The 124,723-nt window shown below is 44.6% G+C and overlaps 1 protein-coding gene across 1 annotated transcript; it reads right to left on the reverse strand.

Annotated features, from left to right (window-relative positions):
• Positions 1-5,177: 5,177 nt before the first annotated feature.
• LOC142492649 (nuclear RNA export factor 1-like) lies at positions 5,178-108,524 on the reverse strand. Its single transcript, XM_075595489.1, has 22 exons — positions 108,470-108,524; positions 104,553-104,628; positions 101,254-101,310; positions 100,290-100,434; positions 94,448-94,531; positions 89,945-90,049; positions 88,218-88,298; positions 80,880-80,949; positions 71,432-71,520; positions 68,258-68,365; positions 65,478-65,587; positions 62,776-62,812; positions 60,040-60,108; positions 40,688-40,743; positions 26,577-26,684; positions 20,166-20,227; positions 16,536-16,651; positions 13,068-13,110; positions 12,431-12,503; positions 10,054-10,239; positions 8,512-8,572; positions 5,178-6,257 (listed from the first exon to the last, which is right to left on the reverse strand). The coding sequence occupies exons 2-22, from the start codon at positions 104,597-104,599 to the stop codon at positions 6,207-6,209; spliced, it is 1,758 nt and encodes a 585-aa protein (XP_075451604.1). The 5' UTR covers positions 104,600-104,628; positions 108,470-108,524; the 3' UTR covers positions 5,178-6,206.
• Positions 108,525-124,723: the final 16,199 nt, after the last annotated feature.

A 124,723-nucleotide genomic window follows, 5' to 3' on the forward strand; every position in this document is an offset into this window, starting at 1 on the left:
GGGATTGAAAGTCTTATCACTACAGATGTGTGCCTGGTTTCAAGGGGTTCGGTCAAAAAAGCCAGTCAGACATCATTTATTTACAACGTGCTAACATGTCGTAGTGCAGTACAATAGGGCTGGAGGATAATAAAATAGGAAACATCTGATAAAGTGGAGGTAGCGGCACACCAAACCAGTTATAATATATTTAAAAAAACTGCCATACAAGAAGTGTGGCACAGAAAGCGTTCTGAAACAATGATGCACAACATATGCAAATAAATAAACACGCTAAACAAATGTGCCAGTTGTGAATAAGAACTAGATTGCTAGTGCAAAACTGATATACAATTGTGACTAAACAAATATCTAAACATCAGGTGGTAATTTGACCACATACAAGAAGTTCAAAATCAAACCAGTCTCAGGTGAAGTGGGGAGATTGCAAAAAAAAAAAAAAAAAGGTCCAGACAGATTGATGATCCGTATGGAGCCAATTGCTGCCGCTAGAATGTTTGCCAAAAATTATAAGAACATCTGAAAAAAAGAAAGAGAAGTGCATGCTCCATTACATAATATAGTTAAAACCGGTTAATATACATACAAAGAAAGTCTCCAAGACTTGCACTCACAAGGAGAGATGGGTCACTCGCATTTGTGAGAATATACTCTGTGTAGCATCACAATCTGAACGGAGAGTCCCACATCAGCGCAAAGGAGATTTCCCACTGGCAACCGGCACCGTGTTTTGTCACGTGAGCGACTTCATCAGGGTTGATTGGATGGCCGAGAGTCCTGTTTTAATCAGCCCCTGATGAAGTCGCTCACGTGACGAAACGTGTTGGGACGATCTGATACTTCACCAAACCCAGGCGGAGGCTGATATGAGAGGCAATTACTAGCACTGCTCTGGAGACACCCCAGCTGCTGGCTATACCGGACCGCGGTGTCCTGTCTGATTAGCGTGGACTCTGGTTCACTCACTGCCTGGGACTATTGAGATGGTTGCCAGCGGGAAATCTCCTTTGCGCTGATGTGGGACTCTCTCCATTCGGATTGTGATGCTACACAGAGTATATTCTCTCAAATGCGAGTGACCTCTCCTGAGCACAAGCCTTGGAGACTTCCTTTTTATGTATATTAAACGGTTAAAACTATATTACGCAATGGAGCATGCGCTTCTCTTTCTTTTTTTTCTAATACACAAAAGTGTGGGAGAAACAACATCATTATAGACAATCTAACACAGTAAATACTTTATATATAGAAAAAAGAAAGCGCATGCTCTAACAAATATTAACTGCACCCTTTATATACATTTTTGGTATAACAGATAGGTATACTCAAATAGTTTCTTTATATAAAAAACGTGATAATGTTTACAAAAACACTTGAACCCACTGCATGAAATAAAGTGCTGACATTGTGCGTCCAAGCCCTGCCAATGCTTGCCACAATTAATATGAAAGTTGCGGTTGGAAGATGCAAGAGTGCGATAGCCACTATTAACCCGTTGAGGACAGGGACCAACCTCAATGCTTGTGGGTCTTAACGGTGCTGTTGCAATTTCTGCACAGTAGACACTAATCAATTGATAGTGCCTCGCATCCAGTGTTTGTCCAGTAAGGATTGGCAATATTCTTTCAATCCTGTGAATAAACTCCAGGTGTACCGTCATGCACAAGGGACAGTGTAAAACTGGCAGGAGCAGAGGTTGTGAGCCCAAGAGACGGCCGTGCTCTCACTCACAGGTATTCGTCCAGTCTCTCTGCGCAGCTAATAGAGATTGATCCAAAAGATATCTCAAAAAACACCGGGTCCAAAAAACAGCCAACGCGTTTCGCCACGTCTCTGCGACTTCCTCACGGGTATAAACAGGAGTGAATGATGGGCGTATTTAAACCCCAGCAGTTGCCAGGGTAACCATTGATCAAACTGCTTGCTTAAAGTTACAGTATCCCAAGATTAACAAGTAGGGGAAAAAAAAAAAGAGTATCTACATCCTATGCAATATACAATTATTTAAAAACAATTATGCTGATACATAATATGTTCTGACTTCTCTGCTCCTCTTTCTCCTGAAAGGGATAAATACAATATGGATATATATCTATGATACAAAGAAATAAACTTATCCAATTGATATCAAATGTAAAAATCCGTGCAAATATAGCACATAATACAATAACTGAAACAAGTGTTTACCAAATATATGAACACCATAAAAAATAAATTGACAACATAACAAATAATGGGCCAAGGACGAGCATGGTGGGGAGTGGGAAAGTGAGATAATATAAAAGTCCAATAGTCCCAAAAATAAAAATGTTATCCAAATGGATGGATAATGGAGTCTTCTGGCAGCTTTCCTATGGATGCACCACATCTAGGGAACAAATCTATGGGAGAAAGATAGAAAGAGACTATACTAATACACTCCATGGTGTATTAACGTAATAAAAAATGGTTTCATCAAGTTAAAAGGTTATTAAAAAAAAATATAGATGACATTGGAGAGGTCAATATTCACCACCCTGGAGTCAGGATCACAAAGTCTGGAAAAGAAGTCCCAGATAGATGATGTCTTTTGTGATGGTAGTGGTAGCCAGTCTTCATAATAAAGTTGAAGCCCGACTGGTTACCCCTGAAAACCATGGGTCCCTAGTAGCTTAGAAGCACCATAAGCCAGGGACACTGTCTAGGTGGTGTTATAAACTTTTCGGTTGTGCTGGGATTTCGGGAGTGGGAGTTTCAAGGGGGATATTTGGATGAACGTGTGATTAAAAGCTCTGTAGGATGTCGGGGAGTGTAGATACCGGTAGTCCTGTACTCGTATCTGACGAGCAGACAGGCTCTGTGGGTAGGCAAGTGAGTTACTGTACATCGTGGCTACACAGTTTCCCTCAGAATCCTGGTTTTCAGTCCCAAGTATTCCAGTCCCATCTCCCCCACATGTAGTATGTTCCCATATGTTTAATATACTTTGTAAATTGTATATTCCTCTCTATATAGACAGTCCTGGTAATCGTGAGGTAGACAGGATGTCTGCATAGAGATCGTGGATCAAAGAGGAGAAGGGGAGTCAAGAGGTGTCAATGTTTGGTGAGCGGGGAAGGGCAGAGTACCGGGTCTTGGAATTAGGACTCCCTGCGGGGGAGACACTTTGTTCTCCCAGGCTCAGTGGAGCCTACCCAGCGGGTGGTATGGGGCTGGCAATGGTAATCCGTTGCTGGTAGGCATGATTCCTAATGGCCAGTTCGAATTTCCTGCTTATCGTGAACTGACACCTCCTCCTCCAACACATACAGCCAGACGAACCCCCAGCTTTGATTGGCTGATACAGCTACGAGCCATTCTCTGATTGGTCTCCAGCCCAATCTCCATGTTGAACATAGAAGAGCGAGGTCTATGTAAGGGGACTGCCCGATCAGAGAACCAGACTTTTGCTCCGAATAGCAAAGTACTTGGCCCGGAGATGCCTGCCTAGCTGAGACCAAGTTCTAAGTTAGCGGCCAAGTCCCAGCATTTGCCTTGTTCACGGTTAGCGGGTATAGCCAGGTATCTTCCCGGAGGAAGGTACCGTTAAGTTTACAGACCAGGAGGAGACAGGGTAAGACTTCTGAAGCAGGCGCCCTGCACCTAGTAAATTGTGTATTCTTCTGTATATTATTGTGTGTCTGCTGGTCTCACCAGAATAAACCTCATTTTATTCCACTACATTGTTCTGCCTGGTGAATTGATCCCTGAAGATAAAGGTATTAAAAGCACTGGTCTCCCATGACATCTGTATATAGCGTATTGACTGGGTCTGTGAGAGCTGGACAACGGGCTGGCAAGCAACTTCATCAGGATCATACCCGACACTGGTGGTAATGGCCGGCTGTGCACATTCACTGGCAGTCGTCGCTTCTACACCTGCACAGGCGGCTGCTTCTGCGCATGCCTGCTCATTGGAGTGTGTCGGCCGCGCATCGCTGCATCTGCGCAGCCAACACAATCCAATGACGTCACGTCCGTTACACACTTTAGTCTTCACGAAGGAAATTTGTGCCATGAAATTTTACTAGGTGCCAGCAAAGAAGTTTCACTTCAAAAAGTGAGGGCACATACAATATACATATTTTAAAATAAACACACAGACTTCACTATAATTATGTTTTACTAATAAACTTTAATAAAACAAAACTCACTCAAAACTCACTGTGAAACAGGACTTGTCTGAATGTCTACACTTATGCACACCCCTGATGAATAGGGCTAGAGTTGGGCTCCGAAACGTTGAATCGTTTCTTGACTATTAAATACATTTTTCCACACTTGCTTCCAGTGCTTCTCTCCCTCCCTGATCCTTGGATTTCAGTGAAGTATATTTTTTGTACATTACCTATGACACGTGCACTTGCCAATCTGTGAGCTAGTTAGTTTGCTTATTGTGTGCTTTCGCCCCCCTTTTTTTGACACACACAAACTTGAGGTAAGGGGGGGTGGCGTGACACAGGGAGAGAGCAGGCGGGGGAGCACAGCGCAGGAAGTTTGCGCACCCATGCATAATGTTATATATATAGATATAGATATATACACACACACACACACACACACACACAATGAAAAGGGAATTGGGCACTCCTTAGCAAAAATACATAAAGATATATAGTGTGTGCACCCATCATAAAGAACAACCATCACATAGGCAGGAAAGTTGGATAAAGGACATAGCACACAGTATCTTGCATAAAGTGACTTGTATTGTGGTCCACAAACGTTATGAATTTTTCTGTCCGCTACCACAAGCCTGATGAAGGTCTCACAGCAGACCGAAACATTGGTATGATTCCTGGACCACAATACTGATCATTTTATTCAAGATACTCAGTGTGCTGTGTCCTTTATCCAAGGTGTGTGTGTGTCAATCAGAGAGACAGAGATTCCAAACATGAATAAAGTCAATAAATGGCCTGTGCACGCATCATAGTAGAATACAAAGAAGATAAATACTTCACCGAAACATCATCTGATGAATTGGACACAGCACTGCAAATTGATGTTTAAAATAGAATACTCTATAGTACAATAACAAAAAAAGTTTTGTTCCTCTCTGGGACCTCCCTGATAAACCCCGAGGAAGGTCCCAGAGAGGAGCAAACGTTTTTTTTTGTTTGTTTGTTCTTGAACTATAAAGTATTCAATTTGGAACATTAATTTGCAGTGTTGTGTCTGAATGGTCGGATCTTGTTCAGGTGAAGTATTTATCATATACATACATATACACCCACATCAATATTGGATCACATTATAGAAGCAGTGATTAAGGAAGGTAATACATTCTATGAATACAAAACATTCAGAAACAGTAGAACCAAATGCACGAAAATGGAGAACATTGCATCCAGCATTGCCATTTTTAAGGATTTATTAACCCTTTTTATAGTCTCTTAAATAGAAAAGAACATATTTACAAAGCAGTTTTCTGCTATACGACCCGTGATAACCCATGCAAGATGCCATGAAACATTCAGTCTTCCAGCACCAGGTGTCATGGCAGAAAACTGCTCCGTAAAAACAGGCCCAAGTCTTACACACGTTAGATTTGCAAATAAACGGAAAACAGTAACACACTGAGCACAATTCTCACAATTCTGTAATGGTTGTTTTATATTAAAATAAACTTCAAGTAGATTTTCAAATGTAAGCTTACACCACAATACTTAACATTTATCTAGTACAGCTTTCATTTGGGGCTCGGAAAGTCACGGCCATTATTTCTCCAAAATAGGTAACTTGTTCAGAATTTCACTTTTAAATTATTTTTTTTTAATGGCGGCCTTCGAAAAGAAAACAGCATTTTCGGTCTGTGTAAATTTGGATTAGTTTTTTCAATTACTTGAACCCTATTTAATAAAATGATGTTTTAAGCAGAACTATTACAACAGAGTTTCAGTAGTAGTTCAGTTTCAGTAGTAGTTAAAACTACAGAACATGAATTTCATGCAGTGATTATTTTTTTAAAAGAAAGGAGGAACATGCTTGTGCAGTTTTCCCCCACTTTATTGGAGTACTTCAATAAGTGAAACTATTGAACCCCATTAACTGCTAACCATCTGTACCATAATAAAGCTAGGAGGTGAAAGTAAATCAGGAATTTCACCACCACCGAAAGAAAAATAACCTCTTTTGAAATATAGTTTTATATGTATTCAAAGCTCCTTCTAGTCTTTCCTGGCACGCTAAACTTTGTCTTGTCCTGTGAAGGCTTCCTCAGGAATGGCTCCCCTTTCCTTTGAAAAACAAAACAAAACATGGTTTTGAGTACTTGGGAACGCCTGTGTGGCTTTGGCTCTCACTTGTGCAGTGTAGCAGAGGTAGGAAAATCAAGTGTATCAATACATATACAAAATTACCCAATATTTTCATGTCTCGAAATTATACAGTGGCACCTTGCTGAGCTACATTTGAATTCAAAAAGTGCAAAGGCAGCTGTAGCCTGTCTCACATCACATAGTGATGGGAGTGTTTTGGCAGAATGATGGGAGTGTCTTGGCAGAAAAGAAGACACGGCCATGTTATGTCTGGCGATCAGTAATGTGACCATCAGGGTATAGGAGACTGCCCCGAAGGGTCTAGAACTCAGGTTCCTGGGAGTGACCATTGGAGGGGCCTCGTTGTTGGTAATGTCAATATGTTTAAGTGTATAGATAATGTATAGTGATACTGCCTTGTCCCCGTTTATTATTTTATTGTTACGCAGAAGATGGCCACTTTGGCACCAAGCTTAAACACCTAACTAGAGCATTAAGAGTGGGTGCTAACTAGGGAAGATATAAATAGTACACACTGAGAAGATACCAGATGTATGTTTAATATAGATAACTAGCTGATATACCCGGCGTTGCCCGGGCGTGGAAGGGCAGGGAGCATGGAGTGGAAGGGCGGGGGGGGGGGGAGTGGAAGGGCGGGGGAGGGGGGAGAGGGGCGTCGAAGGGCGGGGGGGAGGGGCGTCGAAGGTCGGGGGAAGGGGCGTCGAAGGGCAGGGGGGGGCAAGGGGCGTAGAAGGGTGGGGAGGGCAAAGGGCAGGGGGGCAAACGGCAGGGAGGGGCGGGGGGGCAAACGGCAGGGAGGGGCGGGGGGGCAAACGGCAGGGAGGGGCGGGGGGGCAAACGGCAGGGAGGGGCAGGGGGGGCAAAGCGCAGGGAGGGGCGGGGGGGCAAAGGGCAGGGAGGGGCGGGGGAAGCAAAGGGCAGGGAGGGGCGGGGGGAGCAAAGGGCAGGGAGGGGCGGGGGGCAAAGGGCAGGGGGAGGGAGGGCAAAGGGCATGTGGGTAGGGGGGGCAGGTGGCAAAGGGCTGGGGGGGCAGGGCGGGGGGGGCAAAGGGCAGGGGAGGGGGGGCAAAGGGCAGGGGGCATGTGGGTAGGGGGGGCAGGGGGCAAAGGACAGGGGGCAAAGGGCTGGGGGGGCAGAGGGCAAAGGGCTGGGGGAGCGAGGGCAGGGGGCAAAGGCCAGGGGGAGGGAGGGCAGGGGGCAAAGGGCAGGGGGCAAAGGTCAGGGGGAGGGAGGGCAGGGGGCAAAGGGCAGGTGGATATGGGGCAGGGGGCAAAGGGCAGGGGGAGGGAGAGCAGGGGGCAAAGGGCAGGGCAGTGGGCAGGGAGGGGGCAAGGGGCAGGGGGGTAGCGAGGGTAGGGGGGGGTAGGGAGGGGGCAAAGGGCAGGGGGAGTCAGGGACGTGGTAAATAACCCATTCCCCTGCGTGTACTCACCTTGTACACGGCTGCGCTCCTCTTCCTCCGGGTCACGGCCGCCCTCCTCCACCTCGGGCTCCTCCGCGGCGAGGCTGACACGCTCCGGTGAGGAGGTGCTGTGCCTCTCGCGGAGGAGCGCCCTCGGGGACGGGGAGCGGCCTGTGTGAGGGGAGAGCCGCAGAGAGCGTGCTGAGTGTGTGTGGGGGGGGCAGGAGGGGGGGGTTGAGCGGGTGAGGGAGAGCGCCGGGTGAGGGAGTGGCCTATGGGTGGTGAGAACCGTGGGGAGCGCTCTCGGGGATGGTCAGTTGGGGGAGCGGTCTATGTGAGGGGAGAGCCGCAGAGAGCGAGGGGGGGTGGTGTGTGTGTGTGTGTTTTGGGCCGTCACTCCGCCTCAGGCCAATGAGAGGTGTGCGGGGGCGGGCGGCCCAAGGGACCAATGAGATTTCCCCTAGGGACACAGGCCATGCAGACAAACATACAGTGCTTTCACAAATATATAGTAGATGTCAATGTGTGAGAAGCATTTTGGCCGGTTGTCAATAAAGCTCTTGTTCGTACTATAAAACTTCCTGCCGCCCTTCATTGTTCCATCAACATATAAACACCCAGCCTGCACGGACCCGGCACCCTGACAAGGTATGAGAGATTGAGCAAAGCCATATACATAGTCGTCTGATGTAAACTCCTTAAGAGCAGGGCAGGGAGGGTTACACAGCCATAAACCAGAAGCAACGAGCTGCTTTTCTGGATAAATAGCATCTCAATACATATTAAAATGATGATGTCATATCAAAGTACCTTTAAGAGTGCAAATATTTCTCCAGCCTGTTTTACATTCCAATTATTATCTTCAAGACATCTGATGAAAGAAAAATAAATACTAAAAGGATCTTACATAAATGTAACAGATCTTGAAACTGTACAGCTAAATATTAGGCCTCGTTCAGGGTGCCAGAGGCAGGAGTTGGAGGGAGGGCGGCAGTCTGCTGGGCGATGTGTGTTCATCCTCCCAGCAGACTTTTTCAGGAGTTGAGGAGGCGGGGAGGGGGCGGGGCTACAGACGGCAGGTTAGGGATCCAAGTTGCAGTCTTGAAATCATTCTCAAGAATGATTTCATTGGCTGCCGAGGTCCCAGTGACGCTGCTGCAGCTTCAAAAAACGATTTTTTTGTTTATTGAAACTGTAGCCAGCGTCAACTCCCTACTTCGGAGACAGGGCAGCTGCTACCCCGACAACCAGTTCACTTTAAATACATTGTATCCCACGGCCGCACGCACGTCAGCACGCCCTCCCTCCGAAGCCTGCACCCTGAACGAGGCCTTACAAGCGACCACAACACAAATGCCAAAAACTTTATTGTGGGCATTTCAGTTGGATCACCTGATCAAAGGTCAAGTGCTGTTATGTCTCATAATTATTAGGCATTTGGAATTTTTAAGACCCCATTTTCTATTTATATGCACGTTTAGTTAGGAAACCTCATTACAAGCTAAAATTAAAATGCATGCAGAGATATTGATAGTACCCCTCCTTTATGCTGTATTGTAATGTACATAGTACGACTCCTCCACTCCACTGTATCACACACGGGAGAGAGCGACAGAAGGAAGGAAAGGGGGTTACGCTGTTCTCTGTACTATTAACTCTGCACAGTATGAAGAGCTACATTTGAAGGAAAAATATGCCTTTCCCTCATCTTGTACCATGCAGTAAAACAGAAATACAATTGAATAAAAGGAGATGGCTATGGTTGTGCTTGGGTCAGAATGACATGAAATGCCCAGTTGTAAGCTCACTTAAGGTTTCTCACTACTATTATCAATCCTAGTAAATTAGGGCAATAAGATATAACTTCTCCTTTTATCTCATCAATTGCCTGTTCAAATCACTAGAACCAGACATTATGTTTGCTATGGAATAATACAAATGCACCATCAGTGATCATAGCAAAAAGATGAACAGGCCAGTGGCAACTTCAATGGGAATATCTGTGAGATAGCATCCCGATCGGCACTATCACAGTTTAATGAATAACCCCTCCCCCCTACCCATGTAACATAATGGCAGAGTAAATAAAAATCTGGTGCGGCTAGGACAGGGACGGGCAACTCAGTCCTCAAGGACCACCAGCAGGTCGGGTTTTCAGGCTATCCCAGCTTCAGCACAGGTGGCCCAATTGAGATACCTGTGCTGAAGCAGTGATAGCCCGAAAACCTGACCTGTTGGTGGCCCTTGAAGACTGGAGTTGCCCGCCCCTGGGCTGGGACGATCTGCATAAGGTTAAAACAAAACGGTTAATAGAGATCATATACTAGGTTTGCATTTTACAAATAGACTCACTTCATGGCCCAGTCGAGTTTCATTGCAGTACGTGCGGAGAAAGCGTGGATAACTTCCAGTTTAGAAGGATTAGGCGTTAAACCTGTGCTTGCCGTGTTAGTGAGCGAGGAGGTAAACAGCCCAGAGGCTTCTTGGGGACCGGCACATGAATTCTTAAGCACCAGCTGATCATTCAAAATTTGGGCACTAAAAACAAAAGTGAAATATTTATAAATAATGATATTTCGAATCAAGTTAAAGGTTAAAAGGGAAAACTTCTCTTATAAGAACTAGAATAAATAAAAGCAGAGAAATAAGAGAGGGGAATAAGAGGCAAAAATAGAAGGGTAAGGATGGGCTGACATTGACCATGGTATAACTTTGCAGTGTTAGAGTAAACCCGTAGCAAAAACACAACAAACGTAGAACTATTTCAGTCTTTATGAAAATTGCCTGTTAAGAAGCTGCCATGTCGTCTCTAGAAAGTTAATGACACCAGATGTGCAAGCTACTAGGAGCTTACGGCTTGCTGGACGGGGTAGGACGTTTAGCCGCAGGGCACCTCTCTGCTTCACATTTTGCTGCACATGCTCCAAAGCTATATATAAATGGCAATGTCTGGCCGGGCGCGCTCCAACGCCACTTGCTCAGACAAGCCGGCTCCGAAAAAGCCATCTTTAAATGTCCCGTGAGGGACCACTACACGTCCTGGACTGCCCGCTCTGATGCACCATATTTAAACGTCCGGCGCGGGTGGTCGAGGACGTGGTGCGGTCCAGTGTGGAACATTAAAAGGTGGCTTGTCGGAGCAAGCGGCGTGGGGGTACATTGCCATTTAAAGATGGTGTTGGAGCGCGCACGGCAAAATGTGAAGTGGCAAGGTGCCATGTGGCCAGGTGCCGATATATGTGGCGGCGAGCACCGGCCGCGGTTTGGCTGCGGCCAAATGTCCCATTCTGTTGCTGGAAGGGCCTCTTATTAACAGCTTGATGACCGTTCTTGTTCATCTTCCAACAAAGGATTGTGTGCTTTCTCTTGACCTCTATAAAAGATACAATCACCACTTACTGCAACTTATTTTTACATATTGGCATTATTTTTTTCATTCTGATGACATTTCTTTGTCAAATTACTGTTCCATGAGAGGTTAAATATTTTTGTGGGTTTCAAAAAATGGCAGATCTGTCATTCATACACAGGGCCGCAGACAGATTTCCCAGGGCCCAGGACTAGAGTTACATCCACCCCGCCCCCCCTGTGTCGGCGGTATTGCGAGCCCCCCATTTCACATCTCACGAGCCCCTTCTATTTATTTCCCCCCTCTTCCCATGTATTTCTCTCCCCTGTCTCACTGCCTCTCCCCCCGCCTCGCATGTATTTTTCTCCCCTGCATCTCACTCTTACTCCCTCTTTAACACTCACTCCCTCCCTCAGCCCCCCATCTTCCGTAAATTACCCAACACTCACTCAACCCCCCAACAAAATGCATACATAAAAACCCCACCCCCTAAATACATAAACCTCCACACACAATACACACAAAAAAAACCAACAAATACATATACCCCCCAATACATATTAAAAATGCACCCCCCAAATACATATTAAAAATTCACCACCCCTGAATACATATAACAAAATACCACTATATATATATATTTCTGGCGCGCGCCGACGTCATAGAGGTCCGTCACGCACCAGCGTTGGAAGTTCGCCGTGGAACAGAGTGAGGGAGGCCTGCAGCAGGGGAGAGCCGGGGTCCAGCCGGGGCAAGAGGACTGGCAGCCGGGCCCAACCAGAGGTCGGCCCAACTTGCAGCACCGGCCGGGCCCGTAGGCACCGGGCCACCTGTCCTGGCTCTCCCCCCATGTTGGCGGCCCTGTTCATACGATTTGGCCTCAGCAGGAAGGACATGATTTACTAGGCAGAGTCAAAAGGAGCACAGAAAAGAAGAGCAGGAGAATGGTGTAAGACCAGGACAGGGACTCACAAGAGAAGGAGAGGGCATCCAAGAAAAAAAAAAATGGAGGACCCAAAAGAGGAAAAGGTGACAAAAACTAAATGACAGAACATGAGCACAGGGGCAGTGAAGTACATATGAGAAGTATACAACAAAATAAAGAGATAGACAGCACTCAGAAAATGCACGCTAATGAAAATAGCCGCAGGGGGCTCAAGGGAACAGGAATGACCCTAATTCCTCCAGAAAATATCAAAGAACAAGGGTGTCCCCTTGCATGCATCAGTGAGTGCTGGGAACCCCCTTGTTCTACATATGAGAAGTAAATGGGAGCAAATAGAAATGGATAAGGGAGTTAAGGAATGAGAAGGGAAGGGAAACATTTTCTATTTCTCTTTACCTACTTCCCTGCATATTTTCTAATCTTGTATTTCTTACCAGGCATCTGGAGACGGGACAACAATGAAGGTCCTTCTGTAGTGTCTGAAAATGTTTCCACATTTCTCACTCACTGAAGATGAGAACAAACAATTGTTATGATTTCTCCTGGACTGGAAGCCGTTTTGATATACAGAAACCTCTCTTTTATGATTCTGCTACTGGCGAACCTCAAAACTGTGACACTAATTCAAAAGTGTAGCTGTTAGTGCTTAGATTCTGCTTTACCATGACTTTTACATGTACCTAGCAATGTGCTCAGCTCCAGTCCTCAAGACCCTCCAACAGGTCAGTTGTGACTGCTTTTAATAAAGGTAAAGCCTGCCATTACCCCTACCTGTCAATAATACATTTTTAATATATATACAGCTCAACCCCGTGATAGCGCGAGCTGCTACGATGTGGATCCGCTTATAACGTGGTCTGAGCGTGGCTCCCAATTTAAAAACATCTCCATTTTTTATTGCTAATGGAGGGCTGTCATCCTGAAGAAACCAAAATGTTGATTTGTTTGTAAACCATGAAAATGAAAAGCACAGTTTCTCTTGTACATTTCAATAATGTTACTGTTCCATACACATGGCTTGCATGGGTAAGGAATTAATTCTAAAAACATTTATGCTTGTCTTGAACTTGCCTTCTTTAAATATTCCTTCCACAGTGAAACACATCAGGGATGTCTACAGACAAAAAAAGATATGAAAACTATTATTGTCTGCAAATTTTCATAATCCAACACTTTGATGATATTATCCCATGCAGTCATAACTATTGTAACCAACTTTAATCACTGTGATTTTGTGCTTGAAGGATTTTGCAGGGAAGGTGAATGTAGCGGTGAGAGCCATGGATTAGGGACTAAATACACTGACAGTGCACCTTTAAAAAAAACAGGAAAGGAAAAAGCTGTAAAGACTGAACTATTTCTAATTTGAAGATCAATAATCCCACATCATTTTTAACCATGTAAAATAAAACTATGTGATATATATTGAGAGTTGATGATTATATTCCAAACTTTACTTCATGGAGGTTAATCAATATCATGACACACACACACACACACACACACACACACACACACACACACACACACACACACACACACACACACACACACACACACACACACACACACACACACCTGAAGAAGGTCCCTGTGGGGACCAAAATGTCGGGCATATGTGGACCCAATAAACCACTTTTATGTGATTATCTCTTGTGCTGTGCCGGTATATTGGATCTCTAGGGATCCTTACAGACTAACTATTTACCCTTCACTGTGCACCACATCTGCGAGGCTTTTTTTTTTGTGCTGCCATACTTACTCTCTCTCCCTCTCGAATTCAATTCCTCTATTCTGAAATCATTAATTTTCCGTTTGTGTACAAAATGTTCTTTTGATAGGATTATTTCAACTTCACAGCTGCTGCTCTCCACACAGCCTCCTCCTTCCAGGAAATTAATCTATACTGTGTTACGATATACAGGTTATTTAGCATTTAGATTTTCGAATGCGGCAGAATCACCAATGCAGAGTTGCAATATCTCCTGATGATACGGTGGCTCTCTATTGGCTGTAGGTGCGAGGCTGACCCATGCATCCATTTTGTGCCCACCGGACAAACATATAGGGGCATTAAGGCCAAATATCTAACCCCATTACAGCCACATATCATCATCTTCAGCCCTTGTCGATCCACTGCTGGATGAAGGCCTCCCCAATGATCTTCAGGTACTGCTGTTGCAAGTCTCTCTTCTTCACATTGAGCAAACAAATGTTCTGATTTCATCCTCCCATCTAACTTTAGGTCTTTTAATTTCTCTTGGAATCCAGTCGAGTACCATCTTTGTCCAACGATGGTAATTTCTTCTTACGATATGTCCGGCCCACTGCCATTTTGTATTTCTTCACACAAGTGATGATGCCACAAACTTGTTTGCCATCGAAACTCATTAATTATTTTTCCTGGCTCTTCGGGTAATATCCAGCAACCAACTCTTTTATCCAGCAATGGATCGACAAGGACAGATGAAGACTACGAAGATTATTCCTTCCTTGTCCTTATGGCATGCAATGAATGGGTAGATGTGATGAGTTGAGACATCAGGCTTATTAGCCCTTAGTTAACATCATTACCTTTAATTACTATGGTTACGGAGGGTTTATAATATTGTGATCTTATGGAAGGCATATATATTTTTTTATTTCAACTAGTCCAGGCCTTCTAATTAGTTTTTTTTTCTCTCCATATGAGAGCGACATACAGATTCCAAACTGTCCGGATCGGCACCCAGGACTAGCCAAAAATATATATTTTTAAATGCAATGTGCTGTCATTGCCGTATAGCAGCTCGTAATAAATAGATGATACCACGCTGCAGCTTAATAATATGTGGGTGATGCTATAGGGTAAGGTGCTCTGGGTGGTGAATAAGTAAGGAGAACAAGACCCAGTATTAGCACTCAGTGCCCAAATTGAATGTTTTGTGAATGAAATGAAAAATATCTTTTAGTAATCATCAATATAAAATAATGGGGTTTAAAAGAAATCCAAGATTGGGTACACATTTAATCCTATGTTGAGTGCTTGTGGCACTCGGGATTATATATGATGGGAACTATTGAGTGGAATTAAATCAATGTTCCCTAGGGGGCTGACATGCAGCTACCCTAATTAGGGTGTAACTTTAAACAGCAGGGATAGGGCGGATGAAAGGAGAAGGGCTATAGATGTACTTATGTGATCGTTGTAGTATTAGACCTCCTATAAGTAACAATCCTATTATATAGGTGCGCTGGTTGAGTGACAATGATGTCGATTGCAGAGACTGCCACTGCATGAGTAAGTCACATCAGTACTTACTGCAATCAGTAGTAACAGTGGATGAGTAGCGTAAAGTACCAATAACGTGGTATGGCTATTTGGGTATGCCTATGCCCATATTCATGAATGGGCTCAACCACCAGGTACTATACTTAAGCTACTTAGCAAGTCCCTATCAGTATGCAATATAAAAAATACCAGCAGTACACTGCTACGGTGTGGTCATGTGCTTGCCTATGTCCACATTAATGAATGGACTCAACCGTGCAGTGTACGAAGCCCAAACCTATGCTCACACTCCCTCATCTACGGTCTGTCAAGTAGAAACACCTTTGCTCCTATGCAAAGCTAACTGCACGAACGCTGGGTCTGGCTGCTGCTCGCTGTGCGAGACTCAAGGCTGCCACGTGAATACTGACCCTGCGCGTGCGCGTGTGTGGGGCCGACGCGCGCGTGTAGCAGCTCGTCAGGGTTTATTGAAAATGTAAAATGTACTATGTGCATGCCGATTTTCGCTTTATCCAATTTTTCCTGGTGCAACTTTGGCTGTCAATTCACCCTTTATTAAATAGGGTGAAGAGGGGTTCAGCTATTTGCCTTTTTGTTCTTGCAGAAAAAAAACAGTGCAACATTGTAACGTATATTGAGTAGGGCCCTGATGGAGATTTTTTTTATTTTCTTAAAAATAGTAAAAGGTGAAATGGAAAGTAACAAAATGTAACAAGTCCAGAGTACATATTATACTCCTGCTTTGAAATGGGCAGATTAATTATGCTGAATATTTGCTTATTTCTGGTTTGGGAAAAATAAATAAATGTTACAAGTCCAGTGTCACCCGACTCCCTTTTCTAGGACAATTTTTGTTCCTAGAAAGGGTAAAAACACAGGGGCCCATTTTTATTAAACGGTGCTACTATGCAGGACACTTTCCGACACCAAAACACCCCTTAAAGCCAAGTCAAGTGAATGTGGTACATGGTGTATACGGTGTGCTCTGGCTCTGAAAGGCGTTTCATGGAATCGAGAGATTTAAGTAGAAACTGGAGCACAGCCAGGATCCAGGATGAAAAAATAAATTTATTGAGTGTAGCTCACAATGAAGAGTGAAAAACGCACCTACGCGTTTCGTCCGTGAAGACTTTATCAAGTTGTGAGGTACAGATGAAAAACAGACATTTTTATCATTTACCTTTCGTGCTACTCATTGACAGTCTCACGGAATCGACCTGCATAGTAAATTTGGGCCATAATATTGTACACAAACAGAGATTACTTACTGTCTGCAAACTGACATCCAAAGTGAAGGACTTCAGGTCATGTTCAGTTTTCGGAAGATTGCAGAGAAATCCCACCACCTGTAGTCTGTTGTATCTGATCAGCCGCAGCCTTGCAGCTAAAAACCACACACAAATATTATGCAAATCTGTTACTTACATCAGTGAATGCTAATTATTATTTTTTATTTAAAAGTGAAGTAGTGTAGACTTCGCCAGTCACATTTTTGCTTTCTAGTTTCATAAGGAATTATGTAAAACATGTCCCTGCAGTGACTCTTACATAACATAGAATTGCAATGTGTATGTACCTCTGTGATATTCAATGCAACTTTAACATTCATACCATTTTCCAGATAGCCATGGTCCCTTTACAAGACCCAGTTGTATGTTGTCTCATAATTGTATTTGCAATGAAGTTTCCAGTGCTGTTTACCAAGTTACTTAACAAATCTTAAAACTGGGATGACAGATGTGGCATGGCTAAATGCATTGCACCCAATGGTAGACAAAATGTTTTTAATATGTAGATGTTACTATTATGCAGCTCCACGCATACCGTAGCAATGCTTGTAAGTCCCATGTGCAGCAACATGTGTTAATTCTAATGTTTCACATAACCAGTCATTAGCATACTCATAGTGAAAGCGAAAACGTTATTACCAATCGTTTTCTTTCCTTGATTCCCCTCGTTGGTAATAACATGAATTTCTCCCCTTTTGCGTAGAGGTACAGGAGAAAATGCTCCCTAATCTATCTATACATACCATCAAAGTTTGAACAATATACCTTGCTAAAGTATGAAAGGTACTTGCCAACATGGAAATGAGGCCAGTATAGCAAAAAAAGGCTTCAACCCCCAAATATGGAATTCACCGAAAAACAATGGCTCTCATTCTCGGAAGGCTGGTTTGTTCTTGGGTTTGACAGTGTTCAGGAAGTAGACATGAAGGCAGAGGGTGACAAGAATTCAAAGAGGTTAAACAAAAGCTGTCGTTCAAACCTCAATCCGGCTACCTACTACTGCCGGACTGTCTCCAGTGAAGCCGAACTTGAAAAGATTAAATAAGATATTGTTGACCTTAGTGAAAACACGAAAACATGAAGGATTCATTGAGCTCAAAAGCAAACACCTATTATATTACAGTAGGTGCAGAAAATGGAAGAATTATTGGAGTAGGCTTACCCATTAAAACGATATGGAAAAACTACATAGTGGAGTATGAAAGCTCATCGGAAACAGCAAGAATTGTCAAGCAGTTGACAAAGAGATACAAGCTTCAAATAATCTAAGTGTATGCCCCAACATCAAGTCACACAGACTGTGTGAAAGTGAAAGACTTCTAACATGGACTCAACCAACTTAAAGAAAATGGTCACCGCAAGATCATTATGGCAGAAAGACGAAGCATCAGTTGGAATGTATAATTACGGCAACTGAACGTGGAGACTGATAGGTGAAATTTGCAGAATGTGAAAACTTCTACTTCATGAATTCATTTTTCAGGAAGAAAACAAATAGAAAATGGACATGGAGTGGACACAACAAAGAAGACACTGCACGCACACTAGTAGAAGTAAAACACAATGAAATACTCGAATAGAGTGCAAAATGGTTCCATATAGAACAATATTAGAGCCAAAGGGTAAATATCATTACACAAATAGAACAACAGAGTCCAGAGTCAGTGCTGCAGAGCCCAGGTGGCAAATAAAACCACTCAAGGTAAGTATAAGGAAGACATGGCTATAAAAAGTCTTAAGGATAATAATATTATAATCACCGCCAATAGACGTAAAACACTGCAATAAATCAACAGGTACCTGCAATGCAGGGGCATGTAGTTCTAAGGGGTGTAAGGAGAACCAGCATCCAACCCAGCTGGTCAGGGTCGGTTGGAACGGATCCCCTCACCTCCAAGTGAACCATAAACCGTGCAGCAAATAAGTAGTGTATACAAACACTTCGTATTCAGTTCTGAACGTTCCGGTTATAGGCGTATAGCCACTGAGGTGTGTATTCACGGCTAGGTGGTGAAAGACTCAGAGCGTGCTTCCGGCTGGAATGGTCGTAGTAATCGTAGAAGAATCCACCGAAATGAAAAAAGCAGTGCACTCCAAAAACGGGCCAAGCACAAGGTATGATTAAAAAAAGTGGTTTACTGAACTCGTGGCACATGGAAAATAATACGGGGCAGGTGTGTTCTGACGCGTTTCGCGCTATGCAGCACTTTGTCAAATAAAGATCATTAGACAATTGAAAAAAATATTAGAATCGAAACAGATGTTTATTTTTCATTCTCGTTTTCTCTGGATACTGTAATAGCCAACAAGAAAACACGTGATAGAAGACTGCAAAGTCTTACCGCGCACTATACTGTAATTGTGAAGCGCTTTGCATCCCATTGGGAGAAAAGAGCTATATGAATTAAAATTCGTATTTTTATTATTAGTCTCAATGAGCCAAGTGATAATCCAAGTTCAAAGCTTCCCTACAGAAATTTCTGAATGTCTGCAATCGACACCATAACTGATTTTTTGTTTGGATTTATGCTAACAAAGAAACTTTGTCCAAATTCTGTAGTAGACTATAGAAGTGGAGGTCTTCCTTGCATGCAGAGCAACAGATCCACCACTTTACTATATTGGCCATTTCCTTGTAACATCTCCCTCTCAACTTCCAAGCCGTTAATACTAATCCCACCTGATCTGGATGTAACATTGGAACATGGAAGAGTGCATTTGGAATTGGACCAGGGATCGTCTATCACCAACCTTATCACATTTGGCAACCATACTCACCTAGGACTGTTGGGGAGGAACAACTGCTCTTGATTATTATCTTTGCAATCAGGGGTATTGTTTTCAAAAGTCAATTTGCCTTGCCTCTTTGTTATTGAATCTCTCAAAGGAACGAGATCTCCAGATCAACATGTTTCTGAACATTCTACGATGAACTTGCTTTGACAAGAATGTCATTCAAAGAGGAACACTTTATTTCTTAATTTTGCTACAAGCACGATCAGAATCTTTGTGAACGTTCCTGGCGCACACATCCTTGAGACAGAGAGAGAGCATGAATTCCCCTGCCTGAATAGCATTTAGAAAGGATTGAGGAGACTCCTGCTTCAATGATTTTAGTCTCAATAATTGATTTATCCTAGTCTGAGTCCAGAAAATGCAGAAAAAGGTCTTCTCCGTCTTCTATCCAGCAGAAGAAATTGTCTCTTTCCACTAGAAATGGTCAAAATGAATTTATCCAGACATTCCTCGAACAAATGTTCTCCTTTGAAGGGTACAGCACAAAGCTTATTCTTAGAATACAAATCCCCAATCCAAAAGTGCAGGAATAAAGCTCCTTGCAGCACCTGCTGATGTGATGGTTCTTGCCGGTAGGGACTTACCCATTCTCGTCTCATCCCAATTCATCCAAAGGTCAGTTTTAGAAATGTCTCACATTATCATCCCAATCTCTAATTGAAATTAACTTTTAAATGCTGGCCTGTAGGTTCCATACCAATGTAAACTATAAAACTACTAAAACCCCCAAGTCAAGTCAATAATGTTATGCATTTTAATATACTAGCAATGATAAAAAGATGGCACAATAGGAAGACGCTTAAATGAGCAAACCTGTTTTTTTAACCTTGAGGAGGTTTCTGCTTTCTTTCAAATATTCCTCATCCTGTTCAGAACTGAACACAGTAAACAATATTGTAATTAGAAAACAGTACATGTTTCATCTTCATACAAAAAGTCCATTACAGTATATGAAAATAACTGAAGGAAAGTATCTGCTTTCAGAATGGGGAAAAACAGATTAACAGCAAATAGTAACTCACCACCACATTTTCCTTATGAAATTTCCACACAAAGGAGGATAATGGAACGCTAGTTTGCCGTTTTCTTTATTAAAAGGTTTTATTAGTTTCCTATGAATTTGCTGTTCTCGTCTTGTTTCCCTGATTACGTGGATTTCTAGGTTACCTGCCTTACTGCTTCAACAACATCTGTTTAATCATTACTGTTTTGTATGTTGTGGTGTTCAGCTAATAGAAACATATAATTTGACGGCATACATGAAACTGGGAAGACTAGGTGGGCCAAGCGGTCCTTATATGCTGTAAAACATCAGCGCCTATTGGATCAATGGTTTTCTTTTATATTTAGGCTTTATTTCTGTCCCAAGCATTTTTTATTTCCCATACTGTATTCGCCCCTACCACATCAAATGGGAGTCTAGTCCATGAATTCACCACCCTTTCTGTGAAATACTTCAGAGAATGACTTCTTGTTCTAGCATTTCTCTTTCTATGAAATATGCGTCCCTCCCGTACTCAAGAAAAAATAAAGGGCATAAAGGATATGATCTAAAAACAAACACAAACTGGGTATTTGTGTGTTTGTTCGGATATGATCTAATAAAGAATTCACTTGTTGCACTTCACCCTATTAAAACACATTTAATAAAGCAAGATCCCTATTTATCTCAAGGGCAGTACACACAACATGGGGTCATACCTCAAGGTTGAAGGAAAGGAGATTTCAACGGCAACAAAGAGGTGCAAACGTAAATAGCACTAATATGCGCAAACAGGTGCAAACCCTCAGGAAGCTCATTCAGGAGTGAAACGTGTAGGGCGGAGTTGCGCTGTTAAGTTGCCCTTTGGGAAGGCGTCTGGTACTGAATTGCTGCAGCCGAGATTTGGTGCCTTAACCCCCGTTTGATTAAATCACCTGCTTAACGGCCGTATAGCCGGAGCAACGGAGGAAGGGTGCTGCTGTTGGTTCCCATGATAAAACCCAGGATGGTCTGAATGTCTGTTCCAAAACTGCTTATGTAAGTGCATTACTTTGTGATATTTCTATATAAAGCAGTCTTCACCATTATTGCTGTGTCTCTTTCTATGTGGGATTCCCCTCCCCTCCTTTCTCTGAGCCAATATTGGATCTGCCACACTGCGATGGGCATTTGAAGAGGGTTCTAGAATGTCCATAAGAGTTGGTTACTCTATATAACCCCAATGCCTGATTTTGATGCGGAGCATGTGAGTGTAATATCAACACGAAGCTCACTCTGATATCTGTACAGTGTTGCACTATACTGTATTTCTTTGTTTATTTTTCCATACATGTCCTGGAATTTATTTGCGCCCCAAATCCTGTTGCCACCAGCAACTAAGGAAAGGGTTCTTTACAGTAAGGGAAGTTAACATGTGGAATTCATTACCCATGGCGCCTGTGATGGCAGATACAATAGATATCTTAAAAAAAACAAAAACGTTGGACATGTTTTTAGAAAGAAAAGGTATACAGGGATATACCAAATTAGTAAACATGTGAAGGATGTTGATCCAGGAGTAATCTGATTACCAATATTTGGAGTCAGGAATAAATTTATTTTTCCCCTATGAGATATCATTAGATGATATTTTGCTTGGGTTATTGGTTTGCCTTCCTCTAGATCAATATACTGTAAATACAAATATCCGTCATCTAAATTTAGAATAGGTTGAACTTGATGGACGTGTGTCTTTTTTTCAACCTCATCTACAGTAACTATGCAGCTATGCAAGATAAAAGATGCATCACTGTTGTGGAGTATAACCAGTAATTAAAAAGTGTGGTAGTAGGGTATAGTGGCAATGGAATGAAACAAGAGTCAGTAATAATTAAGCACAGGATAATTAGTAAACAAAATTGTATTATTGGGTTTGAGAGTAATATTGTGATCCTGAGTAGTAGTGTTTCAACTCCATAGCTGTGAGCTAATGAGCTGTAAATATGTCTATCAAGCAGGCAAAGTTGAAGCTAAGCATTAAAGTATAGTATAGACCTGTCAGTTTAACGAATATGTGGTCCATAAATTCTTCGAATAACACTTTCTAATTTATAATATAACTGATAAACAGTGTTAAAGCCTCCTGTACTCAGTTGATAAGATATACATACATAAAAGTTAATTTATATATCGCCATCTAGGTACATAGCGTGTTACAGCAGTAATACACTTTACATAATAGGAATAAGCACTTCACACATCAAAGTAGGCATTAGGAAGAAGAGCCCCTACCCCGAAGAGTTGACAATCGAAGTGGTAAGAAGAACATACAGAGACAGTACGGTATTATGGTAAGTGAGTCTGCAAGGAGTCATAGCAAATGCACGAGATGTGTAGTATCAGGAAAAATGTTTCGCATGTGTGGAAAAACCAGCAAGAAGGGCTTCCGGTGCTGTACCTATTAAAATAAGCAGTACCTGTAGTACCTACTGAATTCCTGCCTGTGTGTGTGTGAGGCGAGGAGCACTCCACTACCCGTCTCCTGTTGGTTGAAGCTCGGAAGCTTCAGCTAATTACGACAGTTTGAAGATCAATGACGGATTTGAGAAATGATCAGCAGATTATAGCTTCTTCAGCACGTCGCCTTCCCAGAAGAAGCCGAGACTTAACAAATTTCTGGATTGAAGAAAGAGGTGGCCGACCAAGTTCATCAAAAAACTTTGCGTACAGATATAACTGTTGCATGCTTGAAGGAGGTGGGAATGGGACCAGAGCTGATGGAGGAGCTCAAAATGTGTGTGAGTGTAGGGATTAGAGTAGGGGCAAGAGGTTTGAGAAGATGGGAGAGAATGAAATCAAGAGGACTAGTGGAAGTGGAGATCAGCAGCGACACATCCTCCTCTGACAGAGGAAATAAGGTTAAAGAGAGGCAGGAGGAGAGTTAGGAAGAGGAGGTGTAGAATGTCAGGAAGATACAGAGGGGATGCCTTGACAAATTAAATATACCTTTCTCTTGAAATAGTCAGCAAAGTACTGAGGTGAAATGAAGGAAGAAAAACAGGTAACAGACGGTGGTCCGAGTAGAGTGAAAGAGAGAGAAGAGGCGGTGCGGGTTAGACTTGTGGGTGTTGGAACCCTTTATGTATTTGAAAGCTTCTAACATACCCCACTCTCCCTTCTCTATTCCAAGATGCTCATTTCAAGGCCTTTGAGTCTTTCACTAGTAGTTTTATGATGTAGAACACACTACGCAAACTGGGGGGCACAAGATTTTCTGGGAGGAGCGCAGCGCTTACAGAGGCCATGCGCTCTTCCCCAAAGTATTTAAATGAAATGCCAGGGGACCGCACGAGGCCTCGAAGTTCACTTACCTTATCTCCGACGGCTTTGGGTGACGTGACACCATGGCAACGTGGGTCACAAGATGTTGACGTTACATGATCCTGTGGTGTCATTTGATGCCGGAGACAAAGTAAGGGGGGGAGGGGCGAGCAGGGGGGGAGAGCAGGCAGGAGGGCGCAGCGGAAAGTTTTGCGCACCCCTTATGTAGAACAACAATTTAGTAGCCTTTCGATGCACAATCTAATTAATTTACAGTATGTCCTTCTGAAGAAATTATCTCCAGAACGGAACCTAGTATGATATATAAAGTGACATCACTACCACTCTCTTTCCGCTGCCAATAACCTCCCTGCACTACCTGGCTTCCCAATGATTTCCCTTCTTGCTTTGTTAGTTTGTAATATGGTAATAAAGGGAAACGGTGACCCAACACCCGTATAGGGCACAAATTGAAAGAAATGGTACAATGACAATAAGAACTGGGGCATAGCGATACCAGGTTACACTATATTGAAAGGACAAGGTAGGAGGAGTTGGCCTTTATGTCCCCAATAACATAAACGCAACCTCAGTAAAAGGTACTGGAGAAAACATTCATACTAGGGTGGTGTACAGACCTCCACAACAAGAGGAGGAATTGGATAGGGTATTAGCAGAGGACAGCACCAAGCTGGCAATTAAAGGAGAGGTACTAATAAGGTATAGCAAGCCACATAAATAAAAATAAATACTTTTTGCTCACTCTTTACAAGGAGAAGGACCACAGTTGGGTAACAGAAATATAAATGGAAAGGAGTTGGACACGTCTATTTACAGAGGAGAAAGCAATAATTGAATTTTCAAAAATAAAAGTAGACAAGTCAATGGGGCCAGATGTTATATATCCAAAGATTTTAAAAGAGCTTAGGGTTGTTCTGGCACCATCATTAACACAGCTACAGTAGTTAACCAGTGATTATTAACAGGTATAGTTCCAGATAACTGGAGAAGAGTAAGCGTAGTCCCACTTCACAAAAATGGAAGTAGGGAAGAGGCAGATAAATACAGGCCAGTGAGCCTTGCATAAGAATTGGGGAAATTAATGGAAACATTGCTGAAAGATAGAATTCTAATGTCCAACAACCTACAAGATCTACGGCTGCATGGATTTAATGGAGGGAAATCATGTTAAACAAATCAAATTTATGTTATGTTTTTGACAGGGTGACTACGGTAATAGATAGAACAGGGTGGAGCAGTAGATGTAGCTTACCTAGATTTTAATAAGGCCTTTGCACTGTCCCACAAAGACGACTGATAAACAAGTTGCAATGCTTGAGATAGGACTCTAAGATGGTAGAATGGATAAGCCATTGGTTACAGGATAGACGACAGAGAGTTGTGAAAAAGGGAGTGCATTCAGAAGAGGGGAAGGTAACCAGTGGAGTCTTTCAAGGATCTGTACTAGGACTAGTGCCCTTTAAAATCTGTATTACAAGCATTACAAATGGCTTGGAAGGGGAAGTACAGTATGTACTTTTGTAGCTGACACAAAGATCTGAAACAGAGTTGACAACCCAGGGGGTGCTTAATGATTTAGGAAGATTGGAGGAATGGTCAATAGTGTGGCAACTACAATTTTATGCCAAAAAGGGCAAAATAATGCATTTGGGTCACACAAATACAAAGGCAGAATACAGGAATAATGGTACTATAATGTCAAATATTATAGAGGAAAGGGACATAGGAGTAATATTAGCAGACTTAAAAGTAGGCCAGCAATATCATAACGCAATGAGGAAAGCCAGCAGGAGGTTGGGTTTTATAGGGTTAGCAACAGAGAGGATTGGTGATGCCACTTTATCGATCATTGGCGAGACCTTACCTAGAGTACTGTGTTCAATTCTGGAGACCATATCTCGAAGGACATAAATACATTGGAGTTTCTGTAAAAAAGGACTACTAATATGGTGCATAATCTACAGCAGTGGTGCGGAATTTTCTTCCCCTGCTGGCTCTCCCCCTCCCCACCTTGGCCCCCGGCAGTCTGACGTCCCATTTCCATGGCAACGAAACATTACGTGACCCCGCATTGCCATGGCGACGCGTCACCCGAAGTGGTCTGAGCCAAGGTAAGAGAGTGTTACAGAGGCCTTTGCACGGTTCCCCGGGATTTAATTTAAATGCCTTCAGGAAGAGCACGGGGCCTCTGTGTACACTGTGCCCCCCACAGTGAATCTTGTGCCCCCCCAGTTTGCGCACCCCTGATCTACAGCATGAGACTGATCACCAAAGTCTACACAACCTTAAAATCAACAACTTAAAAAGGATAGAAGGGAGGGAGGGTGGATGATAGAAACTTCCAAATATATAAAAGGTATTCAGCAAAGTACAGGAGGGAAGCATATTCCAAAGAAAGACCAAGTGCTAGACCAAGAGGCCGTTCTCCGAAGCTGGAGGGGGACAGGCTAAGGGGACATGTGAAGAAGTACTTCTCCCCGGAAAGGGTGGTAGATTTGTGGAATAGCCACCCAGCAGACGTGGTAGGGACTAATATAGTAAGGGAATTCTAACATGCCTGGGTTAGACATAAGGCTTTCAAGGAGACGAAAGAAAGCCAATTATCAAATAGGGTCTGAGGTTTTGCAGCAGATGGGAAAATGGGAAGACAAGGTGGTTCTTATCTGCCATCAAATTCACATGATTGATTACATGTAACCACTGTCTTGTTCCACTGCCCGTTGCAATAGCAGTATCATTTTACCCAGCTCTTATGAAAATAACCACTTCCTAGCACAGGAGTATCATGTACTTGAGAGAAAATAGGACCACATAATTTTTTCCTTACAATAACACAAGTATAATATTATAGCAATGCATCTGAGCAGGCTCATTTTAAAACGACATCACTTGCTTAAACTAAACCCTACTGGAATACATACCTGGTTTCTGAAAGTGGAACACTGGGAAGACTAAAAGAGCAACAAGCGTCTTCGTGATATAGTGGCAGAAGGCCCAGGCGTCTATCAGAATCATACAAATAATAATACCTAAAATGTAAGGCAATACATTAGATTTCATTAAAAAAAAAATATATATATATACTGTATATATCATCTAAAATAGAATTCACCAGTATGCAGTCTTTTATTGGTTCATTAAACATGGTCTTTGCTCAATAATTAATCTATGTCCTAAAACCAAACAAGCCTACTTCAATATCTACAAAACAATTACTGCCTTAATTCTTAATTCTGATTTTGTAAGTAGACTGTCATTTTTACCAGCACGTAAGAAAATACCACCTGAAAATGAAGATCTGTGACAAACATGCAAAACAGTGCAGCTTTTATGGATATTCATGTTATTGCAAGCATTTCTCTTGGTTCTGCACTAAAGTAAAATAGCATTCTTGTGGTGATGTTAAAGAAGAAATGGTTGCTACCCTGTAGTCCCAAGAGAAAAAGGCTTTGTGCGTCAGGCTTTAAAGTCGTTTCCAACATGCTGGCAACTATACTATTCAGAGGGCAATCACCCCAAAGAACTGCCCCAGTCAACTCCAAGCTACTGAACCAATTTAACACGGTGGCCTAGGTATGCATCTGTTATTTTGTGCAACTGTAAATGTAACAGTACTCAGGGGTACTCAGAAAAAGAATCCCCTTTGAGGTGCACAGCAAGACAAAGTTGGGAAGTGGAATAAATTAAAATAAACTTTATTTAATATAATTTAATTTATATTAAATAAAGTTATTTAAATATATTCCACTTACCAACTTTTTCTTGCTGTGCACCACAAATGGGATTCTTTACATGAGTACTCCTAAGTATTGTTACATTTACAATTCCTCTTACCTGGTAGCACGCATTACCTTTTGTCCACTGTAATTAAGAATCATATTTTTTGTTTTGAGCGAGGTGTCTTTCCATAAAATATTTTGTGAAATTGGTTAGGTTTTTGACATTTCTGACGTAGTAATACTTTCACGGTCAAAATTTCCCACTAACTAAGAAAAGATCTTATAGCGCCTGACTAAAGTGTTGATATCTGACCTGCAGATTTCAGCCACAAAATCTTCTGCTCTCTCTCCCCAATATGCAGCAAAAAAAAAAAAAAAAAATCTTGTTGAATAAACTTTAAAATCGAAAGAAGAGATTGAATTCTTGCTTGATAATTGGCTTTGACAGCTGGTGGCAAATCAAATCTTTTGATTTTGTCCTGGGTCCTGAAAATAGAACAATCTTTCTGATTTCCTCCAGGCTGCCGATTTCTCTAAATACATTATTAGGCACCTTACTAAACCCAGGGATTGAAATGCTTTCTCTTTTTGGTCTGAGGGTTTGGGCCGAAAGCATGCCAGGTCTGATTGTGCGTCATGGGGTCTGGCGCACCAGGGGCCGCCCCATGGCGTAATAGCTACGTCAAAATAAGCCCTCTTGATTTTTTTAGGGCAGATCGTGTCTGATGCGATGTAAAGTGCAGTGGAACAGGATGGGGATTCCTCCCGTTCCATTCCGTCATCCGTGATGGAGTGATCATGTGACTGCTTCTCCACGAGTCCCATTCAGTATTGAAAGGGTTCATTTTAGATTTTTCGACCAGACAATAGATAATTGTTGTTATGGAGAGAGGGATTTATACCTCCAGAGAATCGATCTGCTTGTCCCAGGTTGACAACATTTTGTTCTGTAGTGGTCTTATGTCTTCTTGCCCAGGGTACTGCCTCTATTGATCCAGATAAGAGAACTAGAAATTTCAAACATCGTCTGATCAAACGATGGAATGCGGATCCTATTCTCCTGCATTCCTTTACTAGGGAAAAATATCTTCCTGGAGGAAGAAAGATTCTCTCTTGTACCATATTGAACATCAGACCCAGGAATGGGAAGGTTTTAAGATGGAGAGAGCTTGTTTTTCTCCCAATTGATCAACCATCCGAAATTGGGTTAAGATCAGGACTACTGTTTTGATACATTGTCAGTTTTTGCTGTCAGGTTTTAACCTGCAGTATCCATGAAAATCCACCTGGATGCTGCCGCTCTTGCTTCCACTCTGAAACTTGATGAAGCTTTACTAGCTAAACGCGTAGTCGTTTGCTGCGTTGTATCCAGAGGACTCCGATCCGCCCCCATCAGAGCATAGCCGGCCGCCAAGACCCTCCTCCATCCGGGAGCCGTGCCACAGACCGGAAGTGACGCACTGCAACTGAGAGGTCTGAGACGGAGGCAATGGAGGTAGTGGATAATATTGGAGATGGATGCACACTAACCTTTATGTGCCCGTTATTATATGACACTGTACGGCATTAGAACTGAACTACATTCAAGTGGAGAATCTTCACCCATTCACACAGAGTCCAACATCTACTACATTTGTAGAGATGCCACTTTATTTTTAACATGACGTGAGTCTCCATTCGTGAGAAACTTCTTAAAACATCTGGCTTTTACATTTTTGAAAAACTTTATTTGCACTATGTTGTTTTTTTATCATTATTTTTCATGTGCACCATTGATATCTGCACTCCCCTATCTTCAAGAACGACCATTGCACCTGTCCCATGCCTCCAGCAAGACCTATATAAATCTCCCTTTCCTGATCCTCCTGGTTCCTCCAGCACCTGCTAGGTTCCTGTATTTGCTGCTGCTGCCTTTGCTGCTATTGCCCTGTTACTCAGTCCCAATCCTGTTCCCGAGTCCTGTTCCTGTCTCCTCGTTGCCGACCTGTACTTGTGACCCCGACCACGCTATCTGCTTCGGACTTCTGCTTGTGACTCGACCACACTATATGCCTCCGACCTCTGCTTGTGACCTCGACCACGCTATCTGCCGCCTGCCTCCGACCTCTCCTTGTGATTCGACCACACTATATGCCGCCCGCCTCCGACCTCTGCTTGTGACCTCGACCACGCTATCTGCCGCCTGCCTCCGACCTCTCCTTGTGATTCGACCACACTATATGCCGCCCGCCTTCGGCCTCTGCTTGTGACCCCGACCATGCTCCCTGCTGTTCTTACCACTGGAATCCACACCAGCCGTAGATCAACCCTTGACAGAATAAACAGGCCCTACCATGGATTCCGCCGGAAAAGACCTGACCGAGGATCAGCTGATTATTGACTTGCAACGTGCCATGATTGGCTTCCAACAACAAAAACATGTTTTCAACTGCCTTGGTTGTGTGGAAGAACATGCTGTATCCGCAGAAGCTAAAGTACGTGGACTGCGTACAGCTATAATCGCTGCGCCTGTTCAAAACACTGTGCCTGTGCAAACCGCACCCCGTGTACCCCTTCTGGAAAGATTCGGGGGGAAAAGACAATCATTCCGGGATTTTCACAATCAATGCCAACTTCTGTTTAAGCTACAGCCCACCAGCTATAATACCGACGTAGTCAAGGTTGGACTTATCACCTTGCTCAAAGATGAGGCTCTTGCTTGGGTCTCCCCTATGTTAGAACAAGATAGCCCACCACTTAGGGATCTGAAATCCATGGCTCGTGATCCACAATCCACTAATTGACTGGAAGACCAAGATACTCACGTTTCCCTCAGAACACTAGCATCTAGCCTGCCTATCTAAAATTAATTCACCAGAGTGTGTGGGAATACCTAAGATTTCTTCTTCTCAAAAAAGTCTGCTGCCAACTCCATACTCTTGAGTTTTTGCATGTGTGTGACAAAAAGGAACACGGATACGCTTCCCCCACATCGTTCTTACGACTGCCCCATTGAACTATTACCGGGTGCTGCCATTCCTTTCGGAAGAATCTATTCCCTTAGAACAAGAATTGAAGGTTCTCAATGACTACCTGCAGGAGAACCTGTCAAAGGGTTTCATCCGACCCTCTAATTCCCCGCCAGGTGTTGCTCTCTTCTCCGTAGTAAAGAAAGACGGTTCTCTACGTCCCTACATTGACAATGGGGGACTAAATAAAATCACAGTAAAGAGCAGGTATTTGTTATCTCTGATTCCCGAATTATTGGAAAGAATTCGGATAGCCAATATCTTTACCAAATTAGATCTGAGGGGCATATAATTTGGTCCGCATCCAACCCGGTGACGAGTGGAGAATAGCCTTACAAAACCGTTATGGGCACTATGAATACCTGGCGATACCTTTAGGACTCTAATGCTCCTCCTACCTTTCAGCATTTAATTAATGATGTTCTCCGAGAGTTACTGGACCAATTCGTAGTAGCATACCTGGATGATATCCTAATCTTCTCAGATAACATCATGGATCATCAGAAACATGTCCAGATTGTCCTAGAGTGTCTTCGAAAGCACAAATAGTACATTAAATTAGAAAAATTTGATTTTGAAAACACCAGCATGCAATTTCTCGGTTATGTCATCTCCCCTGAGGGTTTGAGAATGGACCCAGACAAGATTCAAGCCGTGGTGGAATGGCCAATTTCTCCTGACCATGTCCTGGTGGATAACGAAGAGGAATTTATTGTGGAAAGAATTTTGGACTCCAGGTTACATCGAGGGACACTCCAGTACCTGGTCCACCTGGCCCAGAGGAGAGGTCCTGGGAACCAAAAAGTTTCGTACATGCTTCACGACTGGTCAGGGCTTTCCACCAGAGATATCCGGACAAGCCTAGGAAAGATCATCCGGAGAACGCTCATTGGAGAGGGGAGTAATGTCAGGTTTTAGCCTGCTGTACCCATGAACATCCACAGGGACTGCTGCTGCTCTTGCTTCCAGACTGAAACCGGACACCTTTGCACCTTTCCCATGCTTCCAGCCAGACCTATATAAACCTCCCTTTCCTGTTCCTCCCTTGCCTGTTTATACTAGTTCCTCCAGCACCTGCTATGTTCCTGTATTTGCTGCTGCCTTTGCTGCTGCTGCCCTGTTCCTCAGTCCCAGTCCTGTTCACGAGTGCCAATCCTGTCTCCTCGTTGCTGACCATGCTATCTGCTGTCTGCCTCAGACCTCTGCTTGTGACCCCGACCACGCTCCCTGCCACAGGGATCCACTCCAGCCATAGATCAACCCTTGACACTTGCCTTTATCATGCAGTCGTCTAGATGGGGGACAAATGAAATACTAGCATTAGCACAGCTGCCATGACCACCATCATTTTCATGAAGACCCTCAGGGTGAACAGAGGCCACAGAGCAATGTAGTAAACTGGAAGTTCCGGATTTCTCATTTTGCATCTTGTAGAGAATCTCAGAAACCTTTGGCGAGTTAAGCATATGGGTACTTACAAACATGCGTCTTGTAGATCTGGTGAAGCCATGACAGTTTATCACAGATCTTAGAGTCTCCATTTTGAATCATTTGCACTTGACAAATTTGTTGACTTCCTTCACATCCAAAAATGATGGAGATTTGCCTAATGTTTTTAGAACAAGAAAGGGAATAGGTTTCTGTAAATCTTTCTTGTAGAGGTACTTCGGGAATGACTTCTGATGCTAGAAAGTGGTCCACTGTTTCCAAAATAGCTGGTCTTTTTAGGGAACAGGTGATTTTCAATAACACAAAATGTTCTGGTGGATACGCAAGAAATTCAATTGAGTATCCTCTTGACAGTGTCTGGAGAACCCCCAGGTCTGAAGTCGGCAGTCTCCATATTTGAGTGAAATGCGTCAGCCTTCCTCCCACCGGTAAATGCTTGCTGTTAACTTTTGTTTTTGGATAAGAATGGTGTCATCACTCATGTCTTTATTCTGTCTGCCTAGCAGCCTCAAATGGAAATATCCATCCTGGGAAATTTAACTGGTCTCGATTCCATTGGTACATTTTTTGAGAATCTTAAAAATTATCTAATCCTGTGGGCCAATCTTCAATATTGAGAAATAAACTCTCTGTTCTATAGTTATCTCTATAATGTGTTCCAACTCTGGACCAAACAACAAGGAAACATCAAAAGGAATAATGCATAGCTTGGTTTTAGAAGCACCAGCCAGTTATGATTTTAACCATAGAGCAGGGGGGCGCAAACTTTTTTCCCTGCGCCCCCCTGACGGCTGTCCCCTCACTCCCGCGCCCCCCCCCAACCCCAACTTACCCGCGCTCAGGCGTAATGACGTCACGTTGCCATAGCAACGTGACGTCACATGACCTCGCAGCGTCATTTTGACGCCGCGTTGCCATGGTGACGCAGGAGGAAGCCGCCGTAGCCACGGTAAGTTAGCTTTGCAGAGGCCCTGCAGCTCCCCCGGCACTTAATTTAGGTGCCTTCGGGAAGCGCGCGGGGCCTCTGTAAACCCCGCGCCCCCCGTCGGTAGTCTTGCGCCCCCCCTGGGGGTCGCGCCCCACAGTTTGCGCACCGCTGCCATAGAGCATGTCTTGCTCTATACTAACAGTCCTATGGGCTTTTGATGACTGTAGAGATGTATAGAACGCCAGTGCATCAGAAGAACAAGTCCTTGGAGTAATAATAACTGCAGTTGAAAGAACTCCCAATGTACTGTGTGTACAATAAAGTTGCCCTAATAGGGTTAGGGGACTAGTACTTAATGCCATTGGCACCACTTATAATTAGTACAGACAGAGTCCCATATGGTGAGAATAACAGGGTATAGCAACCCATAAAGCAGACTCACTTTTTTCCAGGAGTATCCAACAGCAGATGATTGATTGGCGTGCGATCTACCAGATAAGCAGCAGGAACAGGTAGAAAAACAGCAGTGCACTGCCAAGAAGACCAGGAGGAGGCTCACGGTTGCAGCAGCAAAAATGTATTGCATAAAAAAGATTGGACTAAATGTCCCCCCTAGCCACAGCAATAGTCCACCAACGCGTTTCGGGCTCTATGCCCTTTCTCAAGATGTACCTTACTCTATAGGGAGCCGATATTTATACCCTGGCGCCGAACGCGCCATTGAGTGACGTCACAGACAGACTAACCAATCGGCTGGCATCTCCTATTAGACAGATCCCTATTGGATGAATGGATCGCGTCATATCAAATAACTTTATTAAAAGCAAACAAACCCCTCCATTCAATGCAAGGGATATAGGATACAAGGTGAAGCCCTCCGATTGGCTTACTGAACACATAAACAAGTATAACTTTATTAAGGCTAACATTAACATCTTATTTACTAAAAACGTCTGTGACGTCAGTAATACGGCTTCCTCCCCCAGTGCAAACAGAACATAAACAAAAAGGCTATCAAAAAAAGAACAATAATGAATTTTGTACAGAAAAAGAATTAAAAAGTGCCATTAGTCTAATGTTTTAAAGAAAATAACTCCCAAAAAGAAACATTAACGATAAAGAAACAAATCATTAAAAAATAGCACATTTGCACAATAATAACACACACATAACAAAAAAAGGAATATGTATCAAAGAAAATGTAAAGTTTTCTCCTTCATATCCCCTGAGCTCAATAGAGCACAACGACAACTTGATAACCATGAGCAAAATTCTTTGTAATATTACTACTTGTCTTTGTAATTCAAACCAACTGGAAGTATACGTAGATGTTATAGGAAGGGAAAATATAATGATACAGATGGAAAAAGTTAATTTATCTTAGGAACCAAAGAGAAATGAACAAATTCCCTGGAGGGGAGACCAATGTCTTATGGATCTTTGGGAGATGGTGGAACACGGCCGTGGTTGGAAATGGATTATATAGGAACTCAGTCTCGTTGGCATCCAACACCCCCAAAATTTTCCCTTTTTCAAGGAGCTTCCTCAAGTCTGACATGAATGAACAGGTGGGGTACTTCCCTCTTTGTTCCACCATCTCTCAAAGATCTATAAGACGTTGGTCACCCCTCCAGGGAGGCCTATTGTCTCTAGTATTGGATCTTTGGGAGATGGTCTGTCACGGAACGTGGACCACTATCTCCAACCCCTGGCGTTAGCTTTGCCGTCTAACATTCTAGACAGTGCCGATTTAATTAATCAACTAGAAAGTGTGTCTTGGAGACCAAACTTTGTATGGTTGTCTATGGATGTCACATCATTATATACAATCATCAGGCATGACCTGGGGATGGCAGCTTCGAGCTACTTTTTGGATTCTTCTGATTTATCACCAGCACAGGGGAGTTTCATTCTGGACTCCATTCACTTTTTATTAACCCCCAATTATTTTTGTTTGATGGTGTTTACTATCTCCAAACACGTGGAACTGCCATGGGAACCAGCTTTGCCCCATCCTATGCAAATTTATTCATGGGATGGTGGGAGTCGTTCCACATGTTTGGAGATAGGAACCCATTTAGGGATCACATTGTTTTTTATCATCGTTTCATCGACGACTTGATTTTCATTTGGGAGGGTGACACTAACACTATGTTATTATTTATAGATTTACTTCACAATAATCATGGTTTCAAATTCACATTTTCCTTTGATTACCTTAAATATTTGGATTATTTTATGTCGATCACTCCTTAAATATTCACACAGACATTTTTCGAAAAGAAAATTCACAAAATACTTATTTGAGAGCCGATCGCTGCCACCCCAGAGCACTTGTAAAAGGAATACCAAAGGGGCAGTTCATGAGGATAAAAAGAAACTGCTCCAAAGATGTTGACGTCCATAGACAATCAGATGACTTGTATAATAGATTTCTAGCCAGGGGCTATGATCCCCTTGACCTAAATAAAGCACTGGGAGAAGCTGAGGTTATGGAAAGGAGCCAATTGTTAAAAAGGAAACTAAAAAAGGCATCCTAACAAGATAACCCATTGTTTATTACTCGGTTTAGCCGATAGGCACAAGAAGTGAGACTAATCTTGGAGAAACATTGGAGCATCTTACGCCTTGACCCAATTTTGGGACAAGATCTACCCCAAAAACCAAAACTGGTCTTTAGAAAGGCTAAAACCATATCCAATTCTCTTTCCCCTAGCTTGTTCTCACATGACTCAGACAAAGTTCCTTCACTAAAGGCTCATATAGATGCGGTTCTTGCAAGATTTGTGCTCTTTTATCTCTAACCAAAACTTTTGAGAGCACATATACTAAGGCTGTATTTAATATACGTAGCTTTATCAAATGTAAAACCACGTTCGTGATCTACCTTCTCACCTGTGGGAGTGGGAAACAGTATGTGGGCCGGACCACGAGGAATCTTAAGACACGCATTATGGAGCATGTCAGGCTCATCAAGAAAAGAGACCTCAATCATCCGGTGCCACTACACTGTACCCATTGCCCTAAGGGGGATGGTAGATTACTTAAAGTATGTGGGATTGAGTCTGTTTCTTGTCATGAAAGAGTTGGGAATCGTATCAAAAAGGTTAGACCAAAGGGAGGCCTTTTGGATATTTACGTTAAAAACCCAGGTCCTGTTTGGACTTAAAACAGACTGGGACCTTGGCCATTTTCTCTAACTTCATTATTACTTTTATTTCTGTTTTATTTATTTTAACCATTACCAATATCCCTCTAATTAAATATAATACTCTGATTGAGAATTTTTTAGGGTACAATCAATTTCAAATTGAAATTCCATTTTCACTACAAATTTGCTTATTATTGTATGAATTTGTTCGTTTCTCTTTGGTTCCTAAGATAAATTAACTTTTTCCATCTGTATCATTATATTTCCCCTTCCAATAACATCTACGTATACTTTCAGTTGGTTTGAATTACAAAGACAAGTAGTAATATATCAAAGAAATGTCTTAAATTCAAATTACATCTAAGCAACAATAAGTTGTGTCTTATTTGCCTTATGCATATCCTTGATCAATATATAGTTGCCTTTTCCCCTTTAAATACCCTGGGTCTCTGGTTTGCACATCGGTATACTTTGGGCCATCTGTACTTTATTTAATGAATTAAGGTTCTTTATTTTATTTTGCTCATGGTTATCAAGTTGTCGTCGTGCTCTATTGAGCTCAGGGGATATGAAGGAGAAAACTTTACATTTTCTTTGATACATATTCCTTTTTTTGTTATGTGTGTGTTATTATTGTGCAAATGTGCTATTTTTTAATGATTTGTTTCTTTATCGTTAATGTTTCTTTTTGGGAGTTATTTTCTTTAAAACATTAGACTAATGGCACTTTTTAATTCTTTTTCTGTACAAAATTCATTATTGTTCTTTTTTTGATAAAGTCTTTTTGTTTATGTTCTGTTTGCACTGGGGGAGGAAGCCGTATTACTGACGTCACAGACGTTTTTAGTAAATAAGATGTTAATGTTAGCCTTAATAAAGTTATACTTGTTTATGTGTTCAGTAAGCCAATCGGAGGGCTTCACCTTGTATCCTATATCCCTTGCATTGAATGGAGGGGTTTGTTTGCTTTTAATAAAGTTATTTGATATGACGCGATCCATTCATCCAATAGGGATCCGTCTAATAGGAGATGCCAGCCGATTGGTTAGTCTGTCTGTGACGTCACTCAATGGCGCGTTCGGCGCCAGGGTATAAATATCGGCTCCCTATAGAGTAAGGTACACCTTGAGAAAGGGCATAGAGCCCGAAACGCGTTGGTGGACTATTGCTGTGTCTAGGGGGGACATTTAGTCCAATCTTTTTTATGCAATACATTTTTGCTGCTGCAACCGTGAGCCTCCTCCTGGTCTTCTTGGCAGTGCACTGCCGTTTTTCTACCTGTTGTTTATTTATGTAGATCTTTATTTATATAGTGCTCACAGTGTACTCAGTACTTTACAAAAAGAGAGAAAAAAACCAGCACAGGGAATTACAATACAATAAATGCAACAAAGTAAGACAAAAGGAAAGGAAATTCCTATCCCAGGGGCGTTTACAATCTAAGTGGTATGTTTGGAGATTTACAGAGACAGCAAGTGAGGGAATAAGTGGTGTTAATCTGATGAAATCAAATTACATGTCAAACACAAACAAATTGCCTTCACTAGAATAACTTCTGTGTATCTTTTATCTACAGTAACTGTGCCTTCTAGATCTTTTTCTATCTGAGCCAACCAAGCACAGAGTACTAGATATACAGGCCAAAGCCACTGCTGATATACATGCAGCTCTAGAAATAATAAACTCCTTTGTTGAACTTGTTTCAATTTCCTTATCCATTGGATGTTGAAATGGATAAGCATCTTCTAGCACAGCGGTGCGCAAACTCCACACGCCTGTGCCCCCCCCCCCCCGACCTGCTCCCTTCTCGCATCTAATGATGCGTTAAATGACGCAGGGTCATGTGACGCCACATGACCCGCGGCGTCATTTGACTTCACATCTCCATAGCAACATGCGTCATTTGACGCCGTGTTGTCAGAGACACGTGACCAGAGCCTGGTAATTAAATTTACAGAGGCTTGGCGTTCTCAGCGTGGCGCCTCTGTAAACGCCGTGCCCCCCAGAAAAGTCTCAGGCCCCACAGTTTGCACACCGCTGTTCTAGCACAGAGGTGGGCAACCTATTTTTCAACGTAGCCACAGGTGTGGCGAATGAGAAGTGAAAATCGCCCACCATGTAAAAATTAAGAAATTGGGTTGCTCAATCGAACATTTACAACAAAACACACTGTCTGCTTCACTCACTTCATCACCTGCTGCTGGTTCACTTTGTTGACTGATTCAGAAAGCGGAAACCAGCACACACCGTCAGTAAAAAGTTTATTTTACTGTGGGAGCTGGCAAACTCAAATTTGTCACACTTTCATGGCCAATTCGCCACTTGTGGCAATTGGTGATATGGCTGCGCCCACCTCGGTTCTAACGGAATTGTAGTTTCTCACCAATCTGGAAACTGGAGAATCTACTTTGAGAAGCTGATCCAAAGCCTTGGTATCTTCTGATTGAAAGGGATACATCTGCTTGAATGTTTTCGTAAATGTATGTGCAGAGAATGTTCAGTGATGCAAGCGCTCTAGTGACGGATCTAGAATATAAGTATCTTCTATATAAGTCCACAGCGGGGGTACGGGGGCTTAAGGATAGACTAGACAGTTCTTCAGTGGTCTGCCATCTTCATAGGGACCAATAATCCCTGAAGGGGCAAGGTAACGGGAATTAACCCACCACAAAGCCCCTCATTAGGATGATCCCTGGATCTGCATGAACCCCATATATAATAATATATAAACTAACACATATCAGAAGTGCCCCCGTCCTCTATCCGTGCTCAGGCGTGCTGTCACTGTTGAGACGTCCACAAGCAAATCCAGAGAGAATGTGACGCACAGCCAGAGAGAATGGGTCCACAATGTCATAAAAAATAAGTCTTTTATTCGTCCATATGCAGAAACAGAAGTGAAAACCTCCTACATGTTTCGTGCCCCAGCACTTTTTCAAGGAGTAACATGCCCACGAACATTCCATCTTCCCTGCTCAGTGGTGTTTTAGAGGCCTCAATTTCCAAATTCTCTGTCATTGCTTTAATCATTTTGATGATCTCTGAAGGGTTAAAAGAGAAATAACCCTCAATTTCTCCCTCGTCTTCTGAGGAAATATCTTCAAAATCGTTCTCATAATCTGGCACTGCTGATGAAATTGCTCAGGCCTCAGTTTGGTGTACCCTTGAACCTGAAGCTCCAGCTTCCATTACCAGCTGAAAGCCTTGCATGAAGGAATCAAAGGTTTCCTGCATCACTGATTTAAACCAGACCAGGACATCCTGGGCTTGAGGCAGCAAATCCTTAGCCGCTACTTCTTAAGAACAATCATGCCTTTTTATTTATCAGGAAGAGGAGTAGAACAGGAGAGAAAGGCAATGTATACAGCCCTTTTCAGGGCTCAAGGGCCACAAACACAGCTTTTTTAGTATATCATTTTGCCCACTGCTGATTGACACTGTACAGCTCTAAATGCAGAGAAACGTGTTTAAATTTGTAAAATGCACTTGAACATGAAGATGTTTCATGTTTATGGTCCTCTAGAGAACAGTACAGGATCCAGCAGAAGCACTGTCATTTATGCCCATTTGTTCCTCAAAATCAAATGTTATAAGCAGGTCCGCCAACAGCGGGGGAGAAAGGGTACTGGCGTCCCGGGCCCCGCATGTGCAGGGCCCGCTCCCCCCCCCCCCAACGTGGGACGGAGGGGGAAGTAGCAACGCCTCCTGCGGCGGCCCCTATTCCCCCCCCCCCCCCGCTCCCAACGTGGGACGGAGGGGAAAGTACCAGCGCCTCCTGCGGCGGCCCCTATTCCTCCCCCCCCCCCCGCTTCCAACGTGGGACGGAGGGGAAAGTACCAGCTCTTCCTGCGGCCTGCTTTCCCCCGCGGCCAGTTTCCAGTGCTCCCCCCCATGCTAGATTCCCGCGCTCCCCCCCGAGCCCCGAGCCCACCTCTCGTGTCTTCCCCCCGTGCCCCTCCCCCGAGCCCACCTCCCGCGCCCACCTGCACTCACCTCCCGGGCAGCTGCCGCGGGGATATCGGGGGCAGGAGGGCAAAGAGTCCGGCGGCAAGCTTCACCCACCCCGTCAAGGTAAGTCACTGTCACCCAGTCACTGTCACCCATCCAGTCACCCATCCAGTCACCGTCTCCCATTCAAACCGTCATTCACCCACAATGTTCACCCACCGTCATTCACCCAAAACCGTCATTCACCCATCATTCATCCACCCACCGTCATTCAACCGTCATTCACCCAGCCACCCACCAACCCACCGCCATTCACCCAACTGTCATTCTACTGTCATTCATCCACCCGCCCACTCAGCCACCCAGGCAGGCAGTCACATGTCTTGTTGAAAATATAAAAATAAATAGGTTGCATTGTAATGGTTTTTTCTGTATCACAATAAGAAAACAGTTAAGTAAAAGTTGCGCGCTAAAAGATATTTTTTCGTGGTAGGTGCGCTATGGGTTGGGGGGGGGGGGGGGAGGGACCTGCTCCTTTCATTTGTCCCGGGCCCCATGATTTCTGTTGGCGGGCCTGGTTATAAGAAAGCATTACCATCAATGTTTATCTCCATATCGTATATGGCACTTTGAACTAAAACAAACCGTACACATTACATTTTTTTTATTTTTATTATTATGCTGTAAATATTATATAAGATGGATCATATGCAGAAACCTATCAATATTCAAGACTTAATGGCATTTTTAAATCACCCCATGCAACATAAAGCAGTCTAATCAATAATTTTACAACAAATTCAAATTAGCATATCAATATATGACTTACTTGTGCAGAAATGACATCAAAAATGTTTTTATATCTTCATTTACAAAAAAGCTGCCCTAAAACAAAGACATTTATTTGATTAATGTAATTCATACAAGCTCCATTTTACCCAAGGTATCTTATGTAGCCTTTTGAGAGTCCATTCTTAACCCTCCAAAAATATGACTATTGCATATTAGGTTATTGTTTTATGATTTCCAAAACATACTGGACACCTAACAAGCTCCTATTGAACCCCCAAAATGACCACAACATATATATAAGCATATGAGTGTCACAGAGGAGTGCTACTGAGCATGGCAATATATATTTTAAAACCAGAGACAGAACATAAAACAGAGACAAAGCTCAGTTTTTAGCACATCCAGTGAGACTCATACACGGTACAGTGCCTAAATATATATGTATAAATATCTAATAAGTAAAATGGTCTTTTAGTTTGACATTTTTGGCCAAAATTGTTGTAAGCCCCTGAGCCTACGCCAAGGCAGACCACATATCAGGGGTCCCTAACGCTAATATAAATTCTTAATAACCTGTGTAATAACAGGAAGAATGATTTATAGTAAATTGTCAATATTAGTTGCAAAGTTCTGAGTCTGACTGAAGCTTTTATTAACCTGTACATTACCAGGAAAAGCACTCTGTATTAGAGATGTCACAGCCAAACTGCAAGCAGGCAAGTTCCCCTGAGTGGAAGATGCTATGGAGTGAGCCCATAACCATTTAAATGTGGGAGGGGGTGAGCTTAAATTAGGAAGGAGGTTGCCACCCTCCAATCAGCCATGACTAGCTGGACAAGAATTGTAAAACATACTGGACACCTAACAAGCTCCTATTGAACCCCCAAAATGACCACAACATATATATAAGCATATGAGTGTCACAGAGGAGTGCTACTGAGCATGGCAATATATATATTTTAAAACCAGAGACAGAACATAAAACACAGACAAAGCTCAGTTTTTAGCACATCCAGTGAGACTCATACACGGTACAGTGCCTAAATATATATGTATAAATATCTAATAAGTAAAATGGTCTTTTAGTTTGACATTTTTGGCCAAAATTGTTGTAAGCCCCTGAGCCAACGCCAAGGCAGACCACATATCAGGGGTCCCTAACGCTAATATAAATTCTTAATAACCTGTGTAATAACAGGAAGAATGATTTATAGTAAATTGTCAATATTAGTTGCAAAGTTCTGAGTCTGACTGAAGCTTTTATTAACCTGTACATTACCAGGAAAAGCACTCTGTATTAGAGATGTCACAGCCAAACTGCAAGCAGGCAAGTTCCCCTGAGTGGACCTATTTTGATCTGGTTTGAAACTGATTGGCCGGCGAAGCCGGCCAATTCAGTTAAACAACAATTCTACTTGTTACCAAGTAGAACAAAGAAAAAACCAGTCAAACAAAAAAGTAAATGAATCCAACAAGTACACTGCTAAAGTGCACTTAAAACAGAAGGGTTAATTCTGAAGAACCCTTGATGGGGGGTACCGAGCAAAGCACCCCGCCTAACGCCCACTGGGAGGCAAACTCTGAAACCGTCCCAGTGGACTCGGCGTACGAGTACTCTGCCCGAATACGGGAGTGCACCAGCGCCCGGAACATGGCCACGATGTTTGTTGGGACCCTCCCCTCCAAACACTGCTTCCTGGTTTTACAAATGGCTACCTTAGCCAATGCCAGGAGCAGGTTGACCAGGAGATCCCTAGGCTTATCGTTCCGGGACACTGGGCACCCAAAAATAAAAAGTTGAGGGGAAAAACCCAGCCAGAACTGCAGGAGAAGGCTCCTCAAGAAGGACATGAGGGGCTGCAGTCTAGCGCAACTCGAATAAATGTGATATACGGACTCCCGCTCGCCACAGAAGGGACAGGCGGCGGGGGAGTCCGTGAAGTGTGCCAAATACTCTCCTGTGCTCAGTGCACCGTGGAGGACCCTCCAACCCAAATCCCCGGCGGGACCGGGAACCAAAGATGAATAGAGTTCCCTCCACCGGGGTCTCTCGCCCTCGTTCGCAGGGAATACCCGCCTCCAGATGGTGTCTGGGCGGGTGACAAGGGCGAGGTAATGCACTATATGGAGCACAAGAGAATACAGGACTTTCCTCGGCATGCCGCGGAAACACGCCGGGGACATATCCCCCAACTTGCTGAGGTTGGGGGAAAGAAGAGCCAGAGGGGGTTGCCGTGGCTTCGGTTCCACGCAAAAATCCGGAGAGCTGAAGTTGATAGGCTGACAAGGCTCTCCGGTCTGCAATAACCCCTCAATGAAGGTGCGTGAGTCGGGGTGGATGGCATCCGTAATCTCCTGGATCAAGCGACGAGGGACGCGGGCAGTACGCAGACCCATACGGGGCGCGAGCACCTCTGCTCTTACCCAGTATCGCCGCCCAAAGTCCAGGAGATCCCCGACTCTGGTCACCTGCGCCAGGATTAGCCGGCGGCAAATAGAGGGTGAATCCAACATCCGAGCCCCCACTGCCGGATTATACAGCAGGGGCTCGGCGAGGAAATCAACCCCCACCGCCTGTTCCTTCCTGGTCGCGGAGACCAGTTTCCAGGCCTTAAGTAAGTCCCGATAGTATGCCGGCAGCACCGAGAGGTCTCTACCTAAACCCTCGGGCCTGATGATAAACAGTTGCCGATCATACCTCATATTGCGCAGCTGGCGAAAGAAACTGGTTGCCAGCTGGCACCACTGCGGAGACGGATCTGCGAATAGGTATCTCTGCAGGTATTGGAGGCGGAAAGTGTGTAACTGGGAGCGAACACACACCACTCCCTGTCCACCCTCCTCCAAAGGGAGACACGCAACTCCCGCAGAGACCCAATGCTTCCCTATCCAAAGAAAATCCATCAACTTCCTCTGGATCTTGTTGATAAATTCGGGGGTCGGACCCATGGCTATCAGCCGGTGCCAAAGCTGACTGGCCACCAGCTGATTAATCACCAGGGTTCTTCCCCTGAGGGAAAGCATTCTCGACAGATACACCCATGACCCCAGACGAGCAACGACCCGTTCTTCAAGATCACTGAAGTTTTCCGGGGCCGGGACCTCCGCAGCAGACAGGTAGACTCCCAGATACTTGAGAGTATCGCCCTCCCACGAGACATTCCGAAACGCGGGGGGCAAGGAGTCCACCTGTAAGGGACCCACCAGAATGCCAGAACACTTGGACCAGTTGATCCGAGCAGAAGAGGCCGCGGTATAGACCTCTTGGCACGCTTGTGCCCGCTCTAGATCATCTAGGTCCTGGGCCACGAGGAGCACGTCATCGGCATAAGCCGACAGGACTACCCGCATGTCAGGTTCCCGCAGCACCAGCCCGGTGAGCCTCCTCCTCAGTAGGCAGAGGAAGGGCTCAATGGCCAGCGCGTACAGTTGCCCAGACAGGGGGCACCCTTGACGTACTCCCCGACCAAACACAAAAGGTGCCGTCAGGGACCAGTTGATCTTCACCAGACACTCTGCAGAGGCGTACAGCATCTGGAGAAAGCCCACAAATTGTGGGCCGAAGCCAAACGCCTGCAGGGTCTGCATAAGGTAACGGTGATCCACTCTGTCAAACGCCTTCTCTTGATCTAGGGACAGGAAGGCGAGTGATAGACCAGTCCTTTGTGCGTAATGCATCAGGTCCCGGACCAGAAAGATGTTGTCATGAATACTCCGGCCCGGGACAGTATAGGACTGGTCGGGGTGAATCACCTCTGCCAGCACGGACTTGAGCCTCAGCGAAAGCGCTTTGGCTACGATCTTATAGTCCGTGCTGAGCAGTGATACCGGTCGCCAGTTGGAAATCTGGCGGAGATCCCCCTTCTTCGGCAGCAGAGACAGTATTGCCCGCCGACACGAAAGGGGCATCTCACCGGTCTCCAGGGCTTCGGCTAGGACCTCGGTGAAATCAGGTCCCAGCATCTCCCAGAAAAACCGGAAGAACTCCACAGTCAGCCCGTCTAGACCCGGCGTTTTTCCGCGGGACATGAGATTGAGGGCTTCAGAGAGCTCGGCCATGGTCAAAGGTAACTCAAGCAGCTCCCTTCCATCCTCACTGACCGTTGGAAGCCCCTCCCATAAGACCCTGCATTTATCTGGCTGGATTGACTCCGGAGAGAAAAGATCTACATAGAATCTCCGGGTTCTGTCCCGGATGCTCTCCGGGTCAGTCAAAGGAGTACCGTCCTCTGCCAACAAGCAGGTGATATGTCTACGGTTTCCCCTCTTTTTCTCCAGCGCGTAGAAGAGTCGCGACCCGCGATCCATCTCGCGAAGGAAGTGGATGCGGGATCGCACATACGCCCCCCGAGCTCTCCGATCTTCCAAGTCCCGGAGAGCGTACTTCCTCTCCACGTACATACTCTGCAGGTATTGGTCTCCTTCCACAGACAGCCTCTTCTCGAGATCGAGCACCTCCTCCCTGAGGGCCTCGATCTCAGCATCGCGCTGCCTGCTGGCACCTCTGGTATACTCCTGACACACGAGGCGCAGATGAACCTTGCCCACGTCCCACCACTGCTCTAACGTGGCAAAGTCTGACCTGCAACCTCTCCAGGCCATCCAAAAGTCTCGGACCGACGTCTCAAACCCCTTGTCCTCCAACAAAGTATTGTTGAAGTGCCAATATGCGGCTGAAGGTGCTGCAGGTAGCAGCGTCACCGTCACGGACGCACAATTGTGGTCCGAAAACGGCGCCAGCCTAATGGCACTGGACTGGGCTCGCGACAGGCTGTGGCTGGAAATATACAGCCTGTCTATCCGGGACCAGGACATCCGTTCGCCCCTAAACACCCTAACATGTGTGAACTCAGTGGATGCCTCAGGATGTTGTTCTCGCCAGACGTCTACCAAGGAGTAGCGGGTGATGACCTCCCGCAAGGCCGACGCAGAACACGGGTGTGGCTCCGGACCATTCCGGTCTTTCCGAGCCTCGAGGGTACAGTTAAAATCACCCCCGAGCACCACGTATTCGTTCGTGTCGACTGTCTCCAGGTATTCAGACATTCTGACGAAGAACTGCCTTCTCAGGGGTCCGGTGGCAGGAGCATACACGTTCAGGAAATTAAACGTGTAGTCCTCATGTCGGACCCTGATATGCAACAGGCGACCTGGAACAACCGTTTTGGCAAGCAGCAGCTCAGGTTGAAAGGATTCAGAGAACAGGGTCACCACCCCACAAGATGTCGAAGTGAGGTGGCTGAAAAAGACCTTGCCTCGCCACTCCAGATGCCAGCTGGCTTCAGCCTCTGGAGTGGTATGGGTTTCCTGCAGGAAACTCACAGAATACTTTCCCTTCTGTAAAAAGGAGAGTACCTGGAACCTGCGCAACCCGTCCTTACAGCTGTTTACGTTAAGCGTACCGATGCTCAAAGCCATTGGTAGTCAAAGAGTTTTTCCGTCCCACAGGCGCTCAGGGTGCTATACCCCGAGAAGCCTTTACGTGCTCTCGCATCAATTTGTAGAACTTCAGGGCACGAACATGTTCATTAGACCCTGAGATTCTGGCCTTGCGGTTGGCCCTGGTGTATACAAAAAGAGAGTGGAGAATGAACGAAGCATCCTTCCACTTCTTGAGGGCCAACTTCACCTTCTTTTTTCCTTGCTTGTGAAGGGTATCTCCTAGGAACTCATCTATCTCCTGGGCAGGGATAACGGGGCCCAAGGAGCCCACCGACTCTGCGGTGCCAGAGGATGCCTCACTGAGCCCCAACTCCCCAAGCTCCTCTTGGCTGAAAAACTCAAGACCCCCGCCCCTCTCTGTGGGAGCCTTTCTCAGCCCTAGAGTGGGTCCCCTCTTCGGTGTTTCCATGAGGGGGTCCACTATATCCTCCACATCCAACCCCTGGGTAGAATCTTCAGGGGTATCTGGAGGCGGTATGATGGAGGCAGCGGTCTCCCGAGTGTCCTCGGGGGCCACAGAGGCACCCAGTGCCCTCCTAATCTCCTCTATCGCCGTGTGGATAAATGGGATGCCACAGGTGTTCTCACCAACCGCGGGAGGGCACTCGCCAACCGCGGGAGGGCACTCGCCAACCGCGGGAGGGCACTCGCCAACCGTGGGAGGGCACTCGCCAACCGCTGGAGGGCACTCGCCAACCGCGGGAGGGCACTCGCCAACCGCGGGAGGGCACTCGCCAACCGCGGGAGGGCACTCCTCAGCATGCACCCCAAGGAGAGAGTCCAGCTTGGCAGTCATCTCTGACAAAGACCAAAACTCTCTGCGAAGAGGGCTCACGTCAGACACCCTCCAAGTGTATCCTGAATTGCTCGCTAAAGCCTCCTCTCCTACACCTGCCTTCCCCGCTCCATCCTCTAAATCCTCAACCATGGGGGTCAGCCCTAGCCAATCCCCTCCTTCCGGTGACATAAAACCTGACTCGGCCTCAGGCGCTTCACCCAAAGGTGGTACAGCCGGAGGGAGATTCTGGTCGACCCCCGAGTCTCCGAAGACAGCTACTTTCAGTGTGATAGGTTCACCGAAGCACAAGTCCCCGGGGGATGTTCTCCAACTGGGAGGAGTGTTGGAAGGCTTCCCAACGTCCATTTCTAGGGGCAAAGCCTCATGTTGTTGAGCACTTTGACCTTCCACCCCAGGGACGCCGGGTACCTCCTCTTCCCCTTGTATTCCCTCCAGATCTTCGAGGGGGGGGGGCTGCATATTTATGGATTCCGGCTCACACTGGCTAATCCTAACCAGTGGGCCGGACAGGGCCACCCTGTGCGGAATTGCTGTTACATTCCGCTTCGGAGACTTCTGAGGGTGAACGTAATACGGTTCACCCTCCTCGCCCTCCTCAATCACCCTCTTGTTTTTGTTTTTAAAAGGCTTCTTCCTGGGGGGTGCTTCCCCAGAAGAGGGTGCCACTGTCTCTCCAGCCGGAGCTTCCTCCTGCTCCCCCGCACCCTGTACGGTGCTTACATTGGGGGTAAGGTGTTCTTGGGGGGGGACAGTGACAACAGAGGGTGACTGTTCTGGGGTGACTCTTTTCTTCTCCCTCTTTTTTGGGGGGAGAGGTTCAGATGTCACTGTTTGAGATGGAGCAGTGACATCTTCTGTGGTCCCAGGGGGGACCTGGGCTCTCAAGGGCTTTTCCTTCTCCCTCTGTTCTTTGGGGAGAGGTACAGACGTCACTGTTCCAGATGGGACAGCGACATCTCTTGTGGTCCCAGGACGGACCTGGGCCCCTGAGGGCCCCGCTGTGGTGGGCACAGCGGTACGGGGTGTCTTGGCAGAGGGAGGGGTGGGTGTAGGAGTTGGGATAGGTACTCTGTTCCCTTTGAGGCAACTCCTACGAGTATGCCCCAGCTCCTTGCACAAATAGCACCTTACCCCCTCCGTGCCATAGTACACGGTGTATGTTATGCCCTCGTAGCGCACCCCAAAAGAACCCTCCACAGATTCAGTGCTCCCCGGCAGCAGCAGTTGTACCTGCCGCCTAAATGAGAGCACATGCCTCAGCGCCCTATCTCTACAGCCCAAAGATAATTTTATTATGGGGGACTTAATGTCTCCCAGGGCTTGCAGGTATGGCTTCATGAGGCTATCTGGGATGAAGGGGGGCACATTTGACAGAATGACCTTTGTGCCTAACCCCTCCATGGGCTCTATAGGGATGTATTTTCCCCCTACACTGATGCCTTTCTGCACCAGGGTGTGAGTGGCAGCCAGCGTACGGAGGAAGAAAATGCCCCTCCCATACATTTTGCTGGCCGCCACCACAGCAGAGGGACCCACCACATCAGCCACAGCCCTCACATATATCTCCATGTTTAGGCCAGGAGACATTGGGCACCTCACCCCAAGCTTCCTGCTCAGACAGGGCGTGGCCCCAGCATTGTTGTTGCTGGGGCCTTCGCCTGCAACTGCCACATGCGCCCATGTTGGAACTGGGACTGCAGGGGTTACGCTGCTAACAGGTGCTGGGGGAGGCGTGGCCAAGGCACTGGAAGGACCAGGCCTAGGGCTGTGACTAAGAGTGTTGCTCCTAGGGGCCACAGTTTTTGGTGTTTTATATCCGGGCATCGCCCCCGTTGCCGCACTTGTCCTATTCCCCTTTCCAGGCATGATAACAAATAAGCCTCTAAGTCAGGGGAGGGTATTGCTTAGGGAGAGAGGTACAGAGAGGAAACTGTCTCTTTAATAAGAGATCTCTCTGCAAGGGGAAAAAACAGCAGCTTTTAAAAACCTGCTGCAGTTTTAAATCTTTTTCCCCTTATTGGTTACTCTCTCTCTGTTGTAATAAGCAATCACCACAATTTTACAAGTCTTTATAGAAAAGACACAGTGCTCTCAATTGCAAGTGAGAAAGGAATCAGGCTTAAGAAAACAAAAGAGTGAAATTGGAAGTTTAAACAACCAGTAAAAACCTCCAGTAGTGAGGGAGGAGAGAGGGGGTAAGACTGCAGTTTTCCAGCCAGCTAAACTGCAGCTATGCTGGGTTAAAACACTGCAGCCCCTGGGTGAAAACCAAAAACGGGTTTTAATCCTGAAAAAGCACCCAAAACCCTCTATAAAACTCCCAGTATACTCACAGTATACTCCCCCACAGATCCACAACAAAATATAAACAAATAAAGAAAGAATAAAGCCGATTCCTTACCAAATGCCTGGGAGCTCTGCACATACGCTTCTGAATGGAAGGAGAAGCAGGATCCAGCCAGGAAAAAAAAAACACTCACAGCCAAACTGCAAGCAGGCAAGTTCCCCTGAGTGGACCTATTTTGATCTGGTTTGAAACTGATTGGCCGGCGAAGCCGGCCAATTCAGTTAAACAACAATTCTACTTGTTACCAAGTAGAACAAAGAAAAAACCAGTCAAACAAAAAAGTAAATGAATCCAACAAGTACACTGCTAAAGTGCACTTAAAACAGAAGGGTTAATTCTGAAGAACCCTTGATGGGGGGTACCGAGCAAAGCACCCCGCCTAACGCCCACTGGGAGGCAAACTCTGAAACCGTCCCAGTGGACTCGGCGTACGAGTACTCTGCCCGAATACGGGAGTGCACCAGCGCCCGGAACATGGCCACGATGTTTGTTGGGACCCTCCCCTCCAAACACTGCTTCCTGGTTTTACAAATGGCTACCTTAGCCAATGCCAGGAGCAGGTTGACCAGGAGATCCCTAGGCTTATCGTTCCGGGACACTGGGCACCCAAAAATAAAAAGTTGAGGGGAAAAACCCAGCCAGAACTGCAGGAGAAGGCTCCTCAAGAAGGACATGAGGGGCTGCAGTCTAGCGCAACTCGAATAAATGTGATATACGGACTCCCGCTCGCCACAGAAGGGACAGGCGGCGGGGGAGTCCGTGAAGTGTGCCAAATACTCTCCTGTGCTCAGTGCACCGTGGAGGACCCTCCAACCCAAATCCCCGGCGGGACCGGGAACCAAAGATGAATAGAGTTCCCTCCACCGGGGTCTCTCGCCCTCGTTCGCAGGGAATACCCGCCTCCAGATGGTGTCTGGGCGGGTGACAAGGGCGAGGTAATGCACTATATGGAGTACAAGAGAATACAGGACTTTCCTCGGCATGCCGCGGAAACACGCCGGGGACATATCCCCCAACTTGCTGAGGTTGGGGGAAAGAAGAGCCCGAGGGGGTTGCCGTGGCTTCGGTTCCACGCAAAAATCCGGAGAGCTGAAGTTGATAGGCTGACAAGGCTCTCCGGTCTGCAATAACCCCTCAATGAAGGTGCGTGAGTCGGGGTGGATGGCATCCGTAATCTCCTGGATCAAGCGACGAGGGACGCGGGCAGTACGCAGACCCATACGGGGCGCGAGCACCTCTGCTCTTACCCAGTATCGCCGCCCATAGTCCAGGAGATCCCCGACTCTGGTCACCTGCGCCAGGATTAGCCGGCGGCAAATAGAGGGTGAATCCAACATCCGAGCCCCCACTGCCGGATTATACAGCAGGGGCTCGGCGAGGAAATCAACCCCCACCGCCTGTTCCTTCCTGGTCGCGGAGACCAGTTTCCAGGCCTTAAGTAAGTCCCGATAGTATGCCGGCAGCACCGAGAGGTCTCTACCTAAACCCTCGGGCCTGATGATAAACAGTTGCCGATCATACCTCATATTGCGCAGCTGGCGAAAGAAACTGGTTGCCAGCTGGCACCACTGCGGAGACGGATCTGCGAATAGGTATCTCTGCAGGTATTGGAGGCGGAAAGTGTGTAACTGGGAGCGAACACACACCACTCCCTGTCCACCCTCCTCCAAAGGGAGACACGCAACTCCCGCAGAGACCCAATGCTTCCCTATCCAAAGAAAATCCATCAACTTCCTCTGGATCTTGTTGATAAATTCGGGGGTCGGACCCATGGCTATCAGCCGGTGCCAAAGCTGACTGGCCACCAGCTGATTAATCACCAGGGTTCTTCCCCTGAGGGAAAGCATTCTCGACAGATACACCCATGACCCCAGACGAGCAACGACCCGTTCTTCAAGATCACTGAAGTTTTCCGGGGCCGGGACCTCCGCAGCAGACAGGTAGACTCCCAGATACTTGAGAGTATCGCCCTCCCACGAGACATTCCGAAACGCGGGGGGCAAGGAGTCCACCTGTAAGGGACCCACCAGAATGCCAGAGCACTTGGACCAGTTGATCCGAGCAGAAGAGGCCGCGGTATAGACCTCTTGGCACGCTTGTGCCCGCTCTAGATCATCTAGGTCCTGGGCCACGAGGAGCACGTCATCGGCATAAGCCGACAGGACTACCCGCATGTCAGGTTCCCGCAGCACCAGCCCGGTGAGCCTCCTCCTCAGTAGGCAGAGGAAGGGCTCAATGGCCAGCGCGTACAGTTGCCCAGACAGGGGGCACCCTTGACGTACTCCCCGACCAAACACAAAAGGTGCCGTCAGGGACCAGTTGATCTTCACCAGACACTCTGCAGAGGCGTACAGCATCTGGAGAAAGCCCACAAATTGTGGGCCGAAGCCAAACGCCTGCAGGGTCTGCATAAGGTAACGGTGATCCACTCTGTCAAACGCCTTCTCTTGATCTAGGGACAGGAAGGCGAGTGATAGACCAGTCCTTTGTGCGTAATGCATCAGGTCCCGGACCAGAAAGATGTTGTCATGAATACTCCGGCCCGGGACAGTATAGGACTGGTCGGGGTGAATCACCTCTGCCAGCACGGACTTGAGCCTCAGCGAAAGCGCTTTGGCTACGATCTTATAGTCCGTGCTGAGCAGTGATACCGGTCGCCAGTTGGAAATCTGGCGGAGATCCCCCTTCTTCGGCAGCAGAGACAGTATTGCCCGCCGACACGAAAGGGGCATCTCACCGGTCTCCAGGGCTTCGGCTAGGACCTCGGTGAAATCAGGTCCCAGCATCTCCCAGAAAAACCGGAAGAACTCCACAGTCAGCCCGTCTAGACCCGGTGTTTTTCCGCGGGACATGAGATTGAGGGCTTCAGAGAGCTCGGCCATGGTCAAAGGTAACTCAAGCAGCTCCCTTCCATCCTCACTGACCGTGGGAAGCCCCTCCCATAAGACCCTGCATTTATCTGGCTGGATTGACTCCGGAGAGAAAAGATCTACATAGAATCTCCGGGTTCTGTCCCGGATGCTCTCCGGGTCAGTCAAAGGAGTACCGTCCTCTGCCAACAAGCAGGTGATATGTCTACGGTTTCCCTTCTTTTTCTCCAGCGCGTAGAAGAGTCGCGACCCGCGATCCATCTCGCGAAGGAAGTGGATGCGGGATCGCACATACGCCCCCCGAGCTCTCCGATCTTCCAAGTCCCGGAGAGCGTACTTCCTCTCCACGTACATACTCTGCAGGTATTGGTCTCCTTCCACAGACAGCCTCTTCTCGAGATCGAGCACCTCCTCCCTGAGGGCCTCGATCTCAGCATCGCGCTGCCTGCTGGCACCTCTGGTATACTCCTGACACACGAGGCGCAGATGAACCTTGCCCACGTCCCACCACTGCTCTAACGTGGCAAAGTCTGACCTGCAACCTCTCCAGGCCATCCAAAAGTCTCGGACCGACGTCTCAAACCCCTTGTCCTCCAACAAAGTATTGTTGAAGTGCCAATATGCGGCTGAAGGTGCTGCAGGTAGCAGCGTCACCGTCACGGACGCACAATTGTGGTCCGAAAACGGCGCCAGCCTAATGGCACTGGACTGGGCTCGCGACAGGCTGTGGCTGGAAATATACAGCCTGTCTATCCGGGACCAGGACATCCGTTCGCCCCTAAACACCCTAACATGTGTGAACTCAGTGGATGCCTCAGGATGTTGTTCTCGCCAGACGTCTACCAAGGAGTAGCGGGTGATGACCTCCCGCAAGGCCGACGCAGAACACGGGTGTGGCTCCGGACCATTCCGGTCTTTCCGAGCCTCGAGGGTACAGTTAAAATCACCCCCGAGCACCACGTATTCGTTCGTGTCGACTGTCTCCAGGTATTCAGACATTCTGACGAAGAACTGCCTTCTCAGGGGTCCGGTGGCAGGAGCATACACGTTCAGGAAATTAAACGTGTAGTCCTCATGTCGGACCCTGATATGCAACAGGCGACCTGGAACAACCGTTTTGGCAAGCAGCAGCTCAGGTTGAAAGGATTCAGAGAACAGGGTCACCACCCCACAAGATGTCGAAGTGAGGTGGCTGAAAAAGACCTTGCCTCGCCACTCTAGATGCCAGCTGGCTTCAGCCTCTGGAGTGGTATGGGTTTCCTGCAGGAAACTCACAGAATACTTTCCCTTCTGTAAAAAGGAGAGTACCTGGAACCTGCGCAACCCGTCCTTACAGCTGTTTACGTTAAGCGTACCGATGCTCAAAGCCATTGGTAGTCAAAGAGTTTTTCCGTCCCACAGGCGCTCAGGGTGCTATACCCCGAGAAGCCTTTACGTGCTCTCGCATCAATTTGTAGAACTTTAGGGCACGAACATGTTCATTAGACCCTGAGATTCTGGCCTTGCGGTTGGCCCTGGTGTATACAAAAAGAGAGTGGAGAATGAACGAAGCATCCTTCCACTTCTTGAGGGCCAACTTCACCTTCTTTTTTCCTTGCTTGTGAAGGGTATCTCCTAGGAACTCATCTATCTCCTGGGCAGGGATAACGGGGCTCAAGGAGCCCACCGACTCTGCGGTGCCAGAGGATGCCTCACTGAGCCCCAACTCCCCAAGCTCCTCTTGGCTGAAAAACTCAAGACCCCCGCCCCTCTCTGTGGGAGCCTTTCTCAGCCCTAGAGTGGGTCCCCTCTTCGGTGTTTCCACGAGGGGGTCCACTATATCCTCCACATCCAACCCCTGGGTAGAATCTTCAGGGGTATCTGGAGGCGGTATGATGGAGGCAGCGGTCTCCCGAGTGTCCTCGGGGGCCACAGAGGCACCCAGTGCCCTCCTAATCTCCTCTATCGCCGTGTGGATAAATGGGATGCCACAGGTGTTCTCACCAACTGCGGGAGGGCACTCGCCAACCGCGGGAGGGCACTCGCCAACCGCGGGAGGGCACTCGCCAACCGCGGGAGGGCACTCGCCAACCGCTGGAGGGCACTCGCCAACCGCTGGAGGGCACTCGCCAACCGCGGGAGGGCACTCGCCAACCGCGGGAGGGCACTTCTCAGCATGCACCCCAAGGAGAGAGTCCAGCTTGGCAGTCATCTCTGACAAAGACCAAAACTCTCTGCGAAGAGGGCTCACGTCAGACACCCTCCAAGTGTATCCTGAATTGCTCGCTAAAGCCTCCTCTCCTACACCTGCCTTCCCCGCTCCATCCTCTAAATCCTCAACCATGGGGGTCAGCCCTAGCCAATCCCCTCCTTCCGGTGACATAAAACCTGACTCGGCCTCAGGCGCTTCACCCAAAGGTGGTACAGCCGGAGGGAGATTCTGGTCGACCCCCGAGTCTCCGAAGACAGCTACTTTCAGTGTGATAGGTTCACCGAAGCACAAGTCCCCGGGGGATGTTCTCCAACTGGGAGGAGTGTTGGAAGGCTTCCCAACGTCCATTTCTAGGGGCAAAGCCTCATGTTGTTGAGCACTTTGACCTTCCACCCCAGGGACGCCGGGTACCTCCTCTTCCCCTTGTATTCCCTCCAGATCTTCGAGGGGGGGGGGCTGCATATTTATGGATTCCGGCTCACACTGGCTAATCCTAACCAGTGGGCCGGACAGGGCCACCCTGTGCGGAATTGCTGTTACATTCCGCTTCGGAGACTTCTGAGGGTGAACGTAATACGGTTCACCCTCCTCGCCCTCCTCAATCACCCTCTTGTTTTTGTTTTTAAAAGGCTTCTTCCTGGGGGGTGCTTCCCCAGAAGAGGGTGCCACTGTCTCTCCAGCCGGAGCTTCCTCCTGCTCCCCCGCACCCTGTACGGTGCTTACATTGGGGGTAAGGTGTTCTTGGGGGGGGACAGTGACAACAGAGGGTGACTGTTCTGGGGTGACTCTTTTCTTCTCCCTCTTTTTTGGGGGGAGAGGTTCAGATGTCACTGTTTGAGATGGAGCAGTGACATCTTCTGTGGTCCCAGGGGGGACCTGGGCTCTCAAGGGCTTTTCCTTCTCCCTCTGTTCTTTGGGGAGAGGTACAGACGTCACTGTTCCAGATGGGACAGCGACATCTCTTGTGGTCCCAGGACGGACCTGGGCCCCTGAGGGCCCCGCTGTGGTGGGCACAGCGGTACGGGGTGTCTTGGCAGAGGGAGGGGTGGGTGTAGGAGTTGGGATAGGTACTCTGTTCCCTTTGAGGCAACTCCTACGAGTATGCCCCAGCTCCTTGCACAAATAGCACCTTACCCCCTCCGTGCCATAGTACACGGTGTATGTTATGCCCTCGTAGCGCACCCCAAAAGAACCCTCCACAGATTCAGTGCTCCCCGGCAGCAGCAGTTGTACCTGCCGCCTAAATGAGAGCACATGCCTCAGCGCCCTATCTCTACAGCCCAAAGATAATTTTATTATGGGGGACTTAATGTCTCCCAGGGCTTGCAGGTATGGCTTCATGAGGCTATCTGGGATGAAGGGGGGCACATTTGACAGAATGACCTTTGTGCCTAACCCCTCCATGGGCTCTATAGGGATGTATTTTCCCCCTACACTGATGCCTTTCTGCACCAGGGTGTGAGTGGCAGCCAGCGTACGGAGGAAGAAAATGCCCCTCCCATACATTTTGCTGGCCGCCACCACAGCAGAGGGACCCACCACATCAGCCACAGCCCTCACATATATCTCCATGTTTAGGCCAGGAGACATTGGGCACCTCACCCCAAGCTTCCTGCTCAGACAGGGCGTGGCCCCAGCATTGTTGTTGCTGGGGCCTTCGCCTGCAACTGCCACATGCGCCCATGTTGGAACTGGGACTGCAGGGGTTACGCTGCTAACAGGTGCTGGGGGAGGCGTGGCCAAGGCACTGGAAGGACCAGGCCTAGGGCTGTGACTAAGAGTGTTGCTCCTAGGGGCCACAGTTTTTGGTGTTTTATATCCGGGCATCGCCCCCGTTGCCGCACTTGTCCTATTCCCCTTTCCAGGCATGATAACAAATAAGCCTCTAAGTCAGGGGAGGGTATTGCTTAGGGAGAGAGGTACAGAGAGGAAACTGTCTCTTTAATAAGAGATCTCTCTGCAAGGGGAAAAAACAGCAGCTTTTAAAAACCTGCTGCAGTTTTAAATCTTTTTCCCCTTATTGGTTACTCTCTCTCTGTTGTAATAAGCAATCACCACAATTTTACAAGTCTTTATAGAAAAGACACAGTGCTCTCAATTGCAAGTGAGAAAGGAATCAGGCTTAAGAAAACAAAAGAGTGAAATTGGAAGTTTAAACAACCAGTAAAAACCTCCAGTAGTGAGGGAGGAGAGAGGGGGTAAGACTGCAGTTTTCCAGCCAGCTAAACTGCAGCTATGCTGGGTTAAAACACTGCAGCCCCTGGGTGAAAACCAAAAACGGGTTTTAATCCTGAAAAAGCACCCAAAACCCTCTATAAAACTCCCAGTATACTCACAGTATACTCCCCCACAGATCCACAACAAAATATAAACAAATAAAGAAAGAATAAAGCCGATTCCTTACCAAATGCCTGGGAGCTCTGCACATACGCTTCTGAATGGAAGGAGAAGCAGGATCCAGCCAGGAAAAAAAAAACACTCACAGCCAAACTGCAAGCAGGCAAGTTCCCCTGAGTGGAAGATGCTATGGAGTGAGCCCATAACCATTTAAATGTGGGAGGGGGTGAGCTTAAATTAGGAAGGAGGTTGCCACCCTCCAATCAGCCATGACTAGCTGGACAAGAATTGTAAAACATACTGGACACCTAACAAGCTCCTATTGAACCCCCAAAATGACCACAACATATATATAAGCATATGAGTGTCACAGAGGAGTGCTACTGAGCATGGCAATATATACTTAAAACCAGAGACAGAACATAAAACACAGACAAAGCTCAGTTTTTAGCACATCCAGTGAGACTCATACAGGGTACAGTGCCTAAATATATATGCCTGCTTGCAGTTTGGCTGTGACATCTCTAATACAGAGTGCTTTTCCTGGTAATGTACAGGTTAATAAAAGCTTCATATGTTAAGGCAGGGAAGGGTTAAAAGGAAAAACCCAAAAGAAATCCTATTTGCACTCACCTATACTATTAAATGGTTGGGAAAGATTCAATCCCTGGGTAAAAAACCCATATACCATTTAGTGATACACAGTAAAAATAGTTTATTAAACAGTTATACAAAGACAAGTACAAATTGTTAAAAAGAACAGGGAATGGGTGCAGAGAGTGGAGTGCTCAATCTGACCTAGTATAGTCAGCACGCAGCTAACAGCAACAAATACCTATGGTATGTCCTCACAGACTAATGCATAACCCTCCTAATGTGCACACGTTCTTGTATGTTGCAGGTGGAGTTTGTGTACCATAGTCATAGAAAGGACCTCTAACACACCCAACCTGTATGTGGTAAGCGTTTGTGTCCTATCTAGAAGGAAATTGTGCTGTACTGCCCCAGTAGTTAAGAGCTGGATTCTGCCAGTGTCTCTAAACTATATATCAGCTGCCTCCTAAATCAGGGAATGTGTTGTGGGTCTCTCTTGGAAGTATTCCCTATATTATCTCAGATTCCCCTCATGTGGAGTCCTGACAAACAAGACTCCAGGCCGGAGACAAACCGTCAATCAATACGTTTACAGCGTTGTCAGCAAAGCAACAAAACAGATCTGCAGTACGGTGTAGAAATCTACAATCCCCCGCTGCAGTCTTAGCCCAGCCATATACAGCCTGGTATCTTGGGCAGAAGCAGCTCGCACCCTATGGTACACAAACTCCACCTGCAACATACAAGAACGTGTGCACATTAGGAGGGTTATGCATTAGTCTGTGAGGACATACCATAGGTATTTGTTGCTGTTAGCTGCGTGCTGACTATACTAGGTCAGATTGAGCACTCCACTCTCTGCACCCATTCCCTGTTCTTTTTAACAATTTGTACTTGTCTTTGTATAACTGTTTAATAAACTATTTTTACTGTGTATCACTAAATGGTATATGGGTTTTTTACCCAGGGATTGAATCTTTCCCAACCATTTAATAGTATAGGTGAGTGCAAATAGGATTTCTTTTGGGTTTTTCCTTTTAACCCTTCCCTGCCTTAACATATGTTGATAATTCCCGTATGCACCTCCTATCTATATGTATATATTTTGCGTACATTTGGTGAGCGGCAATATCCTCTGTTTCAGTAATAAAAGCTTCAGTCAGACTCAGAACTTTGCAACTAATATTGACAGATTTACTATAAATCATTCTTCCTGTTATTACACAGGTTATTAAGAATTTATATTAGCGTTAGGGACCCCTGATATGTGGTCTGCCTTGGCGTTGGCTCAGGGGCTTACAACAATTTTGGCCAAAAATGTCAAACTAAAAGACCATTTTACTTATTAGATATTTATACATATATATTTAGGCACTGTACCGTGTATGAGTCTCACTGGATGTGCTAAAAACTGAGCTTTGTCTGTGTTTTATGTTCTGTCTCTGGTTTTAAAATATATATTGTTTTATGATTTCCACTTGATCGCCGAGCAGAAATACGACAAAATCCACCACCCGAGGTCTCCGTCCAATAACAATTCTACAAAGTACTATGGCAGTAAATGGTGATGGGCAAACTTAGAATTGAGAACTTGCGGAAAATGAAGGGTTTACCCATCTTCAGGTTTGAGGACAAGTTAACCCCGTCAATGCTGGATGGTCCTGCCCTCTCCATGGCCACAGCCTCTCTGGCACTAGTGATCACGCGATTGCTCTCCTGAGCACTCTCACAGTCGCTTCCTGCTTCCATTGATGTAAATGGAAGCAGGAACGCCCTCTAAAAAATGAGTAAGCCGGATGATATGCAACATACGTCATAAAGGCTCCAGGGTGCCCTTCATGATGTACACTGTATGCTTATAGGGCACTGAAGGGGATAACGTTATCTTTTCCTCATATACATAAGGACAAAATAACCTTTCATTTTAGACAACTGTCTACATTTATTTCTGTTTGTTTTATTCAAGGGTTCGAGCCTTTTATTTGCATTATTTAACTTTTTCCGTTGATGTCCTTATTAGTACTGTTAAATGTTTTGAACACCTCCTTGGTATTTTTAGCCTAATCTATTAACCAATGGTTTCTATATGTTATCAAAAAGGGACAAAGGGCTGCATTTCAATATTCTGTCCCTTTGAAGCTTCCGTAGTCAAGCTGTCACTTTGGGAATTATCGGGTTGCTAAGTTGCTTTCTGACCCTCATGAGCTTCCACACTTTTGCCAAACACAAATGAACAATATCAGGTTGTGTGTTACTTTTTTGACTGTCTTCTATACTTGTTCCAAACTTTATTAACAGAACCAGCAATTGAAACTTTTAAAATGTTGATACTTTCACCAATATGCCGCTTTGTGTTCTTAATAGAGCTATACTGCTTTCCTGTCGTACTTTTGTTACGTAGTGTTTATTTTCGCCCTGTTTTTCATGAATAGTTCCTCTCGTTTACTTTTCAACAATATAGTTTCACGCCCAATTAGTGTACGATATCCGTTTTTGGGTGTACTTTATTTGGCGTGTGTTTATTTATTTTCTGCTACCCTGATGATGGACCCATTTGGGGGTCCCAAATGTCGGTCCAATCTATCCTTAATGAATCCGGTACTTTAAAAAAAAATAAAAAATTTATATGAGTAAAATCGATGGATCTTGCTTTATATTTATACTAGTGTGTAGTAGACTTCTGTTTTTATTGATACGTCTTGTCCAAAAGGGAGTGATCTCAACTAGCACCTACCCAGGTACCTGACATCACCAACCACTGGATAACTTGATTATATGAAGAAAATTAAGAAATGTATGGCACCAATACCTTAAGATGTGGAAGTGATTTGGGTTTCTCAGCATCAAAAAAACAAAAGGTTTGAAAAATACGCCCATTCTAAAATAAAGACAAAGCAAATTAACATGTTCTAAAATACAGTAGCTTAAATTGCTTTAAAGTACTTCCTGTCCCTAAAAAGAGTCCAGTCTTAAATAATCCTATTTTCTTTATATCTACATATAATTTAAAAAAAAGTGGGAGCTGTGTGTACATAAGAGACATAGTGGTACGCTGGCTTGAAAATAAAAAAAAAGCATAGGCACCCTTTACCCCTCAATACCATCACACTGTGACCACCACTTATCAGAACTTATACAGATGTAGATACACTTACTGTCCTCGGCACCGTGGGCAAACAAGCAAAAGTCCATGGCGTTGGGGACAGTGTCTGCCGCGGTGTAGCTGCGCGGGTTGGAGGGGGGGGGAATGTCGATGCTTCTGAATAGGAACCCCCTACAACCTTAATCTTTTGGTGCCACGCATGGCACCGAGAACACTAAGCTTTGCTATATCTGTACAATGGGCACTCACATCCAGATAATATGAAATAAAAGAAAGAAGACACAATAGTGTAATTCTGTGTGTGATCGGTATAGATAAAGGTGGTAATGCACTCACATTTAGTAGGGTAAAACAGGCATCTCGGTTAATCAGTATAACCAAACTGTTGTTGAAGAACATGTGTAAGGTGTGGGGAATGAACCCCGTATTGTCCGATGCTCCACAGAGTGCATGTGACTGATGGTGGAATTTAGCAAAGCAACCCTTATTAGGTATAGCTATGGGATGTAATGGCAATCCTGCTGCAGGTAATAGCATGAATCAATAAAAGTAATAAAGGAAAGAACATATAACAGACTTTGAACCAGGGTGGGGGGCCAATGCGCAGGAAATAGAGGCAGGACGAGAAGTACCCTAGGATACCGCTCTCCTGTACTCACGGAACCCCAGAGCCTGCTGCCCTGCCCGACCCGGTGTCTTCACTGTTCGTTCCCTTGGCTTGCCGGTCCCAGGTCTGCGACGCTGGCGCTCGTGCGCTGGTGCATGACGTCACAGCCGGAAACAAGTAGTTCCTTCCGGGACGGATCCAGACATGTCCTGCACTCCAACGTCCCCTTGCGGCTTCACAAGGCGGCCCCAAGCGGATAAACTGGGATGTGGTCACGATCTTCCAATGCAGAGGAGATTGCCTGCGTGCTCCAGCCGATATAGTGACGGGAATGTATCAAAAAAAAGGAAGGCGGTCACTGCATAATAGAACTCAGTCACGAAGTAAAATAAAATCAGCTTTAATAAAGAGTATTGCTGTACATCACAGAATAGACCTATGTTCAAAGGGTAGTATTAACAACTTCTCTTTTTCAGCCATTGAACATATTCCGTGCCACCCTAGAGGTGGCAACAGAGAGAACATCTTAAATAAAAAGGAGACGTATTGGATATACACTCTCAACACTCTCCATCCGCATGGCATCAACCTTGATTGGGAGCTTAAATGCTTCCTTCAGGGCTGAGTAGGTGCGGGAGTCTTGAGAGTGTATTCTGATCCATCATAACATTTAGAATTATCAAAGGCTAGATTTCTAGTGGTGGTTACATGCTCTGCTAGCCTTCTAACACACAATGGATCATTAATACAGTACATTGTTGTTTCCCTCCTTTAAATATAGATCAATATAAGGGTTAGGCTTTTTTGGTATCATAGTTTCAACTATGGTCATTAATATTGTTATACTTATACTTCCATCTATATCTTATGTATCACATTATACATTAAGTAATTATATTGACAACCTGACTACAGGTGTATATATATGCACTAGTATACGCTTTCCCTTATACAATTCATACTTACTTCCCCTATGGTTCTGAACAAGATATATATATTTATATATTTTCCTTCATTAATAGTTTTCAATTGAGTAATCAATTATGTATGCTATACATCACATGTTTTTGTTTTTAGTTGTATTTTATTCATTGTCTATGTTTTTATGTGTGTCAATATTTTAATAATTTTTCTCTATACAAAGGCGGTCTTACAGGCAAAGTCAGCCCCCTCCCCTTGGTTTTTTCTACGTGATTATATGATTTGTTACAACTGTGTTTGAACCAATGATTGTGAAGGGCTTGCCTATTTAAGATGCAAGTGTGTAGAGTTTTGTTACTCTTTGATAAAGTCCCAAGACGGGAAGATACGCATCAGAGGTCTATTCTGTGATGTACAGCAATACTCTTTATTAAAGCTGATTTTATTTTACTTCGTGGCTGAGTTCTATTATGCAGTGACCGCCTTCCTTCTTTTTGATACATTGTTGTTGAAGAACGTCTGATGTCAGGATTTACCCTACTAAATGTGAGTGCATTACCACCTTTATCTATACCGATCACACACAGAATTACACTATTGTGTCTTCTTTCTTTTATTTCATATTATCTGGATGTGAGTGCCCATTGGATCCTCCTACTCTACGCCATCCCCAGTGGTTGGATAACCCACTTATTACCCACTGCTGCACCCATCAACTTCTGCTACACACTATTCGGGACTATAAGTATCCTTCTTTATATTCACAGTATTTTTTGCGCTCGTTTTCCTTTTTACACAAATCTGTACAATATAGTCCCTCATCCAACATCTCTAATATAAATATATATCATATAGACAAATCTCATCTATATAAATATTATCATATTTAAGTCATAGTTTTGCACAGAACATACCAATTTTTTGAGGTTCGGGAAATTATGTGCTATCAACCTGCATAATTGTTGATAAAAAAAAAAAAGAAACAGGTCAATTATAAGCATGACAACTTTTGGGAAAATGACAAGAGAAATCCTAATGACTGGAATCAAGGGCGATCTCAATAAAACATGATAAATGGAACCGCGTTAAATACTTTATCCTATATTTGTACTTACAGTATTTTAATGCGGTAAAGTATCTGTCGTCTAACTTTAGCATAGGTTGAACTTGATGGATATACCGTATTTCCTCGATTCTAAGACGGCACCATTTATATTAATATCAATTTTCGGGACAAAAAGAAACTACATTGAATGTACAGAAAAATGTTTTTACTAAGTTTCAATGCTGCATCAGAGTGAAGTCTTTTTGATGACATTTTAAGTGACAATTAGGGATACCTTCTATGCACACGCGCAGGCAATGACAACTTAACTGAAGGCCTGTCGTAGGGCAACAGCAACCTCCTGCACAGCACTATGGGCGGTGCACTAGGGTTGGCAGCATCAAGTTCTGGGAACGTCATTCCGCAATGTAGGAGATCACGTGATCCTCAGCTGACTCACATTAGTGTCCATATTCGTACAGGATGATAGAAGGAACACAGGGCACAGCGGATTTAGAATATCCAAACTCATTTATTGAGCTAACACAACGTTTCGACCGTAATGGTCATTATCAAGTGACATAATGGCATAAACATAATCCCTTCAGACAACATTTAAATAGTGCCACTATGTCACTTGATAAAGACCATTACGGTCGAAACGTTGTGTTGGCTCAATAAATGAGTTTGGATATTCTAAATCCGTTGTGCCCTGTGTCCCTTCTATCATCTACCCAGGACTGATTACAGGCTTTCATACAAGCACTGGAGCACCGGTAACTGTATCAATTTTTGTTCATATTTTGAGGTGTGCAGCATTTCTCTTGTGTGTCTGGCATATTGGTACAGGAACCATACCCGGTTTTCAATGACATCGATTGTAAGACGCATCCCGATTTCAGAAATCGTAAAATGTGAAAAAAAAAAGTCATCTTAGAATCAAGGAAATACGGTATTTTTTTCAACCTCATCTACTATGTAACTGTCATGATAATATCATCAGACATTAGGTATTTTAGTCCCTCTGGTGCTTCAGGGGTTAAAAAGGTACAACTTGGGGTTAAAAAAATAAGATATATTGGGATATGACAAGTCCAGGCTTGTCATGGGTGGGTGCTGCGCGTCAAACATAACTTAATTGGGGGGCAGGAGGGGGGGCCTGTCATGGAGAAGCCCACTAAAAGTGACACGTGGGGTTTAGGGGGTCGTAAAATCTAATCAGATACTAGTCTGGCAGCATCAAAGTTTGTGAATAATCTCTGGTACATTCCAGAGAGAGGTGACCCACAAGGTAAGCTCCAGTGACGGCCTTTATTAAAAATGAGAATATCCTGTGATGCCATCTCCTTTGCATAATAAGAGTTACAAATCTGTAATCGTGAAAGGGACAGATATTTGTCGCTCAAATGTAGGATTAAAACGGTCATGTTTAGTCTTGTCGCATCCACCATGAGCGCGTGAATGTATTAATGTAGCTCACGTGCGTGCAAGTATTACAGAAGTGACATTATGAGCGTGTACTACTGAGGCAAAGTTTTAAAATGCCGGTTGGTAAAGATTTTTTTTTTTTTTACTCTGTCATAAAACTGTCAATCTCACAGACGATTTAACGATGGAGGTGGGTTTATACTGTTTCCATGAGGAAAGAATGTATTTAAGTCTGGGAAAAGATCACGAAAATTAGATTTCACCAGGAGTGTTTTGGACAAAACATGCGATATCTCATCCCCTACACCAGTGACCTCTCTGGGGAAAAACAAATAACATATGGTGATGTTTGGGTTTTCTTTTCTGTTATATCCTTTTTATTTTGAGAAACTGTTATGCATTTTATTGTAACTGTATTTTCTTGTAATACTTTTTTCTGTAACCTAAGCACTGATATTATATATATATATATATATATATATATATATATATATATATATATATATAAACATTTAATAAGTAATGCTTCGGGCTCTGAATGAACTGTTGCACGCTACGGAGAGGGTATTTACGTTTTTGGACACATTTTGCTACAACAGATTTTTTGTGTTAAAGTGCAAAGTTTTTTTCTTTAATAAACAGTGACCTGGGGCCCTGGTAAATATTAATTTTACATCTTATTTGCTTATCTTAGGTCGTGTATAATTATGATTGCAATTGAGTAAGAGGTTAATATGAACTCATTGGAGTTACCTTTGCGAAGGAGAAAGGCGAGTTAGCTAGAGTAGCCATGTGTATTAACCCTCATTGCATATCTAAGTCACATGCTCACTTGTGTGCTGTTCGTGACTGTGGTATATTGGGACTGATTTAGGGGAGATGTTATTTGAGAGACTTTTGCGAAGGTGAAGAGTGGTGCGGCTTGCAAGTTGTATATTAACCCTTGTCCTTTAGAGGAGATATTGTCAATTTGAGGGACCTCTGCGGAGGTGAAAAGTGGGGGGGCTTGCGAGCGTGAATATTAACCCTTGTCCCGTATGCAGGTCACATGCTTTCAGGGCCGTACGTGACAGTAACTATGTAACATAAGACAAAAATCTATGTTATCTAATGGTTAAGAAGTCAAGTTCCATGTCAACTAACCTGTGGTAAGTGGAGGTATTTTTCATAGAAGCATGTAGAGGATTTCCCTCAAGCCAAAGCTCTCTCAACTCTAAATTGTGGATGATATCTAGATCTTGTTCCTGGCAAAGCTATACAAATATTTGCTGATTACCAAACAAATTAAAAGGAGATCTTATGCATCTGTTTTGGTATTTATAAAGGAAAATAGATACATTTTATCCAACTTTATGCTCAACTAACCACATCATTAAACCTTACAAAGCAGGATAGTAGGTCAAAGAGATCCAGTGAAAACATTTAAAAGTTTGAGAAAGCTTGGCATTCTTCATGGCCGGAGAGAAAACTATAACCCATTGCAGCAATTCCGTTACTAATGAAAATAAACTGGGACCAAGTGGAAACTGGGGTTGTAGTTTAATTACTGGGAGATCTGGAGTGAAACAAGCACACAGACTTGCTATTCAGAAAAGATGTATTGTGCCAAAAGAAACCAACGTTTCTGCTGCATGTATCAGCCTTTATCAAGGTGAGGGCTTGATAAAGGCTGATATATATGCAGCTGAAACGTTGGTTTCTTTTGACACAATAAATCTTTTCTGAATAGCAAGTCTGTGTGCCTGTTTCACTCCAAATCTCTACTGCTGATTTTTCTGGGACCTTAAGACAGGGGGGCGCAAACTTTTTTCCCTGCGCCCCCCTGCCGGCTGTCCCCTCACTCCCGCGCCCCCCTCCCAACCCCAACTTACCCGCGCTCCGGCGTAATGACGTCACGTTGCCATAGCAACGTGACGTCACATGACCTCGCAGCGTCATTTTGCCGCCGCGTTGCCATGGCGACACAGGGAGGAAGCCGCCGGAGCCACGGTAAGTTAGGTTTACAGAGGCCCTGCAGCTCCCCCGGCACTTAATTTAAGTGCCTTCGGGAAGCGCGCGGGGCCTTTGTAAACCCCGCGCCCCCCGTCGGCTGTGTCGCGCCCCCCCTGGGGGTCGCGCCCCACAGTTTGCGCACCGCTGCCTTAAGATATCCTTTTGATATGGAGCATCAGCTAATAAGTACTCAATGGTTCTTTTTACAGTGTGCCTGCATTACCCTTCCAATGCGTCTACCTACTGGGACCCAGATTCAAGTAAAAATGGGTTATGTAAAAGCACAATTTCGAAAGCCTCTTTTCAAGTAAAAGACAGTTTGTGACATGTTATTCATAATTCTTTAAGTTCCATGCAGAGGATTAAAATAAGGTATACTGCAGCTGAAACCTCCATGTGCACGTTGTCTTTCTTTTTACGATGTAACGTCAACACAGATAAAGTACAAACATAAGATAATATTAAATGTTGTGGATATAGAGGGTTAGAAAAAAAAAGGGGGGGAGTGGAGGGTGTGCCCATCTCCAGATTGTATAACAAATCACTTATACAGTAGTTGTATCAGAATGATTAAAAGTGAAGTTGTTTAATAAAGGCATCCTTCTAGTTTTTAAGAAAAGGCCACAATATGATCAAGTTGTTTGTTTTCCATGTGTATATTCTCCAGCAGTTAAAGCTGCAGTTCAGTCAATATCCTGCATGTGTGTTTTTTAATAAATCAGTTCTGTAGTAAGAAAAAATACTTTTAGCATTTTCTGTTTTAAAAAAAACAACTTTGAAAGACCCATTTTCTTGTATTCTATTTTAACAGCCATTTGCTAAGGCACTGCCCCTTCATGTCCTGTCACAAGCTCTGGCACACCCCTTTGTCAGCACTGCCCTCCCTCTAGCACATGTCAGTGCAGGATTGCTCATGAATATTCATGAGCTTCCACTGACAGACAAGCAGAATATAAACAGATCCCTTCACTAATTATGTCACCAAATTTTGACCTACCAATACATGGAGAACGAATTGACCTGCAGCTATACAGCTCTTTAGGTAATTAGAGATTGCACACATAAAACTATTGAAGTAAAAAAATAAATTAAAAAAAAATAATAAAAAAAAAAATACTGAACTGCAGCTTTAACATGTTATAATCTTCCTCAAGTGGTTAAAAATACCCGAACCAGTAACCGATCACAATACGTAACTGTGCAGGCAGTCCTCGTTTTACAACGAATGGCTTATCCAACGCTATGCAATGCATACCTATGTTCATTTTTAAAACGCCAAAACGGCTTATCCAACGCTCTTACGAAGCTTTGCAACCATGTTTCGCTTTACAACGTTTCGCTATCCAACGCCATTTTGAGTAACGCATTGTGTCGGATAACCGAGGACTGCCTGTATTGTGCTTTCTTAGGCCGCGCTCATAGTGCTGGCGACGCGATCGATGACGTCGCCCATTAGCGAAAGTTATAATTTGATTTTTAGCGACGTCGTTGACGACAAGGCCAGTGACGTCACAAAGGGGGCGGGCAGCACAATCAGATTGGTTTAGAGACAGTCACATGTGGCGAATGTCTCTAAAAAAAAATCAAATTTACCCGGCTTCAAAATTTTTGGTCACGACGTCGCTCAATCGCTCAGTCACCGTTACTATAAGCGCTTTGGACGGAGTCAATGTATTTGTTTCGAAGCAACGTCGTATAAGGCACTATAAGCGCAGCCTTAGCCACCACATGTTCTTTCAGGAAACATATTGCCCAAGATATGTACGGTATGTGAAATGGCTACTATCAGTTACAGGAATAATTAACTGTCTGCCTTTTGGGATTTTATACATTTTTAGCATGTAACCAGAATCACTCAAGATCTCCTCCATAACAGCACAGCAATTTCCATCTTACAAAGGTAATTTAGGTTACACCTTCAATTCACTTACTTTATTATGGGAGAGATTCAGGCTTTGCAGTTGAAGAGTTGTGGAAACAAGTGAAGACACACTAATAAGGTTGCAGAGATTGTTGTGACTTAGGTCCAAAGACAAAACCTATTGAAAAGAAGAGGGAATTTGTTCTTAAAAATGATCTATTAGAAGGAGCTATGTTAAAAAAAAAAAATACACCTCTTCTGTTAGGTCTATCTGCACGATTTCCCCCATGTGACTGGGCCATATTTACTAAGCTATTGCTATTTCACTAAACACCCTCCAGTGCCAGAAGCTACCTTACAGCCCATTCACTTAAATGAGCTGTAGGGTGACTTCTAAAATAGCACTGCTTGGTAATTCGGGGCATATGGGGCACATTACTTAAAGGTTGATATACCTGGAGTCAAATTTGGTGGTATTCGGAAATTGGATTGCGATATATTTAGAATTACCGTCGCATTCACTAGTTATAATTGTATTCATAAACATACAACATAAAACACCCTACAAATAAAACACAAAAAAGCATAACATCCATATGATACATACAAGTACAAAGCTTGAGGTAGCTCAAGTGACCAGTTAGTCATGAGTTGACCATGACTAGCTAACCGGCCACCTGGGTTACTAATGATAAATATATTATATTCTACAATATTAATATTACATATTTGTATCCCCTATTTTAGGTTGGCCAGTTTAATCTCAAGTATGTATATAGTGACCATTACATGCATACGCGAGATATATCCAACGCCAGCCTGGAGTAGGTAATACAAAATCTGCAATGTTTTTGGGTGGTCATCCAATATGGTCAGGAATCGCAGTGCTTTTCTGTGCTTAAAAAAATATGGTATATTTTTTGTACAAAATGTTAAAGTATGGCAGTTAAGTCTTCTACTTCAACTACCAGCGCTTTGTCAAATGAAACAGCAATGACCTGTGTACTGACAACTCAGACCAGCCTAAATTCCAAGGTGAGCTCCTACATAACGTGCAAAGATGTATTTTCAAGTTTACTCTACAGAACCAATGTATCTTATAGATAAAGACTTCTGGTTCAAGCCAGCTTGAAATGCAAATTATCTAATTTTTTTAACCATTTTTCATGTGGGGGTTTCATCTCAGATACCTCATTATCCTTGGTTTCCAGTCTCCCAGTCGATCTGGATCCAGAATAATTATAATTCTTAATCTGTCCAAAATACCCATTTTACTTATAAATAATTCAATTGTTTATATATATATATATATATATATATATATATATATATATATATATATATATATATATATATAATTTCTTTTAAAATATTTATATTTTTTAAACTTTTTCTCTGATCATTTTAGGCAATTTAAGTTTTAAATATTTTTTTTTACTATTATTTTTTCCACTAATAAAGTTCCCCACCTTTCAATATGAATATATCATGGTTTTTTTGATATATCAAATAGAAAGATATATGGTATCACGTATTAATGTTCTTTAATTAAAAACTGATGCTAAAACAAAGTAACCAATAGGATCATAGTAGGAGCTATTTATAGAGGGATACTAGACGCAAAGAATATGACTCCTGATAAAGCCGACTATTGCTTGCTTTTTTTTAATGCATTTTTAACTGTATTTTTCAGCTTGGTGTGCAAATGTGTTTGCTATGGTTTATTTCAGGGGGGGGCATGCTTTTTAATAGTGGCTTATTGTTGGTTAGATTTAGTTGATTGATGGTAATTTATTTCTGATTTCTTGTTTTGTTTCTAGGATTTGAATAGTGAATTGTGTAATTGATTTGGATTATATTGTAATTGATTTGTGAATGGATTGATTGTTGGTAATTTATTTATTTTATTTAGAACATTGCTTGGCATACAGTACTGTAGTGTATGTGTCAGAATGTACTGTATTGCGGTGGTAGTAAGTACAGTAGAACTGTATTTATTTAATTATGCTACTGTAGTTGTGTTTAATAATGGGCCAAATAACTATTATCCGTATCTGGATAATAGTTATTTGGCCCATTAATGTAATGTATGTGTTTGGTGGTACGGGGGGGTGATTTATTTAAATGTACTGTACTGTGTAAGCCATGTTTTAGTTTTTTTACACACAGGGTTGGCACCTGTGCCTTAACCCCTTCATTGCCTTAGCGGGGATTACTAAGGTAATGAAGCTGCTTACATTTTTAATTTTTATTTATTGTGTGCGTGTTGATTTCAGGTCCGGAGACCCCCTACTTCCTGAGTTACAGGCCCAGTTATGGGGTGCCCGTATCCCTCTAGTCCCGCAGTCACGTGACCCACAATTTTAACATGGCGGGGATACCGGCACCCCATAACTGGGCCTGTAACTCGGGAAGTAGGGGGTCCCCGGACCTGAAATCAACTTTGTTCAGCTCAGGAGACCCCCTGCTCACGCACACTATGAATAAAAATCAAATGTAAGCAGCTTCATTACCTTAATAGCTACCCGCTAAGGTAATGATTTTTTCTTTGGAGGGGGGGGGGGGGGTTTGATACTAGTGTGGGGGAGCAGGGGGTCTTCCGAGCTAAACAAAGTTTATTTCAGCCTTGGAGACCCCCTACTTCTCGAGATACAGGCCCTGTTCCCTCTGCATTGTTTTGATTCGATCCCACAGGATTTTAACATGGCGGGTGTACCGGCACCCCATAATGGGACCTGTAACTCGGGACGTAGGGGGTCCCCGGACCAAAAATCAACTTTGTTCAGCTCAGGAGACCCCCTGCTACAAAACTGTAATTTTAGAATTTTAATAAAACCCTTGCGATCGCCTGTGAGAGGCGCGCAGTTAGAGGGACGGATTCAGACTCTCTTTCTGCGCGTCTATTACACAAAGGCAGATGCCAGTAGCATTAACACAGCAGGGGTCCCTGCTTTGGGAAGCTAATGCGTCTCGGTCATTTCATTAATCACAGCGAGCTTTGTCCCCGTTGTGATCACGGTTTCCCGCATTAATTGCCGCCTGAAGTGTTCGAATAACGGCCGCTGCATCAGTACATGTATATGTTTCTGTTAAAGGGCACCTACCTTTTATCAAAATGTAAATATGACAAATAACGCAATAAAGCATCCCTCTTTATGAAGTTAACAGGAGACAAAAAGGTTTCAGAAGCAGTTATGAACACATGACAATCTGCATCCAAAACAACCTAAACAAATGTACATACCTGTGGATAATTCTCCGAGATTATCTGCACAACACGTTCTGTATAAGAACTCTTGTTAAAAGAGAACAATATATTTGCAGATCGCAAACCTAAAAAGGACAAAATAGAATAGGTGACTGCGTAAGTTGATACAAATGTTTTCACATTTAATAGGCATGCAAGCATTTAAGAATGTACATAAAAGATACATACCCAACATTTAAAGCAAATTATCATTAGTGTCAAATACGGTCACATTCAGGTAATGAACTTGATAAACAAAATTCCAACATAAATACGTATGTGCATTCACACACAAAAAAATATTCATATATTTATAGTTATTTTTTTATTTATAAAACGTTTTACCAGGAAGTAATATATTGAGAGTTACCTCTCGTTTTCAAGTATGTCCTGGGCATAGAGTTAAAATGACAAATAATACATGGTTACAAATACAGTTGCATAAGTGAACAGGGTATACATTATATTCAAGAAATTGCATGCACAGTCAAAGATAATATATATTATGGACGTATGTAACAGTTACAGACCAGATTAAAATATGAGACAGTTTTGGTTGTGAAAGAACTTAAACTGGTGGTGGATGTGAGTCTCCGGTAGGTTGTTCCAGTTTTGGGGTGCACGATAAGAGAAGGAGGAGCGGCCGGATACTTTGTTGGGCCTTGAAACCATGAACAGTCTTTTGGAGTCTGATCTCAGATAGGTACTGCATGTGGTAGAGGTGAGGAGCTTGTTCAGATAGATGGGTAGTTTGCCCAGAAAGTATTTGAAAGCAAGACAGGAAAGGTGAACTTTGCGCCCAGACTCAAGTGATGACCAATCTAGTTCTTTGAGCATTTCGCAGTGAGGTGTGTTGTAGTTGCATTGGAGAACAAAACGGCATATTGAGTTGTAGCGGTTGTCCAGTTTGCTAAGGTGGGTTTGGAGTGCCGAGCCGTATACTATGTCTCCATAGTTGATAATTCCATTAGCATCTGATGCACAATACGCTATCTGACCAGCAGACTTAGGGAGGATTTGTTCCTGTAAAGTACCCCTAGTTTGGCATAGGTTTTGGACGTCAGGGTATCAATGTGCATCCCGAATGTTAAGTGGGAGTCAAACCATATGCCCAAGTATTTAAAACTAGTAACAGGAGTTAGGGTAGTACCAACGCTAGTTGGTTCTGAACAACCAATATGACAAAATATATGACAAAAAGGCCTAGAGCTACATCTAACTTGACGTATGATATAATTAAATACTTATCTGTACATGTTCTCATAAGCAAGGGTCATTTAGTTCAATTCTTTGGCCAAAGTATTTTAAGCCTGCAACCACGTCTAGGTACCAACACTGCTGCACCTGCAAAAAGCTTTCATAGCCTCTCTAATGGAGAGAGAGCGGTCTTTAATAGGCCTGTCACTGTGCTTGGCAAGACAGGGAGGAGGGGTCACCAACCTCCAAGTTGCTTTACCAACAGAAATTAACTTGGACGTTAGTGACCCTTCCACTGATTGTAATATCTCAAGTTGGATGTAGCACTAGGCCCTTTTGTTCTATACATGAGGTCACAATCCTAGTAGCACTCTTATTGTCACAATATTTATGATTTGGTGGATTTGGGTTGAGCTTACAAGGGGGGGTGGGGGGGGTGTGTGTGTGTGTGTGTGTGTGTGTGTGTGTGTGTGTGTGTGTGTGTGTGTGTGTGTGTGTGTGTGTGTGTGTCAAAATATGCCGTATATTGTCTGATGTTCTTTCTTCATTTGGTATATTGGGATATATTCAGTTACATTCTAGAGTTATGAGTGCAGCGGTTTCAACTCTGTGGAAAAGCCCTGTTTAGGTGACATTTGATTGACTGTGGGCAAATGTAGTTCTAGCTGATGCAATCGTAAGAGGCCATGACAGAAGCTCTGTGGTCTTTCTAGAATACATGCCATATTAGGTTGATCTATGTATTGAGGCGTGGACAGTTTCTTATCAGATGACATCAGTTTGAAGCTGTAGGACCTTTTCTGGTAATAAGAATGTGTTAGCAAGAGCTGACTAAGGGATATATCTTTATAAATATGTAGCAGGATAGCTGAAGAGAGGGAGAGGCACAGAAGGATTCCACCAAGATGTGAGGACAGGACGACAGAATGATTCCACCCATGAGCAGAGAGATGGTTTAACACCATGAGGAGAGAAGTTTTATCATGATACAGTATATACACCCACCCACACAATATATAAATATATATATATTATAAATATATAGTATTTAAGTGGTAATAACTATTGTGATGTATAAATGTAAAGTGGTGTGATTTTTATATATATATATATATATATATATATATATAAAAAAGAATGTACAGTATTAATATAATTTAAAAAAAACTCTGTGCTAGTAAATATAACTTGGTCCAGTTAAAATAAAGTAAATTGTAACAAACATATCACAGACATATCACATAACCTAATAAAGTCCACAAAAAAGTTCCAAATGAGTATTGAAAGACCTTCACGTAGGCTTTCAGATTCTTCTGGTTACAACCTCAAAGGAACGAAGAAAAGAGAAAAAGCGTATACCATGGTGAAGTTAGACTATATTAAGATGTCCCATGCAAGTCATGTATGGCTTATCCGTTGGAATAGTAGTGAAGGCATGCTAATGCTTAGCACTCTTGTGCATCTGGGCCCTTGTTTGCTTTGGTCTGACCAACTAGCTTGCTGTCTAGCATCTGTCTGCGCCCAATATGGATGTGTGCTTCAGCGTCTCCAGACTAGGACACTTTAAGGTTCGCTATGTCGCACGTAATCCTGGCATGATGACATCTACATGTCGTCATCAGGGTAACGGTTGGCCAATCAATGCTTTCTTTAACGTGTTTCGCAACTGCCTGGCCGCTTATTCAGGAAGAATCAAGTGTCTATCCTTACCAAGGGGAGGTGTGGGTGTGTATATATGTATGTTTATGTGTACACACACACACACACACAATATTTAAATCTGTTGACTAGAAAAAAAAACTATCACAGAAAGACAAGGAGAATCTCTAAAATATTAAAAATATAATATTATATACATGAACAATCTCACACTGCCAGCATTAACATACTGTACATCATTTTTGAAGGGTTTTTATTTTACTTCATGATGTATTTCTACTATATCATTATAGATTGTGATTACACATGATACATTGTGAATCACAAAGAGGTGGGGTATGTTTATGAACTGACATGTGCTAGATAGAGGGCAGGGCTGACAAAGGGGTGTGCCAGGGCTGGTGACAGGACATGAAGGGGCAGTGCCTTAGCAAATGCCTGTTAAAATAGAATACAAGAAAATTGATCTTTCAAAGTTGTTTTTTTTAACAGAAAATGCTAAAAGTATCTTTCTTACTACAAAACTAATTTATTAACAAAAAACACACATGCAGGATATTGACTGAACTGCAGCTTTAAGAAGGCACATAGAATTTACAACTGGACACAAAGTATGCTTAGTTGCTTAGTTGCTTGCTTGACCAAGTACATGAATATCCGATGCTTAAACATGTGGTATGTTCAAAACTGAAAAAAAGCTTGGGAAGACTGTCTGAGACAGCCAGATACATTTTCTATTTAGAAGCCTTAAAATATGAAATCTCTGGGACAGGTAACGATCAGAAAATTCTATAACATGCAGTGAGGACACCAATATGTATTGTACACCGTGTGAATTATAGAAGAATCGTGTCTTTAATAGTTTCACCTTTTTCACCACTAGATGGCAAACTGACAAAGATCTGCAATCAAATAATGTAAGAAAACGCACCGTTGATTTCAGGATTCATATTGAACAGAAAAATGTTTTTATCAAACGTTAAAAACAAACATCAAAGACATGCATGGTCTTATTTGCAAATATAAGATGCTTATTGTTATTTATGGTACAAAGCAGTGTGTAATGACTGTTTTATAATATGGTTTCAGATTAGTTCATTTGATGGTATAATTAATTTGAAATACAAAATGTAATCAATGATGGTGATATTGGCAGGAGTAGTGTAATTTCTTAAAGACACTTTCAGCATTAACTGGATATTGTAGACAGATCGCTCCAGTGTCAGCTTCTAGCAGTTATGGATTCCAACTACACAGAATACTCTCCCAAAGAACAGTTTCATCCCACAATTCCTAGCTAAGGATTATGCAACCTGTGGCATGGATTACAGGTACAGGGTTAGATACAGTACATAACAGAAGGCATCCTTGCTTTCAAAGCATGAATGCTGTCCCCTAGCACAGGGGAGCGCAAACTTTTGCTGCTGCGCCCCCCTGTCTTGTTTGCCCCGGTTCTCGCCCCCCCCTCCCCCCACCCACCTTGCATTCGCGTTAAATGACGCTGTGGGGTCATGTGACGTCACCTGCGGCGTCATTTGAAGTAGCGTTGCCATGGCGACACGTCACACAGTGGGCTGAATCAAGGTAAGTGGAGTATTGCAGGGGCCTCACGCGATCCCCTGGCATTTAATTTAAATGCCTTGGGGAAGAGCACGGGGTCTCTGCAACCACCAACGCCCCCCCCCCCCCACCCCCAGTTTGCGCACCGCTGCCCTAGCATTCTAATGATGTTAACATTTAATGATTGGCTTGCAAGTAAGGAAAATGGTGATGGTCATTTCTTCTTTCCAAAGGATGGCAAACACTTAAGAAATTACCACTCCTGAACCAAATTGTATTGTCAGTAATGACCATCAGACACAGAGCAGAAGGTTTCCTCATTCAGTTCTGTTCACAGAAAAAAATCAATTTTATCCTTTGAGTGCTAACCACCTGATTGCCCTTTGGCAATGTACATAGACCACATACATGTTACACTCCTGGAGCATATTCCCACTGCTGACAACTGGAACCCTTGTGCCAGGGTAGAAGAGGAAATCATATTCTTCCTTTACAAATGTCCCAGAACTCAGATTGTAGCATAGGGCTTAGCAGATGATCCAAAATTAAACATTAAGCGGATGTCAAAAGAATGCATGTTAGCCTACGTGACATTCACCGAATGTCACAAACCAATACACTAAACCAATGTTATTCAACCAGGGTTCCTAGGAACCTTCAGGTTCCCCGGGCATCCCTAAAAGGTTCCTCGCAATTTTCTGGTCATTTGAAAATTGTATCAAATACAGAAGAATTTACAATGCATCTGATCACAAAGTTGCTATTAGAGATTTTTGGGGTTTCTCAAAATTTCACTTGAGGTTCTTTAACCAAAAAAGGTTGGAAACTACTGCACTAAACTAACGTTTGTAATCCTACATGAGCTGTGTTAGAGTTCAGTATCACTAGGAAGGATTTCACCTAATTCAAGGCTGCGGTTTCCACAAAATGGAAATGGGCATGTAAATAATAATTGAAACCACAGCAAAGCTACCACAATTAAGGGAAATATCCCAAAGGCAATGGAGTACACGTCTGAATGAAGTTCTGTTGCTTTTTTTCTAGAAATTACTTTACAATGCAACTTAAGAGAGCAATAACGTCCAATATTGTTCATTAACGCATGTCAAATGGTTGGGTTTTGTTTTGTCTTGTTGCATATGGAAATCATTGTTTATGCTTTAGATCAGATTAAAACTGAAAACAAGAATGCTATACTGCTTCAAGACGAGTAAGATGCGAAAGGGTAGTATTGTATTGCAGTGTAATGTGTACCTGGCACTCCTCAACCCCTCAACACCCCCCTCCCCCCAAAAAAAATAAACAAACTATGGTAAGAAAATGCCAAAAAATAAAAAATGTTTAGAAAATGGAGCATTAACACTTTGAGTGCCCCATGGCATTGGAGAAATGTCATATTTACTGGCACTTTCACCAGCTAGAAACTAAATTACAATTTATTTGGTCAAAAGTGTTTAGAGCAGTGCATTTTAATTTCTAGGCAACATTGATTGCACCATTAGTAATGAAACACAATCTGCCGTAATTGTTTGCTGGCATTTTCATTATCATGATGAGGTGTTCAGAATCGTGTAGGACATTTTGCCGCGACCAAGTGACCGCCAGTGTTTAGCCGCAAGTCCCCTCGCCGCAGGCCGCCTTGCCACCAACCTTAGCCCTTACCCTAAAACCCCCTAATCTTAACCCCTTACCCTAAAAACCTTAACTTCTTACCCCAAAAAACTCTAACCCTAACCGTTAAAACCCCTACTGTTTACCCCTACCCTAAAAGTTCCCTTATTGTAGAAGCGGACAGCGGCGGAGGGTCCAGCGGCGACTTTGTCGCTGCCAAATGTCCCATTTTGTGTTCATAATGCCACTGATTATAACAGGCAAAGAGACCTTTCCAAGTTTGTTTTGCCAAAACACATAGAACAATATAGTGCTTCGGCACTATCAGGTCATACAGTTGCTTACTGAACTTGTTTTCTGACTTAGTTCACCACTGTAGCTCATACCTGCGAATGTCAATGCTCCTCAAATTAGATGAACCACAGAAAAAGAATGCAACTTCGAGAGGTGGTGGTATATAGGTATTCCTTTCTTACAGTATTAGGTTAGTAAAAAGAAATTTAATTTTCTTTGCAATCATTGCATTTGTACGTAAACGAATAACCACTCCAAAAGTAGGGAACACATTTTTATGTGGACTCTAATCTTAAAAGCAGTGCTGCCTTCCTCAGATCAGCAGGACTGGAATACAAATTACTTTTCATAAGTCGCTGTGCATGTCTATAGGACATAATACCTTTTGGTGGGCAGAAAAAAAGAAATAAAGACAAACTTTCTTGAGTAAGCTCTTCCTCGGGACAAGACATACCGATCTCCAAATTATCAAAACGCGTGGTGCCGATTACAGGGAAGAGGTCAGTGAACAAATAGGCAAAGGGAGATGCTACGAAACAGATTAAGGTAGTAAAAGAAACATGTGGAGTGAAGAGGCACTGGGACATGGTGTCCATGTATAGGCCACATTATGACAAGGCAACCTGCAGACTTATATGTCCGATATTGGTTTCTGCGTTCAGGACAAGGGCATATTCATATTGAATTTCAATAATAATTGCTTTATCAAGTCTGGCATTTGCAATGCTTGCAACCAGTTTCTTTACTGTAAAATTGCTCAGAACTTTCAACAAAGCAATGGGACATGATTTATACCTCTCATTTTGTAAATGCACACAATCTGTTTTTAGTTTTTCAGGCTAAACTGACAGATTCCGGAGATTTTACTAAAAATACTACATTCACATGGTGTTCACGCTTTTACGTTTCAGATTGTTTTTTTTTTTTTTTAAATATGTGAATATGGAGAAGAAAAGGTGCAAACATGTAATGACATTTGTTAAGGACATGCCGTAACATTGAACAGAAGAATGTAGTCACCTACTCGTTGCATAGATTCAACAGATCTTAATATACATCTGTGGAACCCCAAGCATTGAAGATTTCTGTAAAATATGTATCACACTTGAATTTTATGCATTATGGAATTGATTCACCCTGAAGAAACCCGCCATTGAGTATTTTAGAAATATAAATATTCAAAGTTATTACATCACTGTTGTCAAACTTATCTATGAGTCTTTCTTTAAATAGCGATAGGAGCAATATTACAAGCAAATCAAAGGACAAATGCTGGTTTACAAAATATTTGAACTGGTTCAACCTCATCAGCTGGCAAGTGATAAAGCTATCCCTATCTGAACTGTTAGCAGACATATCGGAGGAGCTCTTGGTTGAAGTTCTCCACAAACTTAGTAGAATTCTTGTTTTAAATGATTTTGGAACAACATTAAATAGAGTATGTTTATCTGCTTTGCTCTTGCTGAATGGGTTCCATCTTTCTTTTTTGCCAAGATAAACTGTTGTTTTAATGTGCAGTCATCTTTGCAAACACCTCAAACTACAGGACAGGCTCTTGAAACTAAAAGCAGGACCAAACTGATTAAAGGCACATTCTTGTGATAAACTGTAGGTCTGTTTTACTACTTTGGAATCAAACTGAATCTGAAGAAAGGGATGTTTACCTTCTGGTAGCTCCCAAAGTAGATTATATTTGACATGAAGCGGGAAGTAATGCCCTCCATAAAATTAAAACGTAGAACGTCTTTGGCTCCTTGCACCCAAAATTGTACTTAAGGCAGTCGCAAGAATTAAACATTAGATGAATCTACATTGCAAGTCCAGGCTCATTGGGCAAATAATAATATAACATCAATAGAAATGTGTGCAAATCCACAATCCTCTAGGTTAGTTTCCCCAAGTATAAAATAATTTGTAAGTTACATAAGGACACTCATAAGTGGTGATTTTACTGAATCTGCCCTGGCCCCCTGAACAGCTAGTGTAACCCCCCTATGGAATTACCATGGGGTTACCTGTGCGGACCCACATATATTTAGTAAAGTCTTTTCTTATAACACAAGGCTGGGGGAGTCAGCCGATACGAAGCCTCACCCAAGGTTGCCTGGAGACAAGGACGAGACAGGAGATATAAATAGGAAGGATAAGGTTCTAGAGGTTAGGTTGTTGAGGGGTGAGAGTGGAGGAGCCTCAGTGTATATACTTAAAAAGTATTAAGAAGTGGTCCTGAGTATATAGGACAGATCAGTTCCTGTTTATTGTGTTCTAGTTGGGGACAGTGCCCTTTCAGGTAGGGTGTCGAGAGATGGCCAAGGTGAACCCCACAATTCACAGAAGAGAAAGCATGCATGCAACAGAAGTCCCTATGAGAGGCATCCCCGGGTGCCATAGGATCACCACTGCAGGCAGATCCACACACGCGTCAGTTACAGTGTGTCTAGATGTAGCAGTTCAGAGACAGGAGTGCAATGTATACCTCCTATTTAAATTGAGACAGCCAGGGCCCGAGAAGGGCTCCATATTGACAATGCGCAAAGTCCTATATGCAGAACTCAGACAGGTCAATTAAGTAGAATCCAGTTAAGAGTCTGCACCTCCCCAAGGTGTTAAGTGAGGCTGCCTGGGGATGCAACCATCAAGAGTACAGACAAGCCATATGAAACTGATGACACCTATACTTAAGTGTACTGCGTATGGATAAGATGAGCCCTAGTAAAAGGGGGCATAAATAAAGAGTGTTTGTACTACAAAAGTTCCTAGCGCCCACCATTTCTATCTTTGCTTCCTCCTTGCCCAGCCGCACCAAGCCTGCACCCTGAATAAGGTAAAGCTTTCTGAGGAGCCACTAAAGAGACACTGATATAAACTCCCTGGGAGCCTGGCAGGGAGGGTTACATTTATAATGGGGTATTGGGTGTCCCTTTATGTGAGGACATGACTGCAATGTGATCTGTGATTTCACCCCTTTGCTGCTAGAGGGGCCAACAACACATTAACTCCTTAGCTGTTAGAAGCGTCCAATGATACTCTTGACGTGCTCTCTCTAACCAATATTGAAATATTATTGTGCAGTATCGATAAAAAAAACCAAGGACTACCAAGTAGATAAAAGGACTTTTCCTACCTGGATCATTGCAAAGGTTGCGTAAATCAAGACTTTCAGTCACATCGTCATATCGTCTCCGTAGACAAATCTATGATACAAGAACATGATTAAATGTAATACATGGATTACTCAATAGATATAGGGAACGAGATAAGAATTCATGTTACACTGTGAAAATAAAGGTGAGATATAAAGTGCATCCTTTAGTAAAGGAGGTATCCTCTTTGTTATGTAATGTTTCCTCATGCAACAAGATTAAAATAAGGGTTCTACTCAGCAGTCAACTCCTGAAACAAGTGTTGAAAGACTGTGTGAGTATCTTCAAATTATCTCAAATCGTATCCTTCACAATATCAGAACTCACTAGTGAACTATGAACCACTAGAACTTTACTGGTTTCAACCATCCACACATCAGACATTCCACCAAACTCGGACATGCACCAGCATTAGCACAGAGTGAGGGAAATGCCCACTATTTCAAAAATGTACATTGAATTAATACTGTGAAGCTGTAGAGAAGGGCATTTTCTAATGTGGTAATTTAAATTGGTTTATTATGAAAATAGTTGTTTCCTGACACTCAAAACCTTAAGTACTTCCAATGGCTTTTCTTATTTTGGATATGCTATCACTAAGGTTAGCAAAATCTTTCAGAATTATCTGCTTTGATATCCTCTTTCAAATCATATTCCAGGAGGATAGTGGTCCTCGATGAGATCCCAGAAAACATTGAAATTACAATTTGGAGGCGTTTCCCATTGAGCCGAGTCAGCCTCTAAATTGGTAATCATTTTAAAATCTAATTTGATAGACAAGGCCTCTTATCCAGCATGACGCAGTACCATGACCTTTTCCAATTGGTGTACTGAAAAACACCTAATCTTCGTATGGGTCCCAAAAAATGCCTTATCCAGAATCCCCAACTTGTTCAACATTGCACACATGGCCTTAAGTTGTTAATGGATTGAAAAAGCTTGACACCGCTTCTACTACACCCTCCTCTTCTTCTGAGGCCAAGAAGTACTCCAGCTTGTCATAGGTGAAAAAATAAATTTAAAAAAATGATCATATCTGATCTTGATAGAGATGGATCCCTTTGATTATCTAATGAAGTCTGGAATTTTGATATTTTATGCAAATTCCGCCTCGCATCCTTTGCTATTGCCATTCAAATTTCCCCAACCTTGTATGTTTCATCCAAGATAAGAGTTCTGCCATCTCAGATGGAGTTCCTCTAAGGCGTCATTCCTAATACAGTCTGCACATAGCCTCTTGGAACAACCCAAAGGTCATTTCTGTTCTCAGTCTGCGCCGCAGATACGTTTTGACTTCGCAATCATTTTCTAAGGTTTGGCAGTATTATCAGAAGCTGTTGCTTCAGGATGAAGATCAGGTTAAGCCACAAGACACCCACCCTCTTCTCAATCAGATAATTTTAATTCCTCTTTAAAGGAAGATCCTGTTTGCACAACCAGTTGGGTCTGGCTCTCCTAGTGCTCCAGAGGCATTTTGTTCTACTTTGGAATGTAAAACCCCCATAAGAGAGAGTGGCCGAGTAATATGATGAGACTGTGCAAGCATGAACGGTGAAGGTATGGGTTCAGGTTTTAATGCAGTGAAAGTAGAATTCAGGCCTTGCACAGCCTCTCCACATCCTTCATATATGCAAGGGGACCAGAAAATGCAGAACCAGGAGGGGTGGGAAAAAATGATTACGTGGTGTTTCAACATGTGGACTACGTCGTCCACTGTAGCATGGGGGGTAGTAATTTGAGCCCTCTGCTGTCTGGTATAGGCATCCCAATGGTCAGCCAAAAAATAAAAAAGGTGGAAGGTAGGAAAAAGGATCCTACCTCCCCAGCTGAGTTGCAGTAGCCCAAAATAACAGTCGTGGGTGACGTAGGACGCCACTTTTTTTTAATACCTAGCCCACTGAATTTGTTCTAGCCCTAGATGGAGGAGGAACTTTTTCCCACTACGTCACACGTTACCATGGGGATGGTGAAAAATATTATTTCATGATTCAGCATACTCTAAAATTACATGTATGATATTGGAAATTATGCAACACTCGAAAATGTGTATTATTAGCAGATGGAATTCTCCCCTCTTCAATTCTTCCTGCCCCCATTCTTCTGTGAGTGTCTACTAGACCAAACTTATGTGGTCTGCAGTATTTGGTGACAACATTAAAATACATTACGGTCCATGCGTTGCCTGTTCTTTTTACTCTGCATCCTTTAAGTTTATTTTCTACTTTCACCTCACTGATGTGTACTTTCTTCAGGATTGTATTATTCTTTCAAAATATTACATGTGGTGTATGTTAATTAAGTATACAGCGAGTGGTGCATACAGTTTTCCATGTTTGGCTGTATTGGCTGTTTAGTAAGCTTTTGTTTTTGCTTAGGAGTATGCAGGTTGACAACTATTGCATGGTAATGATCTGCTATGACTTTAGTTTCATTAGTTATGCTTAATTTGATAAATTGTGCAGAGAACAGAGGGTTAGCATTGCAGGTGACAAATCCCTTTATACAGACACTGATGAATAAGGCCCATGAAATGGAGACAGATTTTCTATGAGAAAATGACAGTGTCCTTTTTTAATTTACTGGTTAATTTATTTAAAGTCACCAGCCAAAATGCAAGTGGAACATGTAAAATGCCACCTAAAGTTAGCCTGAACGTATTATTTATAGCATGGAAACCCTCAGTCAGGTTAATCTGTGTGTCCCGTATAGAACTCAATAACTTGATTAAAAAGAAACTGAAAATGTCAATAAGCCTCAAATACTGGGGGAGATAGGACCTTGCCTTAGCACCGATCTGGCACTATTGCACGGAAAGCCCACGGTAGCGACGAATTAGTGCCATACTCTTTAGAGAATAAAGTAAATAATACAGATTTGTAAATGATAATGTCTGTGTAAAACTATTTACAAAAACAGTGCAAAGACCAAATCTGGGGCTCCAAAAAAGGCATAAGCACGAAACATGCTGGCTCCGTTTTTTTGCCTGTCGATCAGATGAATTATTAAAAGCTAATTTTGTAGTTACCCTCTCTCCAGTTCATTCATTTTCATTCATTTTTTGTTCCAGTGGTGTGTCGCGCATTATTCACTTTTAAAACTATTTACACTTGCACACAACTGGTTATACATTTATCACTTTCACATATGCACACCTAAAAATCTGCAAAATATGTATTTGTATGATTAGAAATAAGTGGATTAATTTGCCAGGAGCTAAACAGGAAGCACATGTCAAGCCTGATGTCTTCAATAGTGCACCCAACCACATCTTCAGCAACTGTACTTCCTGCAAAATTGCACAGGCAAAAAGGTACTGTATATACATACATACACTAGATATGATATTAAATAGCTTTTTATTCAAATGTGTTATGGAACTAATGTATGTATCCGTCTGGTCTGTACATGCAGTTTATAATGAAAATGAATGTTTAATGTAAATATATATGTCACCAGATATTCAGCTGTTCTAGTCAGATGAAGGTTGAGTACTTGTAGTACATATTTATTAGAAACGGTTATTCGTGAAGGACACGAACCATGTACGCAGAATTGTACATGCATTTCTCCAGGCACAATGATTCCCATAGAGCAGTGGTGCTAAAAGCCAGTCCTCAAGACCTCCCTCCCTCCCCACCCCAACAGGTCAGGTTTTCAGGATATCCTAGCTTTGGGTGACAGGTCCCTGTGCTGAAGCTGGGCTATCCTAAAAACCTGACGTGCTGGGGGTGGGCTTGAAGCCTGGAGTTGAGAGATTACAATCTCGTTTTGAAGCCCCAGGCCCAAGGAGATAATGGGACTTGCCCATGGTGACGCGGAGCGGACACCAGTAAAATAACCAAGTTCCCGGCTTCATCAGTGTCATCGCTTTCAGAATCAGTCCTTTTTAGTCAAAGAGCCACTCTTTCAGTCCTTATATTTGATTATATATCTGATTAATATATAGGTCATCAAAATGAATACAATATATCACCAATCTTCAGTATTCCATGACTATGTATATATTTGATTTAAGCATGCAGTATGTTATCATTTATATATACAGTGGCTGGCAACATTACCCCAGCTCCTGAAGTTTGAAATGTTACCCTGTATCCTTTCATGTAAGACATAAGGCAAACAATGACACAGAGAATACAAACAGTATTTCAATTGCACTGTATTTAAGAAACGCATTAGGCTTATGTTGTTTCAGTGGGGGGGGGGGAATAGTACAGCTCAACCCCATTATAGCGTGATCCGCTACAACTTGAATCCGCTTATAACGCGGTATGAGCGTGGCTCTCGAGATTTGAAAACCTCTATTTTACCGCTCTCGTTTTTGCTGTCAGCTCTCTCGTCACTTCATAGGGCTGTGTCCACGTGCTCTCCTCTCTGCAGCTGTCAGCTGTGCGGTGCCACATGACAACACATTTTTTTTTTTTTTTTTTTTTTTTTTTAAACATTCAATGCTTTATTGCTAACGGACACATACACACACCTACACCATGTGGGAATTGAACATTAATACATTTTATAAAATACACATTCAGGTATCGTACTCAGGACCTTTCACATTCTGGTACCAATGCTTTACCTCTACACCACAGGCTTGGTGTGACATGACAGACCCTATAAATATATTTATCCTCTACAGCACAGTGCACAGTGTACTATGTAAATGTTAAGTTTGTTTCTAGAGTCTATGACATCACACAGTCCCTGTGGTGTAGAGGTACAGAATTGAGCTAGCATACGAAAGATCCTGGGTATGATATGGTATAACGCGGTCTCATTCTGTGGATCCCAAGGACCGCGTTATAACGGGGTTAAGCTGTACATAAGTCTTAGCAAGGTATTATGAAAATCAAAATTCAATAGAGGTGTGTTTTGGATCAAACAAATTACATTTCTTATTTCTAAGCCAGTGACCTTTCTGGGGAAAACCTATGACATGGTAACGTACTGTATAGGGATTTCTGTTTTATCCTGTTACAATAAATGCATAGCAGTTTCTTAAAGTAACTGTATGTTTTTGTAATCCTTCTGTAATGTAAGCACTGTATTTTTTATATATATTAAACAATTCTTTAAAAAGTGATGCTTTGGGGCTCTGAATGAACTGTTGCACGCTCTGGAAAGAGTATTTACATTTTCTGACACATTTTGCTACAACAGATGTGTGTGTTAAGTGCATATTTTTTTTCCTATGATAAACAGAAACCTGAAACCCAGGCACATATATTAATTTACATACCGTATATTCCGGCGTATAAGACGACTTTTTAACCCTGGAAAATCTTCTCAGAAGTCGGGGGTCGTCTTATACGCCGGCAAAGTGCGGGCAGACGTGGCTTCCATCTGTGCGGCGAAACCTGGGGGCAGAGCAGAGCAGTGGCAGGCAGAAGCTCCTTGCTGCTGCTGTTTCCCTGTGCTTGCAGAGGGGGCGGGGCGTCCCTCTGCACACAGACACAAGCCCTCCTCTTCCTGTCTTACTCCTCCAGTGTTCAGCAGCGTGGGGAGCCGAGCAAGCAGTACAGTAGTACTTTCACGTGTGTGTGTGTGTGTGTGTGTGTGTGTGTGTGTGTGTGTGTGTGTGTGTATAATGATGTGTGTGTGTATAGTGATGTGTGTGTGTGTGTGTTTGTGTATATAGTGATGTGTGTGTGTGTATATATATATATGTATAGTGGTGTGTGTGTGTGTGTGTGTGTGTGTGTGTGTGTGTGTGTGTGTGTGTGTGTGTGTGTGTGTGTGTGTGTGTGTGTGTGTAGTGATGTGTGTAGTGATGTGTATAATGATGTGTGTGTACAGTGATGTGTGTGTGTGTGTGTATATAGTGATGTGTGTGTGTATATATATATGTATAGTGGTGTGTGTGTGTGTGTGTGTGTGTGTGTGTGTGTGTGTGTGTGTGTGTGTGTGTGTGTGTGTGTATATAGTGATGTGTGTGTGTGTATATATATATATGTATAGTGGTGTGTGTGTGTGTGTGTGTGTGTGTGTGTGTGTGTGTGTGTGTGTTTGTGTATATAGTGATGTGTGTGTGTGTATATATATATATATGTATAGTGGTGTGTGTGTGTGTGTGTGTGTGTGTGTGTGTGTGTGTGTGTGTGTGTGTGTGTGTGTGTGTGTGTAGTGATGTGTATAATGATGTGTGTGTACAGTGATGTGTGTGTGTGTGTGTATATAGTGATGTGTGTGTGTATATATATATGTATAGTGGTGTGTGTGTGTGTGTGTGTGTGTGTGTGTGTGTGTGTGTGTGTGTGTGTGTGTGTGTGTGTATAGTGATATGTGTATGTTTTGTGATTGAATGTGTGGTGTGATTGTGTGTGGGGGTCGCGAGGGGAAAGGAAGGGGGAGGGGAAGATGCGGCTAGGATGGGCTGGCGCACGGCCACGTTCGGCGCCAGCCCATAATGATGCGCGGAGCAAAACAGGCAAAAGTTAGAATAGGATGTGCCGGCGCAGTATATTGAAATCAAATCTGATGTTTTTTTTAATTTTTATTTGGTTGGTGTGTGCGTTGGAAGAGGGGTAGTCTTATACGGCGAGTATATCCCAAACTCTATATTTTAACTGGAAAAGTTGGGGGTCGTCTTATACGCCCAGTCGTCTTATACGCCGGAATATACGGTATTTTGCATCATTTCTTGGGCGGGGGAAGCATATAGATATGATCGTGGAGAGTGAGGAGTTAATATTAACTCATTGAAAGTACTTTGCACAGGAGAAAAGTGAGTTAGCTAGAGTACCCGTGTGTATTTACCTTGGTTGCATATCTAAGTCACATGCTCACAAGTGTGCTGTGTGACAGGATGGATTGAGGGGAGATATTGTTCATTTGAGGGACCTTTACGAAGGTGACAAGTGGGCCAGCTAGAGAGCTGTGTATTAACCCGTGTCTCGTATGCTGGTCACGTGCTCACAGGTGTGCCGTACGTGACAATTTCAATATCCAGGGAGAGGCTAGAGTTTTAAAAAATAAATTATTATTGAATACATTCTTCAAATGTGTGTATACACACACACACACACACTTTGCTTACATTATTGAGGGCTCAAAGTCTAAAAATAATAGGAGCAAAAAATAAGACAGGGCCTTATTTTGCTGTGTTCAAAGAACGCAAGAACGCAAGAACACAATCACGCAAGAACTGGGATTCCCCCGGAAAAAAAACAGTTCAATGCTTACCTCATCATAAAATGTCTCATAAAAGTAAAATAAATGATCTGTTTTTATAGTGCCAAATGTCACTGAAGTTCACAATTAGTTAGAAAATGCTGCTTAAAATGTGTAGCACTAGTACCCAGATATTTCACTCTATCCCGTACCTCGATAGCATTCATATCCACTGTATATGGAGTACACAACCGATCAGATGGAAGAGGGGAAGGAGTAGCATTAATCACAATCTATTAGGTAAAACACAAAAACAGGAGAGAATCAGATATTGGTCACTGAAGATATTTCTAAAAAAAAAATGTTAAATACTAATTTAATGAATGAGAAAATATAACAGATTACATTTTTATCGAAGGAAGTTTTCGGAAGAAGAATGACCTTCATCATGAAGAATGAGCTTTGAAATGTAGAATTGAGAAACATTACAATGCGACAGATAAAAAAAAATGGTTTCTTCACAAACGCAACATCTGAGTTTTTTCCAGTTTCTCTCTCCCTCATAACACAACTAAAGCATACATGAAATGAACATTATGCCAAGGCAGATCTTACAACTCCAACACAAGAAACGAGCCACAGGTATGATAAATGAACAAAGGAGCAGGCATAAGAACCTATACAGTAGGGTCCCCTCACTCGGCAAGTTCGGTTCCAGGCCGCCGCCGAAAAGCGGAATATATTTTTTTTTTGTGCGGAGCGCACAAATGCTATGTCCACCAGCGATTTCCCGTCTCTCCTCCCTCCTGCACTGTCCCAGAATGCAGCTTTTTGCGCATGCAGTCGGGCGTTCCCTTCTACGCATGCGCGGCCTCTGCATTCCCTTCTGCGCATGCGCGAAAAAATGACTGCAGTCGGGAAATAGTACCGCCGTATTAGCGGATCGCCGAGAAGCGGGGCCCTACTGTAATGGGGTTGAATACTTTTGTTGGAAGGTGTATCCATTCTTGTTTTCTTATTTCTAAATCTGTCTGTCTCTCTGGTAATGATGTGCAGTTACCTTTCAGTGTTTGTTCATAAATGATGATTTGGATATATCTAAGGAGTGTGTGTTTGTGCCTGCAACATGCCTTTCCTAGAACCTACATTTTTTACATTTTCTTTATTTATCTTATTTTGAGGTTTGCCTTTAGAAACATAGTAGGCAATGGATTTTATTCTTTGGCCTAGAGTGCTGCCGATTTCTTATTTCATAACGCAGATAAGGTACAGACCGTATTAACACAAACAGAAGGAAAAATATACAAACCACGCAAGTAAAGCACATTTTTCTTGAGTCTCACCCGGTGTGTGTGGGTGGTTCTCACCATACTCATAGTAGTAAACAGGGAAGTCCAACCCTGTAAGGGGTTCTGACTTTTAATTGTATTGAGTTACATGGGACAAAAGGCAGTAGTTGGAACATTTAGTGTAAACATTAGAGGGTTCTATGAATTTATTTTTTGTTAAAAGAAAAAAAAAAAAGGCTTTAGAAAGTTGCACATTGTCAGAAAATACAAGGTCTATGATGAATCTTGAATCTGAAAACTGGCCAAAAAAAAAAGTTAGGTCCTCTTCATCGATGAACTCAACATGAGGTTTGAAGGCAAAATCTGAGATCTGGGACATGGGGACATGACGTCATGTTTAAAACATAACAGAGGTAACATGCGGCAAGTTGAAGGCTGTATATTCACCATATGTAAAACTCATGAACATGATCATTTATGGGAAATTATTTGCAAGCGTTGGGCCAATAAGATAGCCGCCATCACGCCCAATGTAACAAAGTGGATTCAAAAGTAAGCCATCTTAAAGTTAATAATGTCAAGAGTCACGTTTCAGGGGATGCACCCCATACAAATCCATTGCAAAGAGGATGAAATTAAAACAAGCGTACCTTGTAGTAGGAATAGCCTTGAATCTTTCTAGAAACTTGCATCAGAGATCGAGCTGTATCAACATTGTCAACATAGAACACTGCCGTGTTGTTTATATAGTGAAACTGAAAAATGAATGAAATACAAAAACAATTACACCGCAGAAATCTAGTTTCCTTAATGGTTGTTTGCTACTTAAAGCGTGTAATATAGTGCGCACACGTCAATTAGAATTGGCCGTGTCCAGGCCTGGCATTCTATACTTCAGCCGCGCGCACGGCACTGAGCGGTGGCGCGGCAGATCACAGCAAATACATGAAAACGATATTTTCGTGACGCTCCCACGCCACAGCGTGGCTAATCGCTGTGATGTCTATAGCCATGCCCTCTGGCCGCGCACACCGCTTACAACATATAAACGAAAAGCGCAACACCGGGCGTCCGCACGCACACCAGCGCCTACTATATAACACGCCTAAGGAGTGTCAGAATGCCCTAAGCTATAGGGACCCATAGATATTTCGGCACCATAGCCATGTGATTGCTTGTAACGATCTAATGGGCCAGATTGTATCCACCATCATGTACAGAAAATGAAATTCTCATTTTCCATTCCAGTTAAGTGTGATACCCACAGACGTAGACACTACCTGCCACTCCCACGCTACAAATGGCTCTCACATAAAAATAAGATTTCAATCATTCATTTGTCTCCTCCAAAACCCGAGCCCTCATTTCCAAAGTCTCTATGAAGCCATAAATATAAAAGCAGTAATTGCAAATATGATGCAGGTGCTCCACTAACATACTATAATTATTACGATCATAATAATTATAAATGACATTTTAATTATAGTTATGATGTATAACACGTGTGATTTCTACACCTCTACTCACCACATCTTCACCCATCTCCAAGAATCTAAGTAACTGGGAAGCTATTCCTTATCTCAGGGATAAGCACCTCTCCCTTTCACAGATTCTGCAATGTGCTGCTTCCCGACTCTTGTGCAGTATAACGTTGCTCAGCACAGGGGTCATTGAATGCCCATTTTTATTAAGTATCCTTTCCTTCCATGCAAACCACAAACAGATTTTGAAAGGGTTAGCATAACACTGCATGACCCCCTTACTAATAGTTGCCAGCCTTCTCCTATACAGACTGGTCAACCCTGCATTCATTATATTAAATTGCAAACATTTTCACCCTTATGCACACAGACATTTCAATGCTTAGGAACAGGACTACATAACAGTTGTGCCAGAAACACTTAAACACACATAAGCACCCCAAAATATTCACAGAAAATATTGCAACACAAAGAAAAGACAAAGTCCGAAAACAAGCACTCTGATCCAAAAAGGAACCATTAACTAAATACAAATTACATGTATTGATCATGGAATGATGACAAAAAAGAGCAATGAGAAAACAAAAATAACACAAATAAAAACAAACGGGGATCAAACAATCAAAAACATGATACAACATGAATGCCCTTGACGTGTGAGTAAATAGTACACTCCAGTAACAAATGTAGATGTGGTGAAATTACCTACAAAAAACTCCACAAAAACTCACCTTGCTGAGGTTTAAATATACATTTTGTCATCTCAGTATACATAATAGGCGTTTCTACTCTTCATCACTCCAGTTGATTATTTCAATAACCGGCCGGTTATTACCCTAGGTGGGATTTTGGGGGCTTTGGCAGTTGCGCTTGGCTACATATTTTGCTGCAGTGCACCGCTTTTTGCTCTTTGGATTTCTTTTGGACTCTTTTCAGCTGGCAGCACGCACACTCACCAGGATTGAGGACGCATTGACTCAGCGGGGGTACTCATTCAAGCCGAATGGTTGTCCCAGCGTGACAGCAGGTACTCTGTGGGGGTAGTGGACTGAGGGCTGCGTTAGGAGTTGGCCTGATTGTTCTCAGGTAGGATGGTCGGCGATTCCCCTCTACACCCAATTCATCACCCCTCCCCCTAACCTGCATAATAGTCCGCTTCGCCTTTGGGATTAAGTCTTAACACATTCCTTACCTGTGTGGTATATTTAGGTCGGAGACCTTTCATTTTCTAAGAAGGATATTCGTACATCTATTAGCTCTTGAGCACTGGTTGTGGGATCTTTTCCCTACATTTCCCTAGCTAGTCAGTCAGTTAGCTAGGGTCTGTCTTGTATAGTAAGTCTCCCCAAGGTGGAGTAGGCTTTATTTTTATGTTTTATTTTGGCTTAAAGGGACGGTGTACCAAATAATTTATGTTTACTTGGGCCATTTTGTGGATTAATAAATCAAAGTCTTACAGACTAGATTTTTTTTGAATCGGCGGTAATAAAATGTTCTCTTAAAATTTGGCACAGTGTCAAAACTCACTATCAATTATGCTCATTTCCCTCGAGATGTATCCCTATTTTTGATAACCATGATTTTGGTCCTGGTTGGTGTATGGGTACTTTTGATCTGTGGAAGGCTAAAAATGTTAGTGATGTGGGGGATATGCTATTCAATGGTAAACTGGTAAACTGGGCCACAAATCTTTGCTTAAGAGGTTGTAGTGGTGTTGGGGATATGGCCCATATCTGGAGGTTTTGCCCAAAAATGCAGAGATTTTGGGGAACAGTGCAGAATCTGTGACGTGAAATAATTGGGATAAGAATCCCTCTAGACCCGCTTATGATGGTTTCGGCAAAGCCTCTAGATAACCTAAATCACAATTTATCTAAACTAGTATTACATATTCTGACCGCGTCGAGACGTCCAATCGCAGGGGCCTGGAGAGAGATTATTTTGAGAGTAAAGGAGGTGCAATCTATGGGAAGATTAACAGCCTGTGTGAAGCAGAACAAGAACATTTCAAAAAGTATGGGAACCCTGGAATTCTAGGGAGAATATATGTGAATCTCTGAATCAATGTGGTTTGAGGGTTGTATTTTTTTCTCAAGGTGCTGTTCATTCTGAATAATGTGCGGTGATGTGGTCATGGCGTCGTTATATTTTTTGATACCCATGTTAAAATTCTGGTGCTTCCAATCCCCCTCCCCCCCTGCGCTTTCTATTTTCTGTATTCCCTTTTCCTTTGTTTTTCTAAAACGCAAATAAAAAGTTACAAAAAAAAAAAAAAAAGAGAACCTGACCCGATGGTGGTTGCTTGAACCTGACCCGATGGTGGTTGCTTGAACCTGACACGATGGTGGTTGCTTGAACCTGACCCGATGGTGGTTGCTTGAACCTGACACGATGGTGGTTGCTTGAACCTGACCCGATGGTGGTTGCTTGAACCTGACCCGATGGTGGTTGCTTGAACCTGACCCGATGGTGGTTGCTTGAACCTGACCCGATGGTGGTTGCTTGAACCTGACCCGATGGTGGTTGCATGAACCTGACCCGATGGTGGTTGCTTGAACCTGACCCGATGGTGGTTGCTTGAACCTGACCCGATGGTGGTTGCATGAACCTGACCCGATGGTGGTTGCATGAACCTGACCCGGTGGTGGTTGCTTGAACCTGACCCGATGGTGGTTGCTTGAACCTGACCCGATGGTGGTTGCTTGAACCTGACCCGATGGTGGTTGCTTGAACCTGACCCGATGGTGGTTGCTTGAACCTGACCCGATGGTGGTTGCTTGAACCTGACCCGATGGTAGTTGCTTGAACCTGACCCGATGGTGGTTGCTTGAGGACTGGAGTTGGCCATCCCTGGTCTAACCTCATACTGAAAATTAACCCCTTTTGTGCAGGAACGCAACACCACCAGGCCAGCACCTTCGCTACATTGCTCCCCTAGGCCAGCACCTTCGCTACATTGCTCCCCTCATGGTGAAAAAGTCAGGATGGATGAACATTGTAATGGGATTCCTGCACATTGGTGCAATGGATGGAAAGTGTTGCATTTGTATAGGTTTATTTTCTTGAAAGTGAATTTGCTACTAGGGAAGAACTTTAGTATGAATAAGGATGAAAACTTTTTTGATCTAACACTGCAGTGCTCCAGCAGTTATTTTCTCTCTTTATACGTATAGGTATGCCTCCTTGTTATCTGATGCACACAGGTATCCAAGTCACTGGTATCTTTATATACTATAGCATGTGCCTGAAGGTGCACCTCCCTCCTATTGTATGTATGACTTTATTTATATAGCGCCATTAGTGTACATAGCGCTTCACAGTCGTAATACATGTGACAATCATAAATAACAAATAATACAAATAACAGATCATGGGAATAAGTGCATTAAACATAAAAGTAACATTTCGGGAAGAGGAGTCCCTGCTCCGAGGAGCTTACAATCGAATTGGTAGGTAGGAAGAACGTACAGAGACATTAGGAGGGAATATATTGTTTTTACATAGGTACTCTAAATCTGTCCCCCTCTCCACATAAATTCAGTTTTACAGTCTTTGAATAAAAAAAATAAGGATTTAATAGCATATACCCCTTATATGATATGAAGGCACCTTATATGTAAGAGTGTAAGATGTTTCTGCCCTCAACCCAAATAAGTTAATTAAATATCCTACCTGGATAGCCTTGAAGTAAAACCCGCACTCCTCTTGAATAGAATTCAGCAGCCAGTTTTTATTATACTTTTTACCATAAGGGATCTGTTTGAATACAAATGAATAAACAGAAAACATTTAGTGTATGTATGTTTGTAGATTTTAAAATATATGTCACAAATGTAAAAGTGAAATGCTACAGGGACCAACTACTTGTTTCAGGAGCACCAGCAAGTGAATGCACTTGGGCGTGTAAATATTCTATTTGCATCATATAAAGTTTGTTTTCATTTTGCCCCAAACACCTAACTGTAAACAGCAAGAGAAGAAACCCGCACTGAATTTACAATGTAGATCGATTCATTTATAACAACATTTGGTCTTGTATCTGAGCCTAAGCGTGTAGCAGGCATAACTGCTCCCTTTTTGTGGGATGGCCGTGCATACTGTAGTATTCTGCAGAAACCTTACATCCGGGAAACGGTGATATTTTGAGGTACGCCTGGGTATATTGGAGGGATACACCGTATAGCTCGCTACAGCCTTAATATCGAGGGAAAAAATGCTGCAGAAATGTGAACACTTGTGAAAAGAGCAGACGTGTGAATCCGTTGCTGGAGAAATCTGAATTGCTGTATATGTACCTACCATGTATCTATATTTTGCACAAAGGTGCAAATGTCAGGTGTTACCCAGGGTCTGTGTATTTCGCTCGTTTGTTGAGCCCTACACACAGAATAAATACTGTTATTAAAATCAAGCTTATTATGTCATTTACATCTCCTTTGAACCAGCAGTTCTACTTATTTAGGAAAATGCAGGTTTTAAAACCATATCTCCATAATTTGTTCTATTCATTTTGTTACTTATACTTTTAATTACAAAACAGAAGTGTAATAAAAATTGGTCTTCAGAAGCGGCTGTCCATGCTAATTGTCAGACAATACAGTATGTAGTGTATCACTGACATTGCTGCAGCATTCTTTGTGAATATGTATTGGCGTTCTAAGGAATAAAACATTTGAAAAGCTACTGCATGAAACACATTAAATGCCCATGTGGTTTCTAAGAGGTTTAGAGATGTGCAAATGTGCAGTGATTGTTTTTGCGTATTTTCCAAAATTGTACAGGTTTTTTTGTGACATTTCGGTAGTTCTCATTTTGTCACTTTTAGTCCCCGAATTTTGCACAAATGGCCCGTGACTTGAATTTGGGCTCATACGACCTGTACAATAACCTTTAATGCATGGCAAACTGAGAAACTTTATTTGCAACATTTTTCACACACACAAAAAAAGGGCAAAATGTGTCCGGATATGCAAACTTTAATGAAAATGGAGTACATCCCTAGAGGGGATTAAAACTAAAGCCTGGGAAAAGCAGTCTGATGATTGGTGGAATGTTTAAAAAGGAGTCACTTGTGCTGCTTCAGTTTGTTAGTATTTAACTTCATTTGACCCGGGTTGCAGAGAAATTTAACTTTTTTCATTTTGCAGATAGTGTGGGGGTCACCCATATCCCCCGGGAGTCAGGCGGACCCCAGCGCATTTGCATTTCTCTGCAACCAGGGCTGGGACAAATAAATCTAAAGAAAATGTTTTGTTTTTTTTAATTGATTTCTACTGTCAAGTTGAGAACGGGAGTGGAATACATTTGCGCTAGCGGCAAGCACGCTGCTAAAGAAAAGATAGATGAAAAGGAAACTGTAAATTAAACTCTTTAGAACAGTGGTGGCCAACATTACACACACATGTCAACATACTGATGAACACTGTTCTGCTTCTCCTCTTACACTGGGAACATGCAATAAGCTCAGGAGAGGAGCAGAACAGTTTATTACAGCCATTCAGCTGTTGATGGAGCGGGGAGAAGCTACAATCCAGTGCAGCAACATCTCCGCTCCCTGTGCACTGGGAGAGGGAGGCCCAGCGTTTGGGAGCTGTAGGTGGAGCCCCAGAGGTCCAGCAGTTGTCCACCAATGCTTTAAAAGCTTACAAATGTTACGCTGATAGCCCTGGAGCGCAGAAGCTTAACAAAAGAACACAAAGAAACATTGTTCACACGGCTTGTTGTTGGGCTAAGTCAACAAAAATTGTGTTAATTGAAAATCATCAATGGGAATTTTTAATCTCTCGTGTTTTATTCCGATTACCCCTTTGCATGGCATACATGTGCTTTTCTGGCAAAGAATATAAAAAGGGGGATGGGGGAGCACAATAGTTGGAAACAGGCAACGGTATGGATCTAATGAATGCTCTTAAGGTGAAGCAGTTGTTACCAAGAGCAAATTAGGTAGCTCAGGTGGCTAATGTCTAATTGGAAGGGAAAACACACATAGGTTTGTATGTATTAATGAGTTGGTAAGATAAAAGTATATATAACTTACACGGCCTTGTGTAAGCTCAGTCACATCAAGGTTTCTTTGGGAATCCCGTGTTCTGCCGTTGATGCTTTTCTCCTTGCGGTGTAGGTGCTTCTTCTTGTTGTCTATGCCGCTATCTTCATTAGTTCAGGGTGCCGCTCCAGGGGGATTTCCTCTCGTGTAAACAGAGAAGGGGGATAGGATTAAAACATATGCATATATACGTCAATAGGGGGGGAAGGGTGACGTGGCTATAAACCACTGGACAATGTGATAATCTAGCACTCACACGGGCTAATGTGAGTGTGTTCTTATCTTGGTATCTTGCTCATGTAGGGGTAATTACCCGATCAGAGGCAAGTGATGAAAGGATGGGGTACAAGGGTATAAATAGTGAAAATATAACTCAATACTCACACGGGCCAGTGTGAGTACACACTCCTAGCGGTATCTTTCTTCTTCTGTTACCGATACAGCTAGTAGTGAAGATGGGATGAACACATGCAAAGGACACTAGGGTCTTCAGGGTAAAACTAATTTTAATGAATATAAAACAGCACAAAAAGATAAAAAACAGAAACCAAGCGTTTCTGTGGGACAATAAAAGCAAGGGGGGGACAGTAGGGTGTATGGTAGTAGGGGGTCTCCCCTTCCGCGTCCGGATGGGGAGCTACAACTACACCTCTGTCTCCTCTGTGTTATGCTGCAAAGTGTTCCAGATGAAAGAGCAACGCGTTTCGTCCAAGTACTGGACTTCCTCAGGCTCTGTAGATGTGGTCTTGCTGTTCCCAGCCTCTTTTATGCCAGGTTTGGCCTATCCTGGCCTTGGTGTGGTCTCCGTCCCATTTTCTGATGCGACGGGACGTCGCCATCTTGTAGAGTTGCGCGCGCATCCCATCTTCTATTGGTGTCGCGCGTGTAAGGGATTCAAGTCACTGATAAAGTTTATCGTTATTGAGGAGTCGCGTCTCTTTGAAATTCCACGACATCCGGTCGATAAGGAGAACACCCAGAGACCCCCAACAGGGCAGACAATTACGCAGTATGCAGGGGACTACGTGCGCAACTTTCCCTTCCCCATTTTTCACAATACCAAACTTTTTTACAATACAAAACTTTATTGAGACATTCACGGACACTATTAAGGCTATGGGGCTGCCTTGCCTATGCCAGCAAGACACGCGACTCCTCAATAACGATAAACTTTATCAGTGACTTGAATCCCTTACACGCGCGACACCAATAGAAGATGGGATGCGCGCGCAACTCTACAAGATGGCGACGTCCCGTCGCATCAGAAAATGGGACGGAGACCACACCAAGGCCAGGATAGGCCAAACCTGGCATAAAAGAGGCTGGCAAGACCACATCTACAGAGCCTGAGGAAGTCCAGTACTTGGACGAAACGCGTTGCTCTTTCATCTGGAACACTTTGCAGCATAACACAGAGGAGACAGAGGTGTAGTTGTAGCTCCCCATCCGGACGCGGAAGGGGAGACCCCCTACTACCATACACCCTACTGTCCCCCCCTTGCTTTTATTGTCCCACAGAAACGCTTGGTTTCTGTTTTTTATCTTTTTGTGCTGTTTTATATTCATTAAAATTAGTTTTACCCTGAAGACCCTAGTGTCCTTTGCATGTGTTCATCCCATCTTCACTACTAGCTGTATCGGTAACAGAAGAAGAAAGATACCGCTAGGAGTGTGTACTCACACTGGCCCGTGTGAGTATTGAGTTATATTTTCACTATTTATACCCTTGTACCCCATCCTTTCATCACTTGCCTCTGATCGGGTAATTACCCCTACATGAGCAAGATACCAAGATAAGAACACACTCACATTAGCCCGTGTGAGTGCTAGATTATCACATTGTCCAGTGGTTTATAGCCACGTCACCCTTCCCCCCTATTGACGTATATATGCATATGTTTTAATCCTATCCCCCTTCTCTGTTTACACGAGAGGAAATCCCCCTGGAGCGGCACCCTGAACTAATGAAGATAGCGGCATAGACAACAAGAAGAAGCACCTACACCGCAAGGAGAAAAGCATCAACGGCAGAACACGGGATTCCCAAAGAAACCTTGATGTGACTGAGCTTACACAAGGCCGTGTAAGTTATATATACTTTTATCTTACCAACTCATTAATACATACAAACCTATGTGTGTTTTCCCTTCCAATTAGTCATTAGCCACCTGAGCTACCTAATTTGCTCTTGGTAACAACTGCTTCACCTTAAGAGCATTCATTAGATCCATACCGTTGCCTGTTTCCAACTATTGTGCTCCCCCATCCCCCTTTTTATATTCATTGCCTATAAGGGTCCTGGATAGATCCTGCTGGGGTTCCGAGTCACAAGAGGACATCACCTGAAAATCACTTACAGGCAGTATAACACCATTCTCCACATACTTCCACACATCAAATAAGACACACAGAGATAGCGCCCGGGTACCTCCCCAAACAACTTTTCTGGCAAAAACAATAGAAGTGAACATGTCTCCAAAAAACCTACATTGAGAAAAAAAAAAAAAGAAGGGTGTGTGGCGAGCATGCGCATTTTAAGTGAAACTTTTGTGTTTTGTCACTGAAATTGTACTATAATTATACTCTCAAAAGTTTTTCAATCAAAAACATCAAAATACAATTTCAGTGACAAAACACAAAGAAGTTTCACTTACAACGTGCTCACTGTTTTAACATTTCCCTTTTAACATGTACCAGCGATTATCTACTATTCAAAATGGCTATTCAAATGGCTCTTTTTCATTGTAGATTGCCTTTCTTTATTTTTATTAGAGGGGAGCGGTGTGTGTGTGTGTCCTTGCTTCTGTGCATGCGCGCCGAGGGCCTCTGCGCATGCGCGCCGAGGGCCTCTGCGCATGCGCGCCGAGGGCCTCTGCGCATGCGCGCCGAGGGCTTCTGTGCATGCGCGCCGGCCCCAGCGGCTGCTGCGCATGCGACAGCCTCTTTTGCCCACAATGGCGTCACTTCCGTTACTCTACTTCTGTCACCATGAAGGTAATTTGTGCAAGAGAAATAATTGTAGGTGCCAGCAAAGAAATGTCACTTTAAAAAAATAAATAAAAGGTCAGAAGTCAGAAAGGAAGAGCTGGACAATGTGATAGGCTTCTCCAACGGCTTGGGCACTATCAAATATGTATTCTTTTTTTAATGGAGTGAAAAAGACTGCTGTTCCTGAAGGTACGGAGATGGAGGGGGTGTACAAATCTGATCATCGGCAAACCCCATCGTGATTAAAACAAAGCCATTTTCAGACTTCCTAAAAAAAAATATATCAACAAAAATGAAGCTGCAGTCGGTGATGCTCTTTTTGGAAAAAGACACCGGGCTTTTTTCAATCATCCTTTCCATGCTCTATACAGCACGTCAGAGAAATCAGATGGACATTGTTAGATTTTGGAAGACACTTCTTTTTAACACAGGTGGGGCAATAATAGAATGGCAATGAAATGTGAAATGTAAAATACTCACCGTAATTTTAAACCCCCCCTTTTTGCTGGTGTCTTCTGGTTTTGGATCAGTCTTCTTTGGGTAAATAACCGACCTGTGGTGCAGCCGGTCACTTGAGTCTCCAACTTCGTCCTCGCACAATTCTCTTTGACATACATATGTGCTACTGTAAAGCAAAAGTAACTGCTGAAATTGTGCTTACGCCAAGTCATTTCTTTCTGTAGGAACAGACGTCGTACCATAGATAATACTTTGTCCTGGCATGTAATAGAGGCTATGATGTGATGCATAACACATTAGCATTTCATCAATCTATGCACTTTTTGTCAAATACAGTAATTAAGTATGCATTGGCAACCCAGCACAAACTTACAGCAATATGCAGCAGATATCAATAGAAGAGACATATATAAATGCAACTGATCTTAAAGCAGCAATTGCCCCGACCAAAACAGATGTTAATATTTTTCTTTCATATGGTTGGAACCAGGAGAGACTTTATTTTCAGCTTCAGGGGCCCCACCAGTTCCCCAAAAACTTAAAGGTTTAGACGCCAGTGCACTTTGGGTTTTTTTAAGATTATGCCGGCAAGAATTCATCAGGAAGCCACAACGTCATCTGTCGTGTCTACCTGTTAGCCCCTGGTTTGGTAGCTATTTTATTTCCCTGGAATGGGGGGGTGGCGGGGGGCGGGAGTTAGAAGAAAAGGATTTAAAACTACAAGTATTTGGGGAATAAGGGGATCAATGGAGCTGGGAATAGAGCTGTTCCAATCATGTAAAAAACAAAAATACTGCTTTCACTGTGTGTCAACAGTGGTGGGTGAGGGAATTTACATTTATGTGAATGCATATATACACATTATTCACCATCAGTTTTCATAAATACTATGTACATTTATGGCACTATATAAAGACATACAATACAATAAATACCAAAAACTACGAATTGCAATGATAAAATACAGTACTGTATGAAGACCTACCTCTCATAATCTACAAAATGACCTTTCACAACTCGTTTCCCTCTTGAAAGCTGCACACTATTAGACAGAAGAACAAAAATGAGAATAGGACTGAAACATGGATGCTCTAGAGACAAGCTGTACTTCAACATGTACACAACACTGCTAGAGGAGTCAGCAGCAGACACAAATACATTATACTAGTACCATGTGGGCAGTAACTTTAGCATTTTGCTGGATTAAATGCCACTAATTATAACCCAAGACTCATGAAAGTCCAAAGTCTTCTAAAGTTCTGTGTAAGGAGCAAGAGTGAGGTTCTCAGAGCCACGCTATTCTTAACTTTGGGGATCACCTAGTTCCCAAGAATCTACCTTTTTATTTAACCAGGGGAGGAGTGGCTGCTCAGTGAGTAAAAACACTGACTGTAAATGACGACTCTCCTGGTATCAGCTCCTTGTGACCTTGGTTGGGCAAGTTACTTGATCTCCCTGTGCCGCAGCCACCAAAAACATAAGATTGTAAGCTCATCTGGGCAGGGACTGTCTCTGTAACATTCCTATGTGCTGCGTACCGCGCGCTGTACTTCAATTGTGACGCGGTATGAGTCCCATTGGGAGAAAAGCGATATATTAAGTAGTTATTAAGTTGTTACCAGTGTTCCAGTTCCCTATCTGGAAATTAAAATAGCCAGCTCACCCACACTGCCGTTGGCCAACAAGAAGCTGCAACCTCACCAAAGTCTGAAATTGTGTCTTCCCATTTGACAACTCCAGGAGCCATCTTGTTTTTACTTCAAATTTTCCATCAAATAAAAAATTCAAGAAGTGGGGTTGTTCCCGGAGCTAACAAACGGTACAATTCAGCATTAAACAGAAACATTGGACCATTGTTGTTTTTAAGTTGTTTTTGCTAAAGATACAGGAATATAGACTCCAGATCAAATATAATCAAAACAGGTCTACCTTTTTTTTCTGGTTTTACAGTGAATAAGCATTAGTGATAATCAGACGTCACATTGGTTGACCATTCTGCCTAACCACTTCCAAACCTTTTACATATGAACCTGAATATAAAACGTTCATAGCGTTTAACCCTCTTATTTTCATGTTACTGAATGCACTAAAGAGTAAGGCTTTTTGGAAAGGTGCTGAAATTAAAACGATTTAACGATGAATATTTAAAGAGGCAAACTCAGGGGGTGGATTTTTAGTGATCTATATATATATATATAGATATATATAGAGAAGAGAGAGGGGGTGTGAGAGAGAGAGGGTGTGTGAGAGAGAGAGAGAGGGTGTGTGAGAGAGAGAGAGGGGGTGTGAGAGAGAGGGGGTGTGAGAGAGAGAGGGGGTGTGAGAGAGAGAGGGGGTGTGAGAGAGAGGGGGTGTGAGAGAGAGGGGGTGTGAGAGAGAGGGGGGGTGAGAGAGAGAGGGGGTGTGTGAGAGAGAGAGAGGGTGTGTGAGAGAGAGAGAGGGTGTGTGAGAGAGAGAGAGAGGGTGTGTGAGAGAGAGAGAGGGTGTGTGAGAGAGAGAGAGGGTGTGTGAGAGAGAGAGAGGGTGTGTGAGAGAGAGAGGGTGTGTGAGAGAGAGAGGGTGTGTGAGAGAGAGAGGGTGTGAGAGAGAGGGTGTGAGAGAGAGAGAGGGTGTGAGAGAGAGAGGGTGTGAGAGAGAGAGAGAGGGTGAGAGAGAGAGAGAGAGAGAGGGTGTGAGAGAGAGAGAGAGAGAGAGAGAGGGTGTGAGAGAGAGGGTGTGAGAGAGAGGGTGTGAGAGAGAGAATAAAAATATTACTTGTGAGCACATTCACGTCTTAGGCTACGCTTATAGTGACGGCGATGTCAGGCTACGGTCATGCCGTCTTAACAGCATTATAGGCCCCCGGGCAAAGCAGTGCACTGGGCCCGGCCAACTCTCCGCTACAAGTCGTAATTTTTCTCCTTCTACCGAGTTAGCGGGAGATTTGAATGTTGAGGCGGGTGATCGGAAAATTAGTGTTAAATTCTGGTCTGTGCATAGATTAGCATGGGGCCCCCTATGCTCGTGGGGCCCCCGGGCAACAGCCAAGCGTGCCCATGCGTTAAGACCGCACTGGCTACGGTAGCTGGAAAAATCTAATTGACATGACTTCCAGTGATCGCGCCAAAGCCGTCGATCCATTGCGACGCATTTATAAGCGCACACAATGGCGGAAATGCATTCGTTTTAACGCAACATCGCGTCGCTGTCACTATAAGCGCAGCCTTAGACATGTCTGCAACCCTCTTTTTCACCATTATCACCTAGCATACAGTGCTTCTACTGCAGCACAGGATTCTGGGAAATTATATGCAAATGAGCACACTGCCACCTTTTGTCTCAAGTCCACATTACATGGAAAACCCTTAAGCCAATGCATGCTGCTTTTAAACATAACCTGGGATGAGATGCGAAGCCAATAAACCCACTCACAGACATACTGCTTTGACCTTGTGGTTCTCATCAGTGTGAGGTTGGTTATACTGTACTGGCTTTGCAGTTTGTGACTTTTTGGTATTTCTTCACCACACATTACTAATGTTATGGTGGGTGAAAAGGTGACTAAAAACCCTCCACCGTATAACATAAATATATATAAATATACACACATATATACATACATATATTTTGGGGCGCCCTCAAATACAGATGCCTTGCTCTCAGGCCTATTGGGCCTGATGGGAAGGCACTTTCATGTAGCGGCCGCCTCCTTGCTGCCGCCCTCCTCCTCCCAAATCGTAGCGTCGAATGACCCCACGTCACACGGCATCTCATTGCCTTGGCAACACAACACCACCTTGGTGACGTCCATGGCATCATTTGACGCTGTAACTCAGGAAGGCGACAGTAAGGAGGTGGTTCGCCACAGAGCTGAACCCAGTTAACTTCAGTTCCGGGGACCCCCTGCTTCCAAAGATACTTACCTGCGAATTAGGTGCCACTAGCCAACCTCTTCGGCAAGCAGAGATTTCGTTATGGCCACTGTTCAGATATTTCCTGGCCTGCGGGCCAATAGGAAGCTGTGACATAAATCGGTGCGGCTTCCTAGTCCCGTGTGACACGGGAGCTTCAAACCTGAAATCCCTGCTTGCCGAGCTGGATCAGCTACCGGCACCTACTTCTGAGGCAAGCATCTCCGAAAGTAGGGAGTCCAGAGCTGAAATGTATGGGGTTCAGCTCCGGAGACCCCCAGCTTCAATGCTGTATTTTAAAAAAAATTGCTGTCTGGGACTGCTCCTTTAAGTAATGATAGCAGTGCCAAACAATAACATACAATGAAATGGTATTGTAGGTTCATGTGCTTACCTTAATTGTAAACAACTGGTTTTTAAAAAGACGTTCTGTTCTTGCATGATCACTAATTCAGCTGTCGTACTATTTCCTATGCAAAACAAAAACAAAAAGCTGAAGCTCCAGTTTTTCTGTTTGTTCCCTAATGATTTTAGAAAGCAAGGCAGAAAGAAAATGTGATATGAACAATAATATACCTACACAGGCTACAGATAGAAACTTGAAGCAGGTACAGCAGATGGACACTAAGAAATTCATAAGAGAAATGGGTAACATAACAATACCTGCAGTGTTTTTGTCTGTCAAAAGTGTCAGTTCAACCTAGCAGGTCAAAACGAACACTGAACAACTATAAACTGGCTTCTTTAGAAATAGGTAATCACTATTAGGGGCGGATTCTGTGATGTTACAATGGAAATAAAACATTGAATGGGAGCTTCAGAGCTGAAAGAATCAGTCCCTTATAATCTTACTTATTTGCAGCTTGTGAAAAGCTAAGATGTATTGCTGTCATCACTTGATTCAAGTTTTCATATCAGCTACTTATGTGTCTGTTTGATTAAAAAGCTACATTACCTCTTTTTTGGAGGGGGGGGGTTGTTTGTTTTTAACCAGGTGGGAAGCAGGGGGGTCTCCAGGGACTCACTGCTTCCCGAGATACTTACAGCTGACGGGGCTGCAAGTAGCTGAGCAAGTAAAAAACTCAGGTTAAAAGGTCCCGCGGGCCAATAAGAAGATACAACGCCATCCCTTGCGGCTTCCTATTGACCCACATTACTTTTAAAACAGCAGTGAGATATTGAAATCACCTTCAGAGGCAAGGATCACGGGAGCTCTTTTTCTTGTGGATATAGTGACCGGCTCCTGTGGAACGCTGAATGCAATACAGGGAAAAAGGAGACCAAAAGCGCACCAGCACAAACGGAGCAGGAAGGACCCAAAACGAAAAATAATTAAAAGGGCACTTTAATGTGACAAAAGACCCATCCAACGCGTTTCGAACGTCACAGCGTTCTTTTTCAAGAACGCTGAATGCAATCTGACCAAAAATAGCTCGGTCCGGCTCAGAGAACCCGCTGCTTTAAACCTAATGAAACCAGAGGAACCGCAACACACTGCAGAGCCATGCCAATGTACAGTAGGACTAATCACTCGCTGTCATGAGGACAACAATAAGACGCAGGTTTACTGGCCCCATTGGCATCAACTTTAAGACACTGTAGCACGCGAGCCCGGCGGGGGGGTGGCACGTGGAAACCGCGATCTGCGGTCTATGGTGAGATGCAGAGAGGGGGGGGGGGGGGGGCGAGGCACGGGTTTTGCAGGGGCGTGGCCATGACCTCACGCGGCTGGTTCGTCCTCATTGGCTGAACTGCCGGGGCAGGGGGCAAGCCACCCCTCCGTCGCAAGTTGTAAATACATTTTTTTTTGTATTTGGAAAAACATCTGCTAAATGTGCGCCAAGGTACTTAGTGGGCCCAGCCCCATTGAGGGGCGGTACTTGTTCGTGCATCACACGCCGAGGAATGCACTGTAGAACGTACTGGGGGCGCAGCCTCACACGACTGATCACGTGATGAGGTTCCTGTTCCAGCCGTCGGGCCAGATGTGACAGGGAGGGGCATACGCCATAAGGGCCACTGGGGCGGCACTTTTCTCAACGTACACAGTACATCAATAAAGGCGCTGAAGGGGTATTCTTGGGGGAGGGAGGGGGGAGGAGTTGATGGGGAATTTCATTCTAAGAATAAAAGTAAATGTAGGGTGAGAGCTGCCAACTCTCCAATACTTAGCACATGAATATTGGGAAATGAAGTTGCGCAGTGGGCGACCAGACGCCGTTCAATGCAGTCCATGTATTTCTTGTACATATGGGCTCTGTCCCCCCTTAAGATCAAGCTGGACTAATTATATTATTAGGTTATATATAGGTGATTATCACCTTATACCCCCCTTCCCCCCCAAAAAAAACAATTAGATTTAGGTGTGTTTACTTTTAAATGTTTTCATTGTAACCAAATACTTTGGATGATCTTGAATGTTTTTTGTGATGAGACTTTCTTTTGTCGGGTTGTTTCACTTTAAATAAAGGAGATATATTTTGACTCTATACCTGGGACTTTGACTCCTTTGATAGACACTTATCCAACCTATAGTGACATGCAGTAACTGCATAACACGCTGGAGGTGCAGTTAGAGCCCCCCCCCCCCACATGCGACGGTGCAGTTAGAGCCCCCCCACATGCGACGGTGCAGTAAGAGCGCCCCCCCCACATGCATGCGGCGGTGCAGTTAGAGCACCCCTCCTCACATGCGGTGGTGCAGTCAGAGCACCCCTCCTCACATGCGGTGGTGCAGTCAGAGGCCGCCCCCGCACACACACACATACTGAGGTGCAGTAAGAGGCCGCCCCTCCCCCCCCCACACATACAGAGGTGCAGCAAGAGGCCGCCTCTCCCCCCCCCCCCCCACACACATACAGAGGTGCCGCAAGAGGCCGCCTCTCCCCCCCCCCCACATACAGAGGTGCAGTAAGAGGCCGCCCCCACATATACAGAGGTGCAGTAAGAGGCCGCCCCTCCCCCCCCCCCACATACAGAGGTGCAGTAAGAGGCCGTCCCTCCCCTCCATCCCACATACAGAGGTGCAGTAAGAGGCTGTCCCTCCCCTCCCCCCCCACATACAGAGGTGGCAGTAAGAGGCTGTCCCTCCCCTCCCCCCCCCCACATACAGAGGTGGCAGTAAGAGGCTGTCCCTCCCCTCCCCCCCACATACAGAGGTGCAGCAAGATGCTGTCCCTCCCCTCCCCCCACATACAGAGGTGCAGTAAGAGCCCCCCCCCCCACAAACAGAGGTGCAGTAAGAGGCCGCCCCTCCCCCCCCCCCCACATACAGAGGTGCAGTAAGAGGCCGTCCCTCCCCTCCATCCCACATACAGAGGTGCAGTAAGAGGCTGTCCCTCCCCCCCACATACAGAGATGGCAGTAAGAGGCTGTCCCTCCCCTCCCCCCACATACAGAGGTGCAGTAAGAGCCCCCCCCCCCCACATACAGAGGTGCAGTAAGAGCCCCCCCCACATACAGAGGTGCAGTTAGAGGCCGCACCCCACCCCCCACATGCGGAGGTGCAGATAGATCCCCCTCCCCCACATGCGGAGGTGCAGATAGAGCCCCCTCCCCCCCCCCCACATGCGGAGGTGCAGTTAGATCCCCCCCACATGCGGAGGTGCAGTTAGATCCCCCCCACATGCGGAGGTGCAGTTAGATCCCCCCCACATGCGGAGGTGCAGTTAGATTCCCCCCCACATGCGGAGGTGCAGTTAGATCCCCCCCCCCACATGCGGAGGTGCAGTTAGATCCCCCCCCCCCACATGCGAAGGTGCAGTTAGATCCCCCCCCCCACATGCGGAGGTGCAGTTAGATCCCCCCCACATGCGGAGGTGCAGTTAGATCCCCCCCCCCCCACATGCGGAGGTGCAGTTACATCCCCCCCCCCACATGCGGAGGTGCAGTTAGATCCCCCTTACATGCGGAGGTGCAGTTAGATCCCCCCCACATGCGGAGGTGCAGTTAGATCCCCCTTACATGCGGAGGTGCAGTTAGATCCCCCCCACATGCGGAGGTGCAGTTAGATGATCCCCCCCCCCCCCCCCACATGCGGAGGTGCCGTTAGATCCCCCCCACATGCGGAGGTGCAGTTAGATCCCCCCCACATGCGGAGGTGCAGTTAGATCCCCCTTCCCCCTGATACAGTCACATGGGACATTTACCGGCCCAGCTCCTCCATGTTAATCTAATTCCCCACCATGGGATACCCCCATTCAGTTACCGATGAAAGGTCGCACAGAGTATGTGTACTGCAGTGGGACAGGCGCGTGGAATCTCCTTGGCGGTATTACCGGGGCGCGTGATAACGTCCCCGCCTACACGTACCTCGTGCGTCATTAACACCACAGGGAAAAACCGCCGACTGCGCCTTGCGCGTGACGTCAGCGCCCCGCGATGACTCCGCCCCCCCGCAGGCACACGCGGAGCGGCACGCGGCAACAAGATGCTTCTGCTTTGCGCACGTGGACAATGCGAAGTCACTGCGAACATCTGCTTCTCCCCTCCCCCCTCCCTACTTTCCCTGCTTCTTCTCCCCCCCTCCCCCCCCCCCCTCTCCCTACTTTCCCTGGTTCTTCTCCCCCCCCCCTCCCTACTTTCCCTGGTTCTTCTCCCCCCCCCCCCCGTACTTTCCCTGGTTCTTCTCCCCCCTCCCTACTTTCCCTGATTCTTCTCCCCTCCCTCCTTTCCCTGATTCTTCTCCCCTCCCCCCTCCCTACTTTCCCTGATTCTTCTCCCCCCCTCCCTACTTTCCCTGATTCTTCTCCCCTCCCCCCCTCCCTACTTTCCCTGATTCTTCTCCCCGCCCCCCCTCCCTACTTTCCCTGGTTCTTCTCCCCTCCCCCCCTCCCTACTTTCCCTGGTTCTTCTCCCCCCCCCCTCCCTACTTTCCCTGGTTCTTCTCCCTCCCCCCTCCCTACTTTCCCTGGTTCTTCTCCCCCCCCCCTCCCTACTTTCCCTGGTTCTTCTCCCTCCCCCCTCCCTACTTTCCCTGGTTCTTCTCCCCCCCTCCCTACTTTCCCTGGTTCTTCTCCCCCCCCCCTCCCTACTTTCCCTGGTTCTTCTCCCCCCCCTCCCTACTTTCGCTGATTCTTCTCCCCTCCCCCCTCCCTACTTTCGCTGATTCTTCTCCCCCCTCCCTACTTTCCCTGGTTCTTCTCCCCCCCCCCTCCCTACTTTCCCTGGTTCTTCTCCCCCCCCTCCCTACTTTCCCTGGTTCTTCTCCCCCCCCCTCCCTACTTTTCCTGGTTCTTCTCCCCCCCCCCTCCCTACTTTCGCTGATTCTTCTCCCCCCCCCTCCCTACTTTCCGTGATTCTTCTCCCCCCCCTCCCTACTTTCCCTGGTTCTTCTCCCCCCCCCTCCCTACTTTCCCTGGTTCTTCTCCCCCCCCTCCCTACTTTCCCTGGTTCTTCTCCCCCCCCTCCCTACTTTCCCTGGTTCTTCTCCCCCCCCCTCCCTACTTTCCCTGGTTCTTCTCCCCCCCCTCCCTACTTTCCCTGGTTCTTCTCCCCCCCCCCTCCCTACTTTCGCTGATTCTTCTCCCCCCCCCCTCCCTACTTTCCCTGGTTCTTCTCCCCCCCCCTCCCTACTTTCCCTGGTTCTTCTCCCCCCCCCCCCACTCCCTACTTTCCCTGGTTCTTCTCCCCCCCTCCCTACTTTCCCTGGTTCTTCTCCCCCCCCTCCTCCCTACTTTCCCTGGTTCTTCTACCCCCCCCTTCCTACTTTCGCTGATTCTTCTCCCCCCCCTACTTTCCCTGGTTCTTCTCCCCCCCCTCCTCCCTACTTTCCCTGGTTCTTCTACCCCCCCCTTCCTACTTTCGCTGATTCTTCTCCTCCCCCCCTACTTTCCCTGGTTCTTCTCCCCTCCCCCCTCCCTACTTTCCCTGATTCTTCTCCCCTACCCCCCTCCCTACTTTCCCTGATTCTTCTCCCCTCCCCCCCTCCCTACTTTCCCTGGTTCTTCTCCATCCCCCCTCCCTACTTTCCCTGGTTCTTCTCCCCCCCCCCTCCCTACTTTCCCTGGTTCTCCCCTCCCCCTCCCTACTTTCCCTGGTTCTTCTCCCCCCCCCTCCCTACTTTCCCTGGTTCTTCTTCCCCCTCCCTACTTTCCCTGGTTCTTCTCCCCCCCCCCCTCCCTACTTTCCCTGGTTCTTCTCCCCCCCCCTCCCTACTTTCCCTGGTTCTTCTCCCCCCCTCCCTACTTTCGCTGATTCTTCTCCCCCCTCCCTACTTTCGCTGATTCTTCTCCCCCCTCCCTACTTTCCCTGGTTCTTCTCCCCCCCCCCCTCCCTACTTTCCCTGGTTCTTCTCCCCCCCCCCCTCCCTACTTTCCCTGGTTCTTCTCCCACCCCCCTCCCTACTTTCCCTGGTTCTTCTCCCCCCCCCTCCCTACTTTCCCTGGTTCTTCTCCCCCCCACTCCCTACTTTCCCTGGTTCTTCTACCCCCCCCCCTCCCTACTTTCCCTGATTCTTCTCCTCCCCCTCCCTACTTTCCCTGATTCTTCTCCCCTCCCCCCTCCCTACTTTCTCTGATTCTTCTCCCCTCCCCCCATCCCTACTTTCTCTGATTCTTCTCCCCTCCCCCTCCCTACTTTCCCTGATTCTTCTCCCCTCCCCCCTCCCTACTTTCCCTGATTCTTCTCCCCTCCCCCCTCCCTACTTTCCCTGGTTCTTCACCCCCTCCCTGCCTACTTTCCCTGGTTCTTCTCCCCCCCCCTTCCTACCCTGCAGCACCCCAAAAATGAGTAATATCCTCAATCTCTCACAAATATAACCTTAAATCGCTGCCACCACCAAGGATATTATCACGTTCTATTTGCAGTCTTTGGTCCCCTATTTCCAAAGAATAATATGTAATTAGCACACAAAAAACAATTGTAGCAAAAAAAAACCTGAAAATTCAGTTATTCTTCAAAGTGTACAAAGTTATATTGTTACATTTACAAAGTAGTACAGTGCTTAGTTACAGTGCTTAGTTACAAAAAAAACCATGGGCGGTTGCAGAGGTCTCGTGCTCTTCCCCCAGGCATTTAATTAAATGCCGGAGGATCGCGTGAGGCCTCTGCAACACTCAACTTACCGGGATTCAGCCGGCTGTGTGATGCGTCGCCATGGCAATGCGGCGTCAAATGACGCTGCGCGCCATGTGTCGTCATACGCGTCAAATGACGCCCGGGGTCACGTGTCGTGACATGACCCGCAGGGTCATTTGACGCAAATACAAGGTAGGGTGGGCGAGAAAGCCGGGGAAGGGAAGATAGGGTGGCGCAGGTTCAAAAGTTTGCGCTCCCCTGAGTTAAACCACCGTGAATTAGCGATAATATATAATATCAAACAGCAAACAGCAGTGGTCTCTCACACTCGGTCAACAGTTGAATTAGGGCCCAAAAGCAGTACTTATTATATTTACACGGTAGTATAGTGCTTAGTTACAGAAGCAAGCTTGTTTCAAGAAACATACAAAAAATGATATGCAGACAGTTTCATAAAATAACGGTAGAAGCAGGAGAACCTATATGTTACTCCATAACAATAGCAGATCCCTCCCAAAAGAGGTCTTTGGAGCATGGAAGATGAGAATTCACGTGTCTTGTTGACATAAAACACACACCTTGCTAAATTCTAAATTCATATCTGCAATGCATGGTTTTTATCTTAAAACCCCTTGCATTGTTCTTCTGGTTGGTAGCAAAAAAAAACCTAATGATATTGTTTGAAAATCGTAGGAGACTCAGGAATTCACCGTTGATTTTGATACCTTTTTCTTCCCAATTCAATGTGTTGAACAATTCTTTAAGTGTTGCTGTGAAAAGCTTCGATGACCTGGGGTACAGGCATTAAATGCATTAAGAAGACAAAAGGTTGATGAAGTGTACACATTATGAGGAACATTTAAGAGAATGCCACATCAACCATTAGATACCATGAAGACAAGCAAGAAAAAGACCTGCAAGGACCTGCAATAGGGTAACTCTTTGGCAAGGAATTGTTCAAGACATTGAATTGGGGAGGGGGAAAAAAAATAACAGTCATTACTTACGATTTGCAGACATTTTTTCCCAAGGAGAAATAACCAAATCGCTGGAAAAGATGGTGCTGGACTGGATTCCAAGCGATATCAAAAGTCCAACGCAATGATGGGAGGATAAAATTGGTTGGAGCAACATAGAGAAGAGAGGCTTGTAACCACAGTACCTGGAACATCAGTGTGTGTGTGTGAAGAAAAGCAAAAACGGGGTGACACATGTTCACGGATCAAAACAATAAATAAAGAAATACTTCATCCATAGGCCAATATGACTCGGCACTCAATAGTACAGGCAGTCCTCGGTTATCCGACACAATGCGTTACTCAAAATGGCGTTGGATAGCGAAACGTCTTAAAGTGAAACACGTTTTCCCATAGGAACACTGTTTAAATGAAAGGTTCCGTTCCTGAAGGCATTTTTAACACTAAAATACACCAAATATTTTATACAGGCAATAAGATATGCAGCACACACATAAATTATATAGTGTATATACTGTATTATATATATATATATATATTATATAATAAAATATAATATATAGTAAAATATAATATATATATTATATACACATAAACAACTTTGCAAAGCGTCGTAAGAGCGTTGGATAAGCCGTTTTGGCGTTATAAAAATGAATAGAGGTATGCATTGCATAGCGTTGGATAAGCCATTCGTTGTAAAACGAAGCGTTGTAAAACGAGGACTGCCTGTATTTAAAAGCAAGAAGGTACAGTATATTAAAAATGCAGGATTTTGCTGCATTCTCAGTACACCACCTTGCTTTTAAATACTATTGAGTGCGGAGTCGTTCTTCATTGTGTGTACACACACAAACATAAAAACACACAGAAAAAAAACTATTTATTGAATATGTAAATAACCAAGTGTTTATATGACGGCTCTAGGTGATAGATAAAGTAAAAATAGTTTAGTAGAAAAACCTTGCTGTTGTTCATAGATCTGACCTCTAGATGGCACCATTACTCTCTGAGCCTTAACCGGGGAGAAATAGCAGGTCCTTTTTGTCTTCATACCCCGAGATACTGACTTGCAGTATATTGAGCTGTACTGCCCTATGTTCCCACGTCCCCGTGGAATTGCTATCTATATAGTAATGATGAAGGTGGTTAAATATCCTAAGGTTTATTGTAAAGCAGAAATGCTTGTTACAGTGTGATAAGGCATATGCCCCAGATTAGACCTTCCACTTGTTCATCCTCACACCTCAGGTGTGTTCTTTGGATTTATGGACAGGACATCGCTCAGTTTTACGTCTTCACGAAACAAATCCTTTGGTTCCTCACCAATTCCTTAATTCCCAGGAACTTAGAAATAATCACAGTATCATAGTTACATAGTAGATGAGGTTGAAAAAAGACATACGCCCATCAAGTTCAACCTATGCTAAATTTAGACAACAGATACTTTATCCTATATCTATACTTACTTATTGATCCAGAGGAAGGCAAACAAAAAACCCCATTAAGGGGAAAAATTAATTCCTTCCTGACTCCAAGAATTGGCAATCGGATTAATCCCTGGATCAACATCCTTCCCATGTATACTTATTTTGTATATCCCTGTATCCCAGGCTGCAGTGTTACTGTCTCTGGGTTTGTTGGCCTTCCATAATTGGGCACATGAAAATAGTTACACTTGACAAAGCTCTGTTTGAGCAAAGCGCGCATCGGGCGCGTTATGCCGTTAGACGTCACGCTGAGCTTTGATGTATCCATAGGGAGGAGATAGTCGGCATATCTGCAGAACGCCATATGATCTCCTATGTGCGACTCTACAGCGTGTCCGAGAGCAGCATAATCGGCATTAGCGACATTTGTATACTAAAAGCAGGGCCGAGACAGTGGGTTTGTAAGCTAGTGCTTACAGAGCGTCATTAGATGTTGCTAATGATCACATAGTCAACCAATAACTACATACAGACTACACATTTTAATGATTTTTAAACACCTATTGTTCAAAAAAAAAATCTGCCTACACACGTATATTAGATTAACAGGAGTTTCTTTTTTCATATTGGTCAATTTAAGTTTTAAATATGAAGGAATAAAAGTAACGTTTTACACATACTCTGCTACTGTGTGAGATTTAGCGACACTGAATGAGGTTTGAGTGCAGAATTGGGTATGCAAAGTATATTTAAATGACTGAAATCCCACACTTCCTAAAAGGATTTCCATAAGAACCACATTGACCAGTCTAAGGCACCTTGTGAGTAATGGGGGTACAGGTGTCGGCCTTTGTTATTCTGGGCAGCAGCTGATGAGTAGGGCCGCTGTCACAGCAAACTCTTGAGCTTCTCTGAAGTTCGCAAACCTTGCCAAGTTTGCCCTTTTTATCCCCCCATGACAAATTGTGAGAACATTTTCCCCGCTCGCCAGGAAGAATTGGCCAAGCATTAAAAGTCAGTGTGCAGGTTACAGGACCCTTTATATGCGGAAATGTTTTGCTAAAAAATGGCGAAATTGAGGAGAGCGATTTGCTAGTTCATGAAAATGTTGCGAAAACGCAAGATTTTACAGAAATGTGCAACCAATTTCGCAAGGTATACTTGAAGACATTTGCAGATCTCTGCTCGCTAGTCTCAGCTGACCTTGTTTACAAACTATGAAAAGAAATAGGGAGAAATCACAGACTGGTGCTTCCAAAACCTTCACAGTAGTATATTGTTGTAAGTATATGTCGCCATGGCTGGTCCAGACTATACATTCTGCCTCCTGTCACATATGTCCTAGTAGCTACAGGCAGTGTCAGGCTATCCTGTGGGGTTACCCCCCCTCCACCCCATGCAACCTCCTTGAGTGGCAGGCGTGGTCTGCGAGGTACCCAATCCAGGTGCAGCCCAGGTCCCATCCCCTTCTGCACTAAGGAGGAGGCAATCCAAATTATAGTGAGTCCAGCTCTCACCCTCATGGGGCAGAGGAGTGGAGCTCTGAGTCTCTCCCGGCTGGGAGAAAGAGACAGGCCTTCAGCCCCTCTTGGGGTTGATTGTCTCCCCAAGATCTGAATAGAGCACCAGGCCTCAAGACTGCTAGAAGGCTGGTACAATCCAGAGGTCTGGGACCCATCCTAAAAGATGATGCATGCACTGTAATATCAACTGCAGTGGCTGCCTCAATAAAGAATCTGTTTAATATACCACTGCCTAAGTAACAGTCTATTGGGTAGGGGTATGCGAGTAGTCTGTCATGATGGGGACTGTCTCCAGGGAACCTGGAGCCTGCTGTGACTGGAGGCGCTGGTACCATGAGAAGAACCTGAAGGATCACCAAAAGCCTGCCCTGTTTCCGCATACCAACGCGGACCCTGAGCATCTCCTGGACCCTCACAGGTATTTAGCACCATGACACCTGTAGCAATAGCAAGATCTCCCAGAGGGGTGGGGGGGGGGGGGGGGGGGGGGGAAGCAGCGCTACATATTACAGTATATATAAAGACTTGAGATCGCTGTGGGACAATATGCAGATTTGGTGGTGGATATATCAAGGTCTATGGTACGTGAGAAAAGCCCAAGTACATGTGGAAGGAATGCAGACTGTGCCTCAACCTGAGAGAGAGAGATTGTGTGTGTGAGAGAGAGAGACTACACTGGCAAGAGACCCCACGCACACTAGAGTGTCCCTGATGAGTCCCTGTAGGAGATGTGTGCAGAGCGTTTTTGACCAGGAGACTTTTTAAGAGAAAATAAAGGTTTTTTTATTCACCACCTCGTTCAAAACAAAATCAGCTTATTCCCAGCAAAACCCGGGCTTAACCGAAAAACAAAAACAGCCTAACTCCTGTTAGCTGCGGTCGCTGCACTTCCCCTATATATGGGTTAGGAGGCTAGGGCACTTTCCAACAACTACTAGGCAATGTAGTGGAGGTCGGTTACCTTCTGCTGGGTTAGGATTCTGCAAGACCTTGTGCAGGGTTTCCACAGCGTCCCAGGGTCCAGTTCCTTCCTGGCCAGAGAGATCCAGTTCCCCTGTGATCCCTTGAACAGTCCAGGGTGGCTGCCTGGACTAGAGGTCCTTGTGGTTAATCTCTGTTGGGTTTTTATACCCCTAACGAGTCAGCTAAAGAGATTGATCAAGATAGCCTGCTTCGGGATTAACCTCCTCAGTAGTGTATCAGTCTGTGTGGACAGGATTTCCTTGTCTCACTATGCAAAAGGGAATCCATCCTGTTACAGTCCCCAATTCACAACCCCCGGCTACTAGGGGTGAGCAGTAGATGATAACTATTCATATATGTAGCCATGTCTGGTTTGGCTACCAGCCTGTTCTCCCTGGCACGTAAGAGCAGACAGGGACAGTACCAGTTATGGGTTTTCCCCACATAGGCAGCTTCCTTGAGTGACTGGGGAGGAGATGGGGCTAGGTCTGTGTTCTGCCCAATCCTGGGTTCAGACCTAGTACCTTCCCCCTACTGTACTTAAGGGAGTTGCAACCCCAAATTCAGTAGAGTCTCTACCGTTGAGAGAGACACGGTATCACGCAGGACTGCTGTGCACTGGCAGGCCCAGGCCCTCTTCCCTAAGGGGGAGAGTGTCCTTGTCCCCATGTCCTGCTAGGGAAGAGTAGGGACTGCTGCGGGGGCCCTTGACCCGTAGTGAAGGTCCAGGGACCATCCTAAGTTTGTAGACCAGATCAGTGACTGTATTGGGCAGGGCAGCCTTGAGACTGTGTGCGCAGAAAAATAAAACGGGTTCCAGTTATCTATACCTCCTGCCTGGTGTGTAATCTTTCTGGGGGGAGAGGAAACCGTTCTACTGTGGGAGATTGCCTCCATACATCCGGAGCCTAGAGCAGATGGAGGCGCTGTGTACCATGGAGTTAAGTCAGGTATATACCTCATAAGCCTGCCCTGCAGTCCCCACATAAATCGGCGGACCATTCAGCATTCTGTGAGCCAACGGGTAGCATGCAACATACACCTGGTAACGGGGATCTCCCAGAGGGTGGGGAAACACTGTTACATATACATCATCAACCAGACTAAACCCCCTTTCGTGGCTTTACAGCCACAGACTCCTCTCGCACCGGCGGGATGAAATAATTCACTGTCATTGGTTCATTTTGGTCCTAGGAGGAGCGGCACCTAAACAAATGTATCTTAGTCTCTAGCAGTTGTTTTCAACCTTTTTGGGTTTAAGGAACCCTAGAATTAGATTGTGAAATTCTGGGGAACCCAACCCCATCTGTCTCTCTATTCCCCCCTTACACTCCCTCACTCTTCCTCCCCTTCCTCTGATCTCCCCTCTCCGTACACTCTCCCCCTATCTCTCTTCTCCCTCTCCCTCCCCACTCTCTGTTCCCCCTCACACTCCTCCTCTCTATCTTTCTGTCTGTAAGGAATCGGGGAACACGTCCCCTGCGACGTGTTCCCCCACTTACCTGTCGTGTCACCGTCCTCTACTCTGGCACCAGCGCGTACGCACACCCCCACTCTGCTTACAGAGCGCGCGCACACGCAGCTCTTCTAGAGTGCCACGGAGGTTAGCTCCGCCCCCTCAGACGCGCCGCGCTTCTCTCACACGCGGCGTGCGCACGTGACGTCGTGCAACCCTCCACGGCTGCGTGGCAAGTACTTACAGCCCACTTGACTCCTGCAGCCAATCCTTGCCTCCACAGAGGCCGCGCCTCCGCTACGCCGCCCTTGTGGCTGGTTCCTGTGTGCTATAAATATCCTGCAATTCTCTCCCTGCTTTGCTGAGCAGAACCAGTTGTAGCTTTGTTGCCCCCACGTCTGCTGTGCCCGGCTCCTTGTCCTTTCTCTCTACAGTTAACCCTTCGTGTACCGACCCGGCTTGTTATTGGAAACTCCTGTGGATACTGATCCCGGTTTACCCTCGACTCTGCTGACTTCTCCAACCCCGACCACAGCTACACGGACTTCCAATATTCTGACCTCTCCAACCCCAGACCACGGCTACACGGACTTCCAATATTCTGACCTCTCCAACCCCAGACCACGGCTACACGGACTTCCAATATTCTGACCTCTCCAACCCCAGACCACGGCTACACGGACTTCCAATATTCTGACCTCTCCAACCCCAGACCACGGCTACACGGACTTCCAATATTCTGACCTCTCCAACCCCAGACCACGGCTACACGGACTTCCAATATTCTGACCTCTCCAACCCCAGACCACGGCTACACGGACTTCCAATATTCTGACCTCTCCAACCCCAGACCACGGCTACACGGACTTCCAATATTCTGACCTCTCCAACCCCCGACCATGGCTACACGGACTTCCAATATTCTGACCTCTCCAATCCCAGACCACGGCTATATGGACTTCCAATATTCTGACCTCTCCAATCCCAGACCACGGCTACACGGACTTCCAATATTCTGACCTCTCCGACCCCAGACCACAGCTACACGGACTTCCAATATTCTGGCCTCTCCAACCCCAGACCTTGGCTACACGGACTTCCAATATTCTGACCTCTCCAAACCCAGACCACGGCTACACGGACTTCCAATATTCTGACCTCTCCAACCCCCGACCACGGCTACACGGACTTCCAATATTCTGACCTCTCCAATCCCAGACCACGGCTATATGGACTTCCAATATTCTGACCTCTCCAATCCCAGACCACGGCTACACGGACTTCCAATATTCTGACCTCTCCGACCCCAGACCACGGCTACACGGACTTCCAATATTCTGGCCTCTCCAACCCCAGACCACGGCTACACGGACTTCCAATATTCTGACCTCTCCATCTCCAGACCACGGCTACACGGACTTCCAATATTCTGACTTCTCCAACCCCAGACCACGGCTACACGGACTTCCAATATTCTGACCTCTCCAACCCCAGACCACGGCTACACGGACTTCCAATATTCTGACCTCTCCAACCCCCGACCACGGCTACACGGAGTTCCAATATTCTGACCTCTCCAACCCCGACCACGGCTACACGGACTTCCAATATTCTGACCTCTCCAATCCCAGACCACGGCTATATGGACTTCCAATATTCTGACCTCTCCAATCCCAGACCACGGCTACACGGACTTCCAATATTCTGACCTCTCCGACCCCAGACCACGGCTACACGGACTTCCAATATTCTGGCCTCTCCAACCCCAGACCACGGCTACACGGCCTTCCAATATTCTGACCTCTCCAACCCCAGACCACGGCTACACGGACTTCCAATATTCTGACCTCTCCAACCCCCGACCACGGCTACACGGACTTCCAATATTCTGACCTCTCCAATCCCAGACCACGGCTATATGGACTTCCAATATTCTGACCTCTCCAATCCCAGACCACGGCTACACGGACTTCCAATATTCTGACCTCTCCAACCCCAGACCACGGCTACACGGACTTCCAATATTCTGACTTCTCCAACCCCAGACCACGGCTACACGGACTTCCAATATTCTGACCTCTCCAACCCCAGACCACGGCTACACGGACTTCCAATATTCTGACCTCTCCAACCCCAGACCACGGCTACACGGACTTCCAATATTCTGACCTCTCCAACCCCCGACCACGGCTACACGGACTTCCAATATTCTGACCTCTCCAACCCCCGACCACGGCTATATGGACTTCCAATATTCTGACCTCTCCAATCCCAGACCACGGCTACACGGACTTCCAATATTCTGACCTCTCCAACCCCAGACCACGGCTACACGGACTTCCAATATTCTGACCTCTCCAACCCCAGACCACGGCTACACGGACTTCCAATATTCTGACCTCTCCAACCCCAGACCACGGCTACACGGACTTCCAATATTCTGACCTCTCCAACCCCAGACCACGGCTACACGGACTTCCAATATTCTGACCTCTCCAACCCCCGACCACGGCTACACGGACTTCCAATATTCTGACCTCTCCATCTCCAGACCACGGCTACACGGACTTCCAATATTCTGACCTCTCCAACCCCAGACCACGGCTACACGGACTTCCAATATTCTGACCTCTCCGACCCCAGACCACGGCTACACGGACTTTGACCATTCTAATCTCTCCAACCCAAGACCTTGGCAAGTATCAGGACTAACCCACTCCCTCCAACCTAGACCCGGCTTCGTTGACAATCCGCCTGCCAGGCGCGCTTCCGCTGCCGTGGGTGCGTGGTTCTCTACTTCCCCACCTCAGTACCGGGGTCCTGGCTTGCTCGTGGGCAGCGCAAGGGTTGCACTGTCCTTCCTTGCACTCCATCCCCCTCACTCTCTCCCCCTTATACACATCCCCCCTTACACAGTACCCTCTCTCTTCCCCCTCACACTCCCTCTCCCCTCCTCCAGACACATAATCCCCACACACAATAACACCCCCTCCCCCCCCCCCCCCACCTCTCCCCATATACAACACACACGTCTCTCTTACCTAGGGTGCAGCATCTCCCTCCTCCTGTCAGCCGGACGTTGGACGCGACTTCTGGTGCCAACAGGAGGACAGAGAGGAAGGATTGCAGTGACCGGGTGGCTGCTGCTGAGCTAGGGTGCCACCACCGGGTCACTACTGCGTGGGGTGTCTCCACGCCACCAGGCCTGGGACAGTTGTCCCAACTCTCTCTCCCCCCCCCCCCCCTGGTGACCACAGAACCCCTGTTGAAAATGACTGCACCATAGCTTTGTGACGTTCAAGGTCATTTGAAAGTCAGAGGGCTCTTGCCATGACATTGTGCACAGGGGAGAGGCTGCTGTTAACATGCAGAACAGTCCTACTGCTTTTAGCTTCCGTAGCCCAGTATGGTTGATGTATGAAAATGATAAGTAATATTCCTCTTGGCCAAATAAAGGCAGCGGTATCTTCATTTGGTAGTTTTTCAACTAATTGATGTCTATTTTAAGGTCCAGTGCCCAGGATGCGGGGTACAGCTCCGCTGATGGCTCTGAATACGGCGCCCATTGTATTCACGTGGCATATTAATCCTTTCGCTGCCGGAAAGGACTGCAACGCAGCAAAGGGTTTACATAACTACGGCTTCATGTTGATATAATAATAAGGTTCTCCTAGTAAACTAATCCCAGTCGCATGTTTAAGGTGTCTCATCTGGGTGTATGAGGCCTTTTTTTTGTTACCCAAATCTGACACAGAGAAGTATTTTTTATTAATGTGTTGAAGTTATATGCGGGATGGGGTTTGATTTCCTCTGGCTGCTCCCTTTTGTGTGATGTGACTGTGTGATCAGCAAGTGCTTATGCAGCCAGAGTCCCCCCTCCCCTTATCTTCATTGGTTCTCTGATATGGACAGGCTGGGATAAGGCAGGGGGGCGAGGTGCTCAACTAGTCCTCAAGTCCCCACGCAACCGGTCAAGTTTTCAGGATACCCCTGCTTCAGCACAGGTGGCTCAATCAGAGGCTCAGTCAAAGATTGAGCCACCTGTGCTGAAGCTGAGATATCCTGAAAACCTGACCTGTTGGGGGGGGGGAGGGTTGTAGACTGGAGTTGAGCAATAAACAATAATGTGGCCCCCTCCCCCTTCACGTCATTGGGCGCCGCGATCATGTGGTCGTGGTCCTGAAACACAGTGCCGGCGGTCTTCTGGCATAAAAATGGTTAATGGGTTAAGTGAACTTTGACACCGACGGAATGTGGGAAATTATATCGAATATTAGATGTATATCGGCAGCTTTCGGGGGGGGGGGAGGAGGCGTGGCTGAGCAGTGACTGGAGCTGATTGGTTGAGGAGGCCATGTGACCCTTCAGCGTGCCTGGAAGACAATTTGATCTGTCTCAGCAAGCGCTTAGCGCCCGTGAGTGTACAGGTGCGCACCGCGTGAGCGTGGCGGACATATTTGCATTCTTTGTGCTGACCACGCTAAGCACCAAGCGCGGTCAGCGGCAGCGTGAACGCAGCCTAAAGCATCAATCCATGAGTTTTTTTGGGGGGTGGGGGGGTTTAAGCAGGGGTTCTCTGGTGTTGAACCCTGTCATGATAATATCATGAGATATTATGTATTTAATCAATCTGGGTTAATGTGGATACAGTTTGATTTAAAAAATACAAAGAAATGTTTTATGGCCTGTAAAACCCTCGACCAGGCCTGGTTTTAGGACTGATATAATCTAGAGATATGATCATATGTTTTGCCAGCGTCATAGATGTGAAACGCGTTGAGGTATTGAATTGGAGTTCCATGACGGATGACGTAAAATGCCGTGACGACGGACGTCTGGAGTCAACGCCCTCCCTAGCGAGAACGCCGCGGCCGGCTTCTACAGCTGATCTGTGGGGAAATAGGACTCTCCCTGGACCCTGTGTTCCTCCCCCTCTCCCCTGGCGTGGATGAGAGTGCCCTTAACATCGGCTGGAACTGAGGTTCAGTTAACAACTGAGTCCTATTAGGACGATTGGAACGTGCATTTTAATGAAAGTGTTGTTAAGTTCATTTTTTATATGAAGTAACACATATTTTTGCTAATAGTGTCCCTCCATGCGCTTCTTTGACTTTTTGTTTTGCCAGAGATGCAAGTAAATTATGCTTCCCCCGACACTAACGTAAATAGGACCCTGTTTAAAGGTACTTTCAATGCATTCCTGGAAGGGTTTTACAGAGTGCCAGGGGGCGTGACTATCCCATCCCATCCAAAAGACATGGAATATGGAATCCTGGACTTGACAGCGATGCTGAAGTATAACAGCATTCGTGGCAGGGAGACAAATGCAATGAGGCCGGACATGTGAGGTCTAGCTGGTAATGGGGGACAGATATCCATTTGTCACTAAAATGTAGGGATGAAATGGAGATACGATGTTACGTCCATCATGGGCACCTGAATCTATTGATGTGACTCAGGTATGTCTAGGTACTAGAGAAGGGATGTTATGAGTGCGTTTATATATTGAGGCAAACCTTAAACGACACGGTTGGATAATTTACGACAGGGTGGGCTTATGTTATTTGAATGGGGAAAAAATAGTACATAAGAGTTAGTAAGGTATTATGAAAATCAGATTTCTACAGAGGTGTGTATTAGACCAAACACGTGAATTTTCATATTTACTTCTCCAGTTACCTCTCTGGGAGAAAACCCTGACATATGGTAACGTACTGTACAGGGATTTCTATTTTATGTTTTATCCTGTTATTTTAAGAAACTGTCCTGCATTTACTGTAATTATATGTTGTAATCCTTTTTCTGTAATCTAAGCACTGTATTTTTTGTATATATTAAAACATTTAATAAGTAATGCTTTTGGGCTCTGAATGACCTGTTGCACGCTCTGGAGAGAGTATTTATATGTTCGTACACATTTTGCTTCAACAAATTTTTGTGTACATAGTTTTTTCTATAATATAGTACCTTGGCAACTGTGAGAAATGTACTTTACAAAAGCTGTGATTCTTCTATCCTCCAGTATCTGGGATGTCTCTCCTCCTGCATCTCACTATACCCTCCCTACTGCTTTTTCTGTTTACTGTTATCTCACTCCTTGGTGAACTTCTCTGTTCTCTCCAACTTCCCCACTCCCCACTGCACCATTATTTATACACCTCTCTCCCACCAACTTCTTTACCCCTCAATAAAAAACACCCACACAAATCCTCTATTCACAGACTCTATCTACTCCTTCCTGCTGCTGGGGATCTCCCTTAAGCTTGAAGCCAGACATACACACCTGATGTCAACCATGCCTCCCTGTCATCTCTTCCCCTGTAAATTGTGTTAATCCTCTCATTTTAATACTGACTAACCTTAAAACTAAAACAAATCATGCATCCCAATAGCCTGCACTCATGGTTACTGTCCCACACTCAGTCACTCCTACCAACCATTATGACCAAGCACTGCCATCTACAGCACTTATTCCCTCACCTGCTGTCTCTGTAAGTTCCCCATCAAACCTCTTAGATTGTAAGCTCTTCGGGGCAGGGATTTCCTTTCCTATTGTCTGATCTAGCTGCACTTATTGTATTAGTATAATTCCCTGTACTGTATTTTTTGTGAAGTGCTGAGTACACTTTTGGTGCTATTAAATAAAGACATACAATACAATAATAAACAGGGACCTGAAACCCAGGCAGATATTAATTTTTCACTCTACGGGCCAATTGAAACCGTGACGTCGTCAGGTTTGGCTCACGTGACGCGGGAGCTTTAAACTTTAAAACCGAGCTAGCTCAGCCGGAGCAGCTACCGGCGCCCCCTACGGAGGTCTGTGTTTTTCGGAAGCAGGAGGTATCCGGAGATTAAATGAATGAGGCTCAGCTCCAGAGATCCCCTGCTTCAACCCTATGTTTAAAAAATAAAACATGAATTGCTGCTTTGCAGCGGCAGTCCAGGCGGCCGTATTTTATTTTATTGTTTTCCTTTAATATGAGCATCAACACAATCCGCACAATAAGAAGTCATTAGCCAAGTTGCCGATCGACCCGTTCTCCTGTGATTGATTGGCGAAGATTCAGCTCTGGGGTTCACTAAATGGCTGTCAGTGCAGCAGAAGAGGACCGAAGATGCAAAGTTCTATGGAGATCATGTGGCCAGGCAGTCACTAGATACAATTGGTGCACTGCTAGAGGGCAGGGCTCAAACCGGGG

This window comes from Ascaphus truei, chromosome 4 (genome assembly GCF_040206685.1).
Source record: "Ascaphus truei isolate aAscTru1 chromosome 4, aAscTru1.hap1, whole genome shotgun sequence".
In the NCBI taxonomy this organism is placed as follows: Eukaryota; Metazoa; Chordata; class Amphibia; order Anura; family Ascaphidae; genus Ascaphus; species Ascaphus truei.

Bases quoted from the DNA above. Each gene is read 5' to 3' on its own strand.
- LOC142492649 (XM_075595489.1), bottom strand. From the start codon at position 104,599: ATGCAAGAACAGAACGTCTTTTTAAAAACCAGTTGTTTACAATTAAG. The intron at 13,111-16,535 runs GTAAGTAATCTC...TTTTGTCTGTAG, and splicing joins TGGATGTCAGTTTGCAGACA to ACATCCCTGATGTGTTTCAC. The intron at 8,573-10,053 runs GTGAGTCTATTT...TTCTTTCATCAG, and splicing joins AAACTCGACTGGGCCATGAA to ATGTCTTGAAGATAATAATT.